Source organism: Meleagris gallopavo, chromosome 11, assembly GCF_905368555.1.
Source record: "Meleagris gallopavo chromosome 11, MGAL_WU_HG_1.1, whole genome shotgun sequence".
Classification (NCBI taxonomy): domain Eukaryota; kingdom Metazoa; phylum Chordata; class Aves; order Galliformes; family Phasianidae; genus Meleagris; species Meleagris gallopavo.
The window spans coordinates 19,979,722-20,123,900 of NC_139414.1; the positions used below are offsets into that span (position 1 = coordinate 19,979,722).

General features: G+C 38.9%; 3 protein-coding genes across 10 annotated transcripts; 2 read left to right on the forward strand and 1 right to left on the reverse strand.

Annotated features, from left to right (window-relative positions):
• Positions 1-1,834: 1,834 nt before the first annotated feature.
• LOC100551319 (neuroserpin) lies at positions 1,835-40,970 on the reverse strand. The gene is made up of 9 exons (XM_003209221.4): positions 40,868-40,970; positions 20,549-20,816; positions 18,494-18,724; positions 15,951-16,145; positions 14,756-14,960; positions 10,756-10,853; positions 5,100-5,186; positions 3,843-3,932; positions 1,835-2,583 (listed from the first exon to the last, which is right to left on the reverse strand). The coding sequence occupies exons 2-9, from the start codon at positions 20,796-20,798 to the stop codon at positions 2,507-2,509; spliced, it is 1,233 nt and encodes a 410-aa protein (XP_003209269.2). The 5' UTR covers positions 20,799-20,816; positions 40,868-40,970; the 3' UTR covers positions 1,835-2,506.
• Positions 40,971-41,090: 120 nt separating this feature from the next.
• PDCD10 (programmed cell death 10) lies at positions 41,091-52,177 on the forward strand. 2 transcript variants are annotated; one of them, XM_003209222.5, is made up of 8 exons: positions 41,091-41,257; positions 47,192-47,404; positions 48,166-48,219; positions 49,290-49,407; positions 49,977-50,103; positions 50,453-50,531; positions 50,818-50,900; positions 51,696-52,177. In XM_003209222.5, the coding sequence occupies exons 2-8, from the start codon at positions 47,309-47,311 to the stop codon at positions 51,775-51,777; spliced, it is 639 nt and encodes a 212-aa protein (XP_003209270.2). In that variant the 5' UTR covers positions 41,091-41,257; positions 47,192-47,308; the 3' UTR covers positions 51,778-52,177. The 2 variants fall into 2 exon arrangements, with proteins under 2 accessions (XP_003209270.2, XP_010715264.2); XM_010716962.4 differs by having other exon boundaries at positions 41,112-41,270.
• A 49,097-nt stretch (positions 52,178-101,274) lies between these two features.
• Positions 101,275-114,958, forward strand: ZBBX (zinc finger B-box domain containing). 7 transcript variants are annotated; one of them, XM_010716963.4, is made up of 18 exons: positions 101,275-101,398; positions 101,767-101,911; positions 102,623-102,711; positions 103,471-103,584; positions 103,891-103,984; positions 105,733-105,781; positions 105,925-106,034; positions 107,537-107,701; positions 108,170-108,329; positions 108,921-109,041; positions 109,566-109,696; positions 109,907-110,010; positions 110,338-110,444; positions 110,647-110,810; positions 111,700-111,849; positions 112,441-112,677; positions 113,714-113,852; positions 114,741-114,958. In XM_010716963.4, exons 3-18 carry the CDS (start codon positions 102,644-102,646, stop codon positions 114,814-114,816), a joined length of 1,989 nt encoding a protein of 662 aa, XP_010715265.2. In that variant the 5' UTR covers positions 101,275-101,398; positions 101,767-101,911; positions 102,623-102,643; the 3' UTR covers positions 114,817-114,958. The 7 variants fall into 7 exon arrangements, with proteins under 7 accessions (XP_010715265.2, XP_085088995.1, XP_010715266.2 ...); XM_085232869.1 differs by having other exon boundaries at positions 101,767-101,898; positions 102,621-102,711; XM_010716964.4 differs by having other exon boundaries at positions 101,281-101,430.
• The last annotated feature ends 29,221 nt before the right edge of the window (positions 114,959-144,179 follow it).

The window sequence follows — 144,179 nt, forward strand, 5'->3', positions numbered from 1 at the left end:
ACATACGGGACACTAACAAATTCCCCTTACCATAAAAACACTAAGACAAAAAGAATTGTTGCTAGTTTTGTCTCAGAAGCAATAGCATTTCTGAAAAGAATATACAAAATCTAGACTAAATACACAATGGAAGATGTATCTTGATAAAGTGGTAACAACACTTAAGGTACCAATGAAAATCAGTATTGTCAGAGAGCTGCCTTCTTTGTGGTATACAGCAAACATCATAATTGGTAATAAACCCATTCATATACCAGAAAACATTTATTTTCAAAAACAGGAAATAACTACTTTGCTAGAACAAGGCAAATATGAAATGAAATAGCTAGTGTTTGCACTTCTGTTACTGATTGCTTTCTGATATGCCCATTGAGGCAATTCGCAGACTCAGACTTGGCATAGGAGACTGCCTCATTCCAATTAGTACATAACTGCTAGGGCTCTATGTGCACTTGCCTGATATCCTTCTGACTGGCAGTTGTCCTTCCATAATTCCACAGCTTTAGTTCAAGTCTATCTTCAAAGTCTTTCCCTCATTAAGGAGCGTCTACACTGCAAGAAACTGGTGTAAAGACAATGAAATGGGCCAGGAAGAACTTTCAGTGAACTAGGAATAAGCCTAACTGAAAGTTACCTGCTTTTCTCTCATCTTTCTACAATAAATTCCTCTACAATAACGAGGTGCTTCAATAAGCACCTCAAAAATTGGCTACGAAGTGTGTAACAGCATGAAACTTGGGCTTCTGATAAGGTCAAAAATGTATCCTTGGCATACCAGTTACTTTTCAATGCATTAAGTGGTTCTCTGTAAGTCACCTTAACATGTACAACCAGCCCTTCTGTAACTGTCAAAGGAGCTGGATTCACCTACTCTGAGGCCAGTCCTCCATTTTGCTAAAATTAGTCCTGCTCCTGCTCTGGAGGCAAAGGGAATGCCAAACAAAATATATATTTTTCAACTGTACAGTATTAAGATTACAATTTAAATTTCAATACAAAACATCTCAGAACCAAGACTAATATATACTATGGGTAATAGGAATCAACAAAGTACCTGAAGTACTGCTAAGGAGCTTCATTTTTCCTCTGCACTATAGCTCAGAACAGTTCCAGGAGGCAAGGCTTGATACGTGCTCAAATGCCCTTTCTCTGAGGCAGTTTAACCAGCCTCCATGGAGATCATTCATCACTTTGTAGCCTGTCCTATAAGATTTGCACCAGCAGGATAAAAAAAAATGAACAATGTGTCAAATCTGGCAAGTTCTCCTCGCATGAATAGCTTTGTTAGCAGTATCTAGCTTGTTTTGAACTGAACACAAACCAGAGAATCCCTTTAGTAAAAGTTATGATTAGCCAATGTATACACTCCCATGAAATGTAAAAGACAACACTTCTATTGACTGAAGTCCCACTTACCTAGAAGTCTGTATTTATGATCTGTTTCTAAAGAGCTCCTTTCACCCTTTTTTCCTATTCTCTTAGCTTTTTAAGAACCTCTGTTCGTCTCTTGTTTTGCACAGCGAGGGACAAAATTATATGCCTGCCTGGTGATAACTTGAAAACGGAAATCACAATTAGTTCACAAGGTAACATTTACTTGTGATGTAAGTCATTCTCCTGTCTGTCAACACTCAGTGAAAACTTAGGGAACAAACAGGATTATGTTGGTCCTTCAGGCACCTGCAAACTAAACATCTTCAGACACTTAAAATTAAGAAAAGAAACATTTTCTGTATTTTATTTTAAGATCTTTCTAAATCACCAAAGTGAGATACTGTAAAGCCCACGTTAAATTATACCAACTACTTTCGGGGAGAAAAATGTTCACACAGTGTGACTGTTCAACTATTTTAATTTGGACATACACAGCTATTCTACACTGACTGGCTTGAAATATTCATGCGATCAAATTTTATTGGTATCAACACTTACGGAAGGTGAATCACGGAGTTGCATGCAGGAGCATTCATAAAAGCAGCATTTTAGAACCACATGTTGGAGTTTACACAGTCTCTCACAGTTCTCAGATAGAATCCATTAGGTTTAGATTCTTCCATTAACTTTGAGACAGCACGCTGCAGTCTGCTTACTATTACAAGATTACATTTTCCAGATGTAGTTCAACTATAAATCAAGATGGTTTGTCATTTGATTACTCAGAGCTGAACACATTGTGCTCCTGTCTCATCGATCCACTAAGTCTCTGCACTGTAAACAATTCAGGAATTATGGATTTGCAAGATTTTTTTTTTTTTACTTTACAATTCACTAAACAAGAAACAGTTGTTGACATATACACAATTTTATTTCAAGGACACAGCAATCACAATAACAAAAACAGAACCATTATTTTAATACTGTGAACTTTCCCTCTGGAAACTGACTTGCACATAGATCTGAAAGCATTTTAAACAATATCTTGGGGGGGAGGAACACAGCAAACCTTAAATATATTAACTTCAAACATGATGTGCTTTTTTCCCCTCATTTTGGTAGCTGGCAGTAGTTAAAGCTCTTCAAAGTCATGGCCACTTGTATTCATTGCTTCAGGGTGCATCACCCTCCCCATGAATAACACAGTACCTGTGACAAAAGGGAGGGAGGGAAGATATCAACACAAAAAGCTGAAGTTAAACAATAATGAATATTGAGTTCTTGACCATGTGGAGAAGAGTTTTCATAGGAATTTGTGTTACAATTTGGTACTCATGAAACTGTATGGATCAATAACACTAGAGAATAAGGACTTCTTTGTATTCAGAAGTGATACAGTACACAGACAAGAACAGTGGACACTGTCTGCATTTCAGTACCCTTCAGTTTATTCTAAAGCCTTGATTCAAAACCCACCACAAATCAAAACAGAAGTTCACTTGAAATTCCAACAGTTCTGGTGAAGATTCATGGAAATATTGCCACTGATGTAGAGTCAGATCTCTCTAGACTGGAGGGGATTCTAAGCATGAAGCTAGCCTAGCTACAATCAGACATTAAATGAACCAGACTTTCTCAACCACTTCACACCTGAACTGGTGAATAACATTCCTCACAGAATTACAAGTGAGCAAAAAACCACCATACTAAGACTTTTACTAGACATTATTTATTCCACACCGTGCAACCCACAATAGGAATTCTCTATACAAATACTTCCCAGCTATTTACTCACCATTTATAGCTTTCATGCTTACATACCTCTAAACCAATTTAAAAGTAGTGACCAATCACAAGCACTGCAAATATTCTAGTGAATAAGGTAGCCATTACAATTTTCTTTTACTATTGAACAGTTAAGATGCTTGAGCACAGACATCTGATAGTTTGTGGCTGTATGTTTTGCATCCCAGACACATCCACATCATTAAGATAAATACGAAACTAAGGAATTACTTAATCATTGCCCATTTTGCAAGTGCTATTCTCATCTCTTGCCTGCCACAGAACACTTCAGGAGTACAAGAGAATTCTAACTAATATCTGTCCATTATTCAAATTACTTGGTACTGGGAACACAGCTTATTGGTCTCAAAACAAGTGCCAAGTACTTATGGAGTACAATAATAATGGTCATTCTGGGGAGAACAATACATTTTGATGAAAAGGGTTAGGTTTTCCTTCATGGTTTTTAATCAAGGAATGAGTACTATTCAGGATTACATCAGATTTCTGTGTCTTTCGTGAAGAAACACTAGGGGGACACAGAAAGGACCAGCCTTTCAATTTTTTTATTTCAAGACAAATCAAAGAAAGTTTATAACACCAGAGCATTTGTCAAAAATACGCAATTTTCTTTCATACCCAAACAAGGCACTGTGCAAAGTGTGGAGGAGTGAAAGTCTCACCTGTTCTTCTGTTTCTGACCAGGAAGAAAAAAGGATGATCAACTATAACCTGGGGATACAGTACTGCCATTCTGCTAATGGCAATCATACCTGTGGGATAAAGAACAGGAAACTTAAGTATTACTACACATTCTCTTCTGCTCTTAATGAAACATCATTGCAACTCATGAGCACTTAATATAACCAAGAAATAGCACAAACAATCTAACCAAAAATAAAGGAGACCTTCAGAGTAATGGCACGTTTATCCTTAAAGAATAATTAAAAATAGAACAATTAAAAATGGAGTGATACAATTTCCCAGGCTGAGGAAGCAATTTCTAAAATGAAGAGACTTAAAAGGAATTATTAACTGTGCTTCCCTGTAAAAATCAAATGTACTATGTTGGACATACTACTGGCCTCCTCTAACAGCTTCAAGCTGATAATTGATAGAAAAGATAACTCTTAACAGATACAGAGAATGCAACAATTAAATGGGCTGATGTTGCAGCTTTCAGCTTTGCTTCAGTCTTCAAAAAAGCAGAGGGAAAGGGTAAAATTAAATGGGAGTCAGGTAGGATTTGGCTCTTCATTATTTTTGTTTGGCAAGACATGGATTTCTCCAGGGCATTGTTTCCCAGAGTTTCATTTAGTTTTACAGTTTCACTGCACTGACAATAAAAACTCATGCATGCCAGCGATCCCTGTCCATGTTAATGTTACAACCTAAGCTAGTTACTGGTATTTATGAGCAAGGAAGTCATTTATCTTCTCCCCCAGTACAAGCAGAAATCAGCTGATTATAAAAAACAACTTAATTTCAGGAAAAGCATGCGATAACCAGGTAAATCAACTAACATCAGTACTGGCAACTTAGGTTTTTCCATTTATCACTTCCAATCTTGCTTCTCTAAATGAGCTTGTTAAAATGCAACTGCAGCGACTCTGTCTTAACTGTTCTGGATCAAATGCTTTCAACCGTTTTTCATTAGTATATCAAAATGAGGAGTGCTTAAGTTGTATGAAGAGCAAACAGTTCGCACCTGCCTGACATTCAGAAGCAAAATATGGAAGACTTTCCACAGGACCCTCAAAACTGAAACACATCATGTATAAGTGTTACAAAAGTTTTCCCTAATTCTGTTCAGAAATCCGGTTTAGTTGTGTTGCCTTGACACTACATACTGTTTAACTTCTTGGTATTTCAGCAAAACAGTTAAAATGTTAATTAACATAGAACAACATTTGATTTCATTCTGCTTTTCAGTTAGGTACCTGAGGCAGCAGCAGCTTCTGATCCTTCCTCATTAACTTCTAGGAAAGCCTTATGAAATGCCTTTGCAAGGTAGAGTTCTTTGTTATCTGGAGAGGAAAGAAAAAAATACCTATTTCAAGCAATTCTACAGTAAGAGTGAAAAATGTAAGAAAACAGCCAAACACCTTAGCACTATTATCTACCTTCTATATCACGCCAGAAAAAATAAGAGCTTTGTGCATAGGACTGACACAAAGTATGTTCAGCCAGTGCCTCTAACAGCACCAGTTACCACGTTCAAGATTGTACTGCTTTTCTTTATTTATACACACACACACACACACAATATGCATTAGAATGGCATGGCACTATCTAGAGCATCAGTATAGTAGCCATTATCTACCTTCAGTTTCTTTTAAATGCATTTACTGCAATAAAAATCATCACAGAACCGAGTTATTTTCAGTCTTGTTTTCCATTTTTCTTCCCTTGTTTTCTAATTTAGCTGCAAGCCTACGCTTGTTTAAGTGAGCGAATGCTCCACTATTTTTCTTCATCATCTAAACGATCAGACCTTGATCAGACCTACTGGAGTAGTCAGCACCTTGCAGGAAGCAATACATAACATCACTTAATCAGTTGGACTAAGTTTCATCAGTAAGACATAATGAGGATTATATACACATTTATTGTACCTGCATAAAATGCACAGTAATGACAGAGCACAACAGTTAGAGAGGAATAAAAGCTCTCAACAGGAAGTTACCCATGAAAATCTAATCACCCCACTGAGACAGCTATGCTTTTTTGCATTTCTGAACCTTAACAAACTGTTCAATGCAAAACTACAGCTGAAGGCTGAGTAAGGAAGGAAAGCTTAGGATTTTTTAAAAATTGTTATCCACAAGTGCAGCCAGCAGTTCTGACACTAACAAACCAAATCCACAAGAGACAGCAGTTTAAGATGCCTTTCTCCAGATCTCACTACTGCTACATGCACTCAGAACCAAACTAGATCTCAGTTTCTCTGCTGACCTTAAATCTCACCAGAAGCCCTGAATGATTACCTTTGGAACCAACCATAACAGACTGCTAAATACTAGAAATCCTAGGCATCAGAGCCAAGCTTTCAGCAATGCTACTTTGAGAGCTAAGACAATTTCCACTGTTGTCTTTGAACGTGGGACATGCAGAATCTATATATCTTGAAAACAAAGCACAGTTCCCACAGCTTTTGCATCCCTCACAAAAATTAACAAAACACCACCAGAAAACACAACATTGACAGCACTTTTAAACCCTGAGTGTTGTCTATTAAAAATAGCTGGATAAACAATATAATCAAGTGTTAAATGGTCATCCTGCAAAGCTCTCATTCTTACAAACGCATTAAGGCTCATGTTTCCAAGAAGTACTTTGCTACAAACCTAGGACATACAAGATCATTTACAGAAGTGATAGTGTACAGAAGATAACAGCAGCCAGAAAAGCTAATCCCGACTGCATGCCTAGCATCACATGTGCTGACTTTGTAAACACATCAGGTTATCAGGGTTCCTGGTAAGTTTATTGGTCAATTCAGCACATTTCTTTATTCTAGGGTAGCTGTGTTTTGCTATTTTTGCTTGAGAACATTTCAAAGCTCTATTGAGCATTTGAGTTAAATATGACATAACAGAAGAAAACAAGAACTCTGCAAACTTCACAGAAAAATGCTGTTTCAGAGCTTCTTTTCTTAAACACAATTTAATATTTAATAATAAAACTTTCCACTTAAAAAAACCATGATTCAAAGGCATGATTAGGATCACAGTACTTCACCCTGTTCCTGTGACCTGTAATACACACAGCAATATTCTCTATTTTAATCTTGTATGTTCGATTCTGCATAGCATGGCATTATGTTACTCTGAAGTATATTTCCAGCCAGAACACTCAGCTCCTTAAAAGATCAGTCTCCATCTAATGAGCTTACTGACTATTATGAAATTGGGCCCTAACTCAGCCAACACAAATATTACTAACGTTTACCATCAGCTATAAAAATGAGATAGGTTGTAAATGTATTCCTGTCAACAATGTATTTTCTATACTTAGAACCAGAATACAAGAAGTGCACCGCTAGAGAACAGATAAATATCTCCAGTTTCATTATTAGTGTTTATTCAGTACAAAATAATTCTCACAGATGAAAACTACAGTGTAACTTACTCCCAAGAGTAAAACATCCTCTCTTTCAACACATACCTTATGTCCTAAACCAAGTTCCTGATCCACAGAAGTTATAAGTAGTCTTTAGTCAATGTAGTGTGGACAGTTAATTGTGCTGAAGCCATTTTTTTTTTTTCAATCCCAATCTCATAACCTCAAACTATATCCAAATGTCTGTGGTTAAGTTTTCCATAAGAGCACCTTTATCTGGTTCCAATTCATTGCCTTTCACTCAGATATATTTGTCCTTGGACGGTGAAAATAACAATTTCACAAACCAGCTTGTTTCTTCTAGACTATTTGTCTTATACTGCTGCTATCACACCCCTCCTTGAGTTTGTTTCCATATGGGGAGCAGGGACAACACTAGGTGAAAATCTCTTCGCTGTGTTTTGTGGTTGTCAAGTGGCTGAATAAGTTCAGTATCTACACAACATGTCTTTCCTTTCAAAAGAGGAAGAGATGAAGCTTACCTGAGCATTTCCTATCATGTCGTTCTTTCTATTAGCTTCACTGAAACAAGGCTCTGTAGGGAATGTGTTCTCTTAACTATCACTCATACAATCCCCATGAAGATTTGGCATCGCAGGGTTTAGGCTTTCTGCAAGATCCTTGCCTAGATAGCCATTAATACCTAGGTGTGATCTGAGGCTTATTTCTCATGTACTTTACTCTGTTAGCATCACATTTCATGTCACTACACTCCATATGCTTGCAAACTCCTACTCAAAGCTGCCAAATGGTTGCTCTGCAAGTCTCATTTTAAAGAAAAGCATGCAGGCTTATTGGCTTTCCTAGCTTAGGATGCCCCAGAAAAATTACATTTACCTCAGTCAAGACTGAAGAACTATTTACTGAGATGGTGCTCTTCCAATCACTTAATATTGTGAAATCAGTCATTAAGAACACTTCACAGCTCACTGAAACGTAGGTCACCTTGAGCTTAAAAGCAATTGCAAGTTAAGGTATTCTACAACAGCAAAAAATATTACAAACATTTGAAAGAGAAGTTGACCTTTAGCACAGCAGTCTGAAATTTGCTGAAATCCTTAGTGTCAAGATACTCAAACTGCAAGTCTGGGTAAGTTATAAAATCTCAAGCATTGGAAATGCTTTCAAAATTTGTTTCTTACTATGTTTCAACTTTGGATATTATGACCACAAGATAAAATCAGAGATAGAAATAACATCTGTTCAAGTTTTTTTTTTTCCTGAAAGTGAGTCAAATACTCACAACCAGGTAGTCAAACAGTAACATCCTCCTATTTAACTGCACAAATTGACAATTTCTACAAGAAGGCTACCTCTAAAGCAAGCATCTAGATGAATACTTAATCTGTGGTTGTTCACAATCCAGGCATCCTGAGAGGTAAACCTGACTCATCCAGATCCATTTTTCCATTTGCGTATAAAAAGTAAAGAACTAAGCATGGAAAATTCTGTAATCCTCCAATTTCATTTGTATCCACTGAACTCACAGAATTTCACTAAACTCACAGAATTTCACTGAAGTCAACAATCTGTGCCTTGATCTGATTACAAGATTAGGGCTGTTGAAATAACAGACGTCTTGACAACGATCCAAAGACAACAGCAACAGGAGAAGGGGAAGAGAATTATTTGAGAAATTGTTGTTTAAAGTCTCCTTATTTTCTCCCTAAAATTAGTAGTTCTCATTCAAATATGTGCACTTAGGTTTTCATAAAAAAAAGCAAATTTTCCAAAGCACTAAACACTGAGCTGCATGTAAACTAACGGCCTCAGCTTCTTTGTTACTTGACACACTATTCAGCTATTTGCAAAAGCAAGTTCTTAATATCCCTTTTTTTTTTTGTTCCTTCTTCTCTCCTCATTTTATGAGGTAAAAATTAGAAGCAGGAAAAAATCCTGCATTTTAATTACCTGAAATATCATCTCCATAGCATGAATAGTGTTTTTCACTGAAGATAGGACTTGAATAATATTTTCTTATTCTTAATTTATGAAATACCTGCTTCTGGCAACAAATGCTCTCTTAAAAGAAAACAGAATGCGACAGTAAAACTATTGAGTTTTCCATATACACCACTTTATATTTTAAAAACAAGCTTTTCTTTAAATGGCAGAATTAACTCACTCATGCAAAACATGACATTTTGATTTTATGCAGTACAATTGTCAACAATACAAAACTTCAAACAACCAAGTTCCAATCTTCCTGCTAATCTCAACTACAGAATTACTCACCAATATTTAGGCATACTTAAGATACAATGAAATAAGAACCAAATGCTACTTTGGAGTTCAACCTGCCCTGTGCATTTACCATTCTCCCTGGTATTTCTCCTCAAGCAAATAGTTTTCTGTACATAGAGAAGTTATTGTAAAGCTTATTTTTCTTTTGGAGCAGTAGAGAAATTGGAAATATTTTTCTTCAGAAAGTTTACTTACAAAGCATTATTCATTTATGTAAATTCTTTTCACATTAGCTAATTCCAGCTTTCCTTACAATTTCACAGGAAAAGGAAAAAGCAGGAAAAGAGCAGAATAGGCTACATATATCCTATGAACAATGTTTCTAACTTGCAAAAATGAAAAGCATGTAATTCCAAATGCATCAACTGCAAATTTCTTACTTCATTACTACTCCCTTGAACAAGATACACCAGCATGATTGCTTCCAGGAACAGACAATTAGGAGTTACTTCCCATCAGCTATGCAAATCTCTGGCTGCTTAGACAGTAACCCACAGAGCATATATAAGCAAGCATAAATTACAAGAACATCACTCATCCCACACTGGTAACATGTTTCCAGATAGAAAATATCCCGGTCTGTCACACCACAGGTCTAGACAGACCATGCTAAATATACTGCTCATAAGAGGGCTTTTCTTACACACAACAACTCGAGCAACAGCAACACAGCTACCTTTTGTGACACTTCTATATTTCAGAAAGTATTAAAAGCTTAAATATCTAATGCTTCAGGTAGAAAGTAGATATTTCAATGAAACTGTTCACAGTGCAATGAAATAGACAAGCAGCATGCATTCTTCCATCTCAGCACTCTTTCCTATTACACTTATATACAGAAGGTATCTGGGGGGATAACCAAACCTACAAGTAATTAAGACCCTTAATTCCATGAAGAAATAGCCTTTGGAGAAAGATAACTACCATGGTGCATAGACTTCACTTGCTGTTAAGGCACCAAAACCCCACACTGCTCTAATAAAAATGTGCAAGATGCAGATTCACAAGATCCAGTCTTATATCTCAGGATAAGTTCTCCCAGATCAAAAACACTCCCACTCCAATCGATCGCTCAATCACCTCAGATGCTCCTATAGAGAACAACCCTGCATCACACAGAACATCCCAGAAGATCTGAAGTTTGCTAGGTTTCATTTTTTAAATGAAAACAGATTGGAGATCTTATTGGTTATCCTGAAGTAGATGATTTCAGCACTCATCCCCTCTTACCAGACATCGCAGTGAGGTCAGCACTATGGCTGAACACTTCCGTAATTCCGAGACCTTTCAATACATCTTTCAGATCGATTTCTTGCTCTACTGTGAACCTGAAAAATGAAAGAAAAATGCAAAAAACCAACGAATGTAAGCAGTTCTTATTAGAGCATTAAAATTTCTCGTAGCAATGACAACTGAAATATTGAAACAGTGTGAAATAAGAGCTTCAGTAATAGCTGTATTGCATAGCAACACTTCCCGTAAACTAATTAGTGTAAGCATTTTTATTTTCTGAAGCTGAAATGTTTTCTTATGCAGAAGAAATTAAAGGCTGATAGTATTATGTACAAACCGTGACTGTAACTCTGCATGTATAAACCTTGGCAGCTTGAAAAAGGGTAATGTGAACATCAAAAGATAACTGGGTTAAAGTCAAGCGACTCTTCCTCACTTATACAAACCACATTCATAATGACATATCTATTCCATCACTAATCATTATCCAGAGAAGAACTTTACGCACGTTAAAATAAGATCTGGAGAGAGCTCGAGACTGACAAATCACTGGCAGCATCAGAAATGGTCACCTACCCTGTCCAGATGGATTCCAGCCTATGCCTGGACTAAAGCGGAAGAACTGATTCTTGCCATTTTACTGTTTATAAAGTTTAGGCAGTTCTCAAAAGAATCAAGAGGCTAAAGATTCACAAGCTCAAGGAAGTTTCTCACATTCTGGTATGAAATGCATCAGCATTCTTAAAGACATAGAAGGCTTTAGAGAATCATAGATTCCTCACAGTTGGAAGAAACAAAGGCATCTCATCCAACTCCCCTGCAATGAACAGAGGCATCCACATCTAGATCAGGTTGCTCAAAGCCCCATCCAACCTGGCCTTGAAAGTCTCCAGTAACTGAGCATCCACATTTCTGGGCAACCAGTTACAGTTCCTCACCACCGTTACTGTGTAAGACTTCCTCCCTGCATTCAACCTAAATCCATCCTGTTATCCTTTACCTTAATGAATGATTGTTCACAATTACAGCAATCCAGAACTTTAGGTTTTGTGTAAAGCTTTAAATTATTAAGTCATCTTCTAGTCAGACTTTTAAGACTGAAAAAAAAAAAAAAAGGCTTCATCTTGCATGAGGCCATGCAACTCCTCCGAAATGCTGAGTTTTCAGTAGAGTCCCTAGGTGCTCAGGATCTACAAAAGAGGATTTGAGTACACTTTCCAGCTATACAGTAAAAGTATAACTACAGCCTAGTGTGACTCATCCCAAAGGCTATAATTTCAAGGCTCGCTAAAAGTCCTGAGAAAAAGCAAAAATGCCTGATTCCCAGTTTGGTTCTAATATATTACATTCTGCAGAACAAGAAGCAAAGCAATGGCTCCATTTGACAAGTCAACAATTTCTTGCTTAGAAGACAGGCCTTAAGGATCTGAATTGCAATTTCAGCCCAATAAGAAACTTCGCATTATAATACCAAGCTGCCAGCTGACATCAATTCCAACTTTTCAGATGGAATTTCAGCAAGGTTATCTTGAGGTGCTAGAACTAGCTTGCATAATTCAATAGCCTGAAAATAAAACAAGAAAATGCCACAGTATTGTTGTTCTGACCAGGCAGATCAAGGCAGGTTATGGTTCTCTCTGGCAAGGTCCTTCTATGAGGGCTAAATCTAGGCTGCAGATGTTGCCTACGTGTTTACTGCACGCAGCTTTGTTCCTCTTCTGTGACTGTATCTCAAGAACTATGAGATCTGACCTCATCAAAACAGAACTGAAAAGAATGTAAAAGAGGGATAAGGTTTGTTTTCTTGAGAGAAAGAAAACTTTCAGATCAACAAGGACCTTTCAAATTATGTGAAGCAGGAAGGTCAGTGAAGAAAACCAAGCATACTGGGTCAGACTTCAAGGGGTGATCTGTTGCAATGTCATTAGGTAGTAGCTCTTCCTGTGTTCTTCAAATAAATTGCTGGAGAGTTTTGTGTGTTAGATTCACGGTCTGTTTCAATTCTATGAATAAATAGGATTAGAATGTTGATCGTTTTAGTCTGGGTTAAACTGCAAACAGATTTGAAAATGAAAAAGTAGTATAATTTAACACTTCTGTTCAAATTTCTCCTTTGCTATTAAGAAGAGTAATTTGCACACACAATGCAAACAGAAATTATAATGTTGTGATTAACTGTGCTTTCAGTTAGCGTTCAGGCCCTAGTATGGTTTTGAAAATGTTCACTGTATAATTTGATAGCATCTTCCAGGATATAAAAAATTAATTTTATTCCACTGCTGTTTTCAGTTTCTCAGTGGACAGAGCCTGCAGGCCACATTTCATAACATGCCTTCCTGAGTCAGAGCATAAAATATTTATGAAGTTTTTATTCTGAGTATTGCTAAAATCCTGCAGATCCCTCTGAATCTCTAATGGAAATCCAACACCTTGGGAGCGTGCAATTAATCTTTCTAATTTTTATAGGAAATTGCACTGTTACTGTGTGGTATTTCAAGTTCATGAGTGCTCTCATAACTGGAAAATGCTGAAGGTAATCAGAACCCAGTTGTACCTGCTTTGCCTTTGCTTAACCTTAATTCAAAAAGCATTTAACAATTTTCTGGAGGTTCTTAGATGAGAGCGACAGGCATGAAAACTAGCCTAAGGTAAGAATTGTTGGGTACAGAATAAATAAGTTATATGACCACACAAAAACACAGCCTCAACTCAGCCACAAACTCATGTCTGAAGTTCTGGCTACAGAGAACCCTGAACTCAATGCTTTAGGTTAAGAAGAAACAAGCAAAAACTAAAACTGCCTGCAAAAAACTTCAGGCCAGGATCATTACTAAAATTTCAACAGTACTTATGTATTTAATTTGAGATACTTCAACTTCATAAATTCAGAAGCTTAGTTTTTTTTTTATATATGTCTGGATTCTGTGCATCTCATACATGGGAGAAACAGATATTAAGCATCAGCACCTGATACAGAGGCAGCGAAATACTTCAATTATGAAAAAGAAGCTTAAGGGATGGAAGACTCCTCATTGAATTTGTAGGTAACATCAAGTAACATTTCATTGTGAAAGGATAAATAGCTTAGCAAAAGTAGTTTCCTCTCTCTTTAAAGGATTTTGCCCTGTTCCTTGCATGTGCAGTATAACCCCAATTTCCAAATCACACAAAAACAAGAATCATTTCTGTGACTACAAGACTTCACAATGGTTTATTTTTCTTCTGCCTTGTGCTGTAGCCAAAAAGCTCAGTAGGTACAAAAGCATGTTCCATGTTATATAGACAGTTTAATATAATTAATGAAATCATTATGAACCTTCTGAAGACCATTACGATGGAACCACACATTACTGACTTTCAGTAGCAAACAAGTATGAGGTACACAAACATTTAAAAGCAGATGAAAATTACTGGAAAGGTAACAATGCATTTGAGTAAATACACCTCTGAGCATATACAGGTTAAGTCTACAAATAAACCAATTTCACTGGTCCTCTAATGAAAATGAGTTCAACCCCTGTAACATCTAAGGAAGATATTGATTGAAAGTACCTCTCAATACTCAACTATTTGTATCTATACATACCATTAAAACTTCTTGAATTAGCAGCAAATAGTAATTTAAATAGCACCCAAATGAAACATTTTAGCTTTATTAATTCAAGCTTGAAATATTTGTATGGCTTCTATCTTAAATGGAACTTAACCATAATGAGCTCTGCAATAAAGTAAGAGCCATCACTCTGAGTAGATATACTTGATGAAATCTCCCTTCCTGGAGCTTATACCTGGAAGGGACACAAATGCAGTGTTGAGCTGTTGCTCAAACTACTATTATGCACTGCACACCCCCAGATCTTCTTGTCGCAGCCACCTTTGTGTGGGTGCTCCATAGCTACAGACTTGGTCAAGAGTCCAGTTCTTACCTACACTACTATTCCAACCCAACTGAACACAGCAGCCTTCCCCTTTTACTGATACAGCAGCACATTCTCACCTTGGTAAATATACTTCCACTTTTTGCTTTTTTACTGAGTTAGCCCACTCATTAATCAATGAGGCTTTGACAAGTGGCTCCAATGTGACCAGTGGAACTTCCTGTCTGGTAAGAACAATCATCATACTAATTTCATCTCCTTCATATGGTATTTCTAGAACTTGGTAGATACCACCTGCTTCATTAGAGCCATCACTGAACTCTCCTACAAAAGAAAAAGGGAAAGGATATTAGAAGTACATTCTTTCATTTTTACAGGAGATATGAGAAAGATAACAGGTAGAAAATGCTAAGTATAGGAATTGACCCTCTATTCTGTAAAAAAAAAGTCATAGTTCTTTTATGATATGATTTAAGTCTTATATCTCCTTTCCTAAGGAAGGTAATCTTATGCAATCAGTCTGTAGGCAACCATACTTCTGAACTTGTTACTTAATTTCCACCTAACTTCCATTCAGTGAGCAAAGTTGTTAAAGCTAAGATCTTCATGGAAACAGGCAGAGTTTTTTTTTTCAGAAAAAGACAGTTTGTTAACAATAAGACAGTAAAATATTGCCAACAGGTGACACCGTACAATCCATTTGGAGTTCAAGCTCAAAATAAAAATCACCATTAGTTCTGCTGTTTGAAGAATTCATCTCACCTAAGAATATTAGGGCAGTAATGGATAAGTGTCCTCATATTAAGACTATTTATTTAGAATAGTTAGAAGGGATCTAGAAAAATCAGAGCAAAACTATCCAATTACCAATTGGAAATTATTGAACATTGAGGGGCACGGGAGCATCAATCATTTCTCTAGCAAGTCTGCTCCAGTGTTTAGCCACCCTCACAATGAAGAAATCTTCCCTAATATCCAGTCTATTAATTTCAGTACTTCACATTGGACAAGAATAATATTTCACCCAACAGCAGATATAGCTCTATAATTGTAAATAGATAAGAAAGCAGTGGGCAAACGTTCTGAAGTTCATCATATGGCACCAAAACATAGCTAAACAGCAATCATGAAGTCATTAAACATATTGCTGCTGGTACAATAAAGAAGCACATACTATAAAAACACGTCATATAAACATCCCTCCACTGGGCAAGCATACTCAAAGCTCCATGTAGAAGAATACAAGTAAGTACTACTACAACAAAGATATTAAGGAAAGGCTTACTAGATTAAATTGTTACATTACCAACTCACCATAATAAAACTCTCCCTGCTGGTACATCATTGGAATCTGCACTTCAGTTTCATCATCCTTAGTAAAAGAAAAAGTTCTTGTATTTTCAGGTCTGAACTGTGATTTCCAATTGCCTTTAAAGTAGATTGCATTGATGAGAACCAAATGAGTTAGAGCACCAAAGTCTCTTGATGACACAAAATCTTTGATCATATCTAAGAAGAAAAACAACTGTCAGTCTTCATGTCAAATGGAGCATTAAATCAGATAAAGACAGCTCAAAAAAAAAAGCAACTAAATAAAAAGCTGCACTAACATGTAATTTCCAATTCAAATGTTTCATTAAATCTCAGATTAAACCACCAATGGTTTGCAAACCTAAAGTCACAGTGTAGGTGCACAAATCTTTCTACCAAGGACACATTAGCTAACTGTTACTGTATCACTACTTATATATACCCCATAATTAAATCAAGGGAAAAAAAAAGTCCAACTATTCACACTGGTGTTGTAATACATTTCAGCATTTTTCTCTTCATGTCAGATCATCTATACATTCTGGTTCTGATCCAAAGAACAATTAAAAGTGGATGTTTGAAATGCATATGCATATCCATTGAAACTTCACCCAGGCTAATTTTTAAGTGCTCAGTTTCTAATCAAGTAGCATGTCACTGATTAGTAAAGGCTAATCTATATAGATTCTCAGCATTTGTTCCAATCATATCAGCACTTGGAAAGCACAAGAGAAAGACATAGCATCTGCTCTACACAAGGGAGGTATGTCAGCTAAGCATGGCAGCTGCTTTGCTCCCATTCCTAAATAAGTCATTCACATGAGAATAGTCTTACCTGCTTTAGCTCATCTTAAACAGCTGCCTTTTCAACAAAACAATTTTGAGATCACTAAATTTGACAGGCTGACCACATTTGTTATTGGTGTTCTTGACAAATTATAGCCTACTTCAGATGGCTTTCTTGTTCATTTGTTTTAACTGACACTGCAGTACAAAGTGTTAAAATAAACACATGCCTCCACCTGGTTATGACTCCCTTAATGCATTGTTTATAATACAAATTATGCTTTCTGGAGCATATGACACCTACCAACTGGTAGGAAATTTGTGTATTATACGGCAATATTTGTTATGGGTCACTGTTCATACCTCATCCCAGCTAGAATATCTTTGAAAATGATATGTGACCCATGCTTATTCTACAGTAGAAAAACGAAAAACTAAGGAATGTGCTTGTCCTTTATTACTTAGTACATTATTTTCTCTTGAGCTCTTCAGTCACATCTTAATACACTGACATACATTAAGAATTACTTCTAGCCAGAGAAATCTTGACAGTTATGTTTTCTACTCTGATCTTCCCATCATTTTCAACATGCTGGAACTGGAAAGCTGACTGTCTTGTACTCCTTAACTAACGAGAAAATGAGCCCTCTGTCACAACTGGCAGGGAGGAGGGAATGCGATCTAGCACTCAGAGATTAAGCTGAGGGACTGTTACTATCGTAACCTAATACTAAGAGACCAACAGCTGCCTTTGTTAGCTCAACAGTTCTTTCCAAGGTGATGGGTACAAACTTGGTCAGCAGATGTGGCAGGCATTAAGAATGAGATCTGGGTGCTCTTTTAAAAAAAAAAATTTTGCTCTTCCCTCAGAGATGATGTTTTCCTGCAACTCTGCACAAGCTGCTGCATTATTTCCATTCCCTCCATTTCTGTAGCTTGAGATAAAGGGCAGAAATTACTACAATACATTCCCTTTTCCCATAGGAACAGCTAGATGCTTTTTAAAATGAATTAACGCATTATGCAAGATGTCTTTCAACTTTAGTGCTGCAGATTTCCTGTAAAGCATTATGATTCTTAAATGCACGTACAACATAGCCATCTAATTCCTTAAAAGAATCCTGATGTCTGCACCAACCAGATCTAAACAAGCACATTTATATCAGTAATTGTGCTTACTCCTTTCCTTCCACCACATTTTTGTTATAGAACTCTGACAGTATTCCTACAACCAAATACTCTCTAAACATGTTATGTCATAACCACACATTGTAAATATTAGATCACAGGGTCTCATTTTGTGCTTGAGGTAACCTCTAGTATTTATTAGCATTCCATTTCTCCATAACTTGTACCTATCAGTTCCTCAGTCCTCCACACAGCCAAAGCACAGGCCAATAATCCCTCTGTAGATAAGAGTTTAGCATTTAACAATAGCACTTATCTACACTTTTTTGTAACTTAATATAGAAATCAGTATTAAAAATTTAAAAAGACTATGATGAAAACTTGCTCCTTCAGTAGCTGTTACAAGTACTTCACTGGAAAATATATTCAGACAGATCCTACCATGATTAAATGGCTAATGCTACTTTGAACACTACTTCTCTTCAGACAGCTAGATATTTTTTCCATGGCAGAATTCACACTACAATTCTCTTTGAGTGGAGAGACAAAAGAGATGAAAAGGTAAAAATTTCGTGTCCTAACTCCAGAAATAAAGACACTTACTGCAGGAAATAGAAACCACGTAAACTTACTGTTTGTATGATTCTCCACCCACTTATTGATGTGGGTAGCTACAGCTGTACTCTGGCTGAAATCTATATTCTCTACTTCAGCTTTAAAGTATTTTTTCACCAACTGCAAAAATTTTTCACTAACATGAAATCCATTTTGAATATAGAGAGAGTTAGCCATATTCAAAACATAATGACTTTCTTCAGTAGTTGCCATATCAGACAGGTCCTTCAAGAAGGCAAACTCTTCACCTGAGGGAAGAAATATAAGTTCAGTGAGAACACTTGAGAAGAAAATCCATAGTTTTGCACTAGAAATACAGTCATCTTATCAAGTCCAATTTATTTTGCTACATCCAGCAGTTAAACACATGCAGTCTGACTGAAACCTGAACGCCTTCAGATCTGAGAAGACAATCTGCAAAGCAGAACACATTTAGAGCTTATTCTTTCAGCTACTTAAAATTATCATTAACAAGCCATTTGAACCCCACCGAACAGCAATAATCAATGATAATCCTCTCTACATCAAGGAACTAAAAATTCTTCTTATGAGTCATACTTCCATGCTTTGCCACCACAAACCAACAGATTTTCCTTATGTTCTAAAAAACAATTATTCAGGAGCTTGGCAAAGAAAAATCAGTGCTCAGTTCTGATTGTTAGGGCCCACACGGAGTCCCCCTCTCTAGGACAGGTCTAGAATTTTCCAGGATATAGCATGGATCATTTGCTTGGGTAATGAATTTTGGCAGTGACAGCGTCAGATAAAGCCACAGAAACCTAACTGCCCTCACAGCCAAAAGGATTCCAAAAAGCCTGCCTGAAGGCAGAAAGCTCACACTGCTGCACTGCCTACCTGAAGCTGAACATTCTGATTTTCTTCACAATATAACTTAAAAATTGAATGCAATTAAATATTTCAAGCTCAAGTTGTCAGAATGTTTCCAACTAGCACTGCGTCAAGAACAGTGAATGGCCCAGCTCAAGTGTGCTGCATTAACTTCTTAAGTTACAGATAAGGGGTTAATTTATCAACTGTTAGAGAAATCTGAGTTAAACATGCACCGTAATCTTTACAGAAAGGTATCAACTGCATACAGGTACAGCACACAAAGCTTGACAAACATGGTTTCTGAACTGTATTCCGAAGTCCTTCCTCAACACCCATTCACAGAGGACTTAGCATCCAATGAGTTCTATGGACGAGGAATTCCATTCAGATTTTCATTACTCTAACATCAAAATTAGTAAAAATTCTCTTCAGAAGATTTTCCTCCATTCACTGATCTTCTCTATTTGGAGACAAATCAGAATGGTTGGCACTGAATATGTGTTCTGTGGCACTACATCCAGATGCATGACTTTTCTGCTTATCCCACACTATAGCAGTACCATTGTTCTGTTAAATAATGCTTCTTGTTTCTCAGGAAGGATGACAGGGACACATGAATCACAGCAATGCTTGGATTGGAAGGGACCTTGAAGATTACCTAGTTCCAACCCCCAGAGTACATGAAGTATCACACAGAAACAACCAAGACATTGGTATTTCCTAAATTAGCTTGCATGCTATATTATATAGTGCAAACAGAACATTACAGACATATTAGGCTAAAACCTACATGTTCTATCTACAAGAACAAGCTCTGTCAAAGTAAGAGATCATGTTTCTGGTCTTATTACCGAGTTCTCCTACTTCTAAGCAATACTGCTTAAAACAATCTTTTCCTTTTCAGGTTTCACTATAAGCCTTGAAAAAAAAAAAAGATACTTCTGCAAGTCATCTAGAGGCAAGAGCATCCTTAACTTTACTGATAGAAACCAAGATCAACAGTATACTGCAATCACTTGGGATTTAGTTGCCCAAGCCAGTACTATCCATTAGCATTGCTGCTCACACAATCCACTCAAGCATGCTTCAGCACGCTCAGGCCATCACACAAAATGTCAAGAAGCCCCTTGATTAATAACCTCTGGACATCATCAGGCCATTTCCACGGTTGCTGAAGCATTGCCAGCTGTTTCTTCAAGTCTAAAAAATCTGTTGGAAAGCGTGATTATAAAAGTTCTTACCATTTTTTAAGCTGTCAAAACCCAACGTATGTCGAATTTCTTTCAAAGTGGTTCCATGGGCTCCAAGCTCTATCATTCCCATGGCTATTGCAATGCTCAGAGGACAGAAAACAATATTCTCATCTTCTCTTGCAGCTCGTAGCTGATTGTAAATATTCACAGAAAGCTCAGCAATAGTTTCATCAGGAAAATTTGTCTTGAAGGCTTTACTTGGCAGAACAAGCAAAGACAATAGTCCAAGGAAATACATGCTGTGAGATATTAAGACCTGCAAGATAATTTTAGAGGAAGTAACTTATTAAACACAACACAATGGTAAACTCAGCAATTTCTAATTTTTGTGGGAAAAATCTAGCCAATGGGTTAATGGCATATTTGAGTTTTCTGGAGGAGGCACATACACCCTTCAAATGAAGCAATGAACTATTTTCCCCCTGAAAATTAGGTATTAAATGGCTTTATGCTTCTGTAAACTTTCAACAGATTAATAAAATTCAACTCCTACAAAAAAAAAAACAAACCTCAAACATAGCCATACCTTTCCTACTTCTCCTTCTCAAGTTTGATATCATTAAGCAATGCTGGTGTAGAAACAGATTTCTGCACTTTTTTTCCACCAAGGAGACTTACGAACACGTTTCTTTCATTTGATCTTCCAAGTAAGAAATAACTTATTCATCTAAGTCTCACTACTCCAGGAACTGGTAAGACTACTTCAGGAACAGTAAAAGCTCGCTGACACCAGTGACAAAGGAAATGTACCATGATGGTGCTTAGTTGCAGAACTCACAGCAAGCAGCCAAGATGCCTGTTAGCAAACAACAACGAATTGACTAGTTTTGACTAGTTACATTTGCTCACAGAATAACTTTTCTATGCAGGTCCCTGGAGCAGGCCAAATTACTTTATGTAACAGCAGGAAAGATTCGACAGTGGAAACAGCAAACTAGAAAGAAGTCAAGAGGATTAATACTAACCTAACTTACCCCCAAGCTTTGCTAAAAGGTGTCAAACAGTTCTCACTCTACCCCAGTTTGACTAGTTACACTAGTCACACTAGTAGCTTAATTCAAACTGCACATTCAGGGGCTGCATACACATCTCCATTTCTTTTCTCCCTTTCACTTCACACTACGTTGGCACTTGACCAACTGGTCAGTCATGAGAGCCAACACAGCTTGTGCTTCAGCTTCTTCTCCTGGACACTTACAGCTTCAAATACCATGAAGCAAACAGATTTAGCCCAGAAGAAGCATTTGTATGTTTCTGTGCCAGGTTGCAGGGCTTGTCAGCATGGGATAAATTCATGTGAATGTGCTACCCTGCTGTTCAACTGAAGTCAATTTACATGCTGCTAGCTAAAGTGCCTCTGCCTTATGCTTCCCAACTGTGTGCCTGCAGTTACTGTGGGCCTCTTTATACCTGACAGAGACCCTCAATAAGCTTTGTATGCCATCTATATCATGCATTTCATCTTCAAAGGACTAGATATCTGTTATACAATTATCTTGCAAAACACTGAATGATACATAACATTACTCACATTTCATAGATGAGAAAAAATATGAAAAGCAACAAGGTACACGCTTTGGCAGCAAGCAATGTGGTCACTGTTTAAGATTCTGTTTCCTGGCCATGGCTCAGCCTTCTGTTTATTTTTCATTGAGGAAACGAAACACATGAATTAACACAGCAAACACACATGCTTCAGGGAAAAATAACAGGTTCTTAGAGAGAGATGAACCACAGCCCTGCTTCTCCCTCTCCCTACCTCCCTTCTATGGTTTGCTTACATGCATGTATGAAATATGCTCTATTTATCCATTTCTAATGATCCCTCCCCATGTCAACAGTTCATTTTTCTGATTCTTTGCAAGATATCAGAAATCCCCACCATATGTTCCTATTCTACTTAACAACAGCACAGGAAAAAAAAACACGAGCCCATATCAGTAGCTTCATATTGTGCACTCAACATTGCACTGCCTTTTCAGAGGAAACCATTTCAGTCTGGGGCATCATTTCATGAACACAAATTTCATGGACCAAAAAGGTATCGATATTGCACAAGTTTCTCCAACCCTCTTATTAATAGCACTGTTTTTAAACATGTTTATTAGTTATTTAAAGATATTACAATTCCTATTGTAGTGAAACAAATGGATTTTGGAGGGTGAGGGGGGAAGGTGGGGTGTACTGATCTCAACTTGAAAGCCATACAAGGTAAGAAATGCCAATAAACTTGCCATGGAGGACATTAATAGCAGTAGCAAAAAGCACACCAAGATCAGCTCAGCTAAGCACAAGGCAGTACTGGGGCTTTTTAATAGGTCTGTAAGCAAGTTTGCATAGTTCAACAGGATTTTAATTATGCAGACAACCACATTTTTCCTGTTGTATCAAGACAACGGTATCAAGACCAGTGCCCAAACACTGAGACAAATGAATTCTCAATTTCAAAAAAGAAAAACTCCCCAGCTTTCTCACTGCAGAGGGAGCTATTCAGCACTCCATCACTGATCTCTGCCATACACATGACTGTCAGAAACTCTTAAATAATTGCAAGAGGTGGATATGGGTAGAAGATGCAGTGCAGCCCCACAGCGGCAGCGCTCTCAGGCTGTTTGTGAGGATCGGGCTCTCTCAACATACAGGTATAAAACAAGGGATGACATTTTAATGCAAGCAAGGTCTGTGGGAGAAGCCTGCAGAACAGAACAGGCACTTGGTCAAGCAGCTTGTCTTCGTGATAATCATTTCCTAGTTATGTTTTCCTCTCAGTCTAATCCAAGACATCTGGGGTAAATTCCCCAGTTCCCTTTTCCTTGTACTGACAGCACATGTACGCACTTCTAACAATGGGAATCTAGCTCAATTATCATTCTAGTCATAACAGTTACTGCCTCCAATTCCACCTTGCTTTAGGCAGTATTATACTTGATTTCACACTTTCACATGCCTCTTCAAGCAGCAGGTCTTGGTCCAACAAAGTGCAACTCATTCTCAGCATCTTTTTTCAGTAAGTTAAGGGCAGTCGTTTCCACAACAACACAGAATCAGAACATTTTTTAAATACCTGTACTCTACCTTAAGCGAAGGGAACAACGCTGAACATTGTGCAATTTCTGCTTGGGAAGTTAAACAATCCCTGAATACCATCAGAATTTTGACAGTCTTTTCACACTCAGTTAGGAACAACACTATCTGTCGTAGCCATTCTGTATCAGTGAAATCTAGTTAAATACTGCATCAGCTAAATAGCTGTTCTTTTAACTACTGCTCAATGTGGACTCAGACATTAATTTCAAAAGTTACAGTACACATTTCGCACTAGTTGACATATAAACAAAAAAGCTGTCAAAGCTGCTTTCAGCCCTTAGCTAAACAAATATTAAGGGCTGAGACGTGAATTTCATTTGAGCTCCAATCAGTGGCGGAAGCTGTAACAGCAAAACTTAGATTAAGTGATACACAAATCACATTCTCCTTCCAGGTAAAGAAAGAAGCAGCCCTAACTCCTCCAGCAGTAGCATCTTCATGAAAAAACAAGCAAGCACGCATCACAAATCATCTATAGACACAGATCTGTGAGCACTAGTTTTATCCTTGCTTGCAGCGGTTCTCATTAAAAAAGCAGCAACAAACTAAAGAATGCAGTATTACTTCAAAACAAACACTTGTAACTGCATAGAATGTATTATAACAGTTAAAAGGGTTATTTAGTGACTTCAACCTCCTGGCATTTGTTTTCAATGGAGAAATGCCCGTCACACATCCAAGGGCTTCTTTAGGTTTTGGACACTGATCTGTAGAGGGTTTAAGATTTCTTGAAATTGTCTTAATGAAAAATATTACTCATTTTTGTTTGTCACTTCTCACAACAATAATAGTGGAAAAAGCTTTGGGATCTACATCATTCAGTAAGTCTAGTTTAATTCCTTGCAAGTTTTTTCTATTCAAAATTGCTGGAACTTTGCATAAAGCTTTTACCACTCCCAGAATTCTGTTTGACGCTTTCCCACAGCAGGTCCCAAACAGCTCAGTGGGCAGCACTTTTCCTTTCTGCTTTCGCCAGCACAGATGTACCCCCACACAAGCAGAAAGAAAACCCAATTTATAACGTTTGAAGAAAAAAGACGCATAGGCTAGAATACTGGGCTGATTAACTATAGCTCTTGCCTTCCTCCCAGCATAAGGCTGCAGTGACTAAGAGGAAGTAGAACAACATCACCCCCTCACACCCACAAACTGTGAACTATTCAGATCACTGCATATGCTTTCAGGAGAAAAATGGAAGAGGGGCAAGCATCCTCTGTAAGCCAAGATATTTTAAGACATGGCAACAAACTCAAACAGTTCACAGAAATTAAGTACTTTGAATTCTGAAACAGCGAGAATTGAACTCACAGTAGGAAGGTGCCAAAAAAATTCAATTAAGAATTGAATTCTAGTGCCTTGTGCATGCCAGACAGGTTGGAAAGAAAAAAGGTTATCATTTGCTTGTCTCTTACACCTTCAGACTGTGGGTTTTTATAAAGAAACTCCTTTACAGCTTTAGAAGCCTAGCAACTTCACAAAATAGAACTGTGATATATTGCTTTAGTTCCTCAGCAAGACTGAACTAAGATTAGTTGCCTTGAAGATTACTCTTGGCTACATGCAAGCTAAACACCAAAAGTGTGGGAAGCATAAATGAAAAAACTGCTGTTTCCTTCCAGTGTATGAAGAAAAGCTTTGGAGAAAAGAACACCACCATTTCCCCCAGCATACTTGCTTTGCTGTAATGAGGAACATCCATAGGTACAGATGAGTCTAGCAAAACAGTCTCTACTAAGCCAGTCAACTGCCTTAAGAGCATGCTTACCCAGTCTGCTAGGTCATGTTTGTACATGGAACTGAAACAAGAGCCTTCCTGAAAGCCATAGAGGATTAAAAAAATATATCAGTTCACCCTAATTATGATCTGTTGTTCTGAGGTCCTACTGCCTAGAATCAGGATGATACAACACAAGGAAATAGGGGAATAAGTAGGTGTCTGCAAGGGCTTTAAGAAACAGTCATGGTGGACAGCACAAGCAATACCTGACAAAGTATTTCTGTTATCACAAGTAGTTTGGTTGTTAGAATTAGTGATCACCTGCCTGGTATCTGGAGACATGGATGAATTTACATCTGTGCTAGCTCCAGTAGGCTTTACCTGCAGCTAGAATGTTAACTCCTTCATATTAGGACGTACATTGTCATGAAGAAGTCTGCTTTTTTTTTTTAGAAAACATTTATCTTAGACTTATGTGAGCATACGACCTTGTCAAAAGGAGATTCTACAGACAGATGTGGCATCATTAAGCTTTTTTGACTCTGTTTCAGAGATGTGCAATTACATTCATATTTCAATCTGCACAAACATTAGTAATAAAGACGTGGGATTTTATCACCATCTGTTAGTTACGGAGTCATCGCCTTCTGGAGCAAGAAACCTGGAAATCAGTTTCATTAGAAAGCAGCATAATAGCTATGTATCAAAAACCTCTCCTACCTAAACCAGAATTATACAGGTGCTAAAAAAATGTCTGAGCAGTACTAAGACTTTCTTCTCCAAACCACTGCTAGGCAAGCCCTTCTGGACCTATTGTGTAAGGCCCCATAACATCAACAGCTTCTGGAAAACCTCTGAAAACATACACGGAACACTTGCATATTGAAGATTTCTACCATTAAATCCCAAATGTTTTTAAACTTTCGTGAAGCTTGGCATCGAGTCATTAACCTGCTGAGACAATTATGCAAGCCAAAGTTGTCTTAATTGAGCTTCCTCAGGCAAACTCCCTCAGCTCCAATTAAAAAATAGTGGAATACACTGAGAAACTGTCCAAAATACTTACATTTGAATAGCCTAAAGCGAACACATACATCCACATCTAGACAATTAAGGTGGTCTTTTTTCCCCCAATAACTGCTGCAAGGCCTACAATTCTGAGGACCCATTTACAACTTCTATATTGGTTTTGTCTCTCTAAGAGAGAAACATTTGAGAAATTCTTGGGTAGCATAGTGTTTATTTTTAATCAGCAACAGATACAACATAACCCACAAAGAACGACAAATAAAAAAGATTAAGAACTCTGATGTAGATAATTTTGTGCAGTACAGCATTTGGGGATTCTGAAGATTCAGGACTTGAGGCCTGAGGAAGACTGAGGGTGAAAGTTTCAAGGCTAGAAGCTCAACTTGTCTTTACTTCCAACATATCAAAACTGTCTACCATTCGAGCCCCATAGAAACAGCTGAATCAGACAAAGATTTTTAATAGATAATGAGGGCTGTCAGTACTGTACACTACTCTGGAAGAGACTGCTCCCAAGCATATTGGTCTCACAGCAAAGATTTTGATCTCAACCCACTAACTGAGGAGCAGAAAGAACCAGTGCCTCATTTCTGAAGCATCAGTTATACCTTAGGCAATTTTCTGCATATAACTTTCATTGTATAGAATTTAAGTAATAGAAGCAGGACACTACATTAATTTCAACACAACCATCTAGGAAAGAACCCAGATTAGATCAATTTTTCCTTCCTCAGATTTCCTTTGTGTGGTTTGGGAAAGAAAGGAAGTTCCTATGGAATGAGGTCAGAATCTATCAGAAACAGCAGACAGTGCAATAATGAGGTATTTTAGATACAGGAACAACTTCTTGTCTGCTCTTGCATGTACTGCAAATTCTTCTACAGTAAGTCACATCTCTGCTATTTCACAATGAAATCCAGTTGATCAGCGAGCTCCCAGAAGCAAGCTCCCAACTATAATTTAATTAAAAGGGCAGTAGCTAAGTCCCCCCATATGCAACTGCCAGATGCAATCTCTGCAGTTTAAGTCTAAAGGCGACGTTGCTGCATGTACTGGAGCATAGTCTTATATGTGATGAAAGCTGTCACTTATGTCAAAGACATTTTTGTAATGCATTATGATATTAGTTTCAGCAGAATGAAAAATTACGCTTTGTGAAAGCATTTACAGCCTGCATGTTTGGAAACAATGTTTCAAGTGCCATACACTTGCCTGGAACTCTGTATTTTTACACAAAGCAATTAAGAGATGTTACATTAAAGGTCTGGCATTATAGGAACTCTTGTAGCCATTACCAGACTCCTGAGAATGAAGGACTGAATAACACAGCAGTAAAAGACAGAACAGGAGACATTCACTATCCATAACGATGAATACCATGTTAATACTACATGTTAAAATTGTTTCTCCTTTGAAATGCATCAGTAACATCTCCAAAACTTACCAAGGAAAAATTCTTAGAAGTCTCCAATAAAACACAGCCAAGAACAAAAGATAGCCTTCAATACACCTTAAAATCATTAAATAGACAAGCCATGCACTAGCTGTGAGCTTGTTTTGAAAGTTCAGTGTATTCAAGGATCAATTTCTTCTTCATTCAGCTTCCTTCAACTGGAATTCAGAAGAAAAAGATCAGACTATGGATACAGCGATAACGAGAATAAAATTAATTCAAACATATCACAATTTCAGAAAAGGAGTCTCATTTCATAAACTGAATGAAAACGTGACATACCAAACAGCTTTTTAATCTAGAATACAGTATTGGCTTCAAACTCGTAAATGGAACCCAATGTAGATTGCATTTGTGTAACATCACTATTGCAAAGAGTGGTTATTCGCACATTAACAGCTCTTAGATCAGAATTAGTTTCTCATCACAAAGGAATAAGATAGACAGATGGCCTCAGGAAAGAATAGCATTTAACACTAGCACTGGAAGTAGACATTATGCCCCAATTACAAAATGGAAATTATCATTAGAAATATTATTTGATGCACTTGCATTGCTTCTTCAGCACCACTCCAGGGTCTGTTCCTACACCCAAAGCAATCTCCCAGCTATGGGTGAGATTTCAGTCAGCTACAGTTACTCCAGTACAAAAATGCATACATCAGACAGCCCATCAGGACAGCCACAGACCTGACAGCCAGCAGCGCAACTCGATTAACCATTGTGCCACGATAAGTCAAGCACAGCAGCGTGCCAGCCAGGCTCCCTGGGCCACCGGCAGCTCTGGCACCTCCTGTGCTGGCAGCTGCTCTGCATGCAGTCAGGGAGCCGGGCTGGCAGAGCTGGCCAAGCTATTGTCACCCACTAACAGAGCTGTGCTGGCAGAGCTGCTGCAGCCGTACAGGACATACGAAGGACTGTTTTTGAAACCAGTGGATGGAGTTGTTCTGGCATGATGAGATTGACAGAACCATCATTAGTACAAAATTCAAGTGAAAGCAGCTGTAAAGCCCATCCTGTGCAAAAAAACACAAGAAAACCATTAATGAAAGGTAGTTTACTTTGAACTAGCAAAACAGAAGCAATGAAGAGCACATTTAACAAACAGCAATCAAATTAAAATTTAATACTATTACTATGTAACATTCACAGCTTCACGTATTTTTTTTTTAAGATACCATCACAAAAACATTAAAAACCAGACTTCGTAAACAATAAAATAATCTGGATGCAAAATTCAGGTAGCAGGAGCATGCCTTACTTCTTGGCATGAGGGGAAGCTGCAAACAAAGCACACCATAGTACTTTTGTTTTAAAAATTAGAGATGCTGATGACTAATCATTCTAAAGGAATGAGAAACATGAGAAGTCCACCATAAATCGAAATTCAAGTTATCCTTCTGCCTAAGGTCAGTTCCAATTCTTAACTCTAAGGCTTCATCATTAATGTTACTTGCAATACTAGTACTTATCTACGTGCACATACTCACTTTTGACTTATTTCCATGATTTCTTCAACTGAAAACTACCGAGCTGATATCCCCCCTACATGAGATCAGTTTTGCAAGCACGTAGAAAGTAGAAAGAGAGCAAACAGGACACCAGTACAGACAACTTTTCAACTTATGGTACATGGTCAAGGGGAAAAAACAGCTAGCTTGAGATAGTGGATGGATTTGCCAATGAAATCCTCACTTCTTTCTCCACATTAGACAGTTCCTCCATCCCTCTCACTTCTCTGCAGCCATGCATTTACCACATTAAGACCCAATAACAACCTCATACTGTTCAATACAGTTCATACTGATGGTTGAGCAAGATATGAAGAAAATTCAACGTCCTACATCAAAATTCAACATCTAGAATTGTTTGGGGAATACCTGGAACATCAAGGGATAAGTGAGGAAATGGAAAGGAAAAGGCAAAGGAAAATCCCTCCTTTGCAGGTATCTTATCCACAAGAGACAAGATGCCCTAACCGAAGAAAAAAAAAAAAAGACTCTTCAGTTAAAAGCAAAAAAAAAAAAAAGGCTCACTTAAGTACAAAGGAAATATCCACATTCTCATTCTAACAGTGCTGTTTATCCTGGCCTTTGAGACCTATAGCTGTTGATAGATCACTCCTGGCTCACCATGGACCAAACAGCTCAGCTTAGAGTCCAATATTCAAGCTGTCTCTAGAAGCTGGAACTTGGCTGTGAAGATCACTATTCAAGCCTCAGTAGTTCGTGTTTATGAGAACTGATGCTGTTCCAAGTACCCTCCCTATGATGGGCCATTTAAACAACACACACATAAAGAGCTGATTTGGATTTAATCTTGCTCCCTCAGAGCTTGCCACACAGAAGGCTGGATTACATTAGATCTGAATGTAAATGCTGAAACCATTCACATGACCAAAAGCAAACATGAAGCACCCAAGAATTCACTGGTTCGCATCTGTATGGTCTCCCCAGGGCAGTATGAATCATAGAATCATAGAATCACCAAGGTTGGAAAAGACCTAAAAGATCATCCAGTCCAACCGTTCACCCGTTACCAGTAGCTCCCACTAAACCATGTCCCTCAACACAACATCCAGTCTTTCCTTGAACACCCCCAGGGTCGGCGACTCCACCACCTCCCTGGGCAGTCCATTCCAGTGCCTGACCACCCTTTCTGAAAAGTAATACTTCCTAATGTCCAGCTTGAATTTCCCTTGCTGTAGCTTGAAAGCTGAACTTTTGTTACAGAAAGATTTCTGTAGTTTGACAACTCCAATCCCTTACAAAGTTATCAACATGTTACAATACACACAGTGAAAAGTGAGGGTCGATATCTTACTGTCTACTCTGCTAGGAACAACTGCTCAATTTTCAGCAAGTCATAGGTGTTCCATCCCAGACATCCTATGGCAAGTTAATATTCAGTTCTGACCTACTATGAAGTATAATAGTAGTCTATAATACAAAACATGGGGCTATGATTCATGTGCATCTACCATTTTACATTGGTGGGTAAAAGCACACACATGAAAAAATTAGGTTCATCATAATTAGCTTGGCTTTGAAAAATTAGAAGGCTAACCAAAATTCTTGTGCCTGTCGGTATCTCCATTTTCAAGCCCTCCTCAGTTTAGTTCTAAATTAGAGTGTTAATAGCTGAGGTGGGCAGCTGCACCTCCAAACAGGGGATTTCGACCCCATTTGTGCCATCCGGTTCCATTAACAGACAGAAGATAGTAATCTTCAATCAATATATTTTCAGCAAACTCATTAGCCAACAATCAACTAGAACACATTGCCTCATACAGACCTCCTGCAGTTAGTGCAGCTGTTGCGAAGCATTGCTGGAAGCACAGACTTTAGTTACTCACTGCAGAACAGCCATTCTACGGGTTCCCAATACATCCCACAGTGTGAATGGTCTCATCCCTACTCACAGAGTCTGTTAACCCTTCAAGAAACAGATCATTGCACATAGAGCTGTAATAGTTCCATACTTGCTGTACTTACTAAATACAACATTAATGATGCCAGGTGGGAGCAGACATTTGTCAAGGTAAGACTTGCATCCCCATACAGAAATTAACAGCTTAAAACATGCCTTCCATGATTCACTGAGTTTTGGTAATTGTCACCATTATTACTGCGCACTAGGAGGGCAAGGAAAGGCCTAGTAAGATAATGGATTAAGAAAAATACTTTTGTTTCTAGAAGAAACATCACTGAAACACAGCATAAACACTTCATTTGATGGCAAAGTTTTGGACCACTATTTTCATTAAACGCTGCTTTTCTCTGAAATGTCTTCCATCAGCTTAAATGAACTCATTGTTTATGAAACTAAACTTTACCAAGATTTACAATGGTAAAAGGTATAAATACCATTAGATGTACATATACACAAACAACTAAGTTCTTAATATTACTCCTTTCATCATAAAAACAGGCCATTTGAGATGAAATTCATGCATTTTCTACCAACAATAATGTAACGCAGTTCAAAGAATGTCTAACCATCCTTGGTTGCTGAAGCAACAGAAAACTAAGATCTGAAATGGATATTTTCAAATATAAGAGACCAGCAAGTGAAAGAAATACTGGAACAAAGTGCCTTGATTGTAATAATATAAAAAAAAAACTTGCTTGTAGCTTGATGCTTGTACCTCAGCAACACAATGCCTTTGTTGTGTTACTGATATTGTGCTTCTGAACTGTTACTGAAACACCACAAAGTTACTTCTACTAAAATACTGACAGTCTTCCTTGTTCTGAAGGTAAAAAAAACCCATCATAAATTGGAACAAAATTGTAGACTGGTAAATAATAGAGATGAAATCCTAGCATTTCATTTATAGGATGAAATTCCACAAAGGAAACTAGTAACACTTCCCTTGACATATAAGTATAATGGTTATGCATAGGTTGCTCCAAAAGTAATGACTCATGAATTTCATGGGAACTACAACGGGCAGCTATGCAACGCTGTTTTTCAACATAGGCACCACCCAGCATTTTCATGGGTGATGAACAGGCACCTCATGCCATGCCTGTCTGGCCTTCCAGAACACAGCCTCTCTCTCACATTGCTGCCCCCACTACTGAAACTTCACCCACCACCTCACCGTGCTCACATCCACCATTTGGTTTCCAGAAGTGTTCAGCAGGGATCAGTAGATGCCAGTGGATGCCATTTTCTCCTGCCGGAGGAATTCAGTGACACACCTTTGCTTCATACGCGCTTCCATGTCAGAAACCATTCTGTCAGATTGCCACTCTGCTGCCATCTGCCTCATAGCAACAAAATGTAATTGAATATCAGGTGGAGATGTTCAGCCTTTACTGCCATACCAACACCTACCTCCAAAAATTATGGGCCACAATAATACAACAGGAGGCATTACTTTTGGAGCAGCCCTCGGCATAATTTAACTACAAGAACTTCATGAATTGTTTGTTGAGTTACCTTCAGATGCAAGTCTTCCAGTAAAATAAACTCACAGCCTTTGACATGCTTACTTTTATCACTGCAACAGTTCATCACCGGTGAACCTGATTCAGGGGCTACAGCACAGCACTACTCAGACCAGAAAACACTCTGAACCAAATTAAAGATGTACCATGAAGGAAAAATAAGTGATTTCCCTAAGTATTTTCATAGCTTGTATTAAGACATCAATTACTATAGCTTGTCTTTTAAATTAATGATTCATAGTGATGGATTATTCATGCAAGTCAGCCAGCTGAACATTATACTTTGACTCTAGGGAGAAGGTATAGCCATGTCTTAATTAATGTTATTTTGAGTAAGTTAGAAAACAGTCAAACTTTTTATTACTGTAGTCAACCAACTAAAATATAAGAATATAAAAGTAGCACAGCAGCTGAACATTTTCAGTAGCCTTAATAATTCACACATGAAGCAAACTATACAGAGCACATTGCCTCTGATGAGCTCTGAAGTAGTTATAAAGTGCTGTCTAGTTGAAAGAACTGACTTGAGATCTACCCTATTTAAGCACAAAGAAGATGGACATCTCATATTAATGTCTCCTGTCATAGGCACAGTCCCGCAAGACTTCAAGGATGGAACAGTTTATTCCAGAAGGTTAAAGTGTTTTCACTACTGACTGAAATGGGACTCAACACTGGATTTTTCCCAACGAGTAAATGGCAATACAGCATTCACTTAAGCTGATAATCCAACTACCTCCTTGAACATAACCAATATCATTAATAGACTTGAACAATGCATCAAGACATTGCAAAACAACTCTACTTCAAGCAGTATCTCGGACTTCTAATCTGTAAATTTCTGACAGTGTTATTCAACCTCTGTACTGAAAGACTTGCAAATTAAAAATGGGAAACAGATGACACCACGTGCCCCTAAAGTAATATGAATCACCTAATATCTCAAGATCTACAGCAAGATGCTCCAGAGTGGTAAATGTAATCATACTTGATGAATAAAGGCCACCTAGTTGCTTATACATCTTACAGATAACACAACGTTGTTTGAAGTATTAAATCCATTCAAATATACCTTTAAAAAATTAATACTTAGATGTCTGACAGTAAGTACTTAATTTGTTAGGAAGTGCCTTTTTCATTTTATACTGGAGAAATACACATTGTTAGACTGACTTGTTTTCAAATCCCTTTGTTATAGGCAAGGAAGGGTTTTTTTTTTCCTTCAGAACTAGGTTATTTATTGATAAGTAATTGAGTAGTAACTTATGGGTGAGATAAGTACAGGATTACTCCAATTAATAAGAAACTCCTTTAGGAAATGAGGAGTAAATATCAGTTCATTTCTACCAATGCTGAAGCAAAAAAAGCAGCAATGGATACAACACATCTTCCTCTTCAGGGCTTTCATTACAGATAAAGATGATCCATACAAAATAGATATAGCTCCTCAGAACCACTGTTATATACAAGTTTGAATTTATGTTGGTTGATTCTCCTTGCAAATATGAATATTTTCTTGTTGAAAAATATCTATCACAGAACTGAGTTGGAAGGGACCTTGAAGACTATATAGCTTCAACCCTCCTGCCATGGGCATGGTGCCCATCCACTAGATCAGGTTCCCAGAAAAAGTCAAATGAAACTAACACCACATGGGCTGAGGAATCAAAGGGTGCACAGAGACTACTCAGAGCATAACTATAAAGCGTTGGCCATATGCTTGCCAGTCTGATACACCTATCACTTCAATAACTTATTTCCTATGACCAAGCAATGGCTTGTCCTCTCAAAACAAAATGGTATTTCGCACTCAACGTATGAAGATGCATCAAACTCAGACATACACCATGTGTTGGTACTGTACACACATTTTGCTCCTTCACACATGAAAAAACAATGACATTGATTCCTGCATGTAAGTGCCCCAAATATACTTAGCCGCCTTGTTCCTTACTCACTCCCATGGATAACCTTTCTACCTGCCCTGCTGCTGCATATCATCCATAATTAGATACATGCTTGCTTGTTTTTCCTTAGCATCTCCTCGTAAAACTAGTATTCTGCTTTCTTCAGTATTTCAATGCATGCACTACAGGGAGAGCAGATGGAAACTGCCAGCTACTGATGATGCTGAGTAGCTTCTGTGCAAGTAGAGACCCCAAAAGCTTCCAAATCCACATGCTTATTTGTGCTACTATGACATTTTCTTTGCCTCAGAGATACTGGGGAGGACTAATGAAAGGCTCTCCTATGGGAAGGAGAGAACAAGCATAGTTGCAGCATGCAGTGAACTGAGGAGCTGCTTTCAGACATTAGAGACATGTGACTTCAGAACCTGTCCCCAGGACAAACAGGAACACCCGCAGCCACGAAGCACCACAATGGCTCCATGCTGCTTATTCCTTCAGACATTCTTTTATTAGCAATGCTTCCTCACGCCCTGCTGAATTTCAAGCAGCCATTTAAGGATGCTCTTTGCATACCTGTCCCATACCCTGGGAGCTGCAGAGCAGAGGAAGTAGTTACATATCAGCCATTCTCTCATTCCTGACATTTTAAACGCTTTTTCAGGGGAAGCTCATCAGGTGGTATATTTCAAAAACTATTTCCTGTTCATACCAATAGCAACAAAATCCTTCCTATTAACTCCAAAGAAAAGTCAATTTCATTACTGTAGTATGAAAACAATCATAGCAACAGAAGACCAAAACTGTTCATTTAAGACCTCAGCTCTGACTCTCCTACAATTATATTACAATTGATAGATGATGCGTGTTCTTTTAACACTTCCTTATCCAACTCTCATACACTACTATTCCCATATTCTCAAATCCTTAATTATGTGGCCTTCAGGAATAACTTCTCTCAGGACAGATGGAAATGGGAGAACATGGAATACATGTTCATGAGTTCTGACTGGGACAATCACTGACGGAGTCACAGGACAAAAAAATAAGAGGTGTATAGAAGCACGCATAGTGTTCAAACAAGGTCCTCTTCCGCATTAAGCTGCGAGTATGAGAGGTTTATAAAGTGTTAAACTAAAAGGCTATTCTGCTATCTTCAATTCAAATGTCACTTTTGTCAAATATTATCTGAGGCTATTTTACAAGCACTGAGTCAGCTTTGTTTCGTTATAAAAAAGTTGCTGCCTGTAAAGTTATTGTGAACAAACAATGCTACTTAATAAAGAGGTTTTTAGTTACCATATGCAAGTACACATGCTTTAAAAAAACAGTTACTACACTACAGTGCCTTAGAATTTAATAAGAAGTTTATTTCTCTGGAGTACTTGTAAGAATCATTAGACACCTTTTGATTCCCACTAATAACTTGCATTTTTGCAGACATCAGCATTTCTTCCTCCTGCTTTTTGAGTAAACCTGAAATTAACAAGTCAACAAGCTGACATATCTACAGCAAAACTAACTTGGCTTTCCTGTCTCCTCCCCACTTCTCACTCCCCTTGGCTGATACGGACATCACTCACCTGTGGGCTTCACCACTACTCACAACACTGAGAAGACCTACCCCTCTTCCCTTCACTCCCAAAGGATCTCAAGTTGAAAACCGAGTTTCACAGTAAGCTCACTGTCTGGGCATAGGTTTTGATTAATATCTTTAAATAGTTTAGAAACTAGATAAAATGTTTTTTGGAAAGAAGTTAACTTGCTTCAGCGAGTTCAAATTGTGATGTGAAATACCCGATCATTAAATGCTCAAAGAGCTGCTTTAAATTTAGGAGTGGAAAGAAAAGCATTCCAAAAGGGCAGTTTTAGTTTGCCAATTAAAAAAAAGGAAAGAAATCTTAAATCTTTAAACCTATTTTCTTTGTAGCTGTAACTTATATAACCAAGACGCATACAGGGAAAACTGGGGCAGCGAGAATTACCTTAGACAGGAATGGTTGTTACTGAAAAACAGCATTGTGCTCTATTGTCAAGGCAGGAGGCAGTCTCCAGTGCCTCAGTGATCATGAGGAATTCAGACAGGCTGACTTCAGTAGTACCCGTGCCTCCAACATTACCCTGACACGCCAAGGTCAGTTAAAAGATAAATTATGAAATGGATGTCCAAGCTCTCCAGCTTACTCTAAAGTTCTGTAGCAAGCCAAGGGCTGGAATGGTTTCTCTGCTCAAGCAGCTCACTAGACGTAGTTCACATCTGGTACAAGCATTCAGGCACGTTATTTTATTGTGAAGCTAATTAGTGCTTGTAGTATCTGAGCAAAATTCAGTCAATTCCAGAATTAAAACAAATCTTAAATACATTGTCACAAGAAGTTGGAAAGCAGGTGCTAGTTCGCCCTTCTCATACAAGGGAAACCCCAAGCCCACTCCATAGACAGACACTCAGATAACAAAATAGGTGAAAACAAATGAGCTCAGGAACTGAAGGACTCAGGAGATCACTCTTAGCTAACAAGCATTTCTGTTTGTGTAAGTAGGAAACCTCATTGAGCACAAATTCTATTTGGATAGAAGTGATTTTTCTAGAAGCCTGCAGCCCACCAGACTCAAGTCATCATGAGGTCAAACTTTTCCTCAGACATGCACAGCAGATTAGATATCCTTCACATTATTAAGCAATTATTAGTTTAGATGTAACAAATGATGAAAAACTGCAAGGCCGGAGAACAACCAAATCAACAGGAAGATCTCTCTTATTAATAGGCAGCTATTTGGCTAAAACTGAGCACAACCACACTGCTCAAATTGCTTCCAGAAGGAATATTACCTGTAACTATCAATATCCCCCTTAAAACCAATAGTCTCAAGATCTGAGAAAATACTCTTGAAGAATTACCATATTTAAACACTTGACAAAACCAAAAATTCTTCACAATACAAAAGGTCAAATCTTATTAACCAAAAGTGAGGTGCATATTTAACTAATTAGCTTGTATCAACAAAACATTCTCTTCCCCATCTCATAACTACAGCTGCTTTGCAATGACTCTAAAAGACCAAGAAGAATGTGGATAACTCACACAGCTTTTATCACATTAGCCACACTCCGCTGTTCTCATAATCATTAGCTTTGAAGTATATTAAACAAAGCAGAATGCGACCTTAGAGTTGATATTTTTATCACACCACTTAAGAACAATTTCTTATCAGACATTTCAGGTCACCAGAGGAGATGCTGCTCAGAATTACCCAAAACACAAGCAGACATAAAAACACCACTGCTGCCCTGCCAACCAATGCCAGGCAATGATCACCCTACCAGGGAGGGTCAGCTGCTGTTAAAAGCTGTGCTATAGAAACACACTGCTGGCTTAGCTGAAGGAGCAACAAGAAATGGATTGTGTATGAGATAAACAGGAAAAACTGAGGCTTATTAATACCGCATAGCTTTATTAACAGGATGCACCGATTATCTTACCTGCATTTATATTTAGTTCTATCCAGTCACTAACAAAAATCACTAATCTTCTGACATACACATGACTAAAAACATTCAAAAGAAATTGAACCCAACTATTTTGAAGATGCTTCCAAATTTAAATCAACTACTCTGGTCTTCAAAGGTACAAAGTAACCACTAAACAGCTTACTTCGTAGATGTCTATCCCTAATATCTGCCCATCACCTTAAGTATTAATGGTTACCTCCTACATCAAAGGGAAGCGACTGTATAAAACAAAGAAAATCAGGCATTTTTAAATCCATGTTCCTATGCCAGTTTTTAAAATATTTTTAACCACAGAGAACCAGAGTCCTGAACACAGGACTTACGAAGACTCTGTTAATTCATGTTCAGTGTTTTTGCAAAGACAAAGTAATGTACTGACTGCACAGAACATGGACTGTCAAGTTACTTTAATAGATATTCCAGCACATCGGAGATGTGTCTTCATAGATGAAGAGCAACAAAGCTCCAGTTGGAGAAACTAGTAAGACAGTGTAACAATCAGAAAGGTCAGTGCAGTGGAACAGCAATACAGGAGCATAGTAGCAAAGGGACTAATGTAAATGGAATGGTGTTGCAAAGGAAAAGCGCTCACCCATCTCTAAAGACCTCAGCTCACAGGGAAAACTCCTCAAGGTAGTAATCTCCAAACTGAGATCCTTCCCCAGTGGCACTCAGCCTTTCAATGAAGTCTAGAAGAGGTGCAGCCAGGCTCAACCCCTTCTGGTTACACATCTGAAATGCCCTCACCTGCGCACCAAGGGCTGACCAGGTCCTTTCCCCAGGTGCTCAGTGGTTCAGGCCATGAGTCAACAGTTACCATGCAGATACATTGGTTGGAAAACATTCTGAAGACCTTGGAATAGCTAGAGCTTGATGCAAAGAATCCTACCAGCACCAGCTCCTCCCCACTGCTACATTTAGTAATGCAACAGAAGCTGAATTAAGAGACAGGTAAACATATGACATTTACACCTACAGAATAAGCGTTGGGTGTGATTACAATGATGGAACACTCAGACACTCCTGGAGCTCTGCTGGACTGTCTGAACATGTTCTTTTATGACTGGAAGAGGAGAAGGTAACAGAAGACCTACATCTTAAGAAGCACACCACAACCATAAGTTCCAACAGAAACAAAGACACTTAACAGGTACGTTAATTGCAGGCCATTTTCAAAATCAACTTAAGCCAGCAGCACAGTAACTAAGGATTTCAATAGACCAACAGATAACTCATAGCTTCAGAAAAATGTGAGTAAACAAATAGTAGCTTCATAAAAGCTTTTGTATACACATGACGAAACTATTGACTAAAAATAATTAATGAGGTGAGCAAGTCAAAACAAATTTTAAAACCTAAACCAGATTAACCTTGCCACATGACATCACATTTTGTTACCTCATAGTTGCTTTGTGTAATTCTGTAGACAAAACGCATCTCAAAGTAAAAGCCTTTCCTCCCTACTCTCACCTCCTGAACAGTCATTCCTCACCACACTCAACCAAGCTACCATTCTGAAAAATAAAAAAGCTGTATAAATAATGAAATAGGAAACAGCTTATTGCTAAAATAAAGAAAATCTAGAAAAGCATTATAAAGTATTATTAATGCTATGATTTCAAATAAAATATTAGCACCAGCAGGACTGCAGCTTTGTAACTTTGTTTTAAAGCCACCAAGAAGTGAAAATATCATAGACATATACACCTCAACCCACACTATGACATTTCGGTGTCTCTCACCTAAACTAATCAGCAAGGTTTGCTGTTGGACTGAAGCACTGATCGCATCGGAAAAAGAAAGAAAATAACTGACGAATCCAAACAAACATTCCATGCACATAATAAAGCATCACAAATCCAACACTCATTTTCCAGCATCCTCCCTTACCTACGTGCAGATGGTGGGCACTGGTACCATGCATGGGTAGCACACACAAGGCTCTGCTCCCACACACAGATGTCAATACCTTCCCACTTCAACACCTCGGTGCTGCAAGGAGATGTAGCCGGCATTCAGGAGCACCGTGATTTACCCATTTATCACCTGCTCACACTAAAACCCACACACCTCGTTAAAGTCAAAGAGAATTTGGAAAAGTTGCACACCGAAACATCAGGAATGAAGGAGCAAACCCAGAACTGAGCTGCGCTTTGACCGGAATTCATTTTCAGAGCTTCTCAATAGCACACTTAACAGAAAACACAGAAAGTAAGGCGACCGTTCTCAAACAGCCCACATCGGGGACGCCTACAGAGCAGCACCGAGCCCAGCACCTCAGCACAGGGCTGGGGTAGCAACCGCGTTCCGCCGCGTTCACACCACAGCCGAGATAGAACGTCAGGATACCGCAGCATAGCGGATGGCACACACAGGTGGACAGGCAGCAGGTACTGGGACAACAGGCGACTGCGTTACCGCTCCTCGCTCCCACCTCTGCTCGCTCCCCACACCGCCCGCCGCCTCCCCTCAGGCGCTAACAGTCAGCACGGCGCGAACGTTCCTCTCCATCCCTCACAACCCAGAGACCCCAGGCGCCTCACGCAGCACCTCGCACAGCTTCACGCTACACATACAACGAACCACAATCCCCCCCACAACCCCAACCGCAACACCGGCACCGCTAACAGCAGGCTAACAGCACTCACCAGCTCAGCACAGAAGCTCGACACCACCCCCTTCCGCGCTCCACCGTGAGAACTGCTGCCGCCGCCGCCGCCTGCGCTGGGATATGCCCGCCGCGCCCCGCCCCGCCCCGCCTAGGCTCCGCCCACTTATCCAGCTCCGAGCTCTGATTGGACGCCCTGTGCTCCTCCTCTTTCCCCTCCACCCGCCCCTTTTGCCGCCGCGTTGCATTGTGGGCTTTGTAGTTGCGGGGAGCGGACTACAAATCCCAAGGGCCTGCGGGGCTGCCGGTTAGTTCCGGACAACGCCTGGTGTGTGGTAACACGGCAGACGCTTCCTCCTCGTAGGGCTTCCGGCGCAGCGGAGAAGCCCCTCGGAGCTCTGTGGGCTTTGCGGGGCGGAGGAAAGCTAAGGTAAGGGAGCGAGGTGAGCTGAGCTGCTTCGTCTTCTTTCTTAGTCTGGGTGTTGAGAGGAGAAGGGTACCTAGAGGAAGAGAGAGGGTGGGGATCACTAGTGTGTTTGTGTAGGGCCTGGCTTTTCCTTTCGGGTTGCGCTATGTTAAAAGCGTAAAACTCTTTCAGGTATGGGGCTGGGTAGAGGCGTAAGAAGCGTCCGCCGCAGGTGAGCGCGGTGTGGGTCTCGGCCTTTTTCTCCCTATTGCGGGAGCGGCCTAACAGCGGAGTGACCCGGTCGAGGGCTCGTCCTTGTCCTCGTCCTTCTCGCTCGGGGCCCTCTTGGAAGGGCAGGGCGGTAATCCCCGCCTGCTGCCCCTCGGCCGTTCTCGGCTGCGTTAGGCCTGCTGCGTATTTGTAGCTTGGCCTCGCACTGCTGAACAACACCGATAGGGCCGGGCCTGGCTCGCTCTAGGTAGGGCCTTCCGCCGACCCTGGAGGTAGGGGGAGGAGAGAAAGTGCCTGTGAGCTCCCTGTGAGCACCGAGCTTTGGCCGGTGTTGGTGCTACTATGTGACTGATGAGTGATGAGCGTCCTGCCTTCCTGAGGCTTGCCCATGCAGGGGGCACGGGTATGCTGCTGAAGCCTTGGGGCAGGTGGATGCGTTCTTGTTATCAGAGGGACTGGTTGCTGAGTGCTGGTTTATCCATTGCAGTGTGTTATTGTGTTTGGAACTGTTTGTGGCTTATCTGTCAGTGGTTGATAGGGCAATAGCAACTGAATGGTTTTACTTTCAACTTCCTGACGAGAAGAAAAAGAGCTTGAAAGAGAAGCAAGCATGTGTTTGCTATTCTGTGTTGTATTGGAGAAGAGAAAGCTCAGGGAGACCTCTTCATGGCCTTTTAGTACTTAAGGAGAGCATATTAACAGGAGAGAAACCACCTTAGTATGTGGGTCAGTAGTGATAAGACGGGGGAAGGGCTTTTAAAACATAAAAGGGAGATTTTTGGTTAGGACTTAAAGGGAAATTCTTGGCTCAGAGTGGTGAGGCCCTGGTACTGCTGTCTACAGTTGTGGGTGCCCAAGGCTGTGGATGGGCCTTGGGCAGCCTGAGCTGGTGGCCCATGGCAGGGCTTAGGACTGAGTGGGCTTTAAGGTCCCTTCCAACCTAAGCCATTCTATGAAAACCAAATATTATTTGTTGGTTGGGCTAACAAACGAAATTAGGGCCTGGTCTGGGCAGCTGTTGTTTCTCATGTGATAGGCAGACTCAAAACCAAAGTATTTATATTAGAGCATATTAAACAATTTGTATTTTGTGAATGTATTGTAAGCCTGATTTCAGAAGGTTTGGATTTTTTTTAAAGTAACTGTTTAAAAATAGGCATCTTGAGTTTATTGTTTGTGCAACTTGAATTAGTCAGACAAATTGGCCTCACAATAAAAAAATGTACAAGCAGTTATGCTCTGTCAGAGTGAATTCACCTGGAAGTGGCTGCAATAAATGTGCATGCAGGTGTTTGTGAGGTGCATGTTTGTTCTTGGCGAATTGAAGATGCTTATTAAACTTCAGTGCTAGTTTCTGATAATATTCATTTTGCATCTCTTTAGTGAAGCTGCTGAGTATAAGAATCAGCAGAACCCAGAACCTGTACAGTAGGCAGCCTGTTTTAAGTTTCTTGTTGTCTTTACTGGTTTTTAGAATGTGCAAGTTGTTATTTTAGAATGTGCAAGTTGTTATCATCACAGCTGCTCTAGATACCAATTTCAGTGAATTCAACTACCCTGTCCACAAGTCACCCAGGCTCTAAAAAGATAAGTAGCTCAGTATCCGAGGCACAGAGGCTTTAAGCTTTGTACAATACAGTCAAAGTTGTAGGGGGAGTGATTATGATCTATAATTGGAAATACTGTGCAGGTAACTTCTATCCTGATGGGGATTCTATCCTGATGGGGTGGTTTTTTTTTTTTTTAGTTACTTTTAAATAACCATTAATAAGGGAAACTTGAAGGTACCAAGCTATACAGGGTACATACACAGGTACATACATTGTTAGAACAGCATATTGGCCATGCACACTGGTTTTACAAATGAAGGCCAAGATCTTTGCCTCTGACAGACCTCAAGTTAATTGTTTGTTTTTACTCCAATCTTTGTTACTGAGCTTAAATAAGTTTTTCTGATAACTCATATCTTGGAAGATGTTTTTCTTAACACAGCTTTCTTGAATCCTCACTACAAGAAGTGGAGCAGAACTTCTTGGTAGTGAGGATAATCTCTTTCTAGTAGGAGCAGAACTGTAACTTCTGGTTCTGTCCTAAAAGCCAGCCATTAAATTAATCGTGCAGGTAGATCAGTGCCTCAGGCCTTCTTCCTCTTAGTAGTTGGCTTAAAAAGAAATAGCATGAATGCTTTAAGATTTTCTACATCTGAGGTAAATGGAGCCTTGAGAATGGAATAGAGACAGCATCAGTGGTATAGGTAGGTGATATAGCTGAGGAGTGAAATTCTGCCAGCTGGTACTTCATGTTTCCATTATTTTCCAGGTTTTTATAAGTTGCAAGCATGAGGCTTCTGCCTTCTCTAAAAACACTCTTTCGAAAGATAGTATGTAACAAAAGCCTTTCTTTCATAGATAAATTGCTTGTTTTCACGCTGACCAGTGAGCAGAGGTAGATTTGGGAAAATTTCTGCCCTTCCTAGTTGTTTTCTTGCTAGGTAGGTCTTAAATTCTGCTACTAGATTTTCAGTGCCTGTCAGAAAATAGCATAGATGAGAGAAACAAGCTTATATCTTGGGCACTGATAACAGTAGCTGTACACTTTTGGAAAATGTGGAGTTTCTTTCTTTTTATCCTTTTTGCTTTAGAGGAAGTTTATCTGAACGTAGGGTTTTTTTTTTCCTGGACAGTTCAATTGAGTGATTGAAAATCTCATTGAGTGAATATGGAGGGATAAATCTATAACAGAATTCTTTGAAATTCATCTAAAATGTGCCTTTTCTGTGACTACTGAATAGTTGGGATAATCTTTTGGTGCTGAAACATTAAAGGCTATAACGTAAGTTTTATATTGACAGTGGAAGTAGATTCTATATTAGTTATTCTCTGGGAATAGAGCTTGGTGCATTTGATGGCTTAATGCTGAACAGACAGGATTATATTAGCTTGCATCTTAGTGTTGTTTTCAAATTTAAATTCTCTGTACATTCACTGTATCCATCTTGTTCCTTCTCTCTGATGATTGATTTCATCTGATAGGAGTGAGGCATGACTTGTAATTACACATGCTGGTGAACAGGCTACATTTGAATCTGTGGGATTGCTGTGTAAAGAAAAAAATCTTTTATGTGGATGTTATTTAGCAGTCTGTCTGTTCCCATAACTCTTACAGTGTATCCTAATTTCTCCTGTCTTTTCCCTCAGAGCAATTAAGAGATTGGCCAGTTCAGTAACACCCTTTTTGCATCTAACAGCAATTTGCCAGGGTTTTCCATCCCATGTGACAGTGTGGTGTTAGGATGGATCACCTATTCATAGGATCTTATTCCAGCTTTTTTGAATGTCAAAAAAGCCCCACACAGCAACAGCATTTTTGAGGGCTGCTGGTCTATCTAATAATTCACCTAAATAATGGGTTTAATTACTGTTATGATGGGGGCTTGGTCTAAATTGTATTTGAGACTTTTTTCTGATGTTGCCAGCAAGTCTTTGATGTTCTTGCCTGGTTTTTTTTGTGTGCACGTGTATTTAAAAGCACCTCTTGTCCTCAGTCTCAAAAAAATACCTCTTGTCTTCAGTCCCTCGAGTCCTCTGTGATAATGTGAATTCAGGGTTGGTTTACTTTGTTTGAGGAATGTCTGTGTCTGCTAAAGAGGTAATAGATGATGTATAATTGTTTTTATATGGGGTGTTTAATGGTACCATAGATTAGGAACAGTAGCCTATAGCTCTTCAGAAAATGAGTCTTTCATGGTAGCCCACAGTGCAATAGGTTTTCATCCTCATAAAAATCTATCATTTCAGTTAACATTTTATTTTCTTCCTGGATACTGCTACCCCATAAAAACACAATAACTATATCTAATGCTTGCTTTGTCCTTTTTTGCCCTTCTGCTTCTGATCAAAAATCTTTTGGGTGATGTTCAGTGATGTTCAGTTACTTATTTGAAAAGCTTACTCTGACAGCACAATACTTTGGATAAGCACTTGCAGCAATCTATGAATGCTGTCTTCTGTGATGCTCCTTTGTGTGCTGTCTTGCTTGACTGTTTATCTTACTGAGCTTCCAGAAACAGAATTAAAGAGTAAAGCAAGCAGCTCTCCATCCACCCTGCCCATGACATGGCAGAGTTGCTGGTGCCAGCAGTACGCATGTGTAAGAAATGGGACAGCTTGTACTTGCACTGGTGGAGGAAACTTGTTCAGACGAGTTCCTCCCCCCCTTCATGGGTGTAGACTTGGCATCAATTTGTGTAACTTGGAAACAAGTGGTTTAAAGATGTTCCCATTGGGGGAAGTGATGAATATTCACTTGTGTTCTTCCATGTTGTTGCTGAATGTATGTAAAATAGCTGCTGGTAGGTAGTAAGCAGGAAAATAAGTGAGTCTTGATCTGTAATACCATTCATGCCAACAGAGCTGTACATACCTTTATAAGGGCCCAGTGAGCCTTTTGTGGCTACACGAGTCTGCTTATGTCTCACACTGAAGGTTTGAATCAATAAGAGGAAAAATAGGAGGTTTTGCAATAGATAATCCATGTCACAGTTTGTATGAAGAACTGTCTCTTGTTTCTATATTTACATTTAATTTCTTCTTAATGTGCTTTCCCAACTGTTGGCTGTTTCTGTAATGTGACCTGCTCCTGAGTATGGTCACCTTGGGGTGTATTCATACTGCCCAGTCACATGCACATGTGAGGCATGCATGGTATTTGTAGCCATCAGTGTTCCTTGTGTGTTTACTTGAGTCAATAACAAACTTCACTTCTATGTACTTGCCCTGGGCAAAAAGATTGAATGTTTTGTTATTTAAATAGTTGTGTGGGGGAGATTTCTAGCCTGTGCAGAGCAGAATGAGGAATATAGCTTGAAGTGTCTTAGCATGTTTTGTCCCATTCAAAATATTGCCAAGTGATATCGATTTTGCTGTAGTTTTTATAGTTGATTAAAAATGTCACTCTATTCACTTGCTAAAATATCAGTAAAATCTGGTACTTGGGCATACAAATGCTGGATGTCTGAAGGTTCCTGGGAGAGAAAAAACTTATAGCACATAAAAACAGAGAAAATCGAAGAAATAAAAACATCTGCATCTTTATTCCTAAAGTGGGCATGAGGTTCTTAAACTCAATGATGATATGTAAAATATCATCAAAACCTTAACTTATTGAACACAAAATCTAGCAGTCTGCTACAAAGATTTCTTACGAACCGTGGGGCAGCCATCTTCCTTTTTTTCCCCTCTTAATTTCTGTGTCTGAGCAATGATTGTGCTATCTTGGGCATGATGAGCTGGACTGGGTGGAGAACTTCCAAACCAAGGTTCAGTTACTGGAACAATAATTTTCCATTCAGTTAGCATAACTGTTGACACACCCCGAGTGGAAAGATGACTTAAGACTTTTGCTTATATAAGAACAAAGATATAGTATTCACAATTTTTGTATTGTATATTGAGTGAAATCACTTGTAGGGAAACGAATTACGTAGAAACTTGCAGTGAGGATTTTGTGGCAGCATGTTCCTATAAAATACCTGCTTGCTTGATAAATTAGAATTGGGAGCTTAAAATTGCATGAAGCAGCCATTCTGTACTTGCTTAAACTCATAATTCCCACACTCTGGGCAGGAACTGATGTTGTTTTGTGTTTTTTTCTATTTTAGCAGTAATCAGTCATTAGCATTCATAACTACTTGTTGGTTTGTGGTTGTTTTTTTCCTCTCAACATAAGGACAACTTTTCTCAAGTTCTTCAAATATTCTTGCACGACGAGGAGAACGAAGAAACATTTCAGTGAATGAGGAGTCTTTTGCTTCTATAGCATTTTTCTTGAGAAGTGGGACTTTGAATGAGGATGACAATGGAAGAGATGAAGAATGAAGCAGAGACCACTTCTATGGTTTCCATGCCACTCTATGCTGTTATGTACCCTGTTTTTAATGAGGTAAGCTGCGTGCTTTTGCTTTAGAATATAGTAATCCCTTCATGTTAGGAAGTCTGATTGCAGTAACAGGTTGCTTATCTTGACAGTGAGAACTTCTTAACACCACTTTATTTCTGTGCATCGTTTCACCCCTCTTTCCAATAAATGCAGTTTCAAGCTTCTCAAAAGTTATTACATATGTTGGCCCTGATATTATTTTAATTAGGTTTTGCTGAGGATATTAGCAAAAATGCAGGTAAATAAGACTTGACTTGACCATGCAGTTCCTTTTCAAATGATCATTTTGGTGTTGTTTTTTTCCCTTCATCCCTGTAAATGAGGGAGGCTGTAAAGGAGGCTGCTTTCAGAGCTGTTTCAGTCTCATGTTCCCAGATCTGACGTAGCATTAGGAACTTGTGCATTATGTGACAAGAAGTGACGCACGGTGTAGCACGTACCTGTGAACAGCCTGATACATTTATTTCTACTGCTAATGGCTGTAATTGACTAGAATATTTCCGTCTCTGCAATTATCAGAGATGGACAAGATGTTCTCAAAAGTCTTCTGTCAGATTTCTGCTGCAAGCTGAATAAAAGCAAAGCATATCCATTGCTGTTTGTTTGGATCGTACTTCATATTGTCTATCCCTCAGATGAGATCAGTCTTTTTTCCTCTGTCAGTACCTCTCTTTCACTGGGACATGCAAGGCAAGGCATAAGTATTTTACTTGATCTGTTCTGGTAACACTGAAATTGCTAATAATTCTAAACTTCTATTGCAGCTAGAAAGAGTAAATCTATCTGCAGCTCAGACACTGAGAGCAGCTTTTATTAAGGTGAGAAGTAATTTGTGTTGAAGAATGGGCATTTAAAAGTTAAACAACATGTTGTAACTTCAAAGAACTTCCTTGTATTACAGTGTTTGAGGAATGCATCCTTATGATCAGTAATATTCAATAAAAATGAGTGTACAATTGCATGGTCTGTAAGTTTGGAACATGTGCACATGTTAGTATTCTGAATGATTTAAGTATACTGAGCAATTTTAAACAATCTTACTTTGTCTACACTGTATGAAAGCTTAAAAGTGACATAAATCAGTGAGGATGGAACAGCAAATAGAGGTAACAAATCCAGTGTTAATAGGACCAGATAATGTATGATAAGTGCTTAGAAGAACTAGGAATGTATCAGGCTTGGAAAACAGTTTATAAGATCAGTAGGGGATTTTTTTTGTGGATGAAAGATAAGTTTGGTATTTGGTGTTTCCATTTACTTAGATCTAGCAGGAAATTGAAGAAATGCTTCTTTTAATTTAATATATTCTTAAAGAATGAAGATTTAAGTATGATTCCATAATACATTTAGTAGCTATCTTTTGGACTTCTTTTAGCAAAAGCAATAATAAACACACATGCAAGATACACTGAGCTTTACAACCAAGCTGTGCTTTTCTGTTTCTCCACTTAGTGTGCCTGAGCAGTCACAATTCTCCATTAGAACTCTTCCAAGTTAAATGTTCTTTACAGATAATGCTGAGGAGCTAAGCTGAATACAAATAACAGAGAAACTGAGATTGGTTGAAGTGGTAGTTCTAACTCATAACAAACACACTCTAATATTTTTGTGCTATCAAAACAGGTACTGTGAACACTGCTAATGTTACAGGACAGGAATACAACAGCATAAAGTAGTTACTGTCAATTTAAGTAAGAATTGTAATGAGAGGAAGGGTTTATTGATAAAGTCATTCATAGAAAACTACTGATGTAACCCAAGAAAAATATAGAAAATTTTCTAGTGAACTCTCTGGTGTATGAAGCAAATTGCATTAAAATCTGCTTTTGTGCTTGCAGTATTATGGTTGCATTTCTAAAGCATTAAGAGTAAGTTTTCTTACAATCAGGCTGAAAAAGAAAATCCAGGCCTCACACAGGACATTATTATGAAAATTCTGGAGAAAAAAAGTGTGGATGTGAACTTCACAGAGTCTCTCCTACGTATGGCAGCAGATGATGTAGAAGGTAATACCTTGTGTCGTGTTGCATAAGGGTTTTCTTCATTCTACTCTAAATGAGAACGTGCATTGCCCTGCCTCTTTTCAGAAGAGGTTTACTTTTTCTTAGTAGATTCTTTTTCAACCATGCTGAATAGTAGGAATAGCTATTTCTCTGAATACCTGTTTTGGAAACATTAAAGAAACAAAGTCCCACCACCTCAACTCCCCAGACTTGACTAAGAGGGAAAAAAAAAAAGCATGCTTTGAACTGTTTGTGTGGGAAGCTCACCTTTTGCTGCTCAATTGAAATTGAAAGCATCAGTTACACTTACAGGGGAGCAACATACAGTAGGCTTAAAATTCCTGTAATATTGCCTTTGGTTATTGTAATGTTGTCAGCATTACTTAGAAATAAAAATGGGCTCTATTCTTTCTCCAATTTTGAGTAAGAAAAGTTATTGTTGGGCTGCTTCTGTTAATACCTTGAAATCCATCATGGCAATGCTAGTGCGTATTGTGATGTTTTATTTAAGCTGTCAGTGGGAACTTGTGGATGAAGAACTAATGGCATTTTTCATTTATCCACCTTATTAGAATATATGATTGAAAGACCAGAACCAGAATTCCAAGATCTGAATGAAAAGGCACGAGCACTTAAACAGATTCTTAGTAAGATTCCAGATGAGATCAATGACAGAGTGAGGTTTCTTCAGACAATCAAGTATGTACAATATTCTATATTTTTATGGAGTTTGAGGGGCCTAACTTTGCATTTAGAACTGAATGCTCAAATGCTGTGGGAGATGCTAGCAAAATTGTTCCCATTGGAAGAGAGTTTCTCATATGTAGAAATGAGAACAGAGCTGAACTTTTTTTTAAAAAAAAAAATCCTCATGTTAGTAGATGGTAATTCAAATTAGTAATTAGCAAGTTAAGTTCATGTCACTTTTCTAGTATTTGATTTCTCTACATCCTATCTGAAATACCTTCTGTGCCACTGTTAAAAGAGGATTAAATTTCTATGAGTTGGATAGCTTATGGATATTACAGTTCTTTTTATTGTCAAACAGGGACATCGCCAGTGCAATAAAGGAACTTCTTGACACAGTAAATAATGTCTTCAAGAAATACCAATACCAGAACCGGAGGGTATGTGAAAAAACTTTTTGATACAATATTTCTAATAATAGAAGAGGAAGTATATTGCTTTGATCAAAGGCTGAATAGGAGAGCATAACTGGTCAATGACAGTGTTTGGTAATTCTCTACAGTTCTGTAGGAAGACTTTTAAAAAAAGAAAACACATGGGAAAAGAACAACCTATCACCACAGTAAACCTATTCCTTTATCTACGTAATACATATTTTCTTCTCTCTAGTTACAGTGTACACAACAGCATCTCAGCTTAGACTTCTTGGTGTTTTTCTTTCCTTAGGCACTTGAGCACCAAAAGAAAGAGTTTGTAAAGTACTCCAAAAGTTTCAGCGATACTCTGAAAACCTATTTTAAAGATGGAAAGTAAGTGTCTTTTTGTACTAAGTTTATACACAGTGAAAAGGTCTTGTTTACGTAACTGGTGTGACTGGGGGAAAATAAGACAAAATGGGGCAAGAATTGTATCTGTTATGCACTTACCCCATACATACTGAGAAAGACCAGCTTTGTTCAGCCCTACGTGAAGCAAATGCTGTGCTGTGTGTTGTAGATATAAGCTTTACAGTGCCTCAGGTATTATCAGTATTGCAGAAAATTTCAGGTCATGTCTGTGTTCCTTGTGGAATAAAAAAAATAATTTACATCTGTTTGAACAATATGTTGGCTTAGATACCCTGTTTGCATGAGGAAGGAAGAGCACTAAATAAAATAGCCACTCTTACAGGTGTCATTGAGTTGGAAAGCTCAGTGACCCCATGCGTTTGAAATAAGAAGTTGCTTTCAAGTGCCTGCATGCTCAGTACTTGAGTAAAAAGTTTCTAATTCTGAAATTATCAGAGATTCAAATGTTCAGCTATGAAAAGAACAGGCATGTAATGATCATCTGCTCTGCACTTCCTTAGTTACTTAAAACCCTAGAACTGTGTAATCAAGAAACAAAGTTTTTTTTTCAAGTTCCTGCCAATAGACTTAGAAAAAGCTATGCACATAAGTGTTTGCCAGTTGTAAGCTTCAGGTACATCATAGTATGCTAGTAAATCAAGATGCTTCCAGTTTCCCTAGATGCTAATATATTTAGATATCCAGATTCAACTCTGTATTTACTGAATGGCATTCTTTGAAAGGTGACTAAAACATGATCTTTGTTTTTTCTAACAGGGCAATAAATGTGTTCATTAGTGCCAACCGACTAATTCATCAAACCAACTTGATACTCCAGACCTTCAAAACTGTGGCCTGAAAACTGTATATGTTGAGAGTTGTACTTTTCAATGGTGGATAGGGTACCTTTATATGTAAATTTTAAAGTTTTGACTGTATAAATTATCAGCCTCTCTTGAGGGGCCTAATGCAGGATTTTGAATGGGATTATTGCCATCTTACACCATATTTTTGTAAAACATTGTAGCTTAATCATAATCTCACGATGAAGATTTTGCATCACTTTTTGCTATTATCATTCTTTTCAGAATTATAAGCCAAAAGAATTTACGCCTTAATGTGTCATTATGTAACATTCCTTATAAGAATTGTAAATATTTGGTGTTCTGTTTCTGACATTTTAACTTGAAAGCGGAAAACTGCGAGATGATGTATTTAACAATATTGGTGGCAAATATTCAATAAATAGTTTACATCTATTAGACTGTCTTTTTGTATGTGAACAGAAAAGCATAACTCATCTTTTTAGAACTGCAGAGTATTCATTAAATTGAAAAATTGAAGCCAGTTGGCAGTCCAAATCAGTACAAAATAAGGGGTTTTCCTTACAAGGGAGGTTTTTGGCTGTGATCGGATACTAGATCAGAATACCAGAACAGTTCTATTAAAGTGTCTTTGACATAGTAATGAAGAACCTCAGAAGCGAGGTGTGTGTTGTTTTTCCATACAAACGAAATCCAGCTTCTTAATCTTTTTGTTGATGGTAAGTTAAAAGTTTTTGTTACTATTCTGTGGTTTTAAGGAGATTACTCTTAACTGCATATATTTACATTTAAGTATTGACAGTTTTTTTTATATTGGGTACCCTTTTGGGAAGGGGAGAAATAAGTCTTCCAGAAGTGATGTTATTCTTATGCCATAAGGCAACTTTTGCTGGGGACTTAAGTTATATGAGGCCTGAATTGGAAAAATATTGCTGTATTGATGATAAAGAACTACTGATTGACAGAGTGATATCTTGTCGGTGTGATTTCATGGGAGTATTTGGCAGTTTCTAACAGTATTGTGCATTTCCCTTTGAAGTACATCTTTATTTTATTTTGAAATACATGAAGTCTTTGTGGAGTGAATTCCTACATGAAGCAATTTGTAAAGCTGCAGAAGTCTGGTGCAAGAGGATTGCTGGACACTGAAGGAACACAACTACTGCAGAATTAATTTTTCATTTATGAAGAAATGTGGTCAGGTTTTCTTCCACAGTAATTTGATGCACTGTAGCTCATCTGGGGCAACTGCCTCAAGCAGAGTACATCAGATGGGTCTTTGAAATTGCTTGTTTAAATGATCTACAAAAAGAAAACATTTAGGTAGCTGCTGTCCTCTAAAATAGCCCTGCATGCTTGTATGTGGAAGTGTTCTTTGACTGAAGTACTGATTATAGTGAAATAATACAAAAGTGTGAGGGAGAGTATTAAGTAAAAATGAATTCTATGAGATGTATGTTAATTTCACGATTGCATAAGGCTGTAAGCAGGACAAGGTCCTTAATCCTGCTGTGCAGGGTGGTTTTGTTTGAGACACTGATGTGTGCTTACTAGCAAGCTGAGCTCAGTAACATGGTGAAACTATTCTTTACAACTCATTTAATGAGTAACAAGAGTTTTTAACTGTGGTGTGCTGAACTGGATGGCAGAAGAGAGGAGTGAGGAAGGAGGGAGGCAGCCTGCCTCGCTGAATGTAGTCATTAGATTTGCATCTTGGAATTAAAATGAATGATGTAAGCTTAAGTCCTTGTTCCAAAGGGCATAATGAGAAATAATTAGGTAAAAGGAAGGAAAAAGTCACAGCTTTTAGTGCTTGGTTTGGAAGTAGCATTTGGTACTGGGGAAAACCGTACAGTGGCTGTAAGGAGAGACACACAAAAGCTTGGTTTACCTCCAGTGAACTGGATCTAGTTAATAAAACTGAGGGTTTTTATTGATTTGGAGTGAGGAACAGCTGGCAGTCTCATCAGCTGAATGATGAACTTTATGCACTTGTCCTGCAGGTACAGGTGAAAATATATGCATATATTATGACTTGGATCCCAAAGGTATCTTGCTAACTAACACCTTAACATTAAAATCAAAGAAGCTGTTAAATAAGCATTTTTCTTCATCAGTTTGTCCTAAAACCTTTATTGGGTAAAGACGCCTGGGATAGTGCTACACTTCAGGTATTGTAGTCAAAGTTTTGTTTTATTTGTAAACTCATTGTGTTGTTCTTTTAACCTTTAAAGTAGTGTGAAGTTATTAATTGTCATCTATGCCTGGTAGTGTGAAAACCTGGAAACCTAAATCAGGTCACTCTTCTGTCGTGTGCACTGAATGCGTATCTGGTAGTCTTGAGAAGTCAGCTTTATCTTTCACTGGGTACCAGTCAGGGCATGTCTGTCAGAATTGCATCGTGGTTTTACACTTTATCTTCAAGTTTCTCAAGCAGCTAAGATAAGTTCCTTTCCTTAGGATTTCCAATACAGCAGCTGTTGCAGATTCCTGCCAGCAAATTTATACTGTGAACATGGGTTATAATTGATATGATACTGTTAACGTGCAGAATAAAATTTTGTACATTAATGATGTAAAGAAGTATTGTCTTGAGCGCTTGTTTAATCTTTGCAGAGATGTTGAAAGGCTTGGATTGATTGATGTCTGGTTTAGAAGTCTGTAAGGCATGTCAGGTGCCTGGCTTCCAAATGAGTTTCATCTTGAGCTGGAGTACAGATGTGGGTGTGATATTCATGGAAGACCTGGTTGAGGCCTGATGTCAGGCCATCGTCTGATGTAAGTAAGATGATGGGTTAGAATCAGCTTTGATTAACCATTATCTTTTCATACAACCTTACTTAGGTTATCACTGAAGTGTTTTGTTTTCGTGTTCTTTTCAAATCTTTCGCTGTATGACAAAGGAAAACATGTCTTGTTTGTTCTGCAGGTGTTATCTGATCTTTGTATTTTACAAAGCGACTGTATGATTCTCTGAGTTGGGTGGGGGATGAAAAGGGTGTCTAGACAAGCTTGCCACAAATTTCTTTTCAGATGATTCCATTATTAAAAGAATGAGAGGGAGATAAATGTAAGTGAATGTGTGAGATAGCAACCCTCACATTTGGCACAGCAGTGATTATTGCTTAGCTGGGTTTAGGCACTGGCTGTTCCATGTGAGAATACTGCTCTGCCATGCTCAGTCTGGCTGTCTTTCTGCAGGACTAAGCAGTGCCTTCTGAAAACAGGTGCTGCAGGCAAATTCTGTTTGTGAGCTGTGGGAACTTTTCTAGCTTCGTGTAATGATTCAGTGCATTTGTTCACTCTGTCTTTTTTCACTGCAGGGTTTTCACTTCAGGGTTTTGGTTTTCTCTCTTCTGGGCAGATTTTGCTTTCAAAAAAAAAACTAGTAGGAAACATGTTTTGGGAAGAGAACCACTAATGAGCTGTAACCTTGGTACTACAGCTGAAAAGATGCTCCTGGGTCATAACCTTGGCATCTCGTTACAGAAATTCAGAAGCAGCTACCATATGATGTTGGTCATAAATCTATCAAGTTCTGTTCTAAAGCCATTTTCCTTGTCCTTATTCTTCTTGTTAGATAGCATTTTAAAACAGGATGAAAGGGGCATAGAGCCTCCAAAGATTGAAATTAAATACCTATTATAAATTTAATTTACGATGAAGAAATCACTTATCTTGTTCTCTTTCCCTTCTTTGCTTGGCCTTTCAGTGTATGATGAGGTACCAGTTGTATCTCATCCTGGGCTACTCTGCTTAAAAATAGCCAGTCCCAAGGTTTTGGCCTTATCTAGGGAGAACAGAGGTGCAGGGAATGCTAAACTGATCCCTTTGAAGCTGACATGAAACAACTTTTGCTCATGCTGTAGCACAGACTTGAAGTTTACAATAGAGGAGTCGTTGTCCTCCAAGGTGGAGAAGGAAGGCTTGGCTTATTGAAGGGTTTCCATCAAAGTGCTGTCCCTCCTCAGTGTCTCTGCCCCGCTCTTCTTCCCTACAGCTTGCATATGATCTTATACACGTAGTACTTCATTTCTGAGCCAGTGCAAAATGGTCCTCATGAGCTGTAATGCTCACCCAGCTATGGCTGAGGCACTGCACGTGTGCTGTGGGACATACGGGTGGCCCCAAGTCCTAGCAAGGGCTTGGGCAGTGTGGAGGGGGAGATAGCTTCACAAGTACTGACACCACTCTGGTTTCTGAATGCTTGTACGTGACTGGCTTTTCTCAGCACATATTGCACGTCTCCACAATAGTTTGCAAAATCTTTGCAAGCATATGGTTCTTCTTAATGCCTGTTGCAAGGATGAGGAGCACAGCTTGCCAGCATTCAAAGTGCAGGAGTTGTGTGCGCCCGCGTTGCACTCATAAAAAGCTCAGGCTGTGATAATGGTACCTGGACACTATCAGAGTACACAATTACAGGATAAGGGGCGTCATCTTTTTCCTTCTGCCACCTTGCAGTGCTTCTTATCGCAGCTCAGATGGTGTTAAGATGAGTAAGACCTGACCTGGCAGTGAGAATCTGCGATGTTAGGAGTTCGTTGTTCCCAAAAATGCGTGTTGTGTGGTGATTATTAGGTTGGTCTAAAAACTCCAGTTTAAAATTTCTATTTGTTTAGACATCACCGTTGGTGTTCTTGTAGAATTTCTCACTCAAAGGTGGATTTTTCACCCAATAACGGAAGGTGGGCATAAAGGGAGGTCGGGGTGTTGGTGTGGGGCCCACCAGGAGCTGTGATGCTTGTGTCCATCAGCCTCAATGTTCACAAAGTGACTGCCCTCAAATATTATGCTTTTTTTTTTTAACCCTAGAGAGAAGTTTTCTTGCTTACAAAGTGTATTTGAAAAAGAGAATGGAACTGGAGTGCTAAGCAATGCATTATTGGTGACATGGTGAGCAAAATAGGTTATCAATTTCTAATGCACTCTCAGCAAGGCTGTAAGAAAGCTGTGCAAGTTTGCTTTCTGTGCCGGCCGAAGGCATCACTGTTCTGTGTGGGTGCAATGATGGGAGAGAAAAGTTTGTAGTAGTTCACTAAACAAAGTTTAAACCACTATATCTAAATTAGGCGTTTACCTTTGACATCTTATTATTTCATAATTGTAACTGGGAGGCTTTTCACAGTGGGTAATTGCTTTTTTTTTTTCCCAAAGCTACATTAGTCTTGAAGGGCAAGTGATGGTAAAATAGAAGCCTGAGTGCCTGAAGTTGTAAAATAAAGAGAATCAAGCACAAGTTAAGGGTATAACTCACATCGAAACTCCCCTTCAGCTGCTGGGTCCCTCATCTCAGAGCTAGTGGAAAATGCTGCAGAGGGATGGGTTGGGAGAACCCTGAAGAAAATTGAGGACAGTTTCATGGTAAGTGAATTTTCTAATTAAAATGTTAATTGGGAAGATTTTGCATTGCTTATCGAGAAAATGCGGCAACCATTTTTCACTGCTGTTTGCATAACTGTGTGGTATTAATAATTCTGTGTGCTTTCCTGCATCTGCTTAATGAGAGTGACAAACTGCTCCTGCAGTGCTTTGCAATGGGAGATGAGAAATCCTAGTTAAGGATGTTATGCAGTGGAGATGTGTTGTCTTCCCAAAGGTGGTGATGGGCTGAAGTTGGAGCCATAGAAGCTTTGGGAACTTCCCAAAGAGCTGTGTGGTTGTAGCACGACAATCCAATCTCCTCTTCCCTTGTGGGATGCAGAGTTAAGGAAGCCATCCAAGTCAGAGTATCAGAAGCCAAAAAATAAGATATAAAAACGGGGTAGCACAATGTACCAGCTGGAGTTCCCACTCAGAGCTTTTTAACATGCTCCTTTCATTCCAGCATAAGGAAAGCCCTTTCTATTGTAGGAACTATGCACAGCAGCACCTGCTGATGATGGCAAAGTGAGGGAGGTTCAATCTGTTGACCTCTTAAAGTCTGGAGCTGTTTCTCATGGGCAGGCAATAATGCTTCTGTAATTCTCTGCCGATATATAGAAGCAACTTGCATTAGCAAAGTAATGCATAAGGCAAATACAGCTGAGGTGCCAAAAAAGCCCAAAACACCTGTTGTAATCACGTCTTTGCTAGACACAAAACTGCAAGGCTGACATGCCAGAGTAATTAGAGATCAAAACTCACATTTGTCCAATTCACATTTACTGAGGTGTCGGGGTGATGTGGGACCTTGTTCTGGGCTTCAGCCACAAGGGTACAGTGGGATGAGCTGTTTGTGTGCCCTCCTTACGAGGGAGGAAACATGCAGCTCCTGAGCTTACGTGGATTTTGTTCACCCAACTCATGGGATGCTCAGGGATCAGCCAGCACTTCTACCTCTGCCTGCTTTATGTACGTGTTATTAAATTTAAGTGCAACATATATCTTGCAATTTCAAAATGCAGGAGGGAACAGGTGCAAACCCTACTGACTTTTCCAGCAATGATTTGAGCATGAACCTCATTCTTTATTTCTACAGATCTGCCTCTCAGCACAGCTCATGGGTTTAGGGCAGGCCTTGTAGCCTCTGGGTCTGCTGCAGAGAGGCATTCCCCTGCCCTTGGCCCCACTGTCACTCGTTATTTATTTCCAGGCTCTTCTGCTGGTTAAAATGGATGGGAGCTCATTTGCTGGAGGTGCTCCTACACAGCGCCATTCGTTTTCATAGCAGCAATCATTCGGTTTCCCTTTGGGTGCTCAGCCTGCAAGCTCCAATTTCTGTTCTCCAGGCTATTAGCCACTGGTGGAACTTGAAAACAACTGGAAATGTTCATAAAAAAATGCCTAAAATAAATGAATTTTACCAGGGGAATGGTCCAGCTGCAAGCTGCTGTCATTTCTGCTCGTCTTGAGACAGGCTGTCATTCTGATTCAAGTACATAGAATTACAGAGTTGGCAGCTTTGTTGGTTCTCCAATTTTTAGAAGCTGAATTTTAAACCTGTGCCACTTCCGTGCTTCACAGGCACAGCTTCTGGTCACTGCTCTACTTTCAGAAAATTGTACAGGGAGCAGAGTGGTAGAAATGACTCAAAAGCTTGCTCCTGACGTTTGTTTCCTTGGCCTCAGGAAGTTAACCAGTGTTTAACGTTAGCCTCTTCTGGCATGATGGAGAAATGAAAAACAGGGATGTGGGGCACACATGTCCAGTCTATATTGCTCTCTTACATGTGCTCATCTCTGCTTCTCCTATTTTTGCTGTACGGATGGCATCAGATTTTTTCCTTAGGCCAATTGCTGTGCCTTTATTATTTCTGCATCTTTGACATCTTGCAGAGGACTGGCAGGTAATGAGGATGGACACAATTCCAACCGTGGTCACACATCCAGTGAGATCTCACAGTGACCTCAACCAACGTGCTTCATTTCTGCGTGCCTCAGTTCCCTGTTCATTATTTAATGGGGACCCTCATCTCTGCTGCATTACTGTAATAATAATAAAGTTTCCCAAGCATAAAGGAAATCTTTACAAGCTGATGAATCTGTTGCAATTTTAGAGTGCTGCATAGTCTTTAGAATGAGAAACATTTAAATGTGAGCAGAGGCAAATCACTTAGGGTATGGGAGAATTCAAAAGCTAAATGGAACCTTCTAAATATTTTAGAATTGAGTTTAAAAAAAAAAAAAAGTGGATGTCTTTCTGGTAAAGAGCTCAGATAATTTTCTGCATGGATTACGTTGCCAGAGCGAATACTGGAGGTGAATGGTCAGAGCTTGCAGAAAGTGATGATGTGAAAGGTGAAAATCTTTGCTACCTCATTAAAATGCCTATGCATGGTTATCTGAGAGCTTCAACATGGTCTTGAACTGGAAATTTTCTTAACATTTCCCTATTTCTTTGGTATCTTTTTTATTCTAAGAGTACAGTAGGAGCTTTCAATCTTTATGAAAAATTATTCCTAGGTGGTCTCTCTTCTAGACTTATTCTAAAAATATAGCATAATTGATTGTATTGTAATGCTGAAAGTTGTCAGTTCAGAGTGAGGTCCTGCTACGCTTCGTTCTGTGCAGGGATACAAGACAAATGAGGGGTGAAAGAGCTTGGAGTTCAAAACTGTATGACTCACAGAGTCAGAAAGAAGAGAGTTTTGCCAAGGATCGCTGATACAGTGCGTGCAGAAACCATGTTTCCTTTGCCCCTGCCTTTTGTCCTAGCTATTGAATTATGTCATTTCTTTACAGACTTGCTTCTCTAAGGGGAAGAAGTCCTATTGTTTGACTTCAGAAAAAAGGCTGCCAAGATGGAACGTCACAGAAAATCATGCAAAAGTAGTATAATCTGTGATGTATATAAAAAAGAAATGCCTCTACGTGATGCTGGTGGCAGGGAACAGGCACATGACTGACTGCAGGCTGCAGCCCAGTCTTATGCTCCATCTCTTCATCATCCTTGATTGGCTTTGCCTGTTGATGGCAAGGTGCAGATAGCAGAGCAGGACAAATTGACTGTGTTAGAATGATGTATCCAATCTTCTGCTTTGGAGCCTATTTGCAGGGGCTGGCAGTGATTCTGCTGTGCGTATTCATTTTAAAAGCATTACACTTAGTAATTGAACTGTGTTGAGGGGAGAAAAGAAAAAAGGATGGGATCAAGAAAGGAGAAAGTGAGAGTGTCAGAAGGGCCAGAAGGAAATGATCTTAAGGTTAGAATGGCCCCAAGTATGAAGACATTTAGCTTGTACAGTCTTTGTGGTAAATCATGTGCTTAGAGTACACCAAGTTGTTTATGTGTTTTAACTTAAAAAGTCTCAGATAGTGAGTCTAATGGAAATAAAAAATGAAACTGGTGGAATCTTGTGGATTCATTGTCCTAACACCTCCTTTGTGCTGTTTTAACCCACAGCCGCTGTATTTCTCTTGCCTACAGAGCGGGGTTTCTAAGCAGCCTTACTATCTGTATTCAAGAAGATGACATTTTTAGGGTCTCACGCTGAAAGAGAAGCAGATTATTTTCACATTTCAGTGAATCTAGGCCAAATTGCTCATGTGGAGTGAATGCAACCACCAGTGTGAGGAAGACCTGAGGAAGGGTCCCGTGGTGGTTGCCGTGGAGCAGAAGAGGTGAACCATCTCCTGTGGCTTCAGCCAGGGAGGTAGGCTCTAATCAAGGTGAAAAATGAGAAAATATGCGTATGGTTTTAGTGACCTCTGCTGAAGAAGATTGCCTTCGGTGGAGATGGAACCAGGGAGATGTATTTTAGAAGTTTGAAGGAATTGGTTCAACTTCTGGAGAAGAGAAATTGAAGTTGGTTTGGTTTGTTCAAAGTGTTATTCATGTAAGAAGAAGGGTTAGCTTAAATATTTGTGATGAAGGAAAAACAAATTGCTGAAGCTAGATGATGATGCAGTTTCACGATCAAATTATTGTGGCTGCTACGATATCTACAGTTGCATTAGACACTAAAATTGGGGTTTCCCTGTTTATTTGAGGAAGAATTTGTCTTCCTCCTAACACCTTGTAAGGAAAAAAAGAATCTAAATGGCTTTAAGATGGAGTTTGGCAAGTTCTTGGAAGACATGGAACTGAGCAGGATGGTTTGTGGAGACAAGAAATTAGATCAAGTCTATAAAAATTGGAGGCTTATCTACAGGTGGGGGAAGAAGGCTAAAGGTGGTTGTGTGAGTGCTTTCCACAGAACATGTGCACTACATTCATCGTGTGCTTTTGCTTGGCACTGGCTGGGGCCAGTGCCTGAATGTTGTCATTGGCTTTTATTTTCGGTGGGATATTTGGGCTTTTTCTCGTTTCAGAATTTGGCTGCAGCCTGAGATTGTTTTGGTGCTGCTATTGGCATACGTATGTAAGCATCTGGACAATGTGAACTCATTGTGTACATGTAGATGGTGCACACAGGGTAGTGCCAAGGCAGTTGCCCTCAACTTTCTGTAGAACACTTAGAATTTGTAAATTTCCAGGAAGAATTTTGTAAGTCTGTGACAGTATATTGAGTAGATGCACTGAAGCTCCATTCTTGCCTATAGTTAAGTGAACTTGTTCAGACCACAAAACTCTTGAAGTAAAAAGTGCTACTTTAAGATAGCTTAAAACCTACTACTAATGTGAATCAAATTTTGTATTTTGAGAAAGTAAAAGTATAGAGAGGGGGAGGGAAATGTTAGAAATTGTGGGTTTATGGTAGTATAGTTTGGGTAGGAAAGGAACCTTAAAGATAAGATTAAAATCAAGAACACCTTAATACTTGTAAAGTCAAGTTTTGTCATTTAGAAGAGTCGCATCTTATAAAAGTAACTTTTAACCTCCACTTCTTGAAATGTTTTTTTTGACAAAACAATTTTAGTAGAAGAAAACCCATGATTAAGTTAGAAGGGATGGTTTTATACATGATAAGAAAAATGATTTAGTTTATTTTTGATTTTTGGGTTTAAGCCACCAATCCACAACATCACTTATCCTCTCTCTACTCTTAATGTCCCACTAGCAAAGCACTTAATGCAGGTTGTTCAGCACCTTAGACAAGCAGGGAGTGCTTACATTTTGTGAAGCAGAAGTCTTTATTCTTAGGAGTTAATTACGCTGTTCTTCAAACTTATTGCTTATTGTCTAAACTATCATGACATCAAGGTAAAATATAGCCTTGTAGAAACAGATTGTTTGTTATTGTTTTTTTTTATTGCTGAGTTTTAATTGTGATTTTTCTATGTAAGTGAAATTCAGCTTCATTATACTTGTTTCTCATTTTTATTTGGTACAAAAAGAAAAGACTACTTGCTAATGTAGATGGGAATGTGTCATCAAGACATGGGATTCTATTCTTAAGTCCATTCTCCACTGCTTTTGGTTAGTAAAAGACAGTGGAGGAAGCTGAGGTAAAATGCACTCTGGATAGTTCCTCAGGAGATGACTAATAAGATACAGCAGCTTCCAGCCAAGTTCACCAGATCAGGGTGTGCCCAGGAGCCACAAATCGTTACCAGCTGACAGCTATTCAATAGATCTTCTGAAATAAGCTTGTGTGGTCTCAGGTGTCCAAACTCTTAAAAAAAAAAAAACAAAAAAAAAACTTATTAGAATTGGAATTAATTCACACCTTCTGCCATTTCAGCAGTGACCAGCCTGCAGAGAAGGCAATAGCACTGCATTCCCCGGGGAACTGAAAAGTGCAGGAATTTTTCTTTTCCTAAAGCTAAATAGAATGCATGAAAATCACCCTTGCCCTCACAGTTGGAGATCTCAGCAAGTTGTTGGGTGTGTGCACTTCATCCTTGGGGTGGAACTCATCCATGAATGTCAGGAAAGCTGCCAGAAGAATCAGCTCTGTCTGAAGCTCCCACTGCACCATTCTGATCCGTTGGCTCAGCCTTCTGATATTGATGGTGAGGTGGGGGCTGGGCTGGGTCTCAATACCTTTGTGTCAACTTGAGAGTGCTCTCTACTTCTTACAGGTAAGGCTGACAGGAGTTGTGTGTTTTATTTTCTTGTTAATAATTAAAATATCTGGATGACTTACAGTACAGGTAATTAAAATCAGGCTTTTGGGGGATATTTAAGAGTTGTTGGCATGGATGTGACTCTGAATAAAGCTGCTTTTGCTCTTTGGAAAATACAAGTTTAGATTAGTGAGCAACAAGAAACTCACTGTAGCTGTTCTCTTGCCATTTTAGAAGTCTCTAGGATGAAATGGGCCAATGGGAAGAGACAGCAGAGAGGAGACTACAGAGAAATGCTTTAAACAATCAAAGACACCACAGCCAGTTGGTAGCAACAACAACCAGTTGAAAGCATGGAAGTTTCAACATCCATATAATGCAGTAACTCTGTATAACTTCCAATAATGCGTTTTGTCAGGGACAGCGGTGGCTCTTCTACAGCTGTTCCTTTTGCAAGCAAAAAGATTTGGTTCTGCAGCCTGATTGCTAGCAAAAATTAGTGTGGGTTGGCCTGGAGTGCTTGCACAGGGACACTGCTGTGTACAACCTTATAATGGAGCTTACAATGGATATGAAGCCATTGTAGCTTGTGGTAACACTTGGACTCTCGTTGACAATTTCATAGTGCCATGTATTTTGGCAGCAATTCTGTGGTAGCTTTTAGTTTTTCATTTTAACATGAAAAAGAAATCACTGGTTAATAGAAGGCAGATTGCTTGGTCTTGGTTTTGTAGTCTTCTGCGTATTTGTGGTTTTGGTTTGTTTTCTTTTGTAAGCTCAGAGTTCTTCGGTAAGTCTAAACTAAGGGAAGCTATGATTGCGTTCATATATATTTTAAGCTAATAAACCAAGTTTTAGAAAAATATTTGGGTGAAAGGACAGTATTGGCACAAGAACCTACATAAATTGGTCCTGAAAGATTTAAGTATGCAATTATGATTAGGGCAGCTAGTTTCAGGGCAGCTGTCCAATGGGAACTGTAAAAAGAAATTATAAACGATCAAGCAGCAAGAAAATATCCAAACTGCATTAAAGTTGGATTATTAAATTTCCAAGAAGACTTAATACGTCGCTCACAGCAGCAGAGGTTTGGACCTGCAGGCTGAGGAGGGTTGTTCTGTTGCTGTATATATGCATGACCTGAATGGGATGAGAAGATAGGCATGAGGATATGTCACTGTGTCATAAGACGATGGAAATTACAGGAGAAAAGACCTCTCATGTCACTCCCTCCATTTCCTTGACAGCACGGAATATGAATTCGGCTCAGAGCGATTTCTAATATTCAGGATAAATTGCCCTCGTCCTAGCTGCAAACCATTACTCACATTTATAATCACTGTACCATGCTAAGCAGTTTTTTCTATTTATGTTGGCTGCCATCAGTGACTCTCACACTGTCTTCCCCTGTATTTGTCACATTCCTGGGCTGTATATGTTGAGGTCTTTCAGTCTCTCCTTGTAAGCAAACCCCTTTTTTCTCATTAAGGAGAACAGCTGTAGCAGTGGTACTAAAAGGTACAGACCTGCCAGCTGGGGATGGTTAATAGGGCTGGATCTCTGTGCTGCCAGTAGGGAAACCACCTTCAGCTGATTGAGAATGTCAAGGTTGACAGAACTTCCCCCCTCCTCAATTTGATCTTTCTTTGGCAGGTACAAGTTAGTTCCTTCACTGCTGCTCCAGTTTCCCTGTTTGAAACATCAGCTCATTCTCCTGAAGAGGAAGGCTGCAGCATTTCCTTTTCTTGAACCATGAACTGATCCTTGCATCCACAATGCCATCTTATTGAAGTGAGCAGTTATGAGTGCCTGAGTACACGTGCACTGAATCAAAACCACCTGAAAAAGAACAGTGCCAGGGTGATGTGTGGGTGTGGGATCTGTGTTGTGGGTATGCTGGTGCTGGGCCCTACCAGCACTCTGCTATTGCATCCTATGAGATGGAGAGGACAGCTGCTGGAGCTGCATCAAAAAAGCACTGCTGATGCTGAGGAGAACAATTGTCAAAGCAGGTTTATCTTGGTTGTCATTGATTTTTACTCGGAACATTGCCCAACCCCTGAGATACAGCAGGAAAGGTCCCAAAAAGTTGGTAGATCTTGGATATAAAACTTGAGTACAGCCCACTGCCTACATCTGATTGTAGACAAAGTTTGCATACAAATCCTGGGCCACTGAATGAGGGAGGACTTTATTCTAACTTGCTGCTTTGCATCCAATACAGTCACTGTGCTACTTCAGCTGTAAAATTATCTTTGAGAACATAGTTTATTTGGGTTCCATTTAATTCCATCCTTCAGATGGGTCTTCACAGGGAATTTCCTTCTCTTAAACTAAATACAAAGGACCCTATAAATATGGGGATCAGTCAAAGGGAAATGATAGGAGGAAGGACTTATAGTTATTTAGTAGTCTACGGTGGGAAGCTATTGATGTGGAAAGGACTGAAGGCCCTAATGCATATGGCATTAAGCACTTATCGTATGGATTATGCAAAAAAAGTAGAGTGCAGAAACTTTCTAATGAGAAATGTTGTAATATCTGGAAATGTGAAAGGAAAAAAAAAAATGAGGATAGCTATTTGCTCTCTCAGAATGAAAAAACGATGTGGATTACAAGGTTTATGTATTTCATTAGGCCAAGATGGAGTTGCTGAAAACTGGTAGACTCTTACTTTCTAACAGATCGAATTTAGTATATGAGAGTGGTTTTTCTTCTTTCTTACATATAACTCTGGGGACGTTTTCCCATACAGTGAAACACGCACCCCCCTGGAGCAATGAAGGTTTATACCTGCAAGGAGTCTGCTCCCTGGAGAAGGTGATTCTGAGTATTCAGCATTTCTGAAAAATGATTTTGAAGAAGTCATTGCTGACCAGTTGCAAATCAGATGCTCTGCTTTTTAAAGCATATTTGACATTTTGGAGCTTATAGACAGGAGGCAGATCAACTTCGTACTTGGGCACGGGGGGGAATGGCTTTAAATGAGAAGAGAGGAGATTAGAGGTTGGATGTTAGGGGGAAATTCTTCACTCAGAGGGCAGGGAGGTCCTGGCACTGCTGCCCAGAGCTGTGGGTGCCCCGTACCTGGAGGTGCCCAAGGGCATGGATAGGTTCTGGGCAGCCTGCGCTGGTGGAGGCAGCCAGCCCGTGGCAGGGGTTAGGGCTGGTGGCCCCCATCCTTGATCTCTGGCTGCTTGTATCCCTCCTGTTCTTTGCTCTGACTCTGCTTCCTGGGCTTTCGGGAATGCCACAGAGGACAGTCCCCACATGCCCTGCAGGGTTGGCAGTTTCCTGTCATCAAGAGCACTTACAGCCACATGCTTTATAAAAACCCTTCACAATGCACCAAGTAAATAGTGGCTCAGAAATTACTTATTCATTTATGTGCACAGCAGACCATGATATTTCCATCTCTGCTGCTGGTCTTCTGCATCAGCCCCACAGAGGATATTCATCGTATCGCTTCCTAAACCTGCATTATTGGCTGCAGAGCTCAGGTTTAACGTGCCCAGATCTTTGGAGACCCTTGCAAAACAGAGGCCTGCCAGTGCAGTTTCGAGTCGTTTGAAGTTTGCTCTGATTGCTCTAATTGCTTTCTGCGTGCGAGCGATTTGTGGCCGTTCCGATTCCGCTTCCTCTCATTTGCCTGATTGTAAAAACAATGTCTCACTGCAGATGCATCAAGTGAGAAAGGCACGAAATGCAGAAAGAAAAGCATGATTCATTAGCTGAGGTGCTGCACTGTAGCAAGACCAGGAGCGGGGCTGACTGCAAGCCATGCCCTTTTATCTGCTATGTGACCTTGGATGCATCGTTTGTTTCCTGTTGATGCACCCTCTAAACATGCTATGCATGAGCTGGTCTGACAAATGCTATCTGAAGAGCAGGGGACTGGGAGGACAGAGTGGGATCTTTGAGCTGATTCTCTTGCAGTTGTGTAAAGGAATGTGAAAACTGAAACGTAGCGTGCTGGAGTAGGAACAGGATATCATTGAAATACATTGTGTATTCATATCATGAATAATAACACAACAGGGCTCTGGCTGTTGATATAAAACAAATAATAACAGAAAATAGTCGTTGACAACTCATTATAAAATGAACCCAAATGTATTTAGTGGTAAATGAGGAAAATAATAAGCAAGGCAGACCTTCTGCAGAGTGAGCTATTCATCTCTGAATCCCCTTCTCAAGCAAAAACTGGAGATAATTGTTGATCTCTCTATTATGTTTGCAGGTGTTGGGGATCTGGGGGCATTCAGCATCAGCTGTGCATCCAGAAGATTGCTGGCTTCTTCCCAAAGAGCTGAAATCTCATTCTTCTCTCTGTTTTAATGAAGCTTGCAGGTGCCCCTTTCTCTTATATGTTCTTAAACAGCTGAAGTTCCTGGAAAGGAGCAGGAAATGAGTGGAAGGGTCAAAAGCAGCAGAAAGGTGTGAGCTGGGCAACTCAGTGCTGAAATAGGTGAAGGAAAAGGGTGAACCAACCTTTCTGCATTTCCCTGAGAAGAAGCTTGAAAGTGCATGCATAAAAGAGGCTTCTGAAAGTTCAGGGGGGTGAGGAGAAACACTGGAATGGAAATCTCATAGTGATGGAGCTTCGCTGTGGTATTTTGATGCTTCTTGGAGGGAAATACGAGCATCTTGCTTCTCCAACCTTTAGCTGAAGTGGTACACTAGCTGAAGTCCTTCACTCTTCCCTATCTGAAAGGGCTTCATTTCTGACAAAAGTTCAGTGTTACAAAGAGATACCAGATCTTCACGTGTCCTGTGCTTCAGCAAAGCACTGACAACAGCAATAAACCCCCTGAGGTGAGATGTTCTGGGGTTATCTCTGAGGAAGGCTGCTCTTCATGCGGCTGCCAATTGCAAATGAACTTAGTTATAAAATTTCTCTTTATTGCCACCTTTCCGTATCCCTGAGGTTAATTCTGAAATATGCATGAAATGTAATTAGTGCAGATCCATTTCTGCCAGCACGTTTTACACAAGTGGCTCCCGGTGGCAGGTCTGGTTTTATTCATAATAAAATGATTCAGTTAAATGTAATACCACTTGGTATGCAGCAAGAGTGTTGTTTGTCTTCACAGCACTTTAATGATGCACTGCAGTCTTTGGTATCGAGGCACTACCTGCATCTCAATGAAGAGCTGTGGTTGCTGTACAGGGGAACGCCTCTGATAACATTTTCTTGAGCTCAGCCCATACTGCATCCTTTATCTATTGTTTGAGATGCAAGCTGTAGAGCATGTTGTGTCCTGATAGGGGCTATCATGACTTTGGTCATCACTTTGATGCAGGGCAATGTTTATACAGGGCAACAATGCGACAATCTGATTAAAGAGGAAAAATAGGAAGGAGGAAAAATCAGGTCATCCACTGATCTAATTCTCATGCTGGGTTAAAGAAACTAGTGTTTCTTAAACATCTCACTTAAAGCTCTAAGAGTATTCTAAACTCTAAGAAGTTTCTTGTCTGTTTCACAGAATCACAGAACTGCAGTGGTTGGAAGCCATCTGCTGAAGCAGGTTCCCAACAGAAGGCTGCACAGGTAGGCATCCGGATGAGTCTTGTATATCTCCATAGAAGGAGACTCCACAACCTCCATGAGCAGCCTGTTCCGGTGCTCTGTCACCCTCACTATAAAGAAGGTTTTCTACGTGGCTATCTGGAACTTCTTACATTCAAGTTTTAGGCCATTGCTCCTTGCCCAATTGCTGTGCACCACCAAGAAGAGCCTGGCCTCATCCATTTGCCTCTCACCTCCCTGTAGGTGTTTGTTAACATCAGTCAGATTCCCCCTCTGCCAATCTTTTCCCCGGGTTCTTCAGCCTTTCTTTATAAGGAAGATGATCCAGGCCAGTTGTCATCTTTGTGGTAATTGATGATTCGTTAATGGAGACACCAACATAGTCTCTTCTTAGAAACCTATATGATTAACAATCATCCCATTACAAACTTTCTCAGACATCACTTGGTACTCTTTAGCATTGCTATCCTGCCTGGTTTATATCTATAACTTGTTTTGCCTGTTTGAGTCCCCTTCTGTTTGTAACTGACCAAGATTTCTTCCCCTACTACCCTACTATAAAACGTTGGTATCCATTTGTTGGGACATATCAGAATTTCCTTGGAAAATGAATCAATTCCTGTATGCTTTCTATTTAAGACTTGAAAATAAATTAGGATTTGGAACACTAAGTATGAAATTAATTTTATTAGTAGCAAAATATTACTTAGACTGACATTGTTTTCAGTGTACATATGATGTCAGACTAGCTGTTGAAATTGAACGCTCAGTGAGCTACAATCAGAATCAAACAAAAGATGACTAATTACTGCAAGAGAGAAGCATCGCTGGGTCCTTCTATTGCAGGGACAAAACCATCTAAAAGCCTTTTTTGGTAGTGGTATTCAGAAGTTAGATATGTCTGAAATTAGATAATTAATTTGTTCTGATGTATCAAGAAAAGATGAATACCCAAAATGCAGACGGTAATTTATGTTCCGAAGTTGGTACCAACGTGGCAGTGCTCAGCAGCCCCTGGTTTGGAGACTTGTGTTGGGCTGAGCGTCTCTTCTTCCTTAGGCGTGTTCTTCCTTGGGTCTCTTACTCATTTGTCAACCTTAAAGCAGTAGTAATGGAGCAGTTGGAGAAACAGGAGGAAGGGCATTTGTTCCTTCAGGATTGTGAAATATTGCTATGTACAGAACTCATGAAAAAAACTGCTCCTGCAGTATGGAAACAGCCTTCAAATAGTCTGGGCTTGCTCTGAAGAGCATCACCTTGTGAAATGATGCCTAAACCTAAATTTTGAGGAAGCACTTATTTGAAGCTAAGAAAAATGGTTATCACTGTTATTTTTGCAAATCTTTTCTCTTGCTTTGTAGCAGTTATCCTTATCTCTTTTATGTCTGCAGACAGCGTTTGACATAAGTGCTAAAGAAACTCAAGAAACAAGATAAGATGTTGCTGCATGGTGATTTGGGAAAAGACACTTAAGTACCTGATCTGATTCCAGCTGCAAGGAGAATCATGAATTTGATCTGAAATGTTGCCTTTTTCAGTACGTTCTTCTGAAGTTAAACACTTCCTTAGGGAAAGCTTGTAATAAAATATTACCCTTATGATGGAGGAGAGAATTGTCTCAGAAAAGAGTGAAATACACGTCTAGTACTTGTTTAGATGAGTTTAGCTCTTCCATAGAGTTAATCTGTTACGCATCTACAGATGGGGGTGATCTAGATTTATTTCTTCAGCTATTTTCTTCAGCCTAGTTTCTTGATCAAAGGTTGTGTGTTATTGCTAAATTTAGTTTTGCTTTGTAGTATCTGGACTCATGGGGAATGGCCAAATACCTGTGTGGGCTCAGCCTGCGTGACCATGAGGTGACCCTTTGGGAAACTCCTCTTGGTTCTCCTCCCCCTGAGCCGCTCTCCATCCTCACTCCTTTCTTCTCTGCAGAGGAGATTGGAGAGTGCTGTCCTGCTGCGCAGAAGTGCTGGGCTGGCACATACGTGGAGTACTTGGATGTGAAGATAAGTATGCGTAGTGCAAGTATCTGTGAAACCTGTGTTTCTTGAGTTTTAGATCTCCGTTTTCACTTTGGTGTGGGAGCTTTTGATGCACACTGTGCTGTTGTATTTTCCCCTTTTAATCTTTATGCAGTTTTAGATGTTGATTTTCTTGAACAGAGCCGTGACTGTCTTACAGTAGTACATCTGAGTGTGTCATGACCAAGTTTGCTCCTGCTAGGTACCCATCCACAGTGCATCGACCATGCCTTGGAGTGGTGGTCATGTCCTGCACTGTCTGCACTCTGAGTAGTGGAGAGCTGCAGTCTGTTGTGCCATGTCTGACAGCCTCGACACAGCCAGCCTCAGTGCTTATAATTTCTTAGTGTCTGCTCTTTGCTTTGCTCAGTAGTTATAACCTATTGTCCCTTGTTCCATGTTTAAATCCTGGTTATGAGTCCATCCGAACACTGAACCTGCTGGTCTGCAGCCACAGAAGAGCAGAGCGTCCCAGGAGGTGGTGGCCTTGTGGCAGTACAAGTTGTTCTTACACTAAAACCTTCTGCTAATGGAGGCTCCATTCATTCCTCAAGCAATTTACGCTGAGCTTACTTTCTCCTTAATGTTAAAAAGCTTTTCCTAAAGCATTAATGTTCTCCTTACTGCAATTTGAGGTCCCTCCTGCTTGTCTTATCCCCCTGTGGTCATGGACTGCAGATTATTACTTTATTTTGGTGCAACAGCTTCTAGGGAACTGGAGAAGGTGGAATGAAACAAGTTGTTTCTCAATTAGGTTTAAGTGACTAAATAAGGTCTTGTAAAGGGTAGCTTCACGCTGCATCACTTTAATGAAATTTTCTTGTATGCCAGAATATGTTCTTGATAGTTTTGGCCAGACTTTACTAGAAGGAATTAATACTATGGATTTAATAGTAAAGGTCAAACACTTGTTTATGCTATAGTTTTTCTGCAGTTCAGTTATATGCTATGGCTGCAAGAACTGTTGTATTTTCTTACATTAGAACAAGAATACACAATCTTATTATCTCTTAAGGCTTCAGGGAAACAACGTGAAACTTCTGTGAGAGGAACTTGGAAAACGATACAGATTTGCTTCTAGGAAAAATATACCAGTTGTTTTTGTACGTTGGATTTTGGTTAGGAGAGGAAATATTTCAAAAGCAGGAATTGCCAGATAGCTTTTGTTGTTATTGCAGGCTGTGCAGAAGCTGGAGTTTTGCACCGTGAGGAATTGCTGAGTGAGCTGTTACAATGGATACATTTCAAATGCCTGTCATAGTTTTCTTTTCTACACTTAAAATGGGGCTATATCCATGATATTTCAATCCAAAGGAATTTGATGTCTCTGAGCAAGTTTGCAATTGGTAGTAATTTTCACTGCATTCTTAAAATGCTGACTGTGTACCTGCATGGCTATGCATGCACCGGGGAAGGGTCTTCACCTGGGCAGGTGTCTTTTTGGCCCATGGCTGTGATGGTCTATAGTGAAGATGCTTTGGGTTTCATGGATGTTGAGTTCACCTGTCAAGAAGGCAGTGTCCCTGGAGTAGCTTGATTAACGTTCCCTTCAAGACCTGCTGGCCCTGGGATGGGTGTCCCTGGTAGAGGATATTCAGTATTTATTCTTCTGATATCTAATATAATGGTAGATCAGTTTGTTTAGAATCAGGCTTCAACAGGATTAGACATATTTTTAATGACTAAAAAAGGAAAAAAAAAAATCAATGCCAACTGCTCTGCAATTTGCATTTCAGATGCTAATAATTCTCCAATTTCAGAGCACATATGCATAAGATGACTGTAATGAAGATACACATAGCAAGACAATATTTCATCTCAGTTTCTGTTTTCCCCTACGTAATTAACTCAACACAGCATCCACTGCTGTCTCCTCAGTGACTGGCAGTGGGCAGAAAACCAAACATCGGTTGGTTGTCATGGCAATGCTGAGTTCCAGTGCTGTGGCCTTGGATGCAAGTAAGCCCAGGCTTTAACTGGGAGCACAAATGGAGCCATAAAGGTGTAGCAAAGTCCTTCTCCTGTAATCTTTCAAGGAATTGGCTTCTCCTGCAGTTTTACCCATATTGATAAAAAAAAGATGTCAAAACAACAGCAGATTTTTCCACTGCCTGGCAAAGGAAGATGCTGAATTCATAGATTGGGGAAGTGCAGTTTGGTGTCACTGTTTTTCTAAGAGCTGGGATAAACACAGAAAGCATGATGCACTCCTTGCTCCAAGGAATGTGCAACATGTGGTAGAAATCCTGATTTTTTTTTTTTCTTTTTCAAACAGGAGCTAGATAATTGCTAGTTTCAACACTGGGCTGTGCCAGTTGAAAAGGTAATAAGATTTAAACAAGTTTATCTATCTGGCTTACTGTGGGGTTTGGAGGAAACGGGGCTGACTTGAAAGTCCACAGCAAATGCATTGGAAAACAGTAGTCTGAGTCAAATGGACCCATTCAAAGTTCTTCTGGTATCTCGTGGGCAAAAACTTCTCTATATAATGACAAGCACTTGATGTTCTTGCTGCCTTGACCTCAGTGTTGTGACACCAAATCAAGCTCATGCCCTCAGCCTTTCCCTGCTTCCAAAGTGCTGACGCAGAGGTTAATGTGAAGGCAACTCTTGGCTTTGCTGAAGAAGAAATGCTCTCAAAGGAACATTACTTCAAAGATGTGGGAAGAACTAATAAGAATTATGTTCACTTCCTGGAAAAGAAACTTCTCTAAATGTTTTATTAGGACTTAACTACAGGTGTTCTGTCAGTTTATTGTGATTAATGTGAGCAAAATGATGTACCCAGCTCCAGATACAGCACGGTTACTGAGACAGAATTAGCTCTACATCCATGAATATGAGAGCAACATTATCTTCTATGTAATATTCCTGTCTTTCATATTGACTTATTTAAAATAGAGCTCTGGTTTTGTAAGGCTATTTTTAATAGGTAATCATTTAAAAGAAGAAAAATGCAGGTGCAAAGGTGATGTTCTTCAAAGGATCACCCAAGGAAAGTTCAGATTTTAAGAACATGCTGAAATTTAAGTTAGTGACTTGAAGGTGAAACCAGGTGTTTCCATCAGGGATAGTGTAGGAAGGGAATTCCTTGTTTCAGTTCTTCCATCTTGGAAATAAATTTGAAGATGAAGCCTCCATGAATCTCACATCAATGTATGCAACACCTTTGTGTGAGATTGCTACATTTAAATATGCATAGTTGGAATACCAATGGTGGAGTATGTTCCAGCTTGAATGGCAAACACATGTCATCTGAAATTGTAGATGGAAATGGTTGCTGCATGAATTATTTTGCATTTAAAATAAGAGGTGCTACCAATTCTCCCTCAAATAGCATCTTTTGAAAAGCTGTTTTGATTAGCTGAAGCCAGACTGTAAATTAATGAATATCAGACAAAGGAAAGTAACCTATCTGACCTGATTTTCTCCTGCCTAATGGAGACTGCTGTGTATCTCTAAATGGGCAATGATTGAGAAAACCATGAGGTGTTTGGTCAGAGAGGTATCCACAGCCCTTGAGAAGGAGTTTCCTTCAAAGCACTGAATACATCCATGGGGATTTGGATAGAATTTACATCCCTTAACTACCAGATGGTTGGCTCCTATCCTGCCCCTGGTCTGCAGCTTTGTCATTGTTTCAGTTAATGATCCACAGCACACAATGTAAGTTTTGTCTGCCCATGCTGTCGCTGCTGCTTGCTTCTGTGTCTTGATGGCTAAAAGTCCACCAAATGACGTAGGTGTAGGATGTGACTCAGTAATCCCTGTGAGCTATCTTGCCTCTCGTATCAGGCGTTTTTTACAATCCCTCTGGTTTACGTGCATTGTTTTTAATTTATAACAAATTGTTCACAAGGGATGTGTTCCTTCGTTGCCTTATTGATTCTGAAATTACTGGAGCATTTTTCTGCCTTGCCTCTGCTAGGAAGGGAAGATAATTTTTTTTCTTAATTAGAAGTCTGATCTCACTGTTGTCATAAACTTGGTGTTGGAATGGACACAAGCAGCAGCTGACATACCTCTTCTGCTATGGACGAGGATGATATTGTGTGCAGGAGGGGAAGGTACTGTATATAAGAAAAAGCAGAAGATATTGTTGAGATGTATAGTTTGCTTTATTTGTTTTAAAGGCAAAATCTGTCGAAGTCCAATTTTCTCAAAGCTTAGTAATTCTCTGGCTGGTTGGCAATGTGGTGCAGGAAGGAGGTGTAGGTTTGGCTGCACATCACTGGGAGGGAACATTGCTGTCTAAGTTGCTGCACTGTTAAAGGCATGACTTACTGTATCTCTTACAAAGCCAGGCATCTGTTGTGCATGGATGTTGAATCCTGCTTCAAGCCATAGTTCTGTCCATATACAGGCTGCTGTAAGATTTGTGTATACAGGTTAGGATTGCCACAATATTGACTTTCAGAGGCTTTGTTCTTTCTGCCTTATAGCAGAGGAGAAAGTGCACTTCACAATTGTTCAAGATTATCAAAGAATGGAAGAGAAAAATATACATAAAAGCCCTTTTCTGCTATTTTTATGCCATTATTATGAAAAAAAAAAAAAGACATAATTTGCAAACATTTTTTTGCAAGAAATACAAATGTTGCTGTAACTAGTAGGGACGATTTACACAGCAATCTCTTGCTGAGAGATGTGGAATACATTACTTCTGTACCACCAAATGCTGTCTTTCTGTGCCCTTTAAGCTATAAAAGCAGGAGGAAAAAATACTCGGTTACAGCCACAAGCAGTCAGTGTGATGGAAATGGTGAGAAATGCCTTTTACTATCATGGTCATACAGTACCTCTCCAGGAGTATGTGTACCATCGGTACAAAATCAGATGCAGTAATACAGAAAATGCCTGCCTTAAACTTTGCAAAGTGTCTGCTACCCTGGGAACAAAAATGCAGCTTATCTGAGAGATTTTGCTGAGAATTGAAGGTGACGTACTGCATTCCCTCGTGCATATCATATCCTGGGTGCCACTAAATTGCTGGTAATTGAGTGCAGACTGGGGGATTATTTACCTCTCTGTCCCATCAGAGTGACAAAAGGCAGCCTTGGGGTGCTGATCACTTCATTCACCTCCCCGCTCTCAATATATTCTCAAGGCTGTTGCTTCTGCCTCCTGTCACAGCCCTACATCAGCATTTTCCTATCATCACCTCCAGGAGCACTCCCTTAATTTCTGCCTCGTTTAGCCCTAGACTATAAATAACACTAACTGCTCGCAGAACTGAGTCTTACAGAGCACTGCTCTGGAGACTGCTCAAAACCTGAACATTTCAGTGCTTTGACAGCCTTTCCAGACTAACACCTAATACATACTAATCCTCATGCCAGGTGCAAATCCATAATTATAACCCACCGTCAACAGCAGAGGCAAAATAATTCAGAACAGTCCAGTGAGGGAAGCACATTGAGAGTGTTTGTCGAGCCATTTTCTCTCTGTAGCTCCCTCTCCCCTGGCTCCCCAGTGAATATGATGGGAAAATAAATACGGATCTTTATGTCCATTTCCAGGAATGCAGTTGTCTCTGTGTGTACAGCACCCAGGAGGGCCGTAAGGAATAAATTAGTGATCTGCTGTGTACACGTGTCAGCTATGATATATGTCTCTGTTTGACTGCATCTACAGAGCTAAATATTTTAGATGAGCAAGACTTATAGTACTGTGAATGTCACTGACGAGCAAAAGGAACGATGAGATTACTGAGCTCTTTGGGGGTCTATTCTTCACCTATTGCTGCTATCCCTGCTGTGGGATACTGGGGCAGCACTGGGCTCCTTGGAGGACGTCCCACAGCCACCCTGCAGAAGCCACTAACATGGCTCATTGGTGATGAAGTCCCCATCATTTTTGGTGTAAAAGGAGTGAGGCCGCTTTGTGAATCTCACTCTGTAATTACGGAATGATTTCCTTCTTCAGACAGCTGCTTGTGTGCAGACAACTCACTGATGCAGCGGCTGGGATGTGCAAATGAGATAGAGCCTGTGTTTTGTGCTAATTAAAGGTGCTAGAAATCTCATATGGCTGCCATCTGCCACCTTGTTTGTTGAGTTTGATCGTTAGTCAATGAATGGTTCTACAGAAGCTCAGTGATTAATCTCCGCCATATGATTCTCTTTATCATGAGAAAGGATTGCAGAATTTTGTTCTTATTATAAAATAATACAAATGTGCAAATTTCTCTTCGAAAGAGATTGGGATTCGTTGGACAGATAAGTGCCCAAATGGGGAAATTAGCTGTGAGTTTCTGTAGTGCCTATTTACAAACCATGAGCTCCTTGATAATAACAGGGAATGCCTCTGGTAGATACTCAATCTCTAAATCAGCAACGTGGTCCTGCGTAGAGGTTGTGTGCTGGAAGCTGTGCAATGCCTGCAGGTGATTTTAATGACTGACACCAACCTCAATAAGATATCATGAGCCTTGTCTTTCTGGACAGTAGAAAGAATATTTCATTGACAGCTATTTTCTGTAGGCTGGCTTGGTTCAATTTGCCTGTAAAGAATGAAATGAATTTTGGGGAAAAAAGAATTATTAATGGCTCTAATCTATTAAACATGCAGCGATCTTTCATTTCCTCTTCTCAAAAAGAATGGTTCAATTAGAATTGTTGGTGTTTGTAATTGCTTGTTGGAATATTTTTCAGACAACAATGCATTAACTCTTGTTACAGATGCATTTTGCTTTTGCAAGAAATGATTTGACCATAACTGATACTGACAGGGAATATAAGCAGCCTGAACAAAGTCTGGCCGCAAACATGGAATCATAATAAGTACTGATTTACTGCCCATGAAATGCTCTGAAGTCAGTGAGGTTGTGTAGGAGATGGATGATGACACATCTTGTTTTTGTGTTCATCTTCAGCTGTTTTCTGAGCGGAGAATGTAAAATGCATGCTCTGTTGCTTTGACTGGGCATCCTTTGGATCTGCATTGTGTATCTACAAAGGGAATTGAAAAGCTTTGGATTTTTTTATTATGATTGAAGAAATCTCTTCAAAGGTGTATTGATTTCACTTCTGCATCTCTAAAGTATATTCAGTTTCACCAGTAATTTTCACTCATGGAAAGAAAACTCTTTAACAGATTTACTTTGGAGCACAGTATTCAAGAATAGAAAATAAAGATTAGATTCCTGACAGAACATTTTTAGTTGTATAGCTGTTCTGCATTTTGCATTGCTTTGGGAAATGAATGTTTCTAGCAATGTGCACTGATGTGCATAGAATTGATTTGCAGATTTGGGCCACTCAAGATTTAAACATTGACGAGAACAACGAGTTGTGCCCAGCAGAGACTGCTTCAGTGGCCTATTTGGCCATGCTCGTGTTTCAGGGGAAGCAAACTTTGCTTCCCTGTGGAAGCAAGCAATGACATTTTGAAAGCTTTCAGGCTCCTCAGTTTCCTGGTTGGATTTTCTGGCCAGGGCTGCTGCCCAGTGAGGAAGTGCTTGGCCGTGTCCCCACTTCTGCCCTTCACCAGCTACTTGGCTATTCCCATTTCTTAATTATGGGCTTCTTTACTGGTCCTTTTTCACATCCCCTTCTGTATAGCTGCAGAATAGCTCAGGGTCTTTCTGTTCAGCCCTATTAGCTGGGAAGGCTGGAATATGTTACTGGAATGTTTAAGGGATAACTTCTCTGCCTTTAGACAGTACTTGGGCAGAAATATGAAATGTAAAAAAGCAAAAAAAAAAAAAAAAAAAAAAAGTAGCTGAGGTATGGTAGTTATTTTGACTTTTAAAAGCAACACTTTAAAGAGCTGCTGAGGTAGAAATAAATACTATAGCTCTATGGACGTCTCAGGGGAGATATGTGCTTGCTTGCTTTCAGGAAAATGGTGACAACTGATATATTTATCTTTATACATAGAAGAGTCTGCCGATTCTGTATGAAGACAGTAAGAAATTATTTAAGTTTCAAGCAACTCTGTGCACAATGCTTTTAGTGGAAAATCAGCAAAGGGAAAATAGTCCTGCCTTCTGAGGGAAGGGTGTTGTCAGAAAAACAAACAGGTACAAAGGCAGAAGAGGGTGAAGATACAGAGCAAAGATACCTTTTTCCTTGAAGAGGGACCTCCTAACCTTGGTGTAAGGATTTTTCTTGTAACTCACAAAGTGTGGGGTATTGCAGTGATATGTTTGGACTCGCAGATTCAGTTTTCTGGAGCACGTTGGAAGCCTTTGGTATTTTGTGCTTGTTTTTGTGTTCAAATTGGAAGCCATTTTAACTATTTGTATGGTAGCCTAACAAAACTTACATTTTGAGTAAATTCCTTTTCTTTTTCTAACTTTTTCCTCCTTAACTTTCCCCATCCTCCAGTTAGCAGCGTGGTTTCAAGTGCCAAGAGCAAGTGGAAGATCCTGGCTTTGCCTCCGTGGAGGGTGTGCAGTGCTCCTTGTCCACATGCTAGATAGTGTCTCCTCCAAATAGGAAGGGGATGATGAAGCTGGCTAATAGGGAGTATGTTGCTTGGTTAGTATACATATGGATTCTCAAATATAAAGTGTGGTTTGTTAGAAGCTATTATGAAAGATAATGTTTAGAGCCACTGACAATACTGTATGAACTTGTAAGAAATGCTTTTAATATACTTTAGATCAGGGCTCTAATTTCAGGGTATTAACCTAAATTTCAGTCCGTAAGGCACTTTACACACAGAGCTTTCAATATCCTAAGAGAAAAACCATAAATTGCTAAGTGAACTCCATTCTGGGAGCAGAGCACACGTGGGCTCAGCCACAGCCAGAATCATCCAGCAAAACCTTTGTGCTCATCAGGTGGCAGAATCTGCACTGCTCTGAGGAACTGCTGTTTTTGAAGCAGTGTTGTCTATTCCCAAGTGTTGTCCTTAACCTGGAGCAGTGCTGGCCACTTCCACCTCACAGCAAAAGCCTTGGAAAACCTCTTTGGAAGGGAGAGGCAGAGATTTTTGATGCAAGTTTTAGAAGTGCCTAAAGATAAATAGATTGACTTGTTCCACTTCTGGTACATTTTTAGAAAAATGTGAAAAAGAAGTTGGCTTTTGGGTGTACTTGTAAATATTTTACTAGCAAGTGGCTTTGTGAAGGATTCTTTCTTTTGTTGGGGCCAGACTCCTCAGAAATAGTGCTTTCAGTAAAAGTTGCGTTGGGATCACATCAACATGTCCTAGTTTCCATTCTGCAGTGATGTGAGGCATTTCTTAAGAGTATGATCCTCCTTTTGGAGGCACTTGTGGCAACGTGTAAACCTCTAGACTGGTTTTCTAACTTTTACATAATTAACAGTTCATTAAAAAAAGATGATTTGGAGCCTCATATAAGTAGAATTTCTGGCTCACTTGTTAAGCATCCAGCTCGTATTTGCACAACGAGCGGTCGTTTCACACATGATTTGCAAATGGCTGTTGGCCTGATCTGAAACCCTCCAAAATTGCCATGAGCCTTTCTCCTGGATTTAAAGAGCTTTTAATCTGGTCATAAATTGCTTCATCTCCGTCTGTTGCTTATGCTCATAGAAAGAGAGGCTGCAGATACTTGCAGACATATGTGTGTCATGTCGCTGCATCATATGGCAGCAGCTATTTCTGAAAGAGGTGGCCAACTTGAGAGAAGGATAGAGCACAAACAACTCCTTGGATTTGTGTTTAGATTTTAGCCAAAGAGTCTTTAATTGTCCCAGAAATCTTATCCAAAGTTCTGTTTCATGTTGTATATACATGTATTTCCCCCTGTAAAGACGTTTTTTGTACAGAGATGCATCTCCCTTTTCCTCTAGCTAAGGAGAAGATTGAAGGTGATGTGCACAAGACTCAAGTGGAGGGATTGGCAGGAGATGGCACATGGCTGCTCCTCAAGTCAATGGTTATGGATTCCTCCAGTGAGGCTGACCTTGGGGGAGGTGGTTGTGTTTGTCTTGGTTGGAGATTCCATGAGTGATGTGGCTTGTCACTGCACAAATTTATTGCATTTGTGCCTCAGGCAATTTGGCTTTCGATATGGGCTCAGACTGATCCCTGGCTGTCTCTTACAATCCTTTCTAATGGCAGCTGAATATTTATTTCAATTTGGCAACGAATGAAACAAACACCTAAAGCTTCTCCATGCAAGTTTGTTTTCACAGGACTTGGTAGTAATTAAAAGTATTAGCTATCTTCAGGAGGCTGCCTAATTTCCTACTTACTTTGTAATATCTGAGTTCATCTCATTTAGGAAGGATCTGATCTACAGTAGGTAGACTTTGGGCTTTTTAACTGAAGTGAAAACTGTTTTTAGGAAATAAAGGCATTTTTCCTTCCCTAAAAGATATTAAATTATCAATTTCTCAGGGACAAAAAAATAATCAAAGTTTTATCCTATGACTCTGTTTAGAGGCCCTGAATGCTTTTTGCCATTAACTATATTGTCAGCCCAGTCCAGCAGTATTATGAAGATTAGATGAGAAAGTCTAACTTAGCATAGAACAACTGCACTTACATTTTTGTAAACCTGGAGTTTTTAGGTGTGTTTAGGGCCTTGAGTTTTGAGCTCGCAAGGAGATTAATGGCACAACAAGTCTGATTCTGTTTCTCCCTGAGAAACACTTCAAGGAAAAGACAGAGAGGTGATCTGAAAACCTGAATCTTCTGAGCCTGTTGGAAAATAAGTAGACCTTCATTATATTCTCATTACTCCAGCTCTCAGCACAGAAAGGAAAGAAATAAAGGTCACTAGCTTTTACCATCTGCACTAAAATGAGATGAAGGTAATAGAGATCTCCAGGATGCATTGTTTAGCTGCTGATCTGAGGCTTCAAGTAAGTCTTGAGGCATATAACCCTGTCTCAACAACTTGTAACTAGGTACAGGCATGTTTTATGACTCACTGAATTTGATTGGAAAATCAGAATTTCTCTCATTAGACACTGCATTGGGCTTTAATGGGTTAATTGAAAAAAAAATTATCTGAAATCCTGACTTCAAAATTCATGATAAAAGAAGAAAATGATTTTAATGCGTAAACATTTTAAACAAATGAACCCAAGAGTATGAGAGTGATATTAGTATATTGTACCAAGTGATTTCTGCAGAACTATGTCTAATAACATGATAGACTTCTTCCCCCAATTAATTTGGAAACACAAACTTCCTTCAGCTGCCAACAACTGAAGCTAGAGAACGACAGGTGGGCAAGAGGATGTCTTGCTAAACTTCAGAAATAATTCTTGCTGTAGTGCCTTTATAGTCCAAACCAGACGGCATCAGAAAATTTCTCTTTTCCCTCATCAATGTTATGTTAGTGTCTGATGATGACTCAATTGGCCCATTAAAAAGAAAATGTTGATAAATAAGGGTAGAAATATTTAGAATAATAATATTTAGAAACTAAATATGGTACTAAAAGAGATGCAGGAAGCCAATTATTTCTGTACTTGGTCTTTACCAAGAGCCTTCAGACAACAATATTATAACAGCCTGCTATATCTATTCCTACTAAACAAGCAAAGTCCTGATGAAATGTCAGCAATATCCATCTTAAAATAGATATTTGCTGTCTAGATGTTGTCTTGGTTCAGAGAAACCTTTCTACTGTTCAAGTCAAAGTGGCTCTTGGCAAGGTTTGTAGAACTGCTTAATTTGATTCATTAAAGTTTGTGCATTTGTTTAGTGTTTTTGCATCCTTAATGAGGCATTCTGACGGCTTTGTGAGTTGCTTTGCAGCCTTTCCATACTCTTTACAAAATATCCTATCAAAACAGCTGAAGAATATACAACACTTGTGTTTCAGAACGCTCAGTGGATAATGGCTCATGGATGGAAATATCAGCTCTTTGAAGGGCAGAACTTGGTGCTCTTCTGTGAGGCACCATCAGCTTTCGATGAGATGGAAATCAAAGGTCAGTAGCTAAGTTCATGGAAAGAAATGAGGTGAAAGAACCTCATTGTGTTAGACGTTTTGCAGCTGAATCAGCAAGGCCAAAGGTACAATCTTTAAATACTTTGAAGCTCAATTAATTCTCAAATGAGCTTTCATTTTTCAATCAGCTGCCAGTTTTCACCTGACCAAGGGATGTTATTTCTCAGAAAAGGTTTAATTAGCACTCTCCTTGCTAGAGCGTCTCTCTTTCCCCACCTCTCCTTGCCCTGTTTGTGAAAGCCCTGTGCTTATTCTATTTCATGACTTCATCATCTTTGCTCTAACTGTTCAAAGCTCATCTTTAACGAGCAGAAAAGAATGTCTTACACTTCCACATGACTGTGAGGTGCTCAAAACGAGAGGTTAAGTGAGAGGTAAAGCCATACAAGTAGTGTGGGCAGTGCAATTTTAATAGCAACACTTGCATGAAGTGTTGATTACTATGTGTGAACATCACCAGCATTACCAAATGTAAAAAAGCACACGTACCAATAAACCTACACTTCATTTGAAGCCAACATGGGTTCTCAGTGACCACTGCATAGGGGCCACAGCCACACCACAGACTCCACAGGAGCCCAACGAGCTGTACTTGTGCTTTCATAAAGAGATACCCTCCAGCTCACTGTTTATTGAGAGATTTTTTGTGATGGCTGTGCTGCAGAAATAGGGGCTTTCAACTAATTTGCTGTTTGAGGCATTGAGCCATCTCCCATTTCAGATCAGCGCTTGCTGCCTTGTGAGTCGGGGATCGATGCACTTACATCAGAGCCTTTTTTGCAGTTAACTTAAACAACAATTCCTGGTCAGAGGCATTGGCATCTAAGCGCGCATTTAAATTGCTTCTTTGCATCTGACATACAGCACTTCAGTATTAAACCCTCCTGGTTCACTAATGTATTAATTAGCTTTTATACACAGATATATATACTGTTTTTCTTTATATTTAACGTACGTTTTAATTAACTGGAGCCACAAATGCAGCTTACACCTATAAAACTGTAATCCCTTAAATCACCAAGAGTTTCATCTGAGGCTTACTGAAATCAATAGGCCCCAGCAGCTTCCCTGAGAGGTGAGTGTCTGTAATTATAGCAGTGAGGTGAGATCCCACAGTTTGACAAAACTTGTCTTGAATTTTGCTGCTTCTTGGTGTCCTACTCTGCGTGAAAGGTGTAATTTCTTTCTACACTGCAGCGAGTCGGGCTCAGGGAATACTGTGTACTTTTGGTTTTGATTTGTTTATTTTTAATGGTCGTTACGTTGCTAACAGTCCTTTGGGAATAACACTCAGTCTTTGCGTACTGGATTCATAGCATGATTAATAGGCTTTCAGCTTAAATGGCTGCAAAAAGTTCAATCTCTGCACTGGTGAGCTAATGCTCATCACCTTCTTAACAAGAGACGTGTGAAATTCCTAATGAGTTAATTCCTCTGACATCCCATCCGCGTGACACAAGTGGGGTTCAATCAGGTGTCACAGTAACAGTTTGGTGACAGCCGTTTAAGTTTTGTTTATGAACCGGTCTGACTTTAGTGGGAGGGTTATGTGCACGGAGGAAGGATCCTTGTCCTGGCTCCAGGACTGTAAGAATCCTCAAAGGTCAGCTGCTGCATGCGTGTGAGTGTATGGACACAGGGCGAGCTCATTCAGTCATGCAGACATTCAATGAGCAGCTTTAATGTAGTTGTTTCAATCAAAGATTATTCAATTTTTATTTATTTATTTATTTTTGTTACAAGTCCTTAGAGGCAGGAGAGATGTTGCGATAAATATATAAATGGAGAGTTCACTGCTCCTGTGAGAAAGTTGAAATAAAGTTTTCTCCACGCTGGAGGGGTTTTGGTGTGGGCAGCATGCACAGGGAGAGGTCTCCTCCTTTGGTTGTTTCAGGATTCCCAACTGATTACCACACAGGTTGAAGTAGGGAAGAAATAAAATTAAATCTGCAGTTACCACTGCATCCATAGAGCAGCTTCTGGCGATTTGTACCCTGTGGCTGTTGGGCTCTGAGCTCGGTGCTCACCTCTGGTTGAAGGCTCTGCAGGATGGGGCTGTTCCTGAGATGTAGGGATTAAGTTCTCCCTGAGATCTTTCTTCAGATTAATTAGTGCTCGATCTAGTGGTCAGCAATCAACCAGCCCATGGCAGAGGGGTTGGAAGTGGTCGATCTCTGAGGTCCCTTCCAACCTAAATCATTCTGTGGTTCGATGAGTCTATGGATTAGACTCGACCTGAACTCAGTTCTGGAGATGGATGGACACAGAGCAGCCCCCAGGTCTGACCAAGCCTTGGTTCCTTACTGGGAGAAAACTACCAAAAAGTTAAACTTGCCAGCAGAATTGGGAGCGGAAAATTCAGTGCTGTTCTGTGAATTATAGTGCTTCAGGTCTGCTTCTTTTATTCCATTCTCTCCCCCCACTGTGATTTTTGCAGCGCACCTCACCAAATACACAACTGATTTTGATGTGGGATTCAGGCTTGTTTTGTTGCCTTGAAAGCTGTATTTGATGAGAAGAGCCTGTTCCCAGAAGAAATTCGTGATCATGAACAAAAGGCAATGCAGCTCCATGAGCCATGTGCAGCTGATGGCGAGATAAGAATAGATAAGAAGCAAGTAGGGCTGGAAGAAAAATAAACCTTTTCTTCCAAAGAGAGGTGTGTATAAAAAAATCCCATATCCAGAGTGAAATTTTCTTTGCTACATGCTGTTATTACTTCTTACAGCACAGACCCTTTTGCACAGGGGCAGCATTTTAAGCTTTTGGATGGGACCTCATGCTGCTCCCAGGTCCAGGAGCCCAGCTTTGGCTTTTGCTCGCTCCACTGGAGTAACTGAGATCAATGAGGTTATTTTTATGGGTGTTTTTTGTTGTTGTTGTTGTTGTTTTACTGTTTGGGATCATTTTTCTTACTGAAGCACAGCCGAAGGCATTTGGATGTCCTTGGAGTGTTTTTAAAATGAGAGCAACCAAATCCAAATCTGATTTAGACAAAATAGTTTGGGTCCAGTGCTGTTATTTGTGAGTTATTTCCCCTCATTCAGCTGCAGGTTTTCTGTAAGAGATTTCTGTTCTGATCCTAAAAACAGAAATGCATGTGTAATGCTAAAGAAGAATGTTATTTACAGAGGTATTCTTGCTAAGAATTTGCTGTCTTCGAGGTTTGATTGTCATTAATTGAGATTAAATAATTGCCAGGAGTTGGACTTGATCCGCATGGGTCCACTTCAACTCAGGTTATTCTGTGATTCTAACTATTTACAGACCCCAAACTCTATCTCTTATTCCAGCAGACTTTCGTTTGTACCTGCAAAAGCATATGCAGATAGCCATTAGCAGCTGAACTAGCTACTTGATTGGGTCAGCTGATGTTAAGGCATCAACCATGGCCAAGCACAGCAATTTTTCCCTTGGGTGAAAAAATGGAAAAATATTTTGTAGTTTTTCTGGATACGAACACCAGAGAATGGACTTTATTCAAAATGATTCACACATCTTACTAAAATAATGTTCATGTTTTGGCTGATCCTCAAATTTCAGTCACTCTATAAAATATCCTCTTGTTGGATCATTTGTGTGTATTAAATTCCAGACCAAATCCAGCGAAGATTTCAGACGTAGGTTGTACAGAATCCAGTAGGGCTATGATAGGTTTGAAACAAAGTCCTCAAGTGCATAGTTGTTTAGCAAGCCATCATTTGGTTTTTTTTCCAGAGCCGTGTAAACTTCGGAGCAAATAAAATCTACAAGAACACAGTTGCCCTGTAACATGAAATGGGGTCAATATGTGCTCATTAACTCAGAGCCATTTAGCAGCTGGTAAGATAGGTATAGAAATCAGTGGACAACTTCACAAAGCAAATGATGCTGAGGAGTTAAATAATTCAACCAAAGCCTTGAAGATGAGAATTACAAATTATTGTTGATTTGTTTTTCCTAGAACTGTATTGCATCTCAAGCCTATGATTTTTCTTATTTTTTTTTTTAGTACTCTCCTGTAATATTGCCTTAATGGCTTTAGGACCTTAATTACACACATACTGGATACTTGATGTTTTCAGAGCTGTGAAAAATTATCCTTGCTATGGGGAAACCTAGTTCTAAGGTGGATAAATGGAGTAATCAAATGGAAGAGTGAAACAAAGCAAGCAGTTTGTACGCATCTTAGCCAGGTTAGTAAACGTGTGGCAAAGATCAACAGCCAGCTAAATGCAGGGTAGGAGCAGCCTGGCTTGGCTGACTGCTGCATGGATTAAGGGTGTGAAGAGGTGCAAGAAGGATTATGGTGACAGGCGGCAGAAGGATGCATCGGTAAGCAGGGCAGGAGCAGAGATGCTTTCCCTTTTGACTGCCCGATGTGCACATGAAACCTTTTTACATTGCTTAAACTTAATTTCAAACCTGAGGAATTTCAAGCAGAGGGCAATTTTTAAAAACTGATGTGCTGTAGCAATGCCCTTTGTTATTGCCAGAACTGGGAAGAGACTGCAGTACGTCTGCCCTGAGCAGAGTCAAGCAGTTCTGAGGTGCGAATGGGCAGCGGTTCTACTGCTCTGGTGGCTTAGGTTTGATTATTTCCATCTTCCTGGCTCGAAATGAAACTTTCATGCTCTTGAACAAAGAGCGTACCTTCCTACAATGCTTGCTTCTCATCCTAGGAGATCACAACGGGTTGGGCTTTAAGCTAGCATCACCTTTACAGGAAAGCCTTCTTGGTTGATCTCAGTAATATCTAACAAATGATTTATGGCCTTCTCTTTCTTTAAAGCTCGTGCAATCTTAGATTTAACGAAGGCAGAGTGACAATGTATGCTTGTATCATGTAGACAGATGCCATAGTTTGGGTAACAGTGCAGAGTTGAAGTGTGACGATATGCACAAGTCACAGCAGCTTTATCCCAAATTCATACAGAACAAAAGTTTTAGAGATGTTCTATCAGATATTTCCAGTGCTTTTAATGCCTCAGTATCTGTTGTAGATTAGACTGCTCATAGGCTAATGCTGTTTGTTCATGTACTCCTGTTCAGGCAGTGACAGATTATGCCACGTTTCTATATTTGCAGGAAAAAAAAGTAACTTCACTTGCAGGAAAAAGCCCTGAAACTGCAGCCACTGTGCTCACAGGGAGGGGGGGCAGAGGGGGATGTTACAGAATTTGCTTCTGATTTCTTTTGCTATGGGAAGGGATGGAAGGGGCTTTGGTGCATCAATCCCATTGGCTTTCATGATAAGCGTTGCTATGTCCTTGTTTGAGTCTTTCTTTTTCAAATCTGTTTTAATACCAAACTTATCCCTGTATGGCAGGGAAGTGTGATACAATTTTCCAGGTAGATGTAAGCATTAATCCTTTAAATGGCTTTTGGGACCAGTTAATGATGTTTATTCACATGAAACAACTGGAGTGTTAGCATGTGTGGTTAGCGACTGCTATTAACAAAGAAAAGCTCAATATTTTAAATGGTGTTTAGTAAGTCCACTGCCTAAATCCAAGTTCCTTTTCCTTAAGCTTTCAGCAGCAGAGTGGTTAGCAGAGCCTTAATCTCTGCTTTCCCCAAAGACCAGTAACTTTGCTATTGACTGACTTAAATAAACTTGACTGAATTAAATAAATATTTCACTCTGCAACCTGGCATGTTTGGGCACTGATCCAAAGAACCATTGAAATAAATGGGAAAAGTCCCATTGGTTTTATTCTTTTTTGGATGATGCCCTTAGGACCAAGCAGGTGGCAAGCAGAATTATGGGCTTGGTGCAAGGAAAGGCAGAAGCGAGATGATTTTCAAACTCCTGCCTTCAGCTCCCTGACATGATTGAAGTTAATGCTCTAGGTTAACTCGTGAGAGAGACACTATTTCTTTGTATAGTGCTTGTCCAGTGAAAAATAAGATTCCCATAAAAGAAAGTAAATATGCTGTGGCAGATCTTTGAATGGAGGAAAGGATGGGCAGGTGATCCTCTGAAGTGCACTTCTAAGTCAATCTCTGGCAGCAGCATTTCTAAAGAAAAGTTTAACCTGGGCTTCCCAGTCTCAGTGAAAAAATCCCTATTCTCAAAGTATCTCTTAAGGTCAAATTTATACCAATACCTTTATCCATCTTGACTTTTAAATCCTGGATGGAAGCATCATGCTACTGAAAACTCGGGTTTGGTGTTTAACAGGAGAGCCTCTCTGTGACTGCAATACAGTCTTGGTGTCGTCTTGTATGTCAGAGATGCACAACATTCTTGTAGATACCACTTGTTTCATTGCCACTGGCTCCATTCTCTCTACTTTCCGTAGTTTGCATTTTCAATGGTGTTGTTTCAGAAAGTAGAGACAGATGCTGAGCTATGAAGGAACGACTCCACAAGGCAATGCCACAGCTTTTGGCCAACATTTTAAACTGTGTGCAATCTGTATGGAAAAGGTGAGTTCATGTGTTTGAAAGCCAGACTATTTTAATCTCAAAACTTAGAAAGGCAGGAAGACTCTTTTCATTACTTTTTATCATTCTAACACAATCTTAACGAGTTCTGAGGATGTTTAGTGGTGCTTTGAAACTATTTCCTACCATAGCCCCTTCTAGATGCAGAAAAATATGAATGTGCCAATGGATAACCTGGCTTCTAGCAGGCATTCATAAACATGCAAGTCTGCTCATTCAGGCAGATGATTATAATTCGTTCCTATCAAAAATATTTGAACAGAGCTGTTGCAGGTGCCAAATGCCACGTGGTCTGCCACTGGCAGACAGCTCTCCTTGCACGCTGCCTCCATGCAGTGTGGCACAAGCACTGAAGGTGGGTGCCAGATGTGATAAGTGAATGCTGGATCCTCTGTGCTGGTAAAAATGACAGCAGCAGAGGAGTAGAATAAAGTGAGAGGGGAAGTTAAGAGAGGAAAAAATACTGTAATGAATTAAACTACTGATTCATTGGCATAAAGCAGTTTAGCTGTAATGCTAGTGACATCAGTAGAGGTGCTTTGGAAGTGCAGCTGATTCAGGCTTGTAAAACAGAAATTAGAATCACGTGCATAATTAATAAGGTGAAGATTCCAAAATCCAAGTATTCTCAGTAATGATAGCCAAAGCACATGAATGACTGCAAAAATCACCCGTATCTCTTACAAGTTGTCCACACTGCAGTACAATCAAAGGCAGTCAAAAACTCAGTATTTTCAGCTCCTGGCATCAATTTATTACAGAAGCAAAGGATCTCATTGATACATTATCTTTAAATTACCTTTTTTCATACTTTGCTTTTGAAGTAAATGAAATTCAGTATGATGCTTTGAAGAAACTCCTCAGATTAATGACACACTGTGTCACGTCTCTACTGAGCCATGTTTTATTTTTTTATTATTTTTTTTTTTTGGAGCTCCTGCACCTGTTTGTGATGTGAAGTGCGATTTCAGGCAGGAATGAATTTGGTCATAAATCACTTAACACGTCAGTGTTGCAGAAGGACAGATCAGGTCTTAATGCTGAAGGAGTGGCTTTGTCTCATTTTCCACTCCCCACAAGCAGAGCCGATGATGGTTTCAGCAGCCATCAGATTGTGTTTCGGGCAGGATGAGGGCAGGACACAAAGCCAACGAGATCACATCTGCCTTTTTGCCACGGTGCTCATTGTGAGGGTCAGCTCTGGGGTGCTTTCAGCTGCAGGTATGTTGGTGTGCAGGTAGAGAGGCATGCAAAAAAAACCCAAACAAAACACAACCAACCAAACAAAAGAGAGCGTTTGCTTTCTCAGTCTTTTCTCCCACTTCTCAGCCTTCACTACTCTGCCTATAGCTGCAGGCAGCCTCCACCTGCTGGGGTTTGCCAGACATGACAAGGTATATCCTTGTCTGTGTGAGCTGGCCAAGGATGTTGCCAGCTTCCACAGACTCCTAATTTCCTTACCTAGCACCTTGATGAAGATGGGCTGGTTGAAGGGCAGATCATTAGCGAGCACTCTATAGAATCATAGAGTGGTCTGGATCAGAAGGGACCTACAAGATCTAGTTCCAACTCTCTGCTATAGGCAGGGACTATGAAAGGCATTGCTCAGGCCTCTGCTGCTCATTCACAGAGCAGTGCTAGTTGGGCCAAACTGCGATTCTCAGCATGTTATGGGGTGAGTTTTGTGCACAGCTAATGCTGCTACACAGCTGTTTTGTGTTGTTCCAGCAAAGATGCTGCTGCTAACTGCTGTGTTTTGGGGGTGAGGAGTTCTTTCCCTCCAGCCAACTCTGTCTGTCGTGCTGCAAAAATAAAATATGTAAAAATTAAAAATTAATCTTGCCAACGTCCTCTACCTTCAAGAAGGATTCATTGTGAAAGGACAGTATTGCCATAGCAACGAGGACTCTTCAGATGGCTCTAAATCTGGTGAATTTCCAAGACACAAAAGCTTGCTCAGAGCCCAGACGTACCTGGATAGAAAACAAAACAGATGGTAAATTCTCCACAGCTTTTGCAGTATTGTATTTTGCCAGTTATTCCCCGCTTTCTCATACGTCCAGAATGTTTGTTTTACAATGAATTTGTGATCCGTGACAGATTCAAGACTTTGTGCAGTGGAATTGGAAGTCAGCGCCTCTTTTCCCACCGTGGCCTTCTCAGCATGGCCTCATTAATGGCTATCAGCCTGCTCTTAAAATAGCAGCAATGACCTTTTAACTCTCAGCCATCCGAAGCATTCTTAATACTTAATTGTTCTATACAATGATATATCCTAAAGTTTATGGAGTTGTGATCTTTAGGACAGTTACTTCTCACCATCTGAAAATCCCTTGTGTTGTAACTTGTTTGCAATGCCAGAACTGGACTCTCAGATATTTTCTTCATAGTGGAAGAGTTCTGAAGTCTAAAGGGCAGTGCAGCACTAGCACAAGGATGATAATGTTCTCTAAAAGGTACGTGCTGCCGAGCGTCACAGCTTCTTGGCGTGGGCACAAATGAGTTTTCAGACACATCAACACTTCTGCTCAATTATACAAGTTAAGAGAAATGCTGTTCTGTCACCCCTGACTTCTGCACAGGCTCTGTGTAACACCTGTGGGGTTTCCTTAATTTTAATTCTGCCTGAAAGGTAATGGCTGATGGTGTTGTGATCTTAACGTAGGAGATGACAGTAAATTTTCTTTCTTTTGGAAAAACTAATAGCAAAAAATATCAGTCTGAGTGAAGAATTTGGTGTGGTTTGGCTCTTCTGGTGAACGCACTTCACAGGCAAGTGAAAGCTTTGGAGCTGGAACTGCTTGTTAGCAGCTTCCTTAGAAAAGAATTCCTCCTAGCTGAGACGTCGATGAGGAATTTACCTCTGAGAATGAGAACTGCTGTTTTAATACAAGCATAATTCTTCGCGTATTTCACAGATTGACTATTATCCTAATCCTCTGAGCGTGACGAGACGCAGTTCTTGCCTTTCTTCCAGCCACTTTTCTGACACTTTTGAGAGCTATTGCACCTTGGAACAGCCACAAAAGGAGAAGGGTTGGACAAGAACCCCTATTCTGGGTTGCCCTGCGTACTTCTGGGCATTGCAAAGAACTGAGCACTTCTGCATGGCACACCACCAGTGAACCCTGAGCTGCTGAGCCCTGATGGCTGCCACTGCTTTTGTATTGCACCTTGGGAACGTTTGTTTTGCCTTTAAATTAATTTCTGCTCTACTTTTCTGGTCCTTAGGCTGCTCGTGAACTTGTTTTAATGCAGGGAAAGTGATTTACTGCATTTAGAAAGGATGGTAATAGGGAATTGAAGATAACACGACTTTATTTTAACGATGGAGTTTGCCAATATCAAATTTTAATTCTTAACCAGCACATTTTCAGTTGTAAACCGCTGTTCTTGAGCACATCCTTCATCACTTAAATGGCCCTTTTTAAGCCTTCCATTTGCCAAATGCCTACAGGGAAAGTAATAACTGTAGTTAAAACAGAATATAGTTACAATATGCCCCGTGGATACATTTTAAAATGAAATGCGGTGTCTTGAGTGGAAGAAGTTAACATCATTTGCGATTTCAAGCCAGTTACTATCAATGATTATTTGTGCTAGGTTGTAATGCGTGTTACACAGCATCCATTTAAAGACTGAGGTGGATGTTCTCCCTTGTAATTGCCCTGCTGCTGAGATTTTTCACTTTGACTGAATAAAATTAATCATTAAAACAAGCAAGTGCTTTTATTGGAATATTTGTCAGAAAAAGAATCCTAATTCCTTATCCCAGCTTTTCCTGTTTCTCACCCAGAGACAGCTGAAGAACTTCACTGCTGTAGTATCCTAATGTGGTGTTTGGCACTGCTCAGCTGGGGAGCAGTAATTGTGCTTCATTTCTTTATTTCTCTGCTCAAAGGCAGCAATTCTGGCACTTCATTACAGCACCATATGATGACAATCAGTAAATGGGTGTTGAGGGGGAAACAGGAAATTCCCCACACCCTTACGCTCCACAATTTTTAACAATATGCCTGTAATGAAAATTTATGCTGTTTTATGATCTGTATTGGATTTAAAATGTCAAAACTGAGATGCTGCTTAAATTATGGGCTTGAATCAAGGACACATCATTCATTTCTCTGCCGTAAAAAGCAGAGAAATTACTGTTATTTTTAACCATTGCACAATCGGTATTTTTGTCGGCGTGTCTTCAGCAATGAATTATGGAGAATCTCTCGTGATGACAGGCATTTAGGGAACTATGTAGGCTAATGTGTCTCATCACGGATAGATTCAGATAAATGAATGTCTCTAACACAGCGTGGTCGTTCTGAAGGGCTGGGGCAACGTTGGTCATTTCCTTCCTGCTATGCCTTCCTTCTCCGAAATGCTGAATTTCTGCATCCATCCCAAAGAAGCAGTGAAGTGTTCTGACAGATGTAACTCAGGAAGATGATGACACGCATGGCTATGGGTGGAAAATGAGAGGCAGATGGTTCATTGGTGGATCTGCTGTATCCACAAGCAGAGCCTTTTGCTACACGAGCAAAAGAGATGTGCAGTAATACTTTGACTACAATAGATGTAATCTGTTTAGGTTTTCTTGTTCAAATAAGTAACAAGAGCGGCTAAGGTCAGTTTGCTTGGTAAGGAAAATGGAATTTCTAATGTTCTATGGTATTTTCTCACGTTGAGGAAATTTAACAACTGAAGGAAAAACAAAGTTCAGAGTAATGTGTACCTTTAAGCAAACATTCCTTTCTTTGAGTTATTTAGGTTTTGTGTTTTGCAGGGAACACTAGAAAAGCCTGCTAGAGCACAGAGTGGCAGAGACATGGAATAATCACATGAAGCTAAATATATGTAATTTTCTGAAATTACAATCTGATAATTACAACTTAAGTACTGTTTTTATTCACTGTGTTAAAATGATGAGAAATTTTGAGTTTCAGAATAAAAAAAGCTGTTTCTCTGTCCGTACAATAACTGTCTTCTTGTTCATCTTAATACAACTACCAAGACAATGCTGTATTGATTAATTTCATACGCTGTGACTTGATACCTAATTATTTCTTTTGTCAGCTTGCTGAAATTGGCAAAAAATGTCTGATCTTATTCTGCCGTAACAATTTCTATATGAATTTTCTGACAACATGATCTTCCCTTGTACGTACCTGCAGCTCTAATGTTTTAGTCTGTAACTCTGGTGTGCCAGCAGAAGTGATTAATTCCTATTGCTTTTGGGAAGAAAAAAAATGACTGCAGTAAAGCTCTTCTACACTGAAGCCTCTTCTTTTTCTTTCTTTCTTTTGTCTGTAATACAACAGCTGTTCTGTGCTTTCTTCTTTACTTGATTTTTTTTTCTGGACACAACTTAAATCTTTTTCTTCTTTATTTGTGGCATTGTCAACAATTTCCTGATAGATATTCTGCCTTGTCTTTTTTCAGTAGTGATCCAATAGTTACAAAATTTACACTATAAAGACATCAGTGCTTGCTGCTGAACATCTAACATGCTATATGCTTGTTTCACATTCTGGTGGTGCCTTGACCAATGTAACTTTAACATAGATGTGGCAAGAAGCCATCCCTTGTACTGAGTGTATGTAGTTATAAATACATTTTCTGTGGGCTGTGCTGGGATTTTACTCTGAGAGAGGGCTCGTTTGTAGAGCACCAGTGTTTACAATGATTTTTTTCATTTCTGGTAATTGGTAAATAGTTTTCCAAGAAGAGCAATGAATCTAAGAGATCTGTCAGGTAAAGGCATTTGGTATTTATAGCAGTATTTAGCAGATCTGAAATACCTAAGTTAAAAATAATAGTTTAAAGCGCTGAAAATAAGTAATTAACTTTCATTTAACGTGAAGTTTCCTAACCATCAGAGTTCAGCCTCTGCTCAGGTGCGTCTCCTTCTGATTACCTTGTGCTCACTATTGGGCTAACATAGTTGGGATCCAAAAATGATCTCTTTTGGAACCTCCTCGACTTGATCCCTTATTCTTTGTTAAAGTGGGCTGAATTACGAAAAAGAATAAAGCTGGTCACTTACAAAGAGATCTACAAAACTGTCCAGAACAAAGCAAAGAAACAGAGCCTTAAAGAGATGGGAATTCCCACTCCCCAGTGTGAGAACACAGGATGTTTTTATCTAAATTGCTAATTAGAGAAAGGAAGCTCTCCTGGTAGGTGAAAAATGTTCACTTGAGACCTCATTGACTGAAACAACCAAGACAATAAAATTCCCTTCTTTGAGTATTTTTAAAAGTGGATTTATTTACACTTACAGCTCTTAAAATGAGAGTAGATTAGAATGAAACAATTCAGAAAATCATTGCTTTAGCTTCCTTGGATGCTTCCCTCTCCCATGCGTTGCGCACCGTGTTTAGATAGCTTATCCAGAGATAGAGACCCCTGTGGGAGCCACGTGCCTAAAGGGATCTAAGAATGTCTGTTATGAAATGGTTGGAGGGGAAAAAACATTCCAGAGTTTATATCTTTAAAACTTGTATAGAACTAACAAAAGTAATTTATCTGGGCTTTACGATCCGTAAGGCTGTCTGCAAAGAATTTGAGAATTGATCACAGGAAAGTAGTGAAGATTTTTGTATGATGGAAAGCTTCCCAGCGACATAAACATAGAAATCAGGCTAGTTCTTCCTTAACATAACACCTTGGCAGTGCACAAATCAGTTTCTCAATGCAAAGTTTTTGCTCCATCACTTGCTCTCACTCTCCCCACACCAGCAGTATCGTCAGTGACTCTGGTCAAATGTTACTGCTGATAGCAGTGCTTTCTGTACAGCTTGTTAAAAGTTAGAAAAGATAGTAATGTGACCTAAGATACATTTGTTCATAAGAACTTGTGTCTCTTCAAGCCCTGAGGACCTGAGCTTTCCATTTTGCCCATTTCAATATGCCACTGCAGTGATTCTGCAACGAAAGAACTTTAATACAGGCAGACCAAACTCTCCTTATCAGCATTTTGCACACATTGTACCATGTAGATCAGAGCTGAAGCAAGTGAACAGTAAAAATCCAGCAAAAGTTGGCAAGACTTCAGCCTTTTCTGTGCCTATGAAAATTTTCAAGACTGCAAGTATTAGCTAGACTGCATTATCTTAACCATTACATTTAAAACCTTTTTTTCTAGAGAAGCATCTCTCACTTTCTCTACAGACTTGCTAAATAAGCAATATTTTCTTTAAATTGTAACCAATGACAGCAAAAGTTATATAAAAATGACAAGTTGGCATTCTGGCTGTAAACTTCGTTGTGATCTGCATTCCTCTTTGTGTCTTATTCTTTCATTTTTTATAGGTATGAAAGATTTGAACAATTTTTCTGCCAGGGCTAAGGGAAATAACGTGCTATTGCTGTTAAAACTGGTCATTATTCATGTATAAACAGCTCAATTACTGTTTCTCATATCCAGTTTTTGAATAAAATATTGATGATGACATATAAATAACTTGTCATGACTTAGCAGAAGCTCTACAAAGCTATTAGAGAAATAAATTGCGAAACTGAGGTACATTCACTAACTTTGTCAAGTGAAAGTCAATATATAGAGTTCAGTTGAGGTTTTCTCAGTTTGAATCCTTCTAGGAAGTTCATGTTAACAAAAATCTTGGACACGTTGTCTCCTGATGGTGTGTGATCATGGAAGGGCTGCGATCCTGGGCCGAGGGGGAAGATTCATGGGGCTGAAATTGGAAGACCTTCAAGGTAAGACTGGAACTGGCCTCACTGTGAGTTCGGTGAATAACTCTTGATTCTTACGCTATAATATCAGCGCACAAGCAAGAAGCAACGCTTCTCTTTTTAATGCTGAACAGGTCTGAATAATTTAATACTCTTACATGAAAAGGGAAGACTGCCAAAACACCCAGACAAACAATTGAGTAGCCAAAGGAAAACAATTGTTTTGTCTTTGGCTATGGAACAGCGACTATATGGTTAAGTCTTTATAATTTTGCAACCCATTTTAGTACATCTGTAACTTTATTTGCCTTGTAAAGAAACTGGCTGCTGTTTTCTCTCTTCTGATCTTTTATTTTCTTTTATTTTCTTAGGGCCTTGTCATGAAAGCCACTTAATCTTCGTAGATAAATCTTCAGGTTTGTGGATTTTTTTCTCTTTAGACCTCAGCTATCTTAAGATTTTTCCATTTCATCATCTTTAAATTTTTTCAGCAATTTGAAGCCCTATTTATAAATGGATATGATTAAGATTAGGCTTTAATAAGTGCTAATCTTTTCCTCCAACTAGGGAGATAAAGCCTATCTTAAACCTGGATGGCTTAAGACAAGTTTTATTTCTTTATCCCTACAAAGTGAACAAATAAAACACTATCCAGCAGCTGTATTCACAGGAAGCACTGAAGATAATCCCTTCCGTTTATTATTGCAAAGTGTTTTTCTTTTTAGGCATCTACCAGCTCAACTTTCAGATGTGTAGGCTGTCGGTTACAGACCCGAAACTTGCTAATGAAACCTGAAAGTCACCTGGTCTGTCATCAAGTCCAAAATTTGGCTTTTTTTTTTTAATATTTCTGATTGAATTTGGGGTGAACAGGGACAATAGCAGCACCAGTATTTTTCCTTCAAGGCACTTGTAAGCAGAAATCGATCACCTCGTTTTTGCACCACTCCTTGAGGTGAACGATCTGTCTTTTTATCAGGTAAACCCATACGCTTTGGTGTGCACCCCTCTCTGCAGTTCTCAGTTCAGTTCTACGAGTGCTCAGAAGAGCCCAAGGTTGAGCCCAAGGCTTTTAGTCGAACAAGGGCCTCTGACTAAGCAAGGCAATCCCAATTAGCGCAGAATGCTAAAGAATTATCGAACGTGATAATGTAACACTGGAGTTCTGGGAAGTCTGAAGGGCAGTTTTGAAAGCAAACCTGAAACATCATAGAGTCTTTGACCTCGAGATTTTTATAGAATGACAGGTTGAAATGCTGAAATGAGCATTTTATGACACGGAACAATAGCTTTGGCACGCAGACCACAGGAGTCATGTACCCCCTGGATGACTTTTGTGTTTCCTCACTGCCTTCCTTGAAGGTGCGCAACGCCTGTGTTGGTCTTCTGAGCAGATTTAACCAGCCCTTGTGCATCAAGCAAAGGGGATTATGCTGTTTAGGAGTTAGCTTGCATTTAAATAGCTTTAATACTCCAGATCATCTTAAATAGGATCTGATGTAAGGAACCATGCTTCACAGCTGGTTGATTGGCGTCTTTCATTCTGTCTATCGATCTGCAGCTGAAAACATTGAAGGAAGAACAAAATTCTTGCTGTATGATGAAGTGGAGCAAGTAATTCATACCTAATAACTAATCTGATCTCCTCCTGAAGACTGCAAATACCCTGCTTTTATTGGAAGTGTATTAGTAGTACACGGTCAGGTAAATAAAATGATTTCCATTTCCTGCCTGAGCATGAGACCAAGCTGTTCCAGAGCAAATTTAAAGTTCATTTCCTGCAAATATGGGTATATGAGATTTTAAAACTAGCTATTCATTCATGGAAATGGGATTTGAACGACATGAACGTTTGCAGAAAGTGAACAAAGTCTGAGAGAAAACAAAAAGATCCTTTCTTCATTTTCATTATTAACCTATTAACTCATTGCTCCCCAGCCCCACAAAGCCTGAAGTCTTGGGTCTTGTACCTCGCCTTCACAGAGAGCAGTGTCTCCTTGTTGTTTTATCAGTCTCTGCTGTAGGCACACAGTGCTACAGCCACCGCAGACCCAAGCAGGATGGGCAGGGTGACTTTCTTGAAGCAGAGCCTCCTCCTCTCCTTGGCAGCTTTCCCCTGCAGCCCACCTCTGTACTGGCACACAGCTGCACATAGTGACTCACCTCCTTTGGGAATGCAGGAAGCTGGCTGGAAGTAAAATCGGCCAAATCAAGCCTGAGGCCCACAAAACACTTAACATTCATCTGTCTCAAAGGCTGAGCCTCAGCAGTGGTGTGAAAACGTGGTCAGAGAACATGATCATAGAATAGCTTATGTTGGAGGGGACCCTTAAAGATCATCTAGTTCTAACCCCCCTGCCATGGGCAGGTTTGCCAGCCATAGATCAGGCTGCTCAGGGTCCCATCCGATCTGGCCTTGAATGCCTCCAGAGATGGCAGCCTGTGCCAGTGCCTCACCACCCTCTGATAAAAACATGATACAGGGAGCTGACTGGGGAGGCCCAAATAACTGACAGGCATCAATCCATAAGTTGCCCAGAAATAAACTGAACAGACCTCCTTATTTGCCCATTCCATCTGCCAGCTCTTTCTGCCTCTGCAAAGAGGGACTAAGTCATATGTACCTTACCTGAAGTTACAAGATGAACCATTTAAAAATGACTGAGTTTTGGAGTTTCTCAGACCTGATCCAACGACAGCTGCTTCCAATTATTCCAGAAGAATAATCATTACTATTATTACTTTGAATCTGTTGCTCGAAAAAAATTTAAGGGACTGCAAATCGAAATAGGAATATGACCCTATAATGCAGCCTTGGTAAAGTTATTTTTGTCTCTGTGCTCAGGTGTTCTTTCTAACTGTAGCTTTAAATACACAGTTTCAAAAACACTGAATTACTATAATATGGACTGAATAGACAAAATCCACAAAGTTAACAAATCTGGTTTCACCTGCTGAGAAGATCAGTGTGGGACCAAAGGTAGTTAATGGCAACAGGAAAAACCTTGAGAAACACAGGTTTATAACTTACAGCACAACTCCACCAGATGGATTTTAGTTGAATTTCAGCTTCTTTATAAACTTTCTATTTACTTTCAGGAAAAGTGACTCTAAGAGAAATTATTCGCTCACCCCTTTATTGTATGTGATCTGCATTTGTGAAAGTTGATTGCACAAATATGAAACTATATTCAATTATGAAAATCAGGTCAAAGTATACGAAATGAAGAATAGAACTGAACACCAGAAATTACACACAAAATAGCTGAAACTTAAATCCTTTAATTATAAATACGGTGATGCGTAGAATGCCAGCATCAGACTCTGCATTACTTCATCTCTCATGTGTATAAATCTAACAGCTCAAGTCTCAAATAAAACAGGCTTTTGACACTCTTCCATCTACAGTACTTGACCCAAAGCCCACGGAGTCAGCATGAATCACTGAAGTTTTGGAAGTAAAATGCCAATTTTCCTGCGGAAAAAGAAATAATCTTACATATCAGCTAAAAGCATTGCATTTTTCCTAGCAGAAACTTTGAAATTACAAGTAATCTTAAGCACCGTAGCAATGAATGAGATGCAGTTTATCCAGAACAGCATTAATATTGCATTCTTTACAGATAAGTACCCAGCAACTGGCAACTGAAAGAGGACATGTGATATGAAGTCCTGTATTTAGGTGGCTTTATATAACAGGTTTTCCCTACAGGAAAGAATATATTTAAATGCTAAACCATATGTTCCATATACGGTCCAGAATGCACATCAGCAGTTGCTAATGACAGAGTTATGCTTTCTCAGTTATGAGGGAACCTCAGTTGGCCGCCATGTTGGCTACCCTGTTGCATGGTCTTTGGAATTATTTTCTTAAACCGAATAATAATTTATTTCTCCCTTTTTAGCAGAATGTCTTCAGTGAAACAGACACCTCTAACGTTGTTTTAGAGCTGAGAGTATTAGGACACATTTTTTTTTAGATTTACACATATTATACAAACTGTGATTCTTTCTCAAGATCAAAAAACCCACACGTGTTTCCACAGGCTCTCAACACAAGTTGCCTGTCAGGGTAATATCTTGAAAACCGTGCTGTAACCAGGACGATGAAAGAAAATTACTGGCAGACAGATTATACAGCTGTGTAACTTATTTAGTGCCTCCGAGCCTGAATGCATATGGGACAAATGCAAATTCTCCAAATGAAGCACATCTCAGAGCACATGCATTTCTACCAGATAGTGGTTTGCGCTTATTAAAGCTTGGTTTGGATCGCAAACAGAGTGCTTTTGCCTGAAATGACAGCTTTTCTCCAAAGACCGTTTTTTTTTGTTTTTCCCCCATCCATTACAAATAAGGATCTGGCCACTGATATTAGAAGGTCTAGACTCGAAGCAAACAAACTGAAAGACGTGATTGATTAAAACACGATTATCCTGTCACTCACTGCAGACATGCCACACAGACACCCATTGCTTTAACCACAACCTCCCCTCCGAGCCGCAAGAAGAACCCTCTCCCCACACGGCTGTTCGCCCCCCTCCCCGCAGTGCGGAATGGACTCTTCCGGCACGCGCCCCGCCCAGCCCGCCCCGCCTCCTGCTGCTGACGTAACGCGTCGCTGTTGCCATGGGAACGGCTGTGGCGTCGCAGCTGTGGGAGCGCGGCGGGAACTGCTGGGATGGCTGAGGCGGGATCTTCCCTCCCGTCTTGTGCCCAGACTCCGGCGTAAGATCCGTGTTGGTGGGCATTCGATTCAGGTTGTGATACGTGCTGTAGTCAGCCTTTGGATTCTATGGGTTTATTAATATGAGAAAGCTTGTAGGGATGCTGTCTGCTCCCTGTAGTTTGAAACAAGCTGTAGCAGTCTCATCTGTTTTGCACTAAACTCCACGAACTGCAATAATCTCGTCCATTTTGAAGCTATTAAGCTATTCTTCAATGGATGAGGAAGAAATTTCAGCCAGTAGTAGCCAGTTCAACAAGGTTGCTTTTAGGTTCCTCTCCACCAGCTGTTAGTAATTACTGGCGTGTGTCAATTCATGAACTGAGGTATCATTGAGATGCAACTTAATTGCACTAATGCTTATTTTCAGGTTTGTGTGAACAGACAGCCGAACTTTTGCTCTTGAGCTCAGTTATCCATTTGATGTTTTTGAAATAGCTTCTCCGCAGCACTGAAGTCCTGCTTTTAGCTGGAATCTGTCAACCAACAGCTGAAGAACGAAAGTTTTGTCATCTGTAAGTCTTAGTTGCTGTGCTTGAAATCAGCTGCTGGTGTGCTTCTTCAGCAGCCTGCTTAGCTTGTGTTAGTTACACTGCAAATGTTCTAGAGCAGGGATGGATGTTAAGCTTCTGTTTGGGCTTCTTGCTGTATAAATTTGCCTGTTGGAAGAGTCTTTACCCCAGTCTGGAAATGTTGAGAGTAGGGATTAACTATCTGCTCTGCAAATTACCTTCCCATTTTGAAACAATTTGGGTAGGACTGAAGACATTTATCATTATTCATATATGAAGACGTTTATCATTACAAATCAGCTGAAACAGTTTGACTTTGTAGGTATTGATCCTGTTTTCTCCTCAGTGTTCTCCTTGGTGGTCCTTCCAGAAAAATGCATTTCACTGAGTATTAAGTATATTAAGTATTTCTTTGAACTTCAGGGAATTGCCCAAATGAAACAGGAAAGTAAATCTTTTCCCTGGTATCGTGAATGTAACAACAAGTTTTTCTTTCAACTAAATATAACCTAGAGTTGTTTTTGGTTTCTAGTGACACCATATAAACCACTTCCACTCTGCGTTTCTCCTTCCATGCATTGGTATTTCTTGGCTTTCTAGCAATTTTTTTCCTGTTTTAATTTCAATCAAATTAACATCTCATAAGGTTTCTCACTGTAGAGGATGCAAATTCTCTCTCTCTCTTTTTTTTTAATTTATTTTTATTTTTTTTAGGAACAGACAATACTGGGAACCATGAACAAGAATAATTTTGTGATACTCCCAGGTTCAAAAAGTGGAACCTCTGTGAGATTAAAAGCAAAGTAAGTGCATTTTATCTGACTGTGATAGAAATGTTGTATCAGCATTTTTATTAAGTTGTCACGAACTGTTAGGTGGAACAGCTTATTTGTGTGCAAACAGGAATTATCATTAAAATATGTTTGATCACAGAGCCTTCACAAACCTCACTTATGTGTGTTTTTCTTCTAGTATTTTCCCTATTCTTTTACTCTTGAGCCTTTCTTCTTTCTTAGACTTCAAATTACTTTCACATCTTACGACTGTATAACTAACATATATATATATTTGTGAACAAATGATGATAAAGCATGCACTGGGATAGTTTATTGCAATATAATTAAGCAACAAATTTTTCTGAAGGCAGGCAGAGTTGGATTAGTTTTAGGTTAGCAAGATAAACTTATATTGGATAAGCCTTATCTCTACAAAAACAAAGAAACAGCATTAACAAACCATAAATATCTTTATGCTGTCTTCTGATCTGAGGCCTTTCAGATCTTGTGAGAGTGAAAACCTGCAGTTTACTGGAGAGACTGGGAATCTCTGGATCTTCAAAACACTGTTTCTTTCAGTAAAGCCCACTATGATAGGGTAGTCCTGGTTGTAAGAAGGTTGTTCTTGACCTGCAGTTAATTTTGCAGAGCAGTTTTCAGTCTTACTGGAGACAGAAGGGTAACCTGCTTTTCTCTTTCTTTTCCTTGCTGCTTTAATGTCTTTCAGATGTCTTAATGTATTTTATGTAGCTCCTATTGTATGTTTTACTACTTCAATTTCTCTAGAACTGTCAGAGAATTGCGACTGGAGAAAGTAAAGTTGGAAATGGAAAACAAAGAGGTGGAGAAGAAATTACGACAGCTGCAGTCCAACATGAGCAGAGAAAAAGAGGAGAGAAAGTAGGTGACATTTCTGAGTGCAGACTCTGCAGTCAGTTAGCATACTACAGTCTGTACTAATAGCAATATGAATGGAAATGGTGAAAAGTATATGGCAGTAAGAAAAAACATGGTGAAATATTCAACATGCTCTTGACCTTTTCTTCCAGGGAACCTGTTGCTGTTGTTCTCAGCTGCTCCCTAGAGAGAGTTTTCCCTTTCCTTTTCCATCTTCCTTCTTGATTTATTTTACTTTTCTCCCCAAAGTAATCTGTTCTGTTAGAGTTAGTACATGTCTAATAAGCTCTTTCTTGCCTTCATTCATAGGAAATCAAGTGCTTATCATTGGAAGTCTGGACAAGCAGGAACAATGGCTACCCAAGCCCGACTTTTATCACAAAACAAAGAAAAAATGAATAAGGTAATAAACTATTGACATATTTGCAGATAATGCTATTTAAAATGAGAGATTTAGATGATTTGTGCTACAAAATATAGGAATCTTAAATACAGTAGGAATAAAAAGCTGAGTAATTCTGAGTAGAATTTGTTTCCTTTTGAACTAGAGGCACATCAAGCTCTGCCTAGTCATCTGTTGTTTTTTAATTGCAATAGATACTAGATTGGTAGAAGCAGTGCTAATTTGCTGTTGTGAGAGTCCAATTTGGTATAGCTGGAAGTCATTATAAGCCTACTGTATTAAATCTAAGGCATTGTGTCCTGAGTAACTTCAGCTGAGACTGGTAAAAGGTTGCTTATTTCTAAGTCACCTTATGGGTGGTGTTATCACTTCAAACTGCAATAAGGCAGTCTTAATATTTCCTTCTCTGATGAAATAAAATAATCACTTTAATAACTTAGGCTTTTATCCTTGAAGCTTTTTGTTAAAGTAAACATTAAGCACATCTGTGATCAAATAGTGCTCCTATACACTATTAAAATGACAGTTATGATAAACTGCACTGACATTCTTTACTCATTCCGTGAATTTGTGTGAAAAATCTGTAGCAGACTGCCAAATCTAGACTAATTAACTTCAGAGATAATTCCAGATGTGTTTGCAGAGGCATAAATAGGTCAGAATGAGACACAAACTGAGTATTATTGTAGTAGAAATGTTAAGTCATGGTTTGGAACAGTGATTGAGCACCTGATGGGAAGGCAGGGCCAGCTCAGGGGAGCTCAGGTGCATGCAATGTACCTGAGTGATTGGCAGGGGTGGAGTCAGGATGCAGCCCTTCCCAGACCTCATTTAAGGGTTGGAGTGGAAGCGAGGGTTTCTTTCCAGAGATCCCTGTGGCTTTCTGAGCAGCTTTTTTTTCTCTCTTATTTCTATACCCGTTGCTATCATGTCTGAGTAGATCCTCACTTGGTGCAGTCTGGGTTCCTGCAGTTCTGCTGTCGTTGTGTTTTCCATTGCATTACAATCGCGTTACAACTATGATTTTTACCTTTTTTTTTTTCTGAAAGCATGTTGGAATGAGAGTTATTAATAAAGAGAGGTTATTCAAAACTGACTCAAATAAGTCTAAAACAAAACCCAGGCAGTGAAAGTGTCAGACTAAGCCATCACAAGTTGCTACTAGCAGTCTTCTGAAACAGAAGCAGTTTGGTGTGAAGGTCTTTTCTGCCAAGAAGCTCAATTCCAATAAAGTTGTCCACTTTCCTGCAAGTGAAAAAGAGAGGATCAGAGGGAGAGTTTTCTTTAACCCGCTTCTTTCTTCTTTTCCTTGACTGAAACAAGAAGCTTGGAGTTGTTACTAATGGAAAGGCTTCACGTTTCAGCCGTGATGGCTAAGGAGGTGGTGGAAAAGCTTGGAAGGAAGAACCAAGGACCAAAACTGTTGGAAATGATTAGTTTATTGGGGTGCTAGATCCTGGAAGAGTAACAAGGGGAAGCATAAGCAAAACAATCTAATTTCTTATCTCTCTGCCACTCCCCTCAATGAACTTTAGGTGGGTGTATGTGTGGATTTGAAGTCTGTGCAGCAGACTGCATTGGTTGAATTTTTATTTGGAGTCAGCATGGTTATGAAAGTTTTACAGGTTTGTGTGCATTCTTCTATGAACCTACGATCTCATTTTTCATTAGCACCATAAGGTTCTTTTCAATATTTGTACTCTAATACATTAGTATGTAAATATTTATGTCAATACTCTTTCCTGTAGGTTTCTTCAGGAAAAGTGAAGTTGCAGGTACTGAAAGAACCTCTTCAAGGTAATGGTTTCTTTACTAACTTAATTAAGAACCCACTAACTTCTGGCAGAGTATCAGGTTCTTGAAAGTTGCTGCAATGAAGCAGTAAAGAAGAAATCAGAGATTGTGGTAGCAGGTTATTTGGTTTTGTTATTTTTCCCCAGTGCCGGAGACAAAACCGTTTAAGCATGAAATGTCAAATTATGGAGCTCATGAAAAATCTGAAGCAAAGGAGATAGTTTCCCCTTGTCCACATAGTAAGAATGCAGGGCTGGTAAGTATATGGTATAAAAGGTATCAGTAGAATATGTGTATATAAAAGCTTTGTAACAGTATCTAGGCATGATTATATGGTATAGTATATAGGAAAAGTGTGTGGCCTACAGGAAGGAGTCAACTGGCATAGGTCTCTTCAGTGAACTCCATATGTGGAGATACAAATGTGCACTCTTAAAACACACATTCAAGTCTGAATGTTAGTTATTGTCTTATGCTGGCTTTTCTGTGCAGTGCTGTTGTATTGCAGTCAGTGGAAGTGTGTTCCTTCTGCCTCCCTTTTTGGAGAGGAATATATTTTAATGACACTTTTGCCACTGGGAAATGGTAATGTCTAGGAATTTCTGAGTTGAACTTTCATCCTTAGTTTTTCTGGCAAATACAAGATTTTTATACGTATTTTATACTTTATTCAGCTGCTGGGAATAGTAAGTCATTTAGGGGGCTGCTTGCTTCACTGGGGTGGTCACATGAGATGCCAAGTTAAAAACTATTAGATACGCAGTAACTTAAAAACAGGGGAAAAAAAAAAGATATCTAAGACTATTTTGAACCAACTTTAAATGATCTGACTTAACTGGAATGGAATTTTTGTTGTAATAGGCTTTTTCCACCTGCCTGTGCAAATATGTTGATAGCGTTCTACACGGTGACATCCTCTTCAATTCTATGATTGCACTCAATGATAACTGCTCAGTATACCTTAAGTAAAGGAAGGCTTTACGTGTTGATCTCCAGGAGTGGCAGTGGTAAATAGCTCTCTTATCAGGTCTTTAACGGCGAGCTTCCCCAGGCTGTGTTTTTCGTTCATTGGCCCAGCGTGTCCATGTGGCTGAGGAAGACTTGAGATTGCCGCGATCGAAGCAAGCTGAATGGTTGCAGGCAAATAGCGCGTATTCAATAGTCTGTGCATATTTTGTACTTTTAAATACTTCGGTACTTAAATACTTAGATAAGCAGGATGCGTTGATAATTCTGTTTTCTTTCTAAACTCTGGCTTGCTGGCTAAATTACAGGAAATCATCACCATGAATGATGAGCTGGCTTATGTTGTGTGTCTTTTAGCAAAGGCAAGCAGGAAACCTACCTTCCAAAACTCCTCTGAACATAACCTGGCATCAGAACCACCTGTGTTTTGCTTCTCTTAGCGCTCAGCTAAGAATTCATTCATTCCCCGCCTTCACGATGCGGTGACCACTTGGGGACACCGGCTGTCCCCGAGATCACCGCCAGAGGGCGCTGCGGCTCCACAGCAGGTCCGGGGGGGGCAGCGGGTCCGGCCGTGCTCAACGGCTGCTGCTCTGCGAGCATCTGTGACTGCGGGTATTCGATTGTAGTTCGCACGCTTGTATCAACTCTTCGCACTGATTGTTGATGTTAGCCTGTCTTTGCCACCGTCTCTCTGCTTTCTATGTCTGATCCTGGTGATTCTTCTATTGCGCCCTTTGGTGGGAAGTTTATTTATAACAAATAAAAGGTTTCATATTATTCCATAAACAGACAGAAGCCAGTACATGTGCTGGAAATGTGCAAGTTGTTGATCGCTTCAGATTGACTTCATCGATGAATGAAATAAACATTAATCATGAGGAGAAGCTGAACAGTAAGCATGGGGTCACTTCAAACAAGTTGCCATCCTCACTAGCGTCAGCAGGCACTGCTGAGGTACTGTGCAGTTCAAAGCCAAAATCCTTTTAAATGTTTGTGACACCTTCAGCTGAGTGACCTGAGGTTTCTCTCAGTGTGCTGAGTGTGAGGGATCAGATTGTCAGCTTTAACAGTCTAGTGACCTGTATTTATGTCTCTAGGTATAATATCTGTCCTATATACACAGGATGTAGGTTCTCTATGACTAATGCTTTATGCCTACTAAAACTATTTACTTTTTTTTTTTTTTTTTTTTTTTTTTGCTTAATCCATTTTCCCCCCTTATTTTGCTCTTGACAGAGCACTTGAGTTTAGTTGTGGGCAAGATCACACTTAACAATTGAGTGGGTTTGATTACCAGAGCAGCACAGAAAACTGGATTCTGCATTTTCTTAGCTGAGAATAAAAATGTTGCTATTTGTATGTAACCAGAGAGAGGATTATTATCAGAAGTGCTGTATTAATGATGCTGTGGAATTGATTTAGGAGCTCTCTTCTGGCCTTGACAATCAGGACACAGGGATATTGCTAAATGGTATGTTTAATGAGGAAGAATCTGCAAAGACTTTTCAGGAAGCTTTGATTCAATGGAGGAATGGTAATCATGATCACAGACCAGAACAGCGTACTGGTGAGGTTCTACCAGGTATGATTTCTTTGCTGTTGTTTGAACTGCATTTTAAAAACATCAGCAGCTGTTTGGATAAGTTAGCAGCTATCTTAAGTAGCAAGGATAGGTATTCTGCCTGAACAATAAATGTTTATTCTTTCCTCTACATTCTGCTGTAAATTAGCAACAACCTATTAAGTTTTATGGCTACCACCACTGCTGAAAATATTGTGCAATGACTGGTTTTAAGATCTCATGCACCCTACTGAGATTATTTTTTAATTTACTTTTAGTAATAAGAAGAGAAGCCAGGTAACCATTAGATGCACAATCCTGTCTAAAACTATATAAAACCAGTGTTTTCTACAAGTTTTGACAGCATAAATTCCTTCTGGCTGAGTCCAGTAAATGGAAACAAGTTGTAAATTATGCTTCAAATGACTCAAAGCTCCCTTTATCTTTTTGTCTAACAGGATTATCCTGACACTGTAAATTTTAGAATTAAGCAAGGCTTAGCTGGGCACAGACTACTGCCTTGATGTTCACTCGAAAGAAATGTACCTAAATATCGAGCTTATAAATGTCAATATCTGCATTTGTGTTTTTTTCCTTTAATCATTCTAATAGAATCTGTGGAAAATCATGAGGTACAGACCAATCTTTCTGTTATGAAAGAACATGTCCAAATTCAATTCAAGGAGAGCGGCCTGAGCTACATGGAGAAACTCTTGCTTAAGAAATACAAAAGGTATTGTTGAAGTTGCTGGTCCTAGCTGAAGAAGTCAGAAATGCTTCATGGCATTAACAAAATTCCATTGGAACTTTGTGGTACTGGGGGATTAATTAGGATGGCTGTTTACTAGGCATGTAATTGTGCAATGTAGCCATTGTAGCCAGACTTGATGACTTCATATACCAGAATTACTGAAGAGTATTTGAAGAGAGTCTCTTTGCTGTCAATTGGTTGCAGAATTTGAAGGCCAATGATGATATTTGGAAGCCTGATTTTTATTTTGGGAATTTTATACAGAAAAAGAGTGCCCTTTAAGATAGCGCTTTAAATATAACAAACACTTGTTGAGTGCCTGCAGCATGAGGTTATCCCATCATTCATTCAAGTGAGATTGAACAAAAGTGGCTGCTTTTTAGCAGTAGTAAATAGTATGGGTTTTTTTTTTTGGATGACATAAAAAAAAGCTAACGTTCTAAAAGCCTGATTATAATTTCTTTTTTTTGGTGGTGGTTGTTTGTTTTTCTTTTCTTTCTTTTTAGGACTTCTGCTGATGAAATGCCTGCTAGTTGCCCTACAGATTTAAGGCTGGAGCATGAACCGACTGCATTACCCAAAGCTATGACTGGAGGAGAAGAAAAAAGAAATGCTGGTCATACAGATGATTTAACAGGTGTAGTAGATTTGTTATTGAAATTAAATATTACGTATTTGGGAGGTAGATACTTTTTAGCTATGCTTTTTGAAATATACATTCTTGAACAGTTTCTGCCTGAAAAAGGGAAGCAACTATAACTTAGAAAGTAACATAATAGTTTGTGTTTTTAGAAACGTATCACAAACATGAAAAAATAAAATGCGTTATATTAATTATATTTTGTAGTTGAAGAGGTGAGGAGATACTGGACATCTGTTTTTAGAGAGAAAGAACCCAAGACTGTTATGGAAAGTGCGGAGTCCTCTCTGAAAATTGAACTTCTTGATGATGTAAGTATGTGCTGAAGAACTTCATAAACCTTCACAGTCATCTTGTGTGGTTTAAATGTTGACCTGTTGAAATTTTCAACTAGCAACAACGTCGTAATTCGTGATTAAACTATGTGCATACATTGGGTCTTCTGATCATTTTCATAAAAATATGGAAATTGTAGCTTTCACTTCACAGTCATTTTCTCCTATGGTGTCTGTGGACCCTTAATGTATAGGAATTACACAGAAATTAAGTCTGCAGGCATTTTGTCACTTGAGTTTGTGGTACTTAGATTCTATTGCTGAATATGGTTTTTTTTTGTGTTTTTTTTTTTTTTTAATTAGTCTTACGACGTGGAGTTGGAAGAATCGTGTAACTTCTTGGTGTGTGAAGCTGAGGCTACAGGAATGAATAACCAGAGAAATATTGAACCATTTGAAGAGTTTGGAAGGTGTGAGATTATTTGTAAGAGGAAGGGAGTAATTTCTAATTTGATTAATGTTCATAAGTAACTGACAAAACTTATCTTTAATAATTAGAACTGTGATATCAAGTGAAACACACACAATTTTTCTGACATCCCAAAATGTAGTCGGTAGGATGTGATCTGTTTTGTTGTATTTTACTCTTGTAATCTTTCCTCTGGTTCCAAGTGCTTCAGCAATTGCAGATCAGCAAGACACAATACCAGACCTTTTGCCAAAAGAGACTGCAGCCATGATGAAGTCATCTTGTCACTCAAATTTTGTGGCTGATGCTCAAAATCGTTTACCTTCTCCTGATGGAAATCTTGTTTCCTCTAAAGAAATCTTCCAAGGTAGATTTTCATAGTTTTCTTTTTTCTGTTATATACGTAAGTTTTATTTGCAGTTCTATCGTTCTCATGATAGTTAGCTACTGATAATAGTAGTTTTCTTTTAATTAACCATTTGTTGAGCTACATAAGTGCCATGAGCACAACTTGTGTGGTAGTTATCTCACTTCTGTGAGCTTTTATGTGAATAGCAGCTGTTCTAATCTGAGTTGTAGACTGGAAAGAAATCCATTGTTAAGCAGAATGTGATCTTACAAATCTGTTTCAGTGTACAGTATTAGATTTAACATGTGGCACATGTCTTTTTATCCTTGCCCTTTGCAAGAGGCTTGGAACTAAATGGTCTTTAAAGATCCCTCCCAACTCAAACCATTCTATAATTCTTTTCACGTAGGAAAAAATGCTTTTATATTGATAAGCTGAAGAAAAGTATAAATTATAATATTTTCTGCGTGAAAGATAGTCTTTGGTGTAAGTGTTCCAGTGCCTGTTACATTCAGTGTTGTCATGATGAATTCTTACACACATCAGTGGTTCCAAGGATCTTATTCTGTGTCTTAAGCATATACAGGATAGGTCACTAGATTAATTTTAAGAAATATGTTGGTCTGTAAGGATACTTTGTTTCTTAACCTTGCAAGTACTGAAAGTTTGCTCCAGCACTTCAGGACCTAGAGTGTGTTCTCTTTGTACTTAATACAAGGAACTGCTTATTTGAGCCTTCAAATAGGGGGGAGGAGGATCGAGAGGTGCTGCTTATGCTATTTTATAGTAAGTGCAGAAAACTCAAAAGATTTCTTTATATCACCTTCTGTCAAATGCAGCAAATACAGTAAGTGTGCTTTAATACAAAATCAATAACGATTTTCCTTTTAATAACTCTTAATTTCAGGAGATGGGAGATGGGTTACTGACACGAGCTTAAGCAAACATGCAGATAAATCTGTAGTTCAGGCTGTCTTAGAAAGTCAAATGAGTAGATCTTCAAGTGGTCTCAAGTCTCAAAGAATTTCTCCTCTGGTAACTTGCAGACCATACTCAGGTAAGAATAATAATCTTGAGATCCTGCTTTAATAGGTTATTTTGCCTAGTATTTATTTTTAAGCATGTTTGTAACCTTGTTTCTTTAAAACAGAATGTTATGGATCTATTTGCTGTAGACCCTCTGTTTCTGTGTTGAAAGTTGTTGAACTGGGAAATGATTTGGGTTTTTTGTTCCAAATACAGAGTAAAAGCAGAAGAAACAACCACCAAAACATCGGTATTACAAAAGTTTTGGAGTTTTGACAGGTATTTAAATGACAGGGATGGTTTCAGCAGCTTAAAGGAGGACAATCAATAACTGACACTTAAACAGCTTTTTTTCTTTTACAAACGTTCCTGAGAGCCTTGGATTGCTTTAGATGAGTGGAACATATGCAGTCTTGGAGTCAGTTTGACTTTTTCCAGCTAGGAAGCACAGAGTTTGAGATTTATCTGAGTACTAAATGTTCATAATGTTTATTTGTTTAAAATTAATGATTTATTATAATCCATTTAGATCAACTCGTAATTTAAACTACAGATTACATCATTATTTTTATCTTTATGAAATCTTGAGTTTGATACAAGTTGTGATCTTCTGTGATTTCAGGGAATGATTCTATCAGACCTCGATCAACAGATGTCAGTTTATGTGGTAGCACCAGAGGTTGTGCAAAATACACTCATCCAAGACCAAAGAGTTCACCTATGCATACATTTAGAGCTAATACTGAGATATCAAAGCACAAGTATGTTGATGTAATTAAACAAGATGAGCATCGTTGGGAATGTATTGCTGACCAAGAAGCCTTACTCTGTCTGGAAAAAGAATTACAAACTTATATAGGTAAGTGGTAATATTGCTTTTTCTCCTTAGAGGTAATGTAATGAAAGCACGTAGCAATTTCCTTATTTTTTGCCCTAATATGAGTTAGATTTAATAATATGAAACCGATTGACTATGCAAGACTAGTTGAACTGTGATTTATTTCTATTTGATCATACTTCAATCTACCCTTAATTTAGTAGAAGCAACTGTTTCATGCAAATGTCTTAATTATTTTATTTATACTCTGCGATTTCACTGCAGGGATCTGCAGAATATATGTATGTATGCTATCAGATAAAGATTTACTTCCAAATAAGTATCCTTTCCTTCAATATGTATCCTTACCTTCAAAATGGACACATTAAGTGTTGTTAGAAGCTAGATTTGTGAAACAGGGCTAACAGGAAGGGGAAAAGATGGACAGAAAATTCTATGAACCTATCCTGATGAGAACTGCCAGTAATAAGGTACTATAGATATGATGTTGTCTCACTTTGGGTTTGACTCGAGCAACTTTGCTTTGTCTTTTTAAGACTGTCCCAGTCTTTATTTCCCCTTTTCATTCCACTTCCTTGGAATACTTTTCACATGTGTAGAAACCAGTAGCAAAAATGTGTGACTAGCTGGAAAAATAATAGTGTGCTGGCATGTGTGTTGTCTAACAACTCTAGACTGTGGCACTGGCTGATTATCTCTTTGGATTAGTACTTGTTGGTATATCCATTACTGTTTTAAGTGCATTCTACCATTATCCACCTGCCTTTGCTGCTGTACACAGAGGTCTCATACTGGACCCTACCTACAGTGTTTCTTATTGTGTTGGTATAAGCATCTCAGAACTGAACTCTCTCCATTATTTCTAATGATACAGGAGCTTATATAATAAAAAGTCATAATTTACTTGAGGGCTTGTAATGACATCCTTTACCAGCTACAATTAGTTAAGCACTTAATGCTTTCGTTTATACTGTGAAACACTTTAAAATTGATAGTGTAAATAATGTGGGGTTTTTTTTGGTTATATTGGTCACTGAAATGACTCCCAATATTTCAGATCCTCAAGAAAAACTTTACAGCCTAACTTCTGAAGATGTAACCTCCTCCAGCAGATGCTCAAGGAAGATATATGGAAGTGTTACAGATTTCCATAAAACCTCGGATCTAAAAGACTACAGCAGAGCTGATGTGCTTCGGTAAGCTAAATTCCTCAAGTGTGTTTTTATGGTACTGTAAAAATTTTAATATGCCAAACATCTTCCCAGAACTGTAAAACAGTCTAACTTTCTGATTTTACTTCGTATACTTATTACTAATGCCAGCATGACCTATTTTGTATCTTGTTTCTTTTAAGTCAGTAATTGCATCTCAGATTAAGAGTAGAGCAATATAGTTTTGAGATCTCAAATTAGAAATGTTGAGATTTAAAAAATAAAAATGGAAAAGCTTTGTTAATATGCAGCACTAATATTTAAAATGAATGTTAATCTGAGCTCTCTGCTTGAAAGATTTCTGTAAAAGGAGTTGTGAGCAAGTGAGACAATTACGTTTAAGAGACTGATTTGTGATGTATCCATTCACGTTGCTTTGGAGACTGAGGAGGAAATTAGAAAAGAGGATATTCCCCAAAGTTCTCTTCTGCCATTGTTTTCTTATTATGATCTTGTAGCAAATAATGGTGAGGCACTATATATTGTGTGAATATAGCTGACTTCAACTTTTGTGTTGAGAATACTGAAATGACAGCTCAGTAGAAATCTAAACTATATTTGCAGTTGATGCAGTTGGTGTTAATGAGGGTCACTTTTCTAGCTCAACCATTCTGGACTGTGGGATTTCTCCACTAAAGCATACCAGTGACAAGGTTGTTTACCTCTTCCTCATTCATTTACATCTCCTAAATAAAATGTCATAAAAGCTGAGGGGGTAAAACTGAATAGACTAGGTTTTGGTGTATGCAAAACATACAGTAAAAACTATTTACATGCCTTTATTCCTGTGCATGAACGCATGTCCCTGAGGCTTTACACAGTTGCTAGAGGAACTAGAGCTGCTGAAAATCACTGTGTTGTGTTTGTTTTAAGGGGCTGTAATGCAGACGAAATAGATGACGAGGAAGAAATTCTGGAGGATAAACGGCAGGTTCTTGCATTACAGTAAATGTGTGAAGAATGTAATGATTTTGTATCTTTGCATTTCGTATAAAAACGAAGAAGCAGGTGAAGAGTAATTATTGAGTGCTGTTGATGTTATTTATTAAGGATTGTTTTGTAAATTTGTAAATAAAAAATTTTAAAAATCACTCAACTCGGATTTTTTCTTACTGTGGAAAAACTAACAGAATAAAAGAAAACTGAAAAGACTTGTTGGGTGATGCCCTGCGTTCTCAGGCACAACAGCTTGCTTCAGCTTTCATCAAGGTGTGGTGGTGGTTTTTTCATTTGTTTGTTTTGATATATGTCTGAAATGTAGTTAAAGCTTTTTTGTTTGGTGCAGTGCTTGTTTTGTCCACTGTGGTTTTTATGATATTTTGAAGGTATCTTAATCTTCTCTCTGATTTTGGTCACCAAAGAAGTGAAACTACCTAATTGCACTTAGGACTTGGTGTCAGAAATGCAAGATTTCTCTCTCTTGTGTTGGGAGACTTTGCAATTGGGACTAACTGTAAGCTTTGGAATGACAATTGGTGTTATCACCTGACACAACTAAAATTAATGGAAATTTTTCACTGAAGCTTTTGTAAAGAAACTTTATAACTTGGTTTATATTTTCCATCTGTTCCACCGTTGAGTTGTAATGGTTTAAGTGGAGTGTTTGTATAAAATGTGGCTCTCTGAATTGCACTGTGTATTTGATTGTTATTAACACTTTGATTTTTAATGAAGGGATTATGTGTTCATTTCAGTCATTATTCATCACAGCAACAGTGATTAACTGATCAGTAAATCATGAAATCTGATATTAGATGTCTTTTAATGAGGATTGTGATTTTCATCACTACATTAACATATGCAGGTAGTTTTACTAAGTTTGTTTTGTTCATACATGGAATGTTTAAGGGAAGTCTTGGAGTCTCATCCTGAAAACCTTGTGGATGTTTGTTTAGAGGTGGCAAATGACCTGCTCTAATGTAACAGAAGAAACAGCCTGATACATGAGGTGGTTTCTGGCAATTAAACACACTTACTGGTGTCTTCCTTAATGCTATATAACTCTAAAGTGGTGTGCAGTTATTTTCTATCTCTCTCTCACTTATGCACTGAACACTACATCAGTTTCTTTTACAGAAAGGAGTACTTGAGTGAGCCTAGCTCATAAAGACTAGAGTGATTGGGCTGAGCAGACCATTGGTTTGACTTCCTGCTATGTTTCTTGTCTTTAAGGTGAGGGCATATTTTTTCACTTCAGTTTTCTTTACGAAGTTTACCATATATCTGCGTTTCATTACAGGAGTTCATTACCAAGAACTCTAATAATAAAATCAGAAAGCATATTTTCTGTAGATTAAATCCAATGCTGCTCTTTCATGAATGCAACCTTTTCTTTTTGAGTCACCTTTCTGCTTGTTTCTGTTATGCTCATTTCCCTTGAACAGAGAGAGGCTGACTTCTATGCTGTTCCCAACTCTTTTAACTAAGAGGTTAGTGAAGCATATGCTACTGTATTTGTGTGGCTCAACAGTCAGATTTTAATCCTTTGTGACTGTAAGAAATTAATAGGAAGACAGTGTGTTTAACATCTGGATTTACCAGCTGTGCCTTCCCATTCCTTTTATCTGAAAGAAATGGTCATGATAATACAGCTAACGAACTTTGGACTAGAACTTACTCCAAAGTGACAGTAGTTTCTCTAGTCAGTTATGCTGTAAGCATATTTCAGTTTAGTAATTTGAACTTGAGAACGTTTCAAGATCTCTTCGTATGTTTTTCTTCAGGTGTTCTTTTTGGTCATCCAGTTAGTCTATCAATCTTACCAATATGTCCTGAGTGACTTTTAGTGAAATGTGTGGTTTTACACTACGCAAATCTTATGAATTACTGTGGCGATTAATTTAGACTTTGCAGTCTATTTGGAAGTGGTCAGTATTTACATATAAAAATGTTTTCACACTCGTGAGCATGTAGGTGAGTCTCCATTGACAGAAGTTTTGTTTACAAGTATTTGCAGGCTATCCTTAGAGCACTTCAGATCTCTTTGCAGAGCACTGTGAATTGTGTGCTTGCTGTTCATTTGTTCTGCTGTGCTCAGATGGGGAATGCTCCATGTCTGTGTGCAGGGGCTCAACAAGTGCATGAAGAGAAGCAGGAAGGGAGCTGCTCGTATCCTGATGTGTGCTATTGCTATCTTAATTTAAAGAAAAAGTTACAAACAGCATAACATTTCCTCTTGATTATCTATTTCCGTGCTGATGCATTTTAATTCAGAGTCTGTTGTCTTATAACGTGAAAATCTGTGCTTTTGTAAATCACTCATAATTTACAAGTCAGTTAAACATTTTTGCACGAATGACATCCAAGGATTTGTGCCTGCAAGTATCACTGCGTGAAGTGGGCTATTTAAAGCAAAATCTATTTGCTTTAGATAAAAAAGAAATAATCTGAATTTGAATGATATGTCAAAATGTCAAATGAATTGTCGGCTGAATGTGGCAGCTGTTCCATTCTTAGGTTCAATTTATATAAAAGATAATGGAGGAATGTTGTAGCTGGTTTTGTTTTGTGTGAAAGTATTTTTATATTACAAATGACTTTTTCAGTAATTATTAGTAAACAGCTTAACTAAGTTTCTGTAAAAAATGCTAGTTCCAAAATGTGAATGTCTATCTTCTGTACACTGCTGAAGATCTAACCCCATTTCATCTTATGTTCTTCTGTGCTTTCTTTTGATGTTCTTCAGCTGCCCCCACTTCCTTTCAGTCCAGCGGTGTTAATCAAGATGCAACATATTGCAAAGTGAAGCAAGTAAATATCTTTGTGTCAACATTCTCAATTCCTTCTCACTTTACATCTTATATTATAGAGGGCATCTAGTACTTGTTCCTCAAACTTTGCATCTTGTCCTTATTCTCATTTTTGTTTTTTTTTTTCCCCACTCTTCACTATAGCTGGTAATGAACAAGTGGAGGCAGGAGAGAGAAAAGGCAAGGAAAAGATGTTTGCTAGCAATGAGGAGTTGGCTTTTAATAGAAAGTTTGATGTTTTGCCTGTGTGATGCATGAAGAGAATGTTTAAGAAATATCTTCTCTCAGGGCTCTGCAACTGAAGTGTCTCCAGGTCTCTCAATCCATACTGAACCCAAGGAAAGGCTCTGGTTTTTGTTCTTCTCTGTAGACAGTCAGTGTCTTGGCCTCTGTTCCTCAGTAGGTTTTCTGGCTCCAGCCTTTTTTTGGTTCATCAGTGTTCCTCTTTGCTGGCAGCTCTTGGTGGGGATGTTGCTAGTACCACCTAAATGTTTCAGGTAGAAATTCAGTCAGTAGACTTAAAAAATAATTGATTGCTACTCTTTTCTGTATATGACAACTGAGAACTAAAAGCTCCTATAAGATGTGTGCAGTGTGGCTCTTTGGGTACAAATTTGTACTTGAAAAGATGTGTAGATTTTCCTCAAATGAGGATGTTGTATTTACCTTGGTTTATGAGCAATATAGCATCAAATAAGCAAAACCCAATTAAAAGCAGTATGGGTTCAGATATTTTTCTCTCAGAAGATAAAGAGAGAGTAGGCAAAAGAAGATGAGAGTAAAAGTAGACTTAATGGCATGAAAGCGTACAGTATGCTTCCAAGGCTATGGAGATAAGGCATTATTTCATGTTTTGATATGGGGGAACCAGTACTAATATAAAAAGCTTGCTAATAGGAAGAGCAGCAAAGTGTTTATGTGTGCTCAATCTTACGTTTGCATTTGTAGTAAAATGGATATTCCCATGTCTGTTCTTAAGTGTTTCTAGGTAAATAACATTGCAAGTCATGAGCCTTCTGTTGGGCTTGCTGTGCTCAACTGACCTTTCTGGCACTGCTCTGTTCTCTTTAGCAATCCTTGTGTTTTGAAACAAATCAATAAATTGAACAGTAACAAACCACCAAGACCATGTGGTCTTCACCCAATACTTCTAAGGGAATTAAAATGTGAAAATATCAGACTTATGCAACAAGTGTGGTTTGGAGAAGAAGGCAAATAAGCGATAATTTGTTGTAGATACAAAAAGCATTTAATAGCTTATTAAATTTGCCTTTGCAAGTACAAAAAAAAGGATTGGATGACAGGAAACTGGACTTTGATAAACCAGGTACTGTTTGTGGGTGGGAAAGGACCTTAGAGGCACGGGTGGGGTTTGCATTTGCTAGTGGGAAATAATTGTTGTAGTTCCTTGAAAACGTTAGCTGAATGGCAGTCAGGCTACGCTGTCTGTAACTCATGAAGATGTTTTGTATGGTAGTATTCGGCATAATTGGCACTGCAGCTATAATGATAGCTGGGTTTGAAATTCAAGGTATGCCGGGCTTGTTGACTTGGTGTATCCACAGCCCAAAGCCTGCAAAATGAAGAGCAAAAGAAAGGAAATCAAAATAAGTGCAAACCTCATCTTAGAACAACAGAGTCCTGAGAATGGTATTATGTAAGTTATGTTGCATAACGTGCTGAATTGTGAGAAATGGATCTAGATGTAGCATCTTTTAAATTGATCATGAAGGAGGTAGGTGAGATATTTGGGTAAGGATTGTACCCCTTTTGTTTGATCATTGTTGCTCGACACTGCTTGAAAATACTATACAATCATACAAACTCTTTCTTCTGACTATGGAGTAGGATTAGGAAAGGACAAAAACTAATAACCACCCTTTTACCAGCATGAGATGCATGGAGGAAAATTAAAGCAGTCAGTAAAGAAAACAGAGACTAAAGTAGCAATGCTTCTATGTAAGTTGAGCCCAAAGTTGGGCCTTCAAGCTCTGCTATTTGATCCAAAGTCAGTCACAGCACTTCAGGCACTAGAATAAGTGAAACGTTCACTGGCAGAGGCAATATTGCCTGATGTATGATGGACGCTAGTGACATCAGTACCTTAAAATCCTTGACTACATCCTTGACCCATGCCTTTATTTCATGGCAATGCAGCGCTTTGTGAATACTGTGAATCAGCTGCACTGAGCCTTACTGACATATGGCCAGATGGATCCCGCAGGGCTTTCAGATATGAGGGGAATACTGGACAGCAGTGGCAGACAGCTGTGTAAGGAAGAGCTGTTTTATTCCTTGCCACATCAAGGACTCCAAGAGCTGCCTTTGCTGCTATAGGAAATGCAGAGATACTCAAAACAGGGAGATTTGATAAGAGCTATCACTCTGTGGAATCCTCGCAGCATAGTTCATCCAAAAACAAAAGTTTGCCTGACTTGATACTTAGTTTTTGCTTTCCTTGTCTGAGAGAATTATTAAAATGAATTATATCTTGTGACAAACTTTGGGATGCTTAAGGCAACACTCCAGTCTTTAATATTTTAGTTGCAGTATATCTCTAATATGTAAAAGGACTCCTTCCTTTCCAAACTGTGATCGTTTTGTGCACCTCTGCTTTTGCTGAGCTACCTCTGCTGATAGTGCTGTTATTTGGTTTCAGTTCACTCTTGCTGCAGTCAGTTGTTATTGCTTAAGGGCTTGAAGGGGATGATTGCTTAAGTCGGGGAGCAGTTTAACATAGGTAGAATGTGAGGAGGTTCTAAGAAAGGAGATAATGGAGCCAGTTTTAACGCTTGCTGCAGACAGCAGAAAGTTCTTTCTTGTCCTTCGCAGACCATGTCTGTCTATCAAAAATGTGAACGAGCATCTTGCTCATTTATTCCAACTGCTCAATTTCATTTTGGAAGAGAGGGAGGTAGAAGTAATTCTCATCTTTTCTAGGGACAGCTGCGTCATCTTTTACTTGCTGCTTTCTCATTTATCCTTAGCTTTAGAAAGGAGGGCATCTGTGAGTCTGAATAAACTTTTAAGTGCAGGGAGTAATAAAAGTGTTTTATGAACGTGAACTCTTGTGACAATGTATGTTTACTTGGAGACCCACAAGGAATTCTACAGAGGCCTTCTGCTATCAGCATGGAATAGTCGTGGTGCTTGGACCAGTATCAGTCACTGCTTACAGTTCTTTTGGTCTGCTCAGTGTAATGGGAGTGGCTACTCTGTGCAAACAAACACCATCTCTAGAATTTAGCAAATATGTCTTAACTTGGTAGGCATGACTGAAGATCAAGTTAATTTGGTAAAATCTAACAAAAACTTTTGAATCCAAGGGAATAAGACTAGTTAAGTTAAATGAATAGGTGTGAATAAAGGCAATTGCAAGGTCTGCTTGTGTTATATTTAGATTTGTGTAGGCGCGTTTAGGTCTTTGCTCCTGATTATATCCGGATGTTGAAGAAGAGAAAAAGAAACCTTAACAGCTTCACAAGCAGAGGAACTGTCTATCAGTTAGGAAGAAAAGCATCCTATGTCTATTGATTGAGGCTGTTGGAGAAATCAATGAAGAGTGGATTCTTAGATTGGTTATAGCTCTGGAATGTGTTCTCCCACTATGATCTCGTAATGAAAAACTCTGAGCCTGTGTAATCGTTCTCTTTTGCTGAGGTTGGATGTTGCTAAAATATTTTCTGTATGTGCATAGCAGAATTTATAGGATTTGCTAGAATCAGATTTTTTTAGCATGTAGTCTGTAGTTATTTTATTCGCTTAGGAGAGCATGTATTCAAATTCTTAAAAAGTAGGAATATTCAGAATGTTGGACTTCTCTCCCAGAAAGCTTACTAATACCCTTGATACAGAATTTTCTCCCAGTGAAACAGATGCTAATTTTAAGAGATACTAATTGTGATTTTGTATTGGGAAATAAAATGAAGGCTGTCCCTAATTGATTCAGAATTTTCCACCAAATGCTTTGAAGAGGACTTATCTTCATGCAAGTCTTTGATGTCGTGCAGCTACTTAACTCTTCGTTAACCAGAAACACCAAAATAAAACTTAAGACCTGCTGGAAAGAAGAAAGGAGAAGGTTGTGTTGTCCAAAGCATGAAGCCTGGGGGAAGGAAAGCAGTCACTGCATGCCTCAGGATTTCTGTAGAACAGCAAAATGAAAATAGTGATTAAAGTGTCAGGCCTTGAGAGTCCAACAATATGATATTAAATGAATTAGGAAAAGTACTGAAAGTAGCTTGTAATGATTAAGAAAAAATTGTCCTCAAAAGATGTAATATAATTAAACCTTTCTGAATTCCTAAAGAAAAGAAGGCATAGGAAAAGGGAATATTTCTTTCCTCTGCAAGAGCAAAACTTTGATTGTTTTCAAGGGAAAATAAATTGTACAACATCAGTGCAACAATACGCAGTCAATAGAATGTTCTAGAGATGATTTTTTTTTTTTGTAAAATCAGCAGTGCTATGGGGAGAAAAGTGCTGATCTTTTGAAAACTGTTAAAATTAGCGCTTCTGAAAAAGCGTTAGCAAAATATATTCAGCAATTTAAATAACCAACTTTTGCTCGGAAACTTGCTATTAGCATTATTTTCTGATATGAGTCTAGCAAAAACACTTATAAATTGGGTCCTAAGAGATTAGCATACAGCATTCAAGAGCTGCTCGCTGGGTTTAATACAAGCCACGTTGCAGAGATGCACAACGTGTTTAGGCAACTCTTAGGAGTTGTTTTATACTGATTCCTTCCCGAGCCCTCTGTTTTAAGTATTTCTTTCTCTGTAGGTGTCACTATAGCATAGCAAATAAAAAACACTTCCCTTAATGAAAATGTAGAAGAACACAGGGAGATGAGAGGCAAGCTGTAATCTAGTTTATTGTGCTATGGTTGTCATATCAACACTGAGGTTTCCCAGCAACTAACAGAATAAATTGTTTTATAGATTTATTTACTTATCCTTCCTAATAATGAACCTGATGCAAGAGATTTTTTTCCCTTTATAATTATGTACCAATTAAGAAAGCCTTCTCAAATAGTTTACATTTTGTCTTCATGTTAATACTGACAGTTAAAATGGATCTTGTTAATCTAATTGAAGCTGATAGAATTAATGAAGGTTTTGCCCTCGCAAAATAGTTATGTTGTGAAACTTTCTATTTTGTTGAGAGGGGAGGGGTAAAAAAAAAAGCTAGGATTTATAGATTTGATGTTATTTTTAGATCTTCAAGATGTAAAGCTTGCTTGGCTCCTATTAGTGTGTCTTCTCTGCTTCTTAGGCTATCTGCTTGCACCATTTCTGGAAGAAAGATTGAACCAGGGCTAACTGTTTTAAAGAATGATTAAAGGAGGTAGGTGCCTTGAGCCTTGGCAACTGGAGCATCCTGTGGGATGTGAGAAACCTAGGTCTAACACGTGCTTTGTCTTAGGTATAAATACACATCTACAAAGGACTGAATTGCTGGAGGTCTGGTGGTTAGGGTCTAGCTGTGGAAAGAGTGCTGGAAGCTGTAGGAAGCTGTAGCTATACTCCTAGCTCTCTAAAAGAATTCTACCTATGGGTTATTTTTTTCTTAATCAACTGCATGTGCAGGAATGAGAGCAGACCTCAGGTCACTGTTCCTCCTCTGGCATGGTGTCAGAATCACAAGGCTAAGCAGCACTACGAATTTTACACTATTTTCTTGTGGCCCATGGATTTGGCATGATTTCGCCAAAACATTTGCCAGCTTTTTTGTTGCTTTACGTAGCCTGGTCTACAGGATTCTCATTTGGGCATCACATCCAGCAGTGAATGAAGTGGTGCCGAATTTTCTCTGGAGAAAGATTGTATTGACCCGTTTTCACTTCCCTGGAGGTCTGTTCTAATTTTTAAGCTATTATCTAATAAAGTAGAAGTGAGACTCTGGCAATCATTTAAAACCAATAAAATTGATCTTGACTATTAGTTGTACTTTGAACATGCTTAATAAATTAGAGTCTCAAGGGTGTTCAGAGCCCCTGTACTTAATTACAGGCTTGAGATTTATGTGTCTGGCTCTTCAGGGCTGGATCCTTCTAGACGCAGCTTTAAAAGCTTTCAGGAAAAAAGGGGAAATCTGGTGGCTTTCTCACCTAGGCAACCAGTGTGAATAGCCTTGTGGGTGTTTTTTGGATGTAGTTTTGACTTCAGCTCTAAAAATCCCTACAGAGCCTTTGGGGGCTTGCCTTTGTGCTTATACCTAATGGACCAAATTGCTAGAGATACTGAGGTGTCACACTACCATGTGGTTTTACTCAAGAGCTGAAAGCCTAGTTCTGGTCCTTAGCCTTTTGAGAAATAAAGGTTTGGGGTTTTTTGTTGTTTTTTTTTTTTTTTTAAAAATTTATTGCATGCAGGCTGCCTTGAATTTCCACCCTGCTCAAATTTCTATGTAATTTATACCACACCTCTGCATAAACTCTCCCTCTGCTTCCTTAGAGGATACAGCACTTGAAGTTAATTAAGTAGAGAGGCTATGTGAAACCCAGAAGAAACTAGAACAACACTGATTGTCTGACGGTAGGAGATCATCTCAAGCAGGCATTTGGGCATTTATTAGGAATCTGAGAAATTACATGCTAAGAACCAGGGGACTGTGTATGTTGTGCAATACCTAAGGAAAGGTCTTTGCTCCTGGGAAGGAAAAAAGAGAAGGTGTTTAGCAAACAAGTCAAAAGAAATGTAATCTGGTTAATAGAAATACGTGTATTAGCTTGTATGGGGCATAAAAACAGAGCTTTTATTTGCGTAAGACAAAGTCTTCTAAATGCATTGGCATTGAGTCTGCTGGGTTATGCTGGTTTGAAATGGGCTATTTTCAGAAAAAAGTGGTGTGACATAGTCCTTCTTAGGATTGGAGATGTCTGTATTTTCCTGAAGTGTTGTCTCCTAGCCTTTCTGTAGCTGTAGTGATCTACTCTTATTGAGTGAAATGGAATTAGGACAGTTGTTCTGTACTCATTTGGCTAACGTGCTGATGGGCTGATAACGGCAGGCCTGCCACACTACAGACAGTTTTTCTGCAGTTTTGTGTGTTCTTGTGCGGTAAGCTGAGAATATGATGCAAGTTTTGACCGCGAGCTGATCCAGATAGCAGTACCATGATAAATCCAAACTCTTGTTTTAAGGAAACTTGTTGGTTACCATCTTACATGTTAATTTGCTTCAGCTTTTGGTAGTCTGTGGCTGTCGTCTCTTTGGCAGCCTACCACTGAATGAAACTGTTGGTTTACTGTGCAGTTTGGTATCATCATTATTGTTACTGCTCCATTACCAAGTGCAATTTATAGATCTGATTTATAGCATGCATGCTCTTTGGAGCTTCAGATGTTTGTTTCCTTCTTTTGTCTCTTCAGTCTGGAGCACTATTGTAATTAATTGATTCACAAGTTAAGACAATTTTATCAGTTGACTCTTCTCCTCACTTCTGGAACTTGTGCAAGGTTTGTTCCCTGTATTTATTTTTTTCTTCTATTGAGTCTTTAGTGTTTTTTATCTTAGTTGCTATATTATATACTAGTGACATTCCAAGGTATTCTCTGTATGTAGCCTCTGCTCTTAATAAACAAGCCCTAGAATATAGATGAGTGTAAATCAGCAGAAAACAACAGGACTTGATGATCTTCAAAGTGGCAGAGAAGTGAAGATGTTGAAGTCTAAGTACTAGTTGTTAGCTTTTGGAATTCCTGATCATTTCATGTAACCAAGATTTCTGAGCAATTCAGCTCAGCATCTCCTGGGAGTTGTACGATCACTTTAAAGTATAACCTTTGAAGTATATATTTGATAGATGTGAATGTTTTTGAAGGACTAATATGTAGCATTAATATCTACTCAAATTGTTTGGCTGCTTATTTTGTGTTAAAGCTCTACTATCTGTGAATGTCTTTATAATAAATAGTATGTGAAGGAAGCATGTTTTTGAGAGTCTGTTCAACTTAGCCAAAAGCAATGGAGTCATTTATTGTTGGCAAAGACTCCTTCATCTCTTTGTCCCACTAAGACTCTAAATCACTTGTGTGGTAAATTCATTTATCATGAATACAAGAATAGCATCTGTTGTTCCACTAGCTGGGATAAAATTACCAGACTGTTAGTTCTCATGCTGCAGGATATAATAAGATCATTAGATTGACTCAGTGATTTTTCTTCCTATAGTAGCCAGATTTGATTGATTCATTGATTTATCTATCTAGATATTTATTGATGATAAGATTTTGTTTGAAGCATGTGATGTCTGTAGCACTGGCCAACAAGTTAACAAATAGGAGAGATATGAAGATGATCAGGGGGCTGGAGCACCTTCCCCACGAAGACAGGCTGAGGGAGGTGGGCTTATTCAGCCTGGAGAAGGGAAGGCTGTGGGGTGACCTTTCAGTACCTAAAGGGAACCTATAAACAGGAGGGGAGTCAACTCTTGGAAAGGGTAGATAACTGCAGGACAAGGGGAAATGGTTTTAAGTTGAGGGAGAAAAGATTTAGGTTGGATGTCAGGGGGAAGTTCTTTACAGAGAGAGTGGTGAGGTGCTGGAACAGCTGCCCAGAGAGGCTGTGGATGCCCCGTCCATCCCTGGAGGTGTGCAAGGCCAGGTTGGATGGGGCCCTGGGCAGCTGGGCTGGTATTAAAAGTGGAGGCTGGTGGCCCTGCATGTGGCAGGGGGTTGGAGATTCGTGATCCTTGAGGTCCCTTCCAACCCTGGCCATTCTGTGATTCTGTGAAGTCAAGCTACCATGCATTTCTTGAACGCTGACTCTCTGGGGCTCCTTCGGAGTCTCAAATTCCACCCTCATTGTTCTTACCCTATCCTCCACCTGATAAAAAGAAGTTGAATAGGAGGATTGATGAAAAAGAGTGAAACTGTATGCAGTACATATTGAAATTGCATGCAGGATTCTATTCAGCACTCAATTTATTATACTTATTTGGTGGAAAAATCAAATGCAGTAGTTTTAAAGGAAGGATTTTGTTACACAGGTTGTAGAATATTAATATAGTATAGCAAAAAGAGAAGAAAGTAAAAAATAGGAGAGGAAAGAAATGAATAATTTATGAGAAAACACTTTCTTTGACTCATTAAAATGGTCTGACAGTCATGGAAACCTAAGACTTTTCTTGTTCAAGATGAAAGTAGAACAAATGCAAATGAACCTGAAAAAAACGAATCAAATGAAACTTTCTCCCCCCTATCATTTGGAAGTGAAAAAAACAGTATTCAGTAAGATATTTCGTTTTTAATTTTTTACTGTTTTCTATAACGATATTTAAATTTCCATGCTCAGATCACCAAGTAGTTAAAGCTGATGTTTAGGAAAGCGACCTCACTCCTTTCAATTCCCAGTGACAGGTATGTGAGTAATCACAAAGAAATAACAGATTTTATTTATTTTTTTTTTTCCCCTCTACTTGAAACAAACTGTTTTCAATATGTGACCTGGGAAGAGTAAGGAAAGAGAGATGGTTTGGTTCTCCTCTGCTCCTTTTTCGGAGATCCATCTGTAGATGGTATAAAGGCACAAGATGGAATTGTTGGAGTAGCGCGTATACCAGATTTCTTTCAAGGCTCAACTTTCTTTCAAGATTCACCTTCCATTGCAGTCTGTGCTGTGCCTTTGCCTTCTTTTGCTTCTTCTCTAGACATTAGTGCTGGTGGCAGCAGTGAGAGAGATTGTTCAGGTACACCATTCTCAAGAGTCCTGCTGCCATACAGCTGGAGGAAGTGGTGTGGAACTAAAGGTGTGGAAACTTTGCACAAGTGGTTCCTATTTCAGAAAGCCCTAGTTTTCAGAGTTCTGCACACCTTGGAAATTAAAGCTCTTTAGCAAAGTTATCTATCTAAATTTACAAAGGTTGTGTGTTCCTAACTTATATAAAGAGTTACTTTTTTCTGCACGTTTTTCAGATCTTTCTCATAAAAGTTTGATATAAAACCAGTTTTAAACCATACTTTTCAGGTTGTTTTTTTTTTTCCTTCAAAAATTGGAAGCGTCAGTGGTAAGTCTTTTTGGATGGAAGACATTTAAAGGATAAAGAGATGTAAAAGGAACACTTTGTAACTTCCAATTTCACAATTGTAAGTCCATTGCCTTAGGTTAAATTCTTTAAATGCTGAGTTGTGGATTATTTTTTTTCTCCCTCTGAAATCAACCATCTCAACTATTTCAGCTGGAGTCTGTTGGATAGAGATCTCGTTATGACTTCGTTTTCCTCAAAGCAATGACTCAGTCTGCTATCAGAAGAATGTAGTGCATCACACCACCATCTAGTGTTTGCTGGGTGAACTTGTGGGTAATCTATAGATAAGTTATGTACAGCTTCTGCAGAATTCTTGGAGCAGAGCAAGAAGTTTTTTAGTAAGGAACAGTAATAACCACATTATCTGATGTACTCTTTTAGGTTTGGAAAGCCAGTGTAACGTGTTTTACAAGGGACCAAGGCCTGAAGATCTTGGAGTGCAATTCAGGTAGATCGGTGTTCTTGAGTTCCAAAGTAGCATTTTTTTCCCCCCACTTTAACACATTTTTGATGGACGTGTTGTATATAGGATTGGTTGTTTTATTCTTGAAGTGTTCCATGCAGGTGTTTCTGATAGGGATATAAATTGGCAATTTTAATCTCCTTTTAGCATACTTATTTGTCTCTCTGAAATGCATATAAAATGCTGTGATAAAACATTAATAAGGGCTGCCAGCCCAAAGTAATGTTAATTGATGCTGGTGAATACTGATGTTGATACAGATGATAGGAAAATCATATTTAGCAGTGGGGTTGGTCACACATGTATGTACACACAGTTGACCTGCATATCTAGAAATGCATGGCCCGTTCGATCCTATTGTTTTCAATAGGATAAAGGAATGTACATCAATGCTGCCTTTTTAGATGGCGCCTTCAAAACAAATTAAACAGCATCAAGGATTTAATGTGTGACAATGCATAATGTGTTACAGGACCCTCAGATCAAGCCTCGACTGGCAGTCTGCTCAGTGAGGTTAAAACTTGTCCAAAAACGGAGTTATGGCCGTCTGTGTGAATGCTGTGACTGTGATTTGTTTTTCAGCAGCGTGCTTAGGCAAACCAGCTGTCTAATCTTGGCTCTGTCATGTGGCATGCAACACCGTGGCGTGTTGATTTCACACCTTTCACGCGTTACTAACAGGATACAACGTGTTTTTATGTACTTTGTTTTCTTATCTCTCACGTCTTTAACTTACAATAAGAAGTCTCCTTTAAGATAAAAGATTTCTTTTGGTTCTTTAATAGCAAAGGATAAATGATTGAAACCTAAATCCAACTCTGCTGTTCAAAGCAAGCTGAAAACAAAGGAACTACACCAAAAAAACCCATCAAGCTACTCTATTTGTTTATCCATTAAACACAGTCTATTTTTATCTTTAACAATGTTACTTATGTTCATCTTTTCTCAACTGCAAGTCCTTTGGATAATGCCTTACATCCAACCAAACTCATGAGACATAATATTTTCATTGAAAACAGTAGATTATACTTTTAAAGGTGCCATTAGTCGTCTGAGGAATTTATTTCCAACATATGTGGTTGTAAATTGTTTTTCAGGCTTGCTGTGATATCATCTATACATTTTAAGTCTTCTGTGCTGCTTTGTAAAGTTTTCCATAGGGTTACCAAAAGAAATACCTATATTTTTTTTTCTAGTGTTAGAACTGTTCACAAGAAATTCAAGTTCAAATCAAATTCAGCGTTCTTACTGTAGAACCTCATGGGCCTCAGTAATGCTCTGTCATGATAAGAAATTTTTCTTGTACAAAATGGGAATAAGAATCACCTAGTTGGAAAAGTTCAGAATTTAGACAATTTCTTATAAGAAAGATGATGGTGAATGTTACTGTTTCATTTGTGGAGGGCGCAGAGGAAATCCTGCGTTGCAAGTAGTGCAGAACTCACATTTTTAAAGATTTTATGTTCCTTGAACAGAAGTGGGACACCTCGTTAAGGAAGAAGAGACAGTTAAGAAATAAGAGGCAGTTCTGAGAGATGCTTGTGGTGGTAACAGGTCTTTCCAAGGATCTCTTTCTGAGGCTATGTGCTTTGGTGCTTTGCTAGAGTGGTCTAATGCTTCTCCAGGCTCTGGTTTAAACCATGCTTTGGCATCTTTCTCTTTGCTTTTTGTTAGTACTATCTTACATCTCTACAGCAAAACCTGTGACGTGGAACTTCCTTGATCTTTCCTTGCTACCAACAGCAACGAGAGGTCAATCTCTCTGTCCCTTTGCAGCTGGGAACTGACTCAGCTATTGCATTTCCTGATGACAGGCTGATAAAAGCAGCATAAATCACCCTATTGAGAACTGTGCGTAAATACAACTTGACAAATACAGGAGATTTGGGAGGGCTCAGAGCTAGACATTCCAGACCTCCCTGGAGTCCTACACCGGCTCTCCATTGTAAACAGTTGTTAAAAATGGCTGTTGTTTTCCACTTAGCTATTTTACTTCTGCTCTGATTTTTCTTGGTTTTGGTGTACTGGACAGCACTGCAAAATGCTTTGTGCTCTGCATGCGGTTGCGAGCATTTATACGAATCAAATGTCTCAGGTCAGACCTCTTTGGGAAGACAAAAGCGTACCGCTCTTTTCACAGTTTTGAGTTCTGCTGTATCTAGGCAAAGCCATGGATTTTTTTTTTTGTCTGCTTCTTGCCTTCCCTCAGATGAATGGAGGTTATTGCTTTTAGTCACATACTGTGTATCTGCTTGTATAAGACCTTGGCTAACTTTCCTTTTTCTTGGCTACAGCTCAAACCCTTGAACTTCTGATACTATTTTACCTTGCTGGATCTGTTTCAAAATTCAAATGCAGGTACGTCAGCTTTCCCACAGGAGCAGGTTGCAAGTGCAGAACATGCTCAGAAGATTTGCCTTCTGCCCTAATTATTTTCCTCCTAGAGATGCTTGTTATCTGAGTAATAATGTAAATGACAAATGAGCATCTGACCGATAAAAACAGTTGAAGGGAAACAGTCAAAACAAACAGGCTGGGACTGAACTCTCTTGGCCTCTCGGAATTAACAAGTAAAAAGAATGGTTTAATTGAGACCATGAACGTGATTGTGTGCCCAGTTTGTGGAAACAAAGAAGGGCTTACGTCCACAACTCCAGTGTCAGTGTTTTCTGAGCGAGTCGATCCATTTATCTCATTGGAGAATGCCCATGAGATGATGTCAGGCTGGGGTAGGTAGCTGAGGTTGAACTCTGCTGTGCTCTCCCCTGATCTTTTTGCTCTTCTTGCAGTATTTTTTTAGGCTCCCAAATAAATTAGCCTCAAGGGCTGCTTCATTAATGAGTGTCTTTGTTAATTCAGCTGCTTTATTGGCTACACACAGAGGTGACTTCAACTACAGTTTCTAAAAAGGTCTTTGGAAGCATCTTTGTCGCTACTGTCTCTAGTCAAAGGGGCTTGGAGTGCAGTTGTTTAGTATCAGTTTGTTTATATGGTATAACACGTTTGAAATAGGGCAAATAGATTTTTTTGGGGTGTGTCTGTGGGCATAGCACACAGCTCAAGTATTGAATCTTGGCTTTTCATCTTCCGCTAGGGACTTCCCAAGAGAAGCAGAGCTGCTTTTCTCTCTGAATTGAGACAACTTATATGGGAAGTGGGAGTGTAGATTTGGGGTGGCAGGCTTCTAAATGTGTAGAAAAGTCTACACTTAAGAGCTAGTGAGGAACTCCTGCTGCAAAAGTACCTGTTGATTTCACTGCTTTGAGAACATCCTTATGTTACAGAACAGACAGTCCTACTTACTTTTGCCATCAGAGTTACAGAATATTGGACATAGTGCACAGTATAAGTGGTCTCAATTTCTGTGTCTTATGATGCCAGAAGTCAGAAGTGATTATTTCTAGGGTCATGCCACACTAGAACTAGAGAATTGGGAGGAAACTGATAAAAGAATTAGCACATTTTTCTTTGGCAACACCTGGGTTGATAGTGCTGAAGAATTTAGGTTAATAACCTCTGCCTGCTGTGTTACCCAGTTTTAATCCAACTTGTTGTGTTGAGTGGATACACCTCTGAGCTGCATAGTTCCTTCTTAAGGCACCAAAGCAGGTTAAGAAACCCCAAGAACACTCTGCTTGAAAGTATTAGGCCACCCTCATTGATATGCTCTGCCTAATTTGTGCTGCTCCAGTGATGCAAAGCAGCCATAAACTGGGATTAGTGCAATGGAGCAGTGGGGAGACTTAATAAAGAAACAGGATAACTATAGTTTGCAGTGATGTTTACTCTTCTCTGAGACTTGTATCTAATGTATATTAATTGGCCAATTTACTCAAATTCTAATTCAATGCAGTTGAATTCTCCTAGGAGTCGCGAATATAATAAAATTATGATCCTTTTATATTTCATTTTCCTGAAGAAGACATGGATGGTACAGAGAGGTAGATCTTGTTCTGTTTTACTTTGTTATTACTCACAGTCTTAAAGGATTTTCCCTTAGCTGTGATAACTGAGCATGCCTTACTCTGTATCCTTTTGCAGAAGCAGGGAGGAGACGAGAGAATAAGAACAAGACTGAGCATTTGCTTCTCCTTGGAGAGAAGGAGTAAGAGATTTTCTAGTTGTTGTTTTTCATTTGTTTAAAAAGTTGTATTTGCTTATAGTCAAAGAACATAAAGAAAAGAGCTTGCAGAATTTGAGACCAACTTTTAAGGTATATGATCACCACCTTTGAATTAGAAAGGCAGTAGGAGTATCTTGTCTTGCAATACTAGACCATCACAATGCCTACCATGAAATACTGAGCAGCTGGCATTAAAATGGTACTAAATTGGGAATCTTTATTTCTAAACTCTTAAAATTATATACGGACCCATTCTAAGAAGAAAATGGGGTATGCTTTGCTGAAGAAAGATAAGGCTGGTCTTCTTCCAAGTACGACACTATGTTTTATACCACCACTTTCTCCTTATTATATTTTATTTGTACTCTATTTCAGCATAATGAACTAAATCTTGGGAGACACAGAAATTGCAGAAATAGCTAATAACAGCTTTTGTTTGAAACACAGCATAAGTTAAGTAAACTGAGCTGAAGTATGTGTTAATACTTGGTTTTCTTTATGTGTTCTATTTTTACTGTTACGCAGTTTATTTTCTGAAGAACAAACAATTAATAAAACATAGAACTTTATAACTTGAACTACAATCTAAGCCCAAGTCTCTCTTGGTTCTGTTCTACAATTGCTTTTTAGTAGAAAATTGATTGGTATCTCAATTTAAACTTTTTGAGCATTAGAATCAGCCCTGAGGTGATAAACTTGATGACCTCCCCCTTCCATTCTTCACCAAACATATGCAGCCTCCTGTATGTGGCCTTCCCCTCGCTTTATTGAGATTTTTAGAAGTACTGAGTTTGTCAATTTGCATAAAAAATTTACGGCAAGTCCACGTGGAAATGAACATTAATTACTTTCTTATGCAAGTTTATTCCCCTTGACCAACTACCAGATCAGATTTGATGTTGAGCTATTTGGAGCTGAGCTTTGAGAAGCTGAGATGTACAATCTTGCAGTGTCTGTCGCTTTTTATATTTGTTCTCTTTGTATTCGAAGCATTACTTGCTATGTAACATTAGGGCTTGTTCATATGCATTACTGTACCTCTTTAAATTAAGATGTAATTTAAAATCAGTGCCATTAGACCAATCCAACAGACTGCATTGCTACTCTTACTTCAGCCTAGAATAAGTTTATTTCAGTTTAGTGTAAATCATCTAGGAATGTTGTGTTTGCTTAATGTAATAATCCATTAAATTGGACTGAAACTGCAAACATTCTCACAGGATTTTGCACTAGTATATGCCCACTTAAATTAGCTAGAGCAAGCTTATGTGTACACAAGGAATTAGAAATGAAATCATGCACCTGCTGTCATAAATTCCACTGCCCAAGACCGGTCAGTATCTCTGAGCAATCAGCACAAAGGGAAGAGACAGAAAGGAAACCAGGGCTGTCAGCCTTTGCCCAGCCAACACAATGCAGTTGGGGGCCGTGCTGCTGCCCTACCCTCCTCCCTGTGGCAGGCAGGAACTGTCTGCTGGGCTCCTGTGCAGCAGCTCAAGAGCTGGAGATGGGAAGAGGAGAAAATTTCATTTTGTGGTTCAGCTGGAATGCTTTGTGTGCTTGGTTTTTCGCAGCTCAGTCCATCTCCCTATTCACAAATATAATAGAGAGAGGATGGAGAGGATGAGTAATGCTAGGAGTGGGCTTTTTGCATGAGGAATGGACTCTGTTATGTTGCTCTTCTGCAGGATTGTTAGGAGGGGAATATGCAGGTGCAAAATGGTAAAAATAAGCCGTGCTTTATATGTGGAAAGTTTATAGCACCATCTGTGCTTCGGTACATCTTTCTTTAGCTGAGAAATACTGGGCTGCTTCCCTACTGCTAGTGGTTTCTTTTACTGAGTTGCACTCTTAAAAAGTAAAATTCAGTATTATTTACTGAATTGCAATATTTCCTAAAATTTTGTTTCTTGAAATGAATGAGTTTGAAGGATGACTCTCCAAGACTTATAGTTTTCTTCTTCTTTATTGAAGCACAAATTGTGCTTTTATTTTAGCAGAACTTCTGCAAATGCTAAGTGGGTGGAGGGGGGCAGAGGGAAGAGGCAGCACCTTGGGACTATAATTGACTATAATTTTTGGTTCTGTAGTTGCGGAGTTCTACACAATGCCCAGCATTAAGGAATTGCTTTGGGATCACAGTGACAGCGGTTCCCTTCCTGGCAGTACCCATACCAATTTAACTTCCTTCTTTCCACTGCAAAATTAGTGGGAGGAGAGGGGAGGTAACTATTCACATCTCCAGTTGACATCACTGAAGTGTTTTCCCTTACGAGCAGCGATGAAGACAACCAAAGTAGCTATTATTTTCTTATGCTTACAGCAAGTATTACTGCTGCAAACCTCAGTGAATATCATGAGGGCAGCTGCTTGGTAGCAGACTGATATTAAGCAGGAACTAAAGTAAATACTAAATGTCTTAAATAAGTAAATAAAATTTTTTATGGCTGCCTGTCAGTATCAGTGAGGACAGCAGAACAGCTATTCCCTAATTCTTCCATGCTATGAAAAAAACAAGAAAGGTATTTAGGCTTCCGTCCTGTCCGCCGCTTATGTGTGGAGTATGATTTGCATCAGAATAGAGATTTTTCCTTTTTATCTATTAATTCATTGACTTAATATTCATTGCTGTGCAGGCTGGACCCAACTTGTACCAGTGTAAGCACTGTTGGCATGGTGAGATGCCTCCCACTTTACGTTTCTTGTTCACACGCTGGGTATCCAAAAGTAGACCTTACAAATCATATAACATGTCAGCTCTGCTGTCTTCATCCTATATGAGAGGAGCTTCAATAAATTTGTGCCTTGGTTGAGTACTACGGCAGAGTCTAGAAAAGCGGACCCTTGAATCTAGCAGTTTCTAAATTCTTGCTGAGTTTGTCTGCAGGGGATTAAAGCACTCTGAACGAGAGAGTTGATCTGCAAGGAGAGAGAAAGCAAACTTGATGAAGGTGGTATTCCAAAGCATTTCCCCAAAGGCTCAGTTTGATCTGGGGTGCTTACTGCGAGCAAAATGCTTGCAATGAGAAGCCTGATGAGTTCAATAGTGCTAAATCATTAAATTCAAAGGAAAGTCAAGTTTCTTAAGACGCCTGAAGAAACACGATGTGAATGTGGGATGTTGAGACGTGCCTGAGTGCAGGAAGAAGTGCTCGAGGTATCAGCAGAACAAATTTGGAGTATGACATGGGAAAAACCACAAACATGGTGAAGCTTAGCTGAAACAAGGACTTCAGTTTTTTGTTCAGTTTCATGAGTAGTAATAAGGAACAAAGCCTGGTACATTATGCAAGTGTGATCTGTGGCTTGGCTGCCAAAGCCACACTGGAAGGATTTGTGTGCTGATCAGCCTATGCTGAACTGAAGAAATTAGTGGTTACCTGGGCTCCCTTGGAGAGGGTGTCATTAGATCTGTCCTAATTGTGAGAATAGCAGCTGAACAGGTGCTACATGGTGCGAATCGTGTACTGCATTACTGGGGTTTGAGTTATGGAGAGGTATTGATAAAATATGCCAAAAGAATGGAATTATATTATTAGACTTCACAGTTCAATCTGGAGAACAGTCATCTTATTAGAAAGTTTGGCTGAATCAATGAAACAGACAGTTCAGTCAATGGATTATGAATTTCCATTACCAAGGTATATGACCCAGCAACTACTGCTTTTAATGCATGTGATCTTAAAGCTTTTGCTCTTTTATAAAAGTATAGAAACATTTATTGAACTAGTAAAGTATGTGCTTTACAATGGAATGTGCTCTGTCTTAAATGGCATCTCATAACATGAGGATCAATAAAACACTTATGCAGTTGGAATCCTTAAGATGAGTGCGTTTCGCTGAGTTGTTTTCTACCTGGTTTGTTTTCTCAACTTGGGGCAGACAGATGTACGTATTAAAAAAAAAAAAAAAAAAAAAAGTAAAGACTGCCATTCAAATACATTTGTTTTTATTCAGAGTGATAAATGAAATCTTTTTGAAGATATTACATACCTGAGTACGTTTCAAGAGTAGGACGGCTTCATCTGCTGTTTTTCATGTGAGAGAGAGACTGGAAATGAGGATAAGATGTGATTTCGTTTGTATGTAGGTTTTGTGCATCATTAACTTTGCATTTAACTTTGTCTAGATGCAAGGGCGACAAGTGCAACGTGTTTGTAGTTTTATACCTACCTGTTAGCAACTGGGAGGCAGAATTCTTTGCTGGAATTGGAGGCTTAGGCCTGGAAACTCAGTGGTGTTTGGAATGGTTTCTCCTTGACCGTTTACAGTTCATTCACTGATCAGGATAGTTTTGAGAAGGCTGTATTTTCCTATATTGTTTGTGTGCAGTTAAGTTTTGTTAATCCTTGCTACAAAATTGAAGTATTTCATTTATTTTACAACAGTTGAATACAAATAATATTCACTTCTGTGTGGAGCTTCTTCTCTTAATGATACTTTTTTTTAGTTTAGATTTTTTCATGTATTTATCATAGTTTTAGTGGAAAAAAATATAGACATAATCTCTAAAGCATTCATGTAAAAGAAAAAACCACACTATTGTTCTTTGTAATTTTTCTTGTTTCTGTACAGAAGCTGAAAACTGCAACATTTAAATATGCATCTAAAGATGTCCATTGCTAATTTTATCATCTGTAGGATGGATTGAGAAAGTCAACAAACGTTTGGGCTGTACAGTCTCTTGTTAATATGTTTTGGATTGTGGGATGGTTTACTCAGAGAATATATCAAGATAAGTGTTGCAATATATTTACATAGACAAGAAAAAGCTGTCAGGAAAATTATTATGTATGCTGAAAAAAGTACATGAAAATGATAAAATGTATATGTACTTGTTTGAGTTGGTGGCATATGTAAGGATTATTAGATACGTGTGCTAAAAGTAAGGACTGCATATACGTGATTTAAGGTAAGGAAGGTGTGTGTGTAAATGTGTATCACCCCTCAAAAGCTGTAAATGCTCCTTCTCACCTCTCATTCTCATCTCAAATCCCAGTATGCTTCTTCTTTTTCAGTCTCAGTTTCTTGCCTGATTTCCTTGATTAATGGTAATTCTGGAGAGTTCTGCTTTCTGGCAAAATAGAAGGCAAGAGAAACGAGTCTCTATAAACACCAACTTTCCTTTTTTCTAACAACTTTTTAAAAGTTACCTCTTGCAATAGGACCTCTGATTGAGATTGGAATTGTTAATTCTCATAGTAGTAACAGTTGAAAAAATACAGTAAGCAGTGTGTTGAAAGTGAAATCTAAGTAAATTATTTTTCTTCACTTCACCAAGTCCCTATTCTGTTACTCTTTCATTGTGAAAGCTATTTTTAACTGTTTAACTACTTATCATTTGCTACTTTCCTGCAAGTCTGTGAAGTGCTCATAATCAGACACGTAGGAAGATTTTTCCTTCCTTTCCACATGGATTTCTCTTTCAGATATAAATGGGAAATAACAATTTTATGGCGTATCTATTATTATCATCTGGTATTTGGGGGATGAAGAGGTCCTGTAAGGTCTTGATCCCTCACCCTTAAAGCATAGGAGAGAGGAAAGGGAGAGCAGATCATGCAGAGAATCAATAAGTAGGACTCGTTAATATCTCAGTAAGATGTTTTCTTTAATAACATGATTGTTAAGAAATGATGAGAACTGTGCTTTGTGTTTTGGAAATTTAGAATCAAACAAGAAGGTGTTATGCAGTGTTTCCAGTAGCTTAGTTTTGTACAAGCTTGCGTCCCTGCTTGGAGCTGCATCTTTGCTTTGAAACAGATAAAAGACTGTGGGATACCTTCATTATGGCTTTGCAGTGAATATCTGTATAAATGTAATCTTGCATTGCTGTTGAATTTTGTGAACGGCTCTATGAATGGATTTAAGTTTACAGGTAATATAATTTTGAAGGCTCAAATTTATTATGAGAGCTACTCTTCAGACGTGGCCTTAAACTCAAATCAGTGTTTTGTACTGTTACTGGTGGATGAATACAATAGGGAAAATAGGGAATTATTCAAATCACTTTAAGATAGTTAAAATTGATCTTAAATTCCAAGAGACAAAGTGGACATAAAACTGAAACATCTTATATCTGCTTCTAGATTAGTGTCAAAGTAGTTGGTTTGCCCACTTTTGCTTCCATATGCTACTTAAGAATCATTGTACTCTTTGAAAGGCAAGACATGACATGAAATAGGAGTAATCTGGATAACCAAGACCCACAGTATTTTGTAACTGTTTGGTGGCTTTTCTACTTTTTTTTATTGTGTAGGTGAGCCCAACCATTGGTTCAGGTAGGCACATCTTAGTAGCGATAGTTCTGATGGCTCTAGAATTTGACGAAAATTCCTATTCCAGAAGTTTATAAACTTGAGATTACTTTTCAAGTAATCTGCTAAAGAAAGTTACTTAATAAAAGCAAGAAGTAACCATTTTCTCCAAGGTGCTATTTTAAACAGTAGAAAACTGTTGAAATGTTTTTGAAGAACCTTCTCACACTACTGTTATCCTCAGTGCACATTAGCAATGCACATTTCTGTTTGTTCAGATTATATTTTGATAGTACTTTTGCCTGAATGAGGTTTGAAGTGATGCATATACTTCAAAACTGATAATTAACTTCAATCTGATAATTTCACCCAGTGCTTCCGCTGTTTTTTCAACCCAGAACCAGCAATATATTTTCCCTTTGGGAATTATGATTTTCCAACCTTCGCTGTAATCTTTCAGTCTTCTCTACTTGCTTCCTGTTTATTTACTTATTTCCTGCGTAGTTCTAAATCTTATCCATCCTTTACAGTTTGGTTGGATGTCTCAAGAACTTTTTCTACTTCTGTAGATTTGTATCCTCAAATTGCTCTCTGCCACTGTCTGCTCCTCAGGTTTTCCTACTTATCTTTCTTTTTTTCTGCGCTGTTCTTCCTCTTTTTTATTTTATCCTCCTACCTTTGATCTGAGCAGCAAATATCCTTATGATATTTACAGGAGAAGTAATATTTGGATAGTTCTTTGTTTGGTATTTCCATTGAAAATATCACAAGCAGTCATGTTTCCATGATATTTCCATTGACATTAACTTGAGAATGACTTCCTTTAATCGGGCTTATGGGACTGATGAAGCTTCATATTCATTACCAGCTTTGCATGTTTGCTTTGTCACTTTTAAAATGATTTGATAAATGAAAATGAATGGGGAAGAAATTACCGCAATCTGTTTATTTGTCTGTTGTGATTGAACTCTGCTGCTAATTGATGTTCATCTTCAGGAAGAATATATTGATTTTTTTCAATTTATATAAAATAATTTATTAAATGGTTAGTCTATCTAATTGTTATTCCTGGGAAAATTGTTCCTCCTTTTATTCTACTTTGAGGATCAAGGATTTTAAAATTGTAAGAATCTTTGTGATCTGTCTTGTCATCTTACCTTTTCAACCTGTTGTTTTACAGTTAATTTTCTGTATTGCATTTTTCCTTTTCCTCTAGTTTTTTTGACAGATTTTTTTCCCAATGGTTCGAATTTCCTTTAGTTTCGTCAATATTTCACAGTTTTTAACAAAATGAAATGTGACAAATCTACCGTTCTACTTTCTAAGAGCAAGAAAGCTAAGAACTTTTAATTTTATGGACAAAAGTTGTTTTCAAGGAAATTTTGTTTTTTTTAATGGCTAAAGAACTTTGATATGTTGAACTTACTTCTGCAGTAAATGTGTTTAAGAGCAGAATAGTTAATTTTATGGAAAATAATTAGTCTCAAGTGTAAACTAGAAAAGAATGTAGATAAAGATTTGTAGTTGAGCAATAAAAAGGATGAGCATTTAAAAATAATTACATCTGGTGAAGATGTAAAATAAAAGATTATGAACTACAACAACAACAAAAATGTCTAAAGCATTTATCCTTTAAAAATTATTATTTGTTTATGGAACTTGAGAAGAACTCTGAATGTAGAATACTGAGTGTCAGAACAATTCTGAATCTTGCCTATGCCTAGATGTTTAAGAATATGCAGTGAATCTTCGGCAAGAATATATTTGGCAGTGTTCATTTTCTATCTTATGCACATTTATACTACAAATTTGAGGATTTTATTAAAAAAATAAATTATGGAAAAACAAGGAACCTTCTGTGTTGCTTTAGGGAGAAAGAAATTGCTGTTAAACATACCTTTCAAAATCTAAAGAGGTAGCTGAAGCACCTACTTTAATGTAAGATAAGTTGTATGTAGATTTGTAAAATGTCTAACTAAAATCTTTTGTTCTTTGAAATGACAAATAGAATGAAATAAGTAGATTGACAATAGTGAAAATATACTCCCAGGTAGAGAAATATGTAGTTCCAGGTTATTTCTGAAGATGGATGACTTTAAAATGTGGATTCTTGATCTTGTTATTGAGAGAAAGAGTCAGTCAGGAGATGTGGGTTCTGTTCTTTGCATTTTCACAGAATTACTGATTTTCTGCAAGTCAGTCATTTATTCTGTAGTTAAGTGAAATGCCTTCTCTATTTCATAGGAAAATGAAGTGAATATTAATCAATTAAAGATAGCGGGGTGCCAGGAAGAGTGTTGGCTATACAAATGTTTAGCTAAATCAATGCTTTAGGACACACATTTGCATAAAACTATACTGGAGAACTAGTTAGAACTAGCCATGCAGTCTCTTTTGGACTCTGGTTAATATTTTACCTTAATTTGCAGGCGCTACAGACACAAATGTGTTCTAAGTTGGGTGAAGTATCATCCAGTTGAAATGCGAAATGCATCTGACTGTAGCAGTTGCTGAGACGAATTAAAAATCCAAACGTGAATCACAATACAGAACCATACCTTCTGAAATTTCTCATATTCTTCCCATCAATTTTGACAGGTTTTTGATTGCTTGTTTATAAATTCTGGTGTCCTGTGATGAATGGCAGCTAGCTGACAACACAGCCCTATTTTTATCTCCATCTCTCTGACACACAAATTCAAATAACACAAGGGAAAAAAAAAATTAAGAAAATTTAAGTATTTTGCAGTATTCAAATTGTGAAATCTTTTGCAGAAGAGGAATTCAAATTTTAGTCATTTATTTATTTTAAAAGTGGCTTTGGAATTTTCCTATGATATTTACCTGTGTTTTGAAAGCTCAAAAGCCTCAGAAGATCACTGGCTCACGTGAATACTCAGCCAGGTAGGTTCACTTGAAGGAGGCTGCTGAGGAGCAGGGGCACTGCTTTTCCAGAACACAGTTGGGAAAAATCATTGTGTTGTGAGGAGATGAGGGTTTTCTTGAAGCCTGGATATGGAGAAATTATGATGGCTGAGGCTGAAGATCCTCCTTAGGCTGAAATGCCTCTCAAGCTGAGAGGATAGCAAGCTGAAGCGATGAAAACCCTACCAAATGACAACTGTCATGTAGCACACCTTGATATCAGTGTCAGAATTTTCCAGCATAACAGAGAATTTCACTGATTTAATGAAGCTTGTCTTCCTGTAGGCTTGCATCTGATGGTTATCTGACTTTAGTGTAGTGTCTTAATTCCGACTGCCTTCTCCATTTGGGACTCTCTAGCATGCAGATTCTTTATATAACCTCACAGGAACTTTTAATGCAAAACATGGTGTCTTCACATCAACATTCTGCAATGTTCTTCATGCTTTTTAATCTTTTTTTTTTTTTTAATGAGCAGATAATTGCGTTCCCTATATAATTAATCTGACAGATTTGACTGAAATTGGCTAACGTTTCTGAAAATTCCTTAGGAACCCACATGCAACCCACAGACCTTGTTTGCTGAGAAAAGTCAGCCACAGTAATAGCTCACATTATTTTCTATGTATCTTTTTCTCCTTAACTCAGTTGTGATGAAGTAGGCTCTGAAATTTGCTCTTTAAGACGTGTTGCTTAATTAGGGCTTATATAGGGCTTAATTTTCTGTTCTGTTTCTTTGTTTCAGACTTGGATCATTGCTGTTGTCATTAGTCAGCATGCAGAATGGTGAAAAATGATATATTCTCTGTGAATTTCTTCTCAGGTAATCTATCCCAAGCATTTTATTGGCAGCACGATATAATTCTGGATCAGAAAAACCCTGTGAAAGTCATGGGTGTCAGAGACTGGGTTTATTAATCAGAAATAGAAATGCAACTAGCAAGAGGGCTACACTAAATGCTCCACCTGTTTTGACTAAGTTGTGGCAGCCCCACCAGGTTCACGAATCCTGTAAACTGACAGGACAGCTTAATTAAAGACCAAGGCAAAACGGAATTTGAGAAAATTATAGAAATGAAAAAGCTGAATTTAGGGCTTTGAGAAAGTACTCTGAATTTGGTTCTTAATTTTTTTTCTTCACCCCTGTAGTCTCTCATCACTTCCCCATCTCGCACTTTGAAAGGATGTCTGTACACAAGGATATTTTCATGTGCTAACTCTGTCCTGTTACATTTCTGTTTAAAACATCGGCAGACGCAGTTGCTATGGTAGAATTCTTCCAGTGAAACTGAGGGGATTGAGGTCAAAGGCCATTTAAGGAGCTTACCTCAGTAGGAAAATACTTGTAAACAGCTATCATCAATTTTAAACTTCTGACTGGAAGGATGCCCAGCAAAATATCTTCCAGTGATCAGATTAGCTCACATTAGAATTTCTTTCTACCAAAAATAAGTGCTGGAAGCCATTTTATAAGCATTTGCTTAATCAAAACAGTATTTCAATTAAAAAAAAAAAAAAAAGAAACAAACTCTTTTTTGCCAGAAAATGAGGAAATGGCAAAACTAAAATCATATAAGATGTAATTTAAGAAGGAAAAGCAATAAAATAAAAATCTAGCAGTGCACCGTAACAGGATTTCCTTATCAAGCCCTTTCCAGATGCTGTAACTGTCATTTAGGCCATGCCAGCGCCTGGTATCATGCCAGCCTAATACAAGTTGGTTCCACTTGTCACCTTTTCAATTTCCCAGCTGGACCCAATTTTAAAGGGCATATTAGCATTATCAAAGTAATCTTTAAGATGTGTACTTCATTTTAAATCTGTTTTGTTTCTAAATCATATTAGTGGGAATAAAACCCTGAATGCTGGATAGGTGTTATTTCTGTATGATATCAGATCTTATGCTCTCAAAATGAATACATTCTTTTCTCTTTTCAGAGGAACGCAAAATGTTTTATTCAATACATGACAATATACAATGTTTAAAGAGTGCTATAGAATCCCTTTTGCAGTCCAAAAAGTAACATTATTTTAATAACTGGAATGATATATTAATTGTATTAAGTTAAGAAGAAATAACGCTTTTTGGCTAACTTCACTTAGAGTTCTTAGAGATTCCTGGGTGGAAAATATTGTGTGGAAGATAAGTACTTATGTGCAGAGTTAGTATTTAATTCTGTCAAAGATTATGATGTTTTATCATCTCTGTTAAGCCATGAAGATATTTAGTCCAGTTGAGCTCAGATCTTTATGGTTGGTGACCTCATTAGGAGAGGTGCCTGTCTTCTGGCATTGCCTTAGTTGCTGCCTGTTGGACTTGCCTTGTCATTTCACTGCTCTACACTGTGGGTCACAATGGCAGTGCTATTTAAGGAAGAATTTGAGTGTAGTCTTAAATATTTTCAGAACATCACTGAGCTGTCCTGTGTACTTTTCAACCACATCTCATGATAATATAGGTGATACAAAAGAAGGTAGAACTTCTGGAACTGGGTGACTCAAACTGGGTGATTCAGTGTTTAGGCTTGATTTTTTTTTCCCCTATATTTTCAATTAATAGAATTGTTGTTGCAAGTTATTTCACAATAAGCTAAGAGCTCTGTGCTCTGTGGAATGGCTTATGAAGGCAAGACCTTATTTTTCTATTTAAAATTTTACATTCTGAAATAATAGAAAATTACTCCAGAAAATTGAAAAGAAATGTCTGTCCAAAGATTCTCAGTAAAAAAGAATAAGGTTGTATAAATGCCAAAGTAACAGAAC

Bases quoted from the DNA above. Each gene is read 5' to 3' on its own strand.
- ZBBX (XM_010716963.4), top strand. From the start codon at position 102,644: ATGAACAAGAATAATTTTGTGATACTCCCAGGTTCAAAAAGTGGAACC. The intron at 102,712-103,470 runs GTAAGTGCATTT...CAATTTCTCTAG, and splicing joins TCTGTGAGATTAAAAGCAAA to AACTGTCAGAGAATTGCGAC. The intron at 110,011-110,337 runs GTAAGTATGTGC...TTTTTTAATTAG, and splicing joins AAATTGAACTTCTTGATGAT to TCTTACGACGTGGAGTTGGA.
- PDCD10 (XM_003209222.5), top strand. From the start codon at position 47,309: ATGAGGATGACAATGGAAGAGATGAAGAATGAAGCAGAGACCACTTCT. The intron at 47,405-48,165 runs GTAAGCTGCGTG...CTTCTATTGCAG, and splicing joins TGTACCCTGTTTTTAATGAG to CTAGAAAGAGTAAATCTATC. The intron at 49,408-49,976 runs GTAATACCTTGT...CCACCTTATTAG, and splicing joins GGCAGCAGATGATGTAGAAG to AATATATGATTGAAAGACCA.
- LOC100551319 (XM_003209221.4), bottom strand. From the start codon at position 20,798: ATGTATTTCCTTGGACTATTGTCTTTGCTTGTTCTGCCAAGTAAAGCC. The intron at 5,187-10,755 runs GTAAGAGGGGAT...TTTCCTCTCCAG, and splicing joins TGACCTCACTGCGATGTCTG to ATAACAAAGAACTCTACCTT. The intron at 3,933-5,099 runs GTACCTAACTGA...TTTATCCCACAG, and splicing joins AGAAGCTGCTGCTGCCTCAG to GTATGATTGCCATTAGCAGA.